Source organism: Tinamus guttatus, unplaced genomic scaffold (assembly GCF_059628265.1).
Source record: "Tinamus guttatus ecotype Peru unplaced genomic scaffold, ASM5962826v1 Tinamus_guttatus_pri_ptg000332l, whole genome shotgun sequence".
NCBI classification, from domain to species: domain Eukaryota; kingdom Metazoa; phylum Chordata; class Aves; order Tinamiformes; family Tinamidae; genus Tinamus; species Tinamus guttatus.
The window spans coordinates 1,124,020-1,238,907 of NW_028288866.1; the positions used below are offsets into that span (position 1 = coordinate 1,124,020).

The window sequence follows — 114,888 nt, forward strand, 5'->3', positions numbered from 1 at the left end:
ATCATGTGCAGAGCCTGGAGTTGGCAGTCACTCCAGAAGCTCCGAGGCGCATCCTGTTATCAGGATGTTGCTTTGCAGAAGTGTTTTATGACTGCGGAAATTTTTACCTCAACATTTTAAGCAAGAAAACCTAAGGCTTTCTTGAAAACCAGATGGGAATGTATTTTTCTGTTGTAAAAGAAATAGTGGGGTGTTGGAATCAGACGTTATAGATCTGTGATTATCAACTGAATTATTGATGTTCTTATTATGAGTCAAATGCTCTTTACTGCTGCCGAGTGTTAGGTTATAAGATTTAGCAGCCTATGCAATCCATTTGCTGTGTTATTTGTATCAATCATCCAACTTGCACCTTGTCTGCGTGTTGTGGAAGGAGTGGGAAAACAGGCTGTAATTCCCTTTCAGCACAAGGTTCAAGCTGGAGGTGGTGATGTAGACATTCAATTGCCATGATTTTTCCCTCTGTCTCCTTACATGACATTAGTCAACTGCAATACCACTGAACTGAGGTCTTCCCCCTTGCTCCATGAAGACTGAAGATGAGGCAAGAGAACCACTGAAGTCACTAGATCAAGAGCAACCCAATGCAACCACGGAAACCCTTAAATAGATCCACATATACATTGGTGGCACCTTTTTCACTACAGCAACTAAATGCCAAATCAAGACAAGCAAAGTGTTCTTGGGGATCATTTGCAAATGGAGCAAACGGCTGCATTTGTCAATTAATTATTCAGGCTAAGCAGTTTAAGCAGGGAAATGATACCGGTTTATCATGAAGCCATTTCCCAGTCACCAAACAGGCCCTGGGCAGGTTTTGCACTCTCAAAGGGATCAATATTCCTGCATTTATCTAATACAATAGTTACACCAGAGCAGAATTGGTGGGAAGGGCAGAAGTTAGACAACGCACCACGAAAAGAAAGCCACAAGCAAATGCTTCAAACTTTACAATTCACATTTATTTTGCAAAAAATGTTTTGTTAAAAATACTCCTACAAAGGCATTGGAGCAGCGGGTTTCTGTTTCCTTTATAAATACATCTGATTTATTTCTTTCTTTATTTTTTTTTCTCAGTAACATCGAAAGACGTCTGACGAAGCCAGGGGAAGCCCTGGTCTGAATGGAAGACACATCCCTGTGTAACAAGGACCTGCACACAACCCCCCCATTCACAATTAAAAAAATACAAATACTGTTGTGAAAAGTGTTATGTTGTCCACAGGGCCACGGCCGACATGGGATGGTGAAGAGAAGGAGACCAGGGTTGGGGATGTCCCTGGAGCCCAGCTGATGGATCCTTGGACAGTTTTAGGATGGTGAAAAGATGAAGCATTGACTAGACACACTTGTCTTTGCACAGTTGAAGGGCACACATGAGGGTCCCTCATCCTTTACTGCCATTTCCCTTCAAAACCCTGAGGAGATGTTCAGAGCCCAGCAAAGTCTCCTCACCCTACAGCAGAGGTGGCTTCTCCACCATGCTTCCAACCTACGGTGAGGATTTCATACCTTGCCAAGCTGGAGGAGGTGTAGGTGCAACCGACTTTAATGCAAGGAACTGACAAGCAGCTGGAGATGTTATTGCAACCGCCTTGTTTCACCTTTTGGACTGCAATGAAGTGCTTCCACCCAGGACCTTCTTGCTTTCCCTCTTGCACTGCTGAGCTGGGCCAGATCTTCCCTGCAAGGAGTCTTCTAAGGTAGACACATGGATAGCTTCACTGGCTCTCAGTTCTTTGAGAACCCATCAATAGATGACATCTGGGGTTGAGGAGAGCAGTCTGACCACCTATGCCCAGCACACCTTGAATCCCGCTCCCCAACAAGCCTTGGATCACAGCTTGTCCAGCCTTTTTTGGGATACTGCTTTGAAACTGGGGCTTTAAGCATGTTCTGGGTGGCCTGACTGGACATGGCATGGTAGGGACTGACATAAGGACCACGCAGCACATCAAAAGCAGATCTGAGAATAGAAATCATCTCCTTAGATTTTAGCAAGGAACCCACTTGGGTTCCTTTAAACTCCCTTTCACTGTCTGCAAGACACCAAACACAACAAACCTGGAACATACGAGTGACATAGGTTTCTTTGCTGAGAATTTGATTAGAAACCAGGAGAAACGCAGTCCTAAAGCTCCAGTGTGGAGACCTCCCTGCTGATCTGAAGGTTTCCTTGACCCTGGGATGAGGCAACATGTCCTTACAGCCAGTGCTCTGCTATCAGGCACATTCTGAGGGTCTTGCAGGATGACAGGTCTATGGACATGTCCTCGAAAGAGTGATAGGGAAGTTTCGAGCCCAGACTGATAGGACAGCTCATTTACCTAAGGGCAAGCAGCAAGACTGGACCTCTTGCCACCATATCCAGGGACTCAGGGGTCTGTGCTTCAATCTATGTGTTAGGACACCCACAAACTGCAATTAGCTGAGAGTCCATGCTCATGTTGAGACTCTCCAACTCCTTCATCCTCCAGGGAGTCTCCTTCCACTCCTGCTCAATCACGACCCAGATTTTGCTGTCTGATAGGACTCCTGGGCTCCTTCCATGTGTTTTACTCCCCGAGGCATTTCTCATGAATCCATGTGGATCCATGGTGAGATACCCAAGGATCAGCAGTCTGCTCATTCAGTCTGGGCTACTCTCCAAAGCACGGACAAGCCTCACTGTTAGAAACCAAACTGTGAGAGAGGAAGGAAGGGCACCTCAGCATCTCCTTACTCCAGCAGCCCTCTCTGCCCATCAGGTTCTCTGGATCACAAAAGAATAGTTTGAGGCAAGGACACTTCCACAGACAGCTTTCATATTCCCATCCAGACCATGACATTTAATGAGTTTGGAGCATTGCATTACACAGAAAACATGGCTAGAAGGGAGAGCGAAGGGTCATTTAATTCCTCCTCTGCTCTACAACAGAACCAACTTATCTCAGGGGTGCTTAGACTCTCCCTTCACTCCATGCCCTCAAGTGCTTGCTTAGATCAGCAGCTGAAGCCCTGTAGCCCTCCTGTGGGCTTTGCATGACTCTTCCTCCTAGAGGATGATGATGTAGAATGGGGCAGCTTCGACATGATGGATGGATGGAAGAATATGACAGTATAAAACAACTGCTAGGAGGAATTTGAGAAGGGTCACACTGGTTCAGGCTGAAAGTCTAAGCCCTTCACAGATGTCTAGAAAAAAGACCGCAAGCAAAGAGCAAACATGGAGTGATAAATGTCCTGTTAAATATGCCACACTTCCAGGCATCTGTTACTCAGACCAGCCGGAAGAGTAGACCACACTGAAGAGAATTCTAGAGATTTTCCTTCCAGAAAACATGTTTGGTCATCTTTTGAACCTATCTAAGCCTTGCTGTCTTCAACGTCCTGCAGTGATGACTTCCACCAACTAGTCATCATTGTGCGAAAGAGCATTTGTCCTAAGTCCTTTACTGTGAGAAGCAGTGACTACTTCTTATCCACCTTGCTCACACTTTTCATGATTCAATGGCCCGAAATTTCATGTCACTGTTGGTTGACTCTGCCACACTGGAGTCAACAGTTGCCAGTGCAGATGAAAGGAAATTTGTGGGAGGAAAGGGGATTTGGCTGTCAGCTGAAACCTCAGGCTAGAATAACATATTTCCCTCTCTTTAATCCCCTGGGACTTCTTTCCACCAGTTTTTGTTAACTGTTTTTGTTAACATAGCTGTTCCGCTACTAATGGCTCATTGAAACTCCTCCCCTCCTAGACTCAGTAGGCATCACCAGAAGACACCGTGGGATATATCTGCACAGACACTGAAGACTGACTCTAGAGGTAGAAGTAGAAACAACTGAAAAATTCTTGAAATGAAGGAACTGGCAAACACTAAACCAAATATATTTTAAAATTAATTTATTTATTTTCATGAAAGTAAAACAGCTTCTGAAGAGGATGAGGCACACAGGTCGAGTAAGGTGGCTTGTTTGCAGTGATTGCAAGAGGGGTCACTGTGAAGCAACTATAAACCCTATGAAAAGTGTTTTTTTTTTTTAATATTTCTTGCAGAATTTGAAGGGAGAGGAAATTCAGAGTCATTTAGAAGGCAGTGAAGAATGAAGTCAAACACATACTTGTGGAGAGAGAGGACTTCTCCCTCCAAATGCCACCTTTTTGCAGGGAGCGGAAGTGGAGCAGATAGGAAGAACATGGAGGAAGAGCACCAGGGCAAACCCTGGGGAGATTTCTGCACAGTGCAAGGTTTTTCGAGGAGCACTGTGGGAGATGGACCACACAATAAAGCAAGCACAGGTTGATGGTCTTCTTTGGAAAGAGCTCGACCTCTGCAAGCAGCAAAACCATCCCAGACAAGTCAAAGAGGTTGCCCTGAATTATGAGCATGGTGGAACACCATGAACACATTGAGCATATTGGAGCTGGGCTCAAGGGATGGACAGACCTTGGTAGTGTGGCCTGCAAAGAGGGACAGCACATACCACACAGGGGAAGATGACCGCAACTCTGAGGACATGTAATTAAGTTCAATTGATTTATGTAATGGATTATTGATCCTAGCTGAAAGCATGTCAAATGCTGCCCTCACCAAGAGCTTGTGGCAGGAGGGCAGCACAGCAAAGCAGATAAATTTGAAGATGTCTTTAATGGCACTGGCCCACAGAGGATAAAACGAGGTTGGCACTACATCAGTTGTTCCTAAAACTTAAAAGGAGCAAATGCTGAATCCTCTATGTGAAGGACATGTAAGCATGGAAAAGATGATGAAGATGGGAGAGAAGTACATTAAACTAGCCTCAAAGTAAACATACAAAAATAAAGATGAAATACATTAAAAAGATTGACTCAGAGAGTAATACAGTGAGGAGAAGCCTATAGCAAGCAGATCCTCAGCTGCTGCCAACCACAAATTCCCACTGAGTTTATATAGGATATTTCTGAGACTTTTACAATAGTACAAGAAGGGGGTCACAGTTGCAGTGCCCTGTGCTTTTGTCCCCAAGCTGGCGCAGGCAAGTGGCTCCTCATGGCAGTGTTGTATTTTTTAAGTTTGCTTTTCCTTTTGCCCATAGGAACTCTTTGCTGTTAAGGCCAGCAAAAGTAGAAGGGCTGGAGGCAACAGTTGAAAATGACACAAGAAATATGGTACCGTAGAGACTCGTTCACCTTTACCCTATTCGTATATGCTTCACTTTCCCCATTCTGCCCCATGATGCAGGTGGCAGTGACAGCAGCAGAGGAGAAGGTCTCGGAGGTAGCCTGGAAGGTGGAGGGGAAATGCAAAAATTGCAACAAGCTGCCTGATTTTTTTTTCTTTTTTTTTTTTCTTTTTTTTTTTAAGTATTCACACATGCACACATGCACACACACCACAGTATTTCACAGTGTCAGTATTACCAAGTGACTTTTCCCCTTGTTACTTGTTCTCCCCGCGAAGCTGAATTTTGCTGGTAGACTCCTCTTTCATAGTGGTACCTCTGATACTCACGAAATCAAAACACTCAAGTGAAACCTAGTTCCTCTTGTTCCCAGGAGAACTGGAGGGATGCAGCAAATGGAAGTGCTTTATGGATCCTGCCTCCTTCAAGTCCAGTTCTCTGTTAGTCCCTACACGGTCAAACACAGACAGATGTCACAGTGATGCCTGGTGTGAACAGATTGGAATGTGCTACTTTTAGTACTGACACCAGGGAATTTTTGGTCAGAGGAAGAAACGAGGAGGTGCTTTTTCTGTCCTGCGGACAGCTGAGCTCGGTAGGGTCCCGTCCTTCACAGTGGGTCGGGTCTGGTAGGTAGATGTGTCTAATGCTAGTGAGGAGGTTCAGTGCATCGAGACAAAATGTCTCCAAATGAAGAAGACCTGAAAAGCCCTTCCAAGCCCTGTCTGCTGGTGATGGCTCTGAAGGGATGCTGCCTGGACCTTGCTCCTGCTTGGTGCATGCGGAGAACAGTCAAGAACCATCCGGGACAGATCCTCCAAGGGCATCACAGGCTCCTTCCACACGGCTGCCCCGTGGGATTTTTGCCAGTGGTTGTGGTGAGAAAACTTGGCACCGCACGGTACTTTCCTCACCCTGGACTGTCACCCAAGACCTTTGGATATGCCTTGAGGAGAGAAAATGCCATCTAGCTCTAGAGATTTCTGATGAACGGTGATTTCTAATGACAGAAGACTGTCATTGAAGGCTCCTTCTGCTGAAGCTGTAGCAGCTCTCAATGAACATGTGTCCAACCACCCCATGCTGCCAAAAATGAGTGGAGGCCCCTGCGGATGGGATGGTAAGAGCACACAAGAGCTTGGGAATGCAAGAGGTGTGGCAGCAGGCATCTCTGAAAGGATATGAGGTGGTGCTGAGCTGGGAGAGCAAGTCCAGTTGTTTTCATTTGCGTTCCCTCTCTACTTCATTGGTAGATCCATACCAAAGACCTGTTCAGTACCTATTTACCCCACTTATTTCTAAATCCACTGACTGACTGTTCAGCTCCAATCACTGCATTTTGCCTACAGAGCCCTGGGCTACTTGGCCAGAGTTTCTGCCTTCGCTGTCCCAGACTCTCCTAGAGGTTTCCGACTGAGCCTAAGACTGCCTTGAGAGTCTCCAGTGCATCCCCTCGAGAGAAGAGACCTAAGGGCACAGAGCACATTGGCATGGAGCTTGGTTCCTGCAGCGAACCATGCACGATCCGGCCGGTAACACGGTGCGGACTCGGAGAAACCAACCACCCGCTGCAAGCTCCTCTTAGAGGACCTGCCTTTCTGCAGCACGTGCACCAATCCTGACGTAATTCCCTCCCTGCAGCCCATCCGCCCTTGCTTTTCCCTCCCCCCTGAAAAAAAAAAAACCCAACCTGCCCAAAACCCAAAACAACAACATCAAAACACCCTTCTGTGCTGCCGCTCACCCCCTGCATCAGCAGCCCTGGGTGAAGCAGGTGGGCATTTAATCTTGGCAAACAACCGGAAGCCCAACAGTCAGAAACAGCTGTCAGGCCATGGCAAATTGAAAAACAACCAAGAAGCAAACAGGAGGAAATGTGCATATAAAAAAAAAACTCTCCTGGCATATTGTCAATAAGCTGTGATAGCTCCTTCCACAAGGAAAGGATTTAAGTTCTTGAATGATATGACGGTTGGAAATGTCTCTTTTTTTTTTTCCTTTTTTTTTTCCATAAAAAAAAAAGCAAACCCGATCAACGAAAAAATTCCAACCCCCAAACTCACAAGTCGGTGTTAACAAAAAAACAAGGTCAAGGGACAAATCTCCCAACAACAACAACTGAAAAATAAAGGTACACGTTCAGCATTTGTAATCAAAAAACTACTACATACTGTACTTGGGAAGTCTTCTGAGGAAAGATCATTGGCATCTAGTGAGGACATCACTAAAAGTCTTGTGCATATGATATGTATGAGACAATGATGCCACCGGAGGGTGGATGGACGGACCCTTAGGAAACTGTCACTCACAAAACTGTCCCATGACAAGAGAAAATAAGAGATGTAAAAAGGATTGGTTTTCCCCCATCCCCACCCCCCCGAGTGTTACAGATTCCTTCTTATTTGTCGGAAACAGCCTCTTCTAGTCTCAGTTTGTTGTTTTTTTTTTCTTAAAAAAAAAAAAAAGAAATCTTCAACTTTTGAAGTCCATCAATTGAGATGCACTTGGTTCCACAGCACCAAAGAGCCTCAGCTCTCTCCCCCCTGTGAACTCTTAGCAGGGGCTCTGGGGACAGATGGCTGGAGGGGGACATCCTCAGAGCCACTATCCCACACAAGAAAGAGAAGTGCTTCCCACGGCTTTGCGTTCATCTTCTTGATAAAGAAGTCTCATTGCTCCGGAGGTGGCTGGGCCCGGCGGCAGCAGCCTTGTGCAAGAGGAAAGAGGTGAAGCTGCTCTTTTTTTCTCTTCCTTTGGAGACTCCCACTGATTTTGGAGCCCTTTTCAAGAATGCAATTGTTTTATTATTATTTAAAAATATTTCATAGCTTTTTTTTTTCCCAAAATAGCTGTCTTTTGTTCCCTTTTTCCATTGCTTAAATGCTAGAAGCTCTTGGCGGCTTCTCGTTATTGAAGACAGGACATTTCTTCCTGTTGCCATGATCCTCAGAGCAGCTGCCCGTCTCTGGTCCATGCAGAATACTCAAGAACTGGAGCTCGGACATACATGGGGAAAGGGGAGCAGGACCTTGAGGAAGGAGATGCGTAGCTATCAAACCTCCACAGACTGGATTTGGTTCATCTGTGCTCTCATCACCTGGATACTGTTCAGGATTTTCTTCTGGTGTCCTGCTAAAGTGACCCCAACTCGCAGAATGTCCCTTTGGGAGGAGAAAAAGAAAAAACAGAAACACAAAAAGTAAATAAATATCCGAAGAAATTTTGCAATGTCAGGTCTAGCCCATGTCTGGAGCCTAGTCCTTCCACTCTTGGAGACATGTGAGAAGGATATGCTACACCTTCATCTGTATGAATGCCATTCCCTGTCCTTCTTAAGCTCTTTGCCCCACAGATTCTCTGAGGTCTTTCTTAAGGAAAAAAATTGCTTGAAATGGGCTTGTTTCTCTCAGCAATATGTCGCCCATCCAAGAGGACTGCTGAGTCCAAAAGTGTCCTCCAGTTTCTGAAAAAAAGGCCTGATGCTGCCTGAAATCCCCATCACTCTGCATTGTTCCATGGAGCGGTTTGGAGACCCTAGTGAGGACTTTCCTTTTCACAGTGGGGACATGCAGTTTGCTGAACATAGCCTGAGAATGAGAGGGAGTCAGCAGGATGGAGAGATCCTGCACAAAATGAATAGACCCAAAGAAGTCCCACCAGATAGCAATTCTAACATACTGTAAGAGGAAAACTGCATCATCTAAAAACTAGTCAGTTTAATAATAGTCAATTGTTAAACTACTGAGGGTGTTTTCTACTGCTTTGGGACTAGAAGCCTAGGCACTTACTCTACAGTCATCTGAGAGACCACGTCAAAGGTGGTGAAGCCAGCACTGGCAAAGCTCTCCTTGTACTGGCTCATTTTGATGGCATCCAGCCATTCATCCACAGTGTTGAAGCTGGTATAATCTGGGATTGTGCGGTCAAGTAGAGGGAGGTTGATCCTGAAACACAAAAATGGAGGATGAGCAGCAGGAGTTGCAGCAAGCGCAAATATTTCTGGACCCTCCATCAGCTGGGAGGACCTGGAAGAGCAGGAGTTATGACCAGTTCACCCAGGAGCGTGGTGCTTTGGGTCATCAAAGCAACCATACACAGCCAGCATTCATGTGTATGAAACCATACTGCTCCTCTAACAGTGCAGAGGACACCATCCAGCTCAAGGAGCTTTCTGTGTTCTTCCAAACTTAGGTTGGTCAAGGAGAGGAACCAGAAAAACTGTTTTTTTTTTTACTGTCCCTCAAAAAAAGGAGCAAACAACACAGACCAAGCAGCCTCTGCAATAGCTAGCCCAGAGAAATGCAAGGATGACGTTCACGAGGTCATGCTGGAGAGTAGACCTACAAGCAGAAGTCAACGGACAAGAGAAAGATAGAGGTGCATACCCAGAGGAGAGAGGAGCCATGGCTTTCAGGCTATTGGGGTTTCGGATCATTTTATCTAAGGTGTTAACAATTTGCCCAAATTTGGGTCGATGGTTTCGGTCCTTCTGCCAACAGTCAAGCATTAGTTGGTGCAAGGCATTTGGACAATCCATAGGTGGTGGCAGCCGATAGTCTTGCTCAATAGCATTTATCACCTGCGAGAGAAGGAAAAGAGATGAGTGCAATGGGAATAGAGCCGTCATCCTGGTAAGGGGTAGGTGGCCAAAGAGGAACCCATTTAAACCATAATGTTCTTTTCAACTCCTGAAGATGACTGGCCTGGCCAACCATAGTCCAACAAGGCTACTCTCTCTCAGAGATGTCGCCCATCTCAGCCATCTACTCCTGTAGCAATGTCCTGCCCTCCTGTCTCTACATCCCACCCTCTGCCTTCTGTGCTGTCCTCTGAAGTGACAGCAGTCTTGATCAGCCAACAGCGAGAACTTGTGATGAGCCACGTCTATCCATCTCCTCATCTGGAGAAAGAGCATTCTTTCTGTTACCTGAGCATTCTCATGTCATGGGCTGTGCTGAGGCTTCTCCGTAACCCTGTGTATGTGCAAATCGGAGCAGGGCAGCACAGAGACTTGGTGAGCAGTTGCATACAGAAGAACTTCATGCAGGGAAGTGTTGGAGAACCTAAGCTCCACTAAAAGCTCCACCTAAGCCAAGCCAAGTTTCATAGGGCAGTCCAAGAAGGCTTGGGCTGCTACCTTGGTTTCTCCCTGCTCCACTACAAGAGTTGGGATCATATTCGGCCTTGACATGGAAAAGGGTCTTCTTCAAGACCTTCTCCAATCTCTCTGTTACCCAGCTCTGCACTTGCAGTCTATCCCACTTTCCTGGGTCATCAAGGAGGATGGAGTTGAGGGTTTCTCCCCAGGACATGTGTTCTTTCAAGAAGAGACCAGCAGGAGCCTTGGACACTAGAAACAGGCGTGTGTGTGACACCGAACGCAAGTGACTGAACTCAGGGAGGGCCGGCAGAGAGGTGACACCAGAGGTGTGGTGGGAGCAGAAAGCTGCTACTCCCAAGGGAAGGCAGGATCCCAGACAAGCCACCTGGGGTGGGGGTGAGGTGAGGTATCTGGCAGGATTTAGGAGTGATGGTGACCCCAGGGAGGTGAGAGGAGGAGGATGCCCCAGATACTGATGTGCTCGAGCAAGGTGTGGACGCAACACGAGGGCTTGCACCTCCGCTGCCAAAACAGGCCAGGTGGAAGGAGCCCTCCCAGCCACCCCTTCCTCCGCGAGGTAGCCCTGGCCGAGGGGAAGGTGTCCACACTGGGAATCATCAGTGGGCTTGGTGTGGCTCTTGGGTCCTGTTCAGGGAACATTCCTGGGACATGCAAACTGCCCCCTCTCCCAGCTCTCTGGATGGCAGATCTATCCGAGACAGAAAGGAGGGGACACGCAGCGGGAGCGGGCTTGGAGACAAGTGGGATTGGAGACCAAGCTCTCGGCTCCGGCGTTGACTCAAGCGCTCCCCGACCCGCCGCCCGCCAGCAGGCAGGTCCCACGCGGGCACACGCGCCACATCCCCCGGGCGCTCACACCCGGGGGTCAGGAGGCTAATCCGCAGCCAGCATCCACCACATGCTAATTTGCGGCAAGGACCGGTGGCAATTAAGCGGTGACAGCTTCTGGGGTGTGATGTCCTGCGGCGGGAGAAGGGGCTGGAGCCGGCAGTGGGAGCAGATGCTGCAGCGCTCGCAATACAGGCGCAGGCTGCGCCGGCCCCGCTGGCTGGAGCATGTCCCCATGCTGCTGCAGGAGAAGCCACCAAGGGACGAGGTTCAGAGGAGGCTGGAGGGACAAGGGATGAGGACAACACAGGGCTAAGCTTATAGGACGCTGAAGCAAGGAGAAGCGCGGTGACACCTGCCCAGAAGAGACGTGTGGTGGACGTTGCCCTGAAGCTGTAACATGCAGATGTGCCAGCAGAACGGTCTGCCCAGAATGTTGGTTTTATATGTGGATGGTGCATGAGGGTCAAGAAGGACAACACATCAGAGACAGATAACAGAGACAGCCTCTGCACCAAAGGGTGCTTCTGAATACACATGTGCAGACCCCAACATATTGCACGGCTGGACAGTTGCTGTGTGATCACCCAGGCTATGGAGCCAAGAAAAGTGGACAGAGAAAGGCATTTCTACGGTGAAGGTGTGGACTGCAGCCACAGGTTGCCCCTGCATGGAGGCTCAAGGATGGCCTCAGAGCAAGGAGTGCTCATGATATATCGCTATTTCACCAAAGACCTGTGGTCTCCATGAATGGAGATCCACTTGCTGCTGCAGTAGCCGGGTGCAGCTCCTGGACAGGGTAGGTGAGTTGGAAATGTTTGGCATGGGAGGCTTGGAGCAGGGCATGAGGAGAAGAAACGGTGCTGAAGAGCCCACGGTGCCTCTGCCATCCTTGCCTGATGAAGAGCAACCTGGTGAAGATGACTTTGTACTAAATTGGTGCTCTTCAATTTGTTCACAGAAGCTGCTTTAATCTGCGACCATTTTCATTACACTTTTGGGAACACTTCTTATTCTCTAGTTTCTGTCAACTACAGCAGTTTCTCAATAACAAGCTGTGTTCTCAGTAACTTACATCTTGGTTGGTCATATCCCAGTAGGGCCGCTCGCCGTAGGACATCACCTCCCACATAACTATCCCGTAGCTCCACACGTCACTGGCTGATGTGAATTTTCGATACTGAATTGCCTCTGGTGCCGTCCACCGGATGGGGATCTTCCCACCCTGCAGGAAGAAACAAAACAAAAGAGAGAGGATGATGAAAGAAAGATCGAGAAAAATTGGAAAAACGTGGTGTCCAGAATATCTGCACCCATTATATTGCCCCATATCATATCATCTGGCACCACGGTGAAGAGCTTCGTGCTGTCATCTTTGCCACTGTCCTGCTGGGCACAGCTCACTTGGTCCTTCTGTGTCACAGAGATAAAACAGAAAGGGTCTAGGAACAGCTTCATTTGTCAGTGTTGACTACCTACTGCTACACTCATCCCTGGAATGTCCAAACATTCCAGGTGTATGTGGAGCCTTTTGTGGAAAAATGACTGGCTGATGCAGGAGACCAAGTGTTCTTAACAACAGGGGACGTTCACACCATCTCTGTCCGCGGACAGGTATGGTCTTTACAGAGATCCTGACAAGCAGTGGATTTAAAAACTAACAAAAAAGCTAAGTCTTAAAATGGGAATTAGAGACGGTGGGAATTTGGAGGAGCCCCATGGGAGCTCATTTCAGCGGGACGAGTGAGATCTCCCACCTCCTGTTGTACCTACTGGCAAGTAAAATAACAGGAATATGAAGCACAGCAGTGATCACCACGTGCCCCATATGTTTAGCTTAATGCACAGGAAGTTAATAGGTATAAGGATCATGAGCTGCAAATACATTCAGGAGAAATAAATTTTGCTAATGTTTCTAAAACCCGCAAAATGACTGTATTATTGCAAAAGCCAATGGTTGGTGTGCAAAGCTACACAAGTTCAAGAGAGAAGACCAGTGCACATTTTTAAGTGCTGGGTAATCAACCATCATTGCAGTCCTCCAAAAGCCATGGCAGATCTCACCAGCAGCTTCAACAAATCTGGGAGACATAATTTCTTACAGATCATGCCACAGCTCTATCATGGTTCACTCCCCAAAATCCTCTCACAGGCATTGTTCTGGATGTTAGCAGTGATGTTGTCTATCCTTATCAAAATCCCTATCTGCACTCTTACTCTTTCTTAACTCAGCAAGCATCGAGCAGGGATTCACACTTACATCTACGATTTTGGGGGCTGAGTCCATACGAAACATGAGAAAGGATCACTGCCTCCCGATATGGCAGGACAAAACCAACCCTTGGTGCCCTGGTGACAAATCTGTTGGGCTGGCATCTTAGAGGACCCCAATGTGGACCAGGCTGGCTGGATGCAATGCATCATCCCCAGCTAAGGGCTTTATCAGGGATGTGTGTGCAAATGGAAGAATGCTCAGTCATAGGACCTTCTCTGCCAGCAGGGCAGGACCTTGCAAGAGAAAATCTTTCTTGGTTCATTTCATTGGTCTTTCCTCATCTGACACCTTTTCTCCATCCTTGGTACCTCAAAACAAGCAATCTCAACTGAGATTCTTCCACCTCTCTCACCCCCAATGCTTTGCTTCAATGCTCATTCCTCCCCCTGGAGCAGCGGGAAGACCAGTTTTACCAGTGCACTGGTGTAGGTGGGATCAGAGGTGTCATCCTCCAGAAAACGTGAGAGGCCAAAGTCAGACACTTTGCAGACCAGGTTGCTGTTGACCAGGATGTTGCGGGCAGCCAGGTCCCGGTGCACGTAGTTCATATCGGCCAGGTACTTCATGCCAGCCGCGATGCCCCGCAACATGCCCACCAGCTGGATCACAGTGAATTGCCCATCGTTTTGCTTAAGGAAAGAGAGAAGGAGCCCATGAAAGGAACATATCCACAGCAGGAGGACAGAAAAACATCTCACACCCGTTATGGACGTCGCTACTGATGGGTGCTGTCTTGAAAAGGCAACACACCTTGCACAGAAGGATCGAGAAGGCTCATCTATTCCTATTGAGCAGTTTAGCCCCCATCAACACAATGAATTATTCAAGACCTACACACATTTTAGAGTAGTTCAAGGTGAAGTTCTGCTCTGATAAAGTTAATAGCAGAAAGTCCCTTCACACGTAGGCACAGCCGAAGAGCACAGCTGAGTGTGTGCATGTGCACGCCTGCCACTGGGCTGTCCTAGTTGCATGGGACAAGTGAAGAACAGGCCATCCCCACAGTGTTCCCTCTGCTCCAAACCCTCCTCTGGCCCAGCACATCCCTATGGCAGTGCACTCTTAGGACCTCGTACCCGTAGGAAGGAGTCCAGTGAGCCATTCTCCATGAACTCGGTGATGATCATAACCGGAGAACTCTTGGTCACCACTCCCTCCAAGTGGATGACATTGGGGTGGTCGAATTGTCCCATGATGCTGGCTTCGCTCAGGAAGTCCCGTCTCTGCTTCTCTGTGTAACCGGACTTCAGGGTCTTGATGGCCACAAAGATCTCTCTCTTGCCAGGGAGCTTGAGATGCCCACTGCACACCTCACCGAATTCCCCTGTTAAGAGGGAGAAGGAGGTCTGATGTGTTGACCACCTACCTTTGCCTTCCTCGCCGAAGCCACCTGTTTTGTGCTTCTTCCTCTGTTCTCCACCCAAAACCTCCCTCTAGGTCAAGGCATCCTCTTGGTGAGGAGCACTGGACACTGCTCTTCCTCTGCCCATGGGAGAACCCCATGGCTCCAGCCCTGGACATGCTTCAAAGTCCACATCATCCTTGCTAGTTGAGGTAGCCTAGGGCTAAGAGACCTTACTGAAACTCTTTTCTGGGTGAATTCATTCCCTCACCTCCCTATTACACAAATTTCCTCACCAAGACAAAAAGGAAAGCGTAGAGCTGAGGGCCAGACACACAGCTGCAGTTTACCTACCTGCCCCGATCACCTGCTCGATTTTGACACAAGAGATATCAATTTCTTTTGCAAATTCCCTGACTGCCTCATTTGGATCTTCGTAGGTGAAGGGGTCAATATAAATCTTCATCCCGGGCGTCACTGCATAAAGGCAAGGGAGAGAGTCAGACAGACAGATGCAAACAGAGCAGCTGAGAGTTGCATCATGAAAAAAGAGTGTCTATGTGTGTGTGTGCATGGATGTGATGGGGTTGGACTGCTGGACCTCTTCCACCATCATCTCAACCAGCATCCCATCACGTTCCTGCAATGCTAAGGGCTTAGCGCTTTGCTACCCAAACGCTGTTGCCTCTCCACGGGAATCACTGGTGGGAAACCGAGCCTTGGATCAGGCTCCTGAGAGACGATATGGCTCAAAAGCCACCCCACTGCTCCAGGCCTGTTATCACTCCATCTGCAACCTGCAGCATCTAGTCCATTGCAACGGCTCTGGAGTCGTCGCTATTAATGCCATCGCAGCCTGAAGCTGTCATGTCATGCAGCAGGCCCTAGGAGAAAGTGTGAACGTATGTTTGCACATGCAGTGAGGCCTGGAACACAACTGAGAGTTGCATTTACATATTTTTTTTTCTTTAAGAGCGTCATTTTTCCTGAGGAGTTATGGCAACAGCAGCCAGCACGCTGCTGTCCTGGCTCGGAGCTGCAATTCCACTCGCCATCCCTTGGGAAATGCTTTTGGGAGAGTAACTGCAGAAGCTCCTGGTATTCTCCAGGTACAACCATATTTTGGGCTGCAAAGGAATAGGTGTAAAAAGGGCAGAAATCAGGAAGCTGCAAGTGTAACGGGGTAAGTAACAACTGAGATTCAAAAAGAGCAGAGTTAGAGTGACAGGTCCCTAGTGGGAGGGAATAGGGATTTCTCAAGGATATGCAGGCAGGGGTGGATGAGGAGGAGGCACAGGGGTGAGGCAGGGTCTGTCTTGGACTTGACGGAGTGAGTATTCAATCTTGAAGAGAGCCAGAAAGTCAAGGAGCTTGTAGGATGCTCCACCAAGCACATGGTGAGGCTGCAAACAGGAATTTTAGGTGGGAACAAGTGCCTGGCACCACACAGGGATGTTGGAGGAGGTAGGCTGCAAGGCAGGGATGGGATTCTGGAGCATGGGAATGCGCTCTAGTGAGGGCACAGTGTTGGCACCCAACAGTGCAGCAGAGAGCAGCAGGCCTGGATCTAGATCACAGTGGGGACACTGGAGCTGGGAGATGGAGGTGACACGAGTGGGTGATTGGGACCACACCTGCCAGCCTGAGCTGTGACGCGACGTGTTCCCATATGGGACATGTAGGTTGCGGGGGGAGGCCAGGAGTGAAGTGGCCAAGCAGAGGTGGGACTCAGCAGACACATGCGGACACGGTGGGGCGGCTGGACACAAGCCAAAGGCATATAAAACAGTTCAGACCCCTCCGACGGCTCCCCCAAAGAGCTCCCCCTTTTCTAGACCCCAGAATGGAAACCTTCTCAGGGCCAGAAGGCACCTGAGCCACCTCAGAGCTCTTTCTGTCTGTGCATGCACCCGAGAGCCTGGCTTCCCGCACGGCACAAGGAATGAGTGAACAAGGACACAAACCGAAGAGAGAGCGGACCCCCAGGCCCGGCGAGGGGCCGCGGTACGTACTGTGGCCACTGGTATAGTGCTGCAGCTTGTCAGTGTACTCGGAGTCAGCACGCTCAAAGCCCCGTCTTCTGGAAAGAAAGGCAGTCCTAAGCGTTGGGCACGGGCCAGGGCTGAGAAGTGGCCTGCAGGAGCATCCCTGTCCCCCCTTAACCTCCTGCATCCTCCCCTTTTGTATCCTGGCCTCGCTCCCTCTCCCATTGCTGCCTGCTGATGCCCAGCCTGGACAGCTGGAGCCACCGCTCGGGTTGACCTACCTGTTGCACACAATCCCGATGACGACCACGGCGATGAGGAACACCAGCCCTGCCGCCGAGGAGCCGATGATGAGCGGCAGCTTCTCCTGCACGCTGGTCTGGTACTCAGCTGGGGAGGAGGCAATTGGTTAGTGCAGCACAGGTTGGGTCAACGCTGGTGAACGCGTCAAGACCAGAACATGGATGGATGCAAGTCATGCCTTAATACCTGGCCTCAGGACCAGAAAACAGGCATGGACTGTTTTATTTAGGAAAAAAACCCCAAGCAAATAGAGGTACTAGCTCTGTATTTGTCACTGGCAGATGTGCAGGCAAGAAACATGGAATTTTGTTTCCTCTAAATCCAAATAAGTGGACAGGTCTCCAGGACAACAAAGCTTGGCAAAAGCCTACTCTGTGTAATTCCCTGCATGGAGCACCATGCCCATGCCCATCTCCGGGTCCTGCATCAGATAAATGTATGTGACTTGGCCACAACGAGGCTATGAGCAAGAGGAGCAGTGTTGCTGCCGGCGCACCTCCATCCTGCTCAAGTCTCTCTGCAGCCTTGTGTCCTTCATCACCATCATCATGCAGAGGCAGATGAAGACTCACCTTCAGTCATGGTCTGGAAGTACATCTTGCCGCTATACCGGCCGTAGCCAGCGACGGTTCGTGCCCGCACCTGGAAGACGTAGATGGTGCCAGCCTTGAGGTTTTGCACTGCCACAGTGTTGGTGGGGCTCTTCACTGTTGTTGAATTTAGTTCAGTCAGATCCTGTCAAGAAAATACAGATCTTTCATCAGAAGAAAGGGGCCAAGCACTTGGTCCTCCTCCAGAATCAGTTGTTCTACGTCTAGTTATATGTTATACGTATCACTGAGCTAGCATGTGGCTAGAAATGCCCTGAGGAAGGTGCTAGCTACAAATTTAAGTCATTTTTTCGAAACCTTGAATGCAATGGGAATGGGAACTGCTTCCATTTTCTGTATCTACTTTCCCATAGCAGCATCTTCTTTCCTGTCCTTCCGTGCTTGATCCAACCTCAGGCCCTTTCCATCTGCTCTTCCCCACCTCCCTTCACTTGCACTGGAAGTAGAACCCAGTTCAACTTGGATTTCTGGAACCTGGGATAGACAAGTTCTGCTACTTGTAGAGGTCTTTCTTTTCTTTTTTTTTTTCTGTTTGAGTTTGGAAATCCTAGTTAAAAACAACACATTTTTTATTTCCTGATAGGTTTGATTTTGAGTCCTTATCTGATTTCCCCTTACCCTGAGCCAAATCCAAGCTAAAACCCAAGGTTGCTCAACAACAAAAGGGTTTCTTGAAAAATGGACGGTGTTTGCAAAGACCAGCTGAATGCAAGGTGGTCTTGACCTCCATGGTCTTGGACATCTTTGCTTCAGCACAGGACTAGGGAGAATCAATTCAAAATGAAGAGTCATAACACGTCTTATGTAAGAGGCATCTGCTACTAAACTTACATTTGAACTATTTTCATGCTAAAAAAATAAAATTTTCTATCAGGAAAAAAAAATCCACTAGAAAGAATTCAAATGGCTCCAGAGATATTTTCTGAGCATTCGGAAGCACATGGGACAATTTGCAGTAAAACATTTTGGAAGAAAATTACATCTGTACAGACCGGCAATGGTGTTGAGCACACCTGGGATGTGTCACACACCCTATCCAGACTGAGATTCCAATTGCAATATTGATGAGAAACAGGGGAAGAGTGCTGTGGATACAAGGCTATGCATTTTGGGATGGTTTCCAGGGATCAAGGCAAAGGCTTTGGATTTTCAAAACTCAGCACTGCAATGGCTGGATTAATGTGAGATTCAATCCTGCCAACCAGACAGAAAAGGAAATAGTATTGCTGCATTGCTGAAAATGCAAAAATGGAGAAGCCTGCAGGGACAAGTCTGTGGAAAGCCTTGCTCGAAAGAGCAAAGCAGAAGGCAGGATGGAGAAGACAGTGGAGAAGGTGGTGGCCACCACTGTCTGAGTGACCAGGAGGTGCTGGCCAGGTCCTGTGACATTTGTTTGCTGCAGGTCTGGATACATCTAAGCTTTGGGCCAAGGATCCCCTTCCAAGAATGACATTCATCCTGGTTGCAGGAGACCAGCCACGTGGTGCTCTCCAGCACCACGGAGACATCCAGGTCACAGGACAGCAAGAGCCTCCACAATGGCACATGGTCACGGATGTTCCAGGGACAATCCTGCAGTATGTGGCAGGGCTCGTGCTCCACTCGCAACCTTGTTCCCATGTAAGACATGGCTTGCGTGTGGCTTGGGGCACTTTTCCTGCATTCGGGGACACATCATATCCTAACCTCCAACAAGCAAAGAGATGCTCACCCTGTGGCTGGCCACCAAGCCACAAAGAGCAGCCTCTCCTTCAGACAAAATCTCTTTCTTTACAGCCTCTCCCAGAAAACAGAGGAGAGGGGGAGGAAAGACAGAGGGAGGAAGACTAAGAGAAAGTACAAGGAGGAGAACGACCTCCCTGAGATCTTCTGTCTCCACTTAGCGTGTCTCCAGGGACAGGACCCCTCTTGCTTTCCAGATCTGCCTTGTTACCTTCCCATCCATCTTGCTACGTATTCTGGGATTGTTTCCAAGGGTCAAATAAATGGCTGTGATTTATGCAATATAGGTCAGGACCTATTTAACAGCTTACAAAGAAGCTCCCCCCCTCCCTGTTCTCCCTCTGGCTCTTGGTGATGAGAAAATAGGTCACAGGCAGGCAATGGGGGGGGATTAATCATTTCTTCCAGCAACTGCTGGGAAAATATTTTCAGTTCCATTTAATCATAAAGCTTTTTAATTAGTTAGTTTGCAATTTTGAATGTATAGTTTGTAAGTGGGGAGCAGGAGGATTCTCCTTCCAGGAATCTGCCCCCCTGCCCGTCTCACGGGAGCAGTTTGCAGCCACGCAGAGCTTGGCAGGCTCTGGGAGCTCACGCCAACGTCACCATGGTCTTCAGGTCTCCCAGCAGCTTCAGCCCCTTGGCTCCCTTCCATCCTGCCACAATCCCAGCTTGCCCATCCCTCTGCCCAACAAGTCCAGCAGAGGACAAGTGAAAGAAGGTCTTTTGGGAAGACCGAGAGGTATCCAAAGAAACCAAGAGGTTTTCTCTTTCCCACATACTGGCAATATCTAAGCAGCCAAGAGGGTCATTGCACCCGTTGCAGGACTCCAAAGGGTTAACAGTCACTGCCACCCATCGGGCCAACTGTAAACAGAAAGGGAATGTCCTCACAGGACGCTCTGCCCCACTCCTCCCTTTGGACCCCCTGGCTGGGCTCTGCTGAGGTCCTGCGGTACCTTCTCATAGTATTGCAGCTCATAATCCAGGATGACGCCGTTGGGTTGGTCGGGCTGAGACCACGAGAGGGTAATGCTGTCCACAGTGCGGCTGACCTGATGCATGATGGACACGGCAGAAGGAGCTGGAAGAGAGAGAGAGAGAGGTCTCAATCAGGTGCTTGCACAGGCAGGACCTGCCACAAACTGAAGAACCAAAAGTTCCGCATGAACTTAAGGAAAAATTTCCTAACAGTGAGGGTGCCAGAGCACTGGAACAGGCTGCCCAGAGAGGTTGTGGAGTCTCCTTCTCTGGAGATCTTCAAACCCGCTTGGACGCAGCCCTGTGCCACGTGCTCTAGGTGACCCTGCGTGTGCAGGGGGTTGGACTAGATGAGCTCTAGAGGTCCCTTCCAATCTTGGGCATTCTGTGATTCTATGATCCCATGGCTGGGGACAGCATTCCTGCTCTGTGGAGATGCAGAATTCTCTTCCAGCACTGGTAGGGCTGCCCAGGATTTAGGAGACCCACACTTTTGCTGTTTGAAGAAAGCAGTTAGGGAAGGACCAAACATTTCTACAGTTCCCCAAGTGTTTGTCATTAGGACCAATGTAGACCAGCACCTCTGGCAGGAAAGCTGGAAAGAGATCCTCCTGGTGGAGATCCTGGAGGATCTCACCACCCTGGTAAAAGGAGCACAGGGTTGGAGCAAATGCAGCCTTCTTGCTCTGGAGAGGTGCTACAGCTGAGGAACAAGCAATAAGGGTAAGGCACGTGCAGCAGCATGTTGAGGATGGAACCCAACGCAAGGCCAGGGCTCTCCCTGCACCTGGAGAGCGGCGGCTTCGTTCTGCCAGGAACCTCCATCCTCTCACTAACCCCCTCATTATCAGAGACCTCAGGGTGACTTTCCAAAGCCTCGTTGCTGGGAAAAGCTTCCGGACAGGGAGGCACACGAACGCTCGGGCAGATGGTATCCGGCAGCTTGTATCCCTAGAACGGAGCGCTGCGTTGGAATCACCTAACGATGAATCATGAGCTTCTGACTCGTCTCCGCTCCCAGGCTGGGAAGGACCTGATTGCAGTTCTGCTGCTTGGTCTGGCCCCTGCATGAACACACGCTATCCCTCTGCACTGACGTTTTCTACCTGGAAAACGAGGAGAGCCATCCTGTCTGGTGTTCACCCCCTGCCTGTCTTATCTAATTTAGCTGAGGACTTTCAGAGACGGAGGCTGTGCTTAGGGGCCTGGTCCCTCTGCAGTGTTTAAAGCATGTAATATAATAGTGCTAAAGGAAGGAGATGAGAACAGAAGGTAATTCAGTTAAAGTGAACACAAAGAGCATCCAAACTGGCTGAGGGACACGTGGTGCCAGGTCTGCTCCGCTGCTGGCAGGAGCACCAGGGACCTTTGTGCACCAGGCTGAATGACGACGTCCAAAGAGCTTTTCTGCTACGTGACCAACACAACAGAAAAAAAAAAAAAAACAGCGAGAGATTTACATCTTTAGACTTTGCTGAACTGTTGCTTCTAAGCAAACTAGACACAGGTTCCCTCCATTGGCTTTTTCTTTTTTTTTTAAGCATTTCAAAGCAAAGATGCAACAAACTGAGAAAAGAAGCAAAAAGGAAGAGTGTCTCTGTTCTTCGAGCTACTTTGAGCTGGGTCTTTGCAGCACTTCCCAGAGCACAGGCTGCTAAAGCCAGGTCCCCTGGCAGCATTTAACCTGGCCCTGCAGGATGGGTCACCTTGCTCCCCGAGCAGCCACTCTGCTTTGTTTCCTTGCAACAAAAGGCACCGAGTGGCCGTGCTGCTTCCCAGGTGCAGCCTTTGCCCGGCACCCACTGCAATTTATCCTCATGTTTAATGCAGTTTATCTTAATGCAACAGGATGCAAAAACTGAGGCTGAGCAGAGCTTGCCGGCTTGGAGGCATCTCTGACTGCAGAGAGGACGAATGCACCTCCATGCCTCAGGTTGGACATGCCCGGAGCATTGAACAAACCCTTCTGTTATCGCATGCTGAAGGCTTTCCTGCTTGGAAAGATGTGGATCCTACAACCCTAGTTGAGGCGTATTCAACTCTTTTTATTTTTTTTTTCTTCTGAAAACATTTCTCCTGAAGACTAATGCAAAAACTTTGGTCCCTGTGAAAAGCTCAAGTTCTTCCAAGGTTTCCTTCTGATCCCTGACAGAGACGCAGTGCCCCCAGGCACCGCAGCAGAGCCTCCCCGTCCTCCACTCCTGCATCTGGAGTCCATAACTGCGCCGGGCAGAGGGAGCCGAGAGGAGGACTTGGCTCCGCTTCCAGCCCCGGGATTACGGCTGAAGGATACGCGAACCGGAAAAAAATTTCCGTGTCGGTCCCCCGAGGATGCACGGATGGGGTAGATCCTCCCTGCTCCGGGTCTTTCCAGATAGCTGAGAAATGAAGGTGTCCTGGGAAAACAAATCCTTATTTAATGCACTAGTGGCTGTGAAGCACTTTACATAAAAAAATAAGAACGAAAACGGAGTTTTCTGCCTGCAAAAACCAGGGTAGCTTGATGAGCCAGGGCAAGAACATGTTGATTTGGCAGTAAATTGCAAAAAATATGACTGTAACGCCCAGGTGGGATCATCTGCACAAGGCTGGCCGGGGAGTCCAGGCAGTGATTTATGCAGAGCTGCCATGTTTGCGGCTGACCCAGTGCCTGTGTTACAGACAGACATCTAATTTTCTGTACGTTCTGCAAATTTGAAGAGCCCACTGTGTCTCTGGGGAGGTTTTCTTCATGGTTACTTAGTCAGCATGTATTATTTTCAGGTTGAAATGTATGGACTTCCATATGTTGGATCTTGTCTGCTTTCACGAGCTAAAGAGCGGAGGAGTGTTGTTGCTGTGGAAGAAATGAGGGATCCTAACATTTTCTTTTTCTTTTTTTCTGTTACCTAATGGCAAGTCCAAGAGAGGATAAGTGCCTGTTGTGTCTATGTTGGAGGTGCAACCCTTCCAGAAGGATGTAGGTGACAGGGAAAGCATCACCTTGTCTCTGATGTTACTACAGCTGTAGGACTTCTGGAACCCCAGCTGCCTTAAGAAAAACATATTTTGACTTAGAAACCAAACATATTGGAGCTGGAAGAAACTTAGACTGAAAAACAGAAGTCAATGGATCTGGCAGGTAGAAGGGAGATGAGTTTTGAACGGCTGCCTCCCTCTTGCACCAAAAAGGAAGCAGCAAGGGGGGCATCAGAGAACAAAGAAGTGCATGAGATGCATGAGAAATACCCAGGCCCACTTTTCTCCAGGGTTTTTAAAGATTTCAGAGCATCTTTCTCCAACTTCTCATCTATGATGCGGGTGGCCCGTTGCAGCCCACCCCCCTATTTTTGCAGTTAACCCCCTGGCTCCTTCACCTGCTGGGCTGGTGGGACTCAGCCGGCCCCTCCTGGCCTGCCGGGGGGTCAGGGCTATATCAAAGGGTCTCCGTTGCTTTCCCAGCTTAGCTGCAAGAGTCACGTTACAGGCAGCCAAAGCCCTATCTCTGATCACTTTAATACCACTAACCCATGTCGTGTCAGACAGAGTCAACATTTGCTCTGGAAAACAGTCCCGACACAGAGAAACCAGCCCGTGGCCTCTCCTCGGCAGCATTTTGAAGTTATCCAGGGGAAAAAAAAGGGGGAAAAAAAGAGGTGAACAGCTGGGAGTTTTCCAGCATCTCCTCCGAGCCTTTCTGACAGATCCCGGTCCCTGGAGTGTCAGGTTACTGGCCTGGGAACTGCTTTTATAATAAGAGGGTCAGCAGGGAATTGTGGCATTTTCAATTACCCGCCGGCAGGAGCGGCTGCGATCTGGGGTCGGGATTAAGCGCCTGACCTCCGGCTGCAGCCGGAGCGGCAGGGAAACGCACCGGGATGCTGCGAGGCACCGGCGAGGCCGGAGGCCGAGGGACAGAGCAGGGAGCGGATAGGGAAAAATCGCTGGAAAAAGAGCACACAACCTCCTGCAACTGCCGGAGGTGCATGGAAAAGGGTGAAACAGGAGGAATTTGTCCTGCTGAGACTAAGAGGTGACTCTGGTGCCATAAGGAGGGATGTTCTGTGGTTGGGCTTGCAGCAAGGGCTTCCTAGACCTTGAAATCACAGGGCTTGGTGACATCTCGGCTGGCATCCAGGCTTTGGCACTGGTGGCACATGTCACAAGCTTGCAAGGGCTCTGTGCAGGGCTAAAATCCTCCTGCCCCGCTCTCCATCTGTCCCCCAGCACCTCTGTGTCCCTGATCTGCTGCTGCTGAAAGGTCCAGCATCGCATGGACTATTAAAATCTTCATCTATCCATGCTCTCCTTCCCCGTGGTGGCACTTTTATAAGCCAGCTCCTTTGGAGATGGATCCTCGCCAGCTGAAGCTGGGGAAAGAGTTGCAAAGAGGTGACAGCCCTATGGTGATTTATCAATCACCGCCTGCCTTAGAGCATAGAAAAGCCACAGGGTTGGGAAATCCACTGCCACCGCCGCGGCCACGTGCATGGACCCGGTCTCTGGCTGGCAAGGGGACAGTGCCAGGCGTAGACTCGTGTGTCGAGCGTCTGGAAAATGTCCCATTCGACCCAGTGCTCCAACCTCTCCAGTTTGCAGCTACAAATGCCGGTTAAAGAAAAAAAAAAATCTTGAAAAACTCCAGGAGTGGAGCCCAAAGCTGGGTCCTGGCTCTGGCCCCACTTGAATCACGGAAGCCTTTGGTGTGGATTACAGCCCTGAAAGCGGCTCCTAATGCCACCAGCCCCGTCACTTGGCTCGGGCACACGAAAGCCTCTTGGCCGCCGTTGGGCTCTTTGTCTTGCTGAGTTTGCAGCCGCCGTTTGCAGGCGGCCGGGGAGGGCAGGACGTTGTTCGCGCTGCTGCGAGGAGCATCCCGGATCCGGCGAGGGGGGCACCGCGTGCCCGGGGCATCCCCGCCTCCTGGCCCGCGCTCTGCATGGAAACGCCGGCTCTTCCAAGTGGGGCTGGCAGCAAGCAGGGGAGCTGGCAGGAGCCGGCCCTGCGTCCCTTCCAACTTGCCCTGCGCATTTTCCACAAAAACGCTGTTTCCCCAGAAAAACGCTGGTTAACTGAAACCAAAACTGTTGTTAAGAAAATCCCGATTTGGAATGTTTCAGCATACAGAGCTTGGGCCAGGGAAATATTTTCCAATGAAAGCTCAGGTGATGCCTGCTGTGGGGCACCTGCTTGGACCCCTGAGCCTTGCTCATCTGCAACGTCGCAGATGTCAAGTGGCAGCAGGTTTTAGGAACTCAAGAATGTGCCCTTCCCTTCGCTTCCCTTCCCTGGAAGAAGAATTGGGTCTGCTACCATGGCAAGGAGCTGCTGGAGATATTCAACCTGCCCACGGAGCATCCTTCGCTTGTCCCAGGACGTTCAACCTATGGAGATGCTCCCAGCGGCAAGAGGCTCTGCCTCTCCCAACCGGTGGCCTCCTATTAGCAAGCACGGGCTGCAGGTTGTCACCAGCCAGGGGGACGAGACACAGCACAGCTTGATTGCTCGGGTGTCATCATTGCAGGCACCGCTCTGCATCTTGACCCTTGGCATCCTTGCAGCTCCTTCCCTCCTGGCATGCTGGCAGGACTCTCTGCTTGCCTCTCGGCTACCCTCTTGGCCCAGAGCTTTTGCTCTGGCATGGCTGAGAAGAGGCTCTTGGTGGCATCTGGGATCCATGTGACATGTTCATCACAGTCCTTTAGTCCGAATGTACCGCATGGAAAGGCCGGGAGCTCCCTCCTGGTCAAGACCCATGAGCCTTGGGTCAGCAGGAAAGATGCTGCCCTGTTCCTGTATCGTCTGCAATGTGTGGATTTAGTTTTAAACCAGGCTGTTGTAAGAAGGTTGGCACTAAAGAGGGACTCGGAGCGTATCCAGCAGATTGCGGGTAGCTCATGCCCTTGACTCCGTGCTTCTCGTTACAATTATCAGATTTGGAAGATGATGCAAAATCAGCGCTGGCAAAATGTCCATAAAAAGTCCAAAATGGCAGCGTTGGGAACCGTAACAGCTCTGCAGAGCAATGAGCACAGCCTGATGACTCTGCCCATGAAAATAGTTATCGGGTTATGTTTGGGTCTGGAAACCCAAATGTGGGTCTTGCTTGATGAATGGGAGATGGCATCAAGCAGAGCAGTGTCTGAAGGGACCAAGATGTTGTCATAGAAACCACCAGGCCAGGAGCATCCTGCACAGCTGAGTGAGGTAGCACCATCTTTGGGTGGATAAAAGGGAAACGGTGACTCGAGAAAGCAAAGTAGTTTGTTTGCTGGGAACAGCATATAATTTGAAAAAAAATGATGAAATGATGATGGAGAATATGGGTGTCTAAGAAGAGCTATAGCAAGAGCCGTGTTCCGAAAACCCACCTAATACCAAGCCAGGATGATTTAGCTAGGGGTAATTACCCTTATTTTTCTTGGAAAGAACCTATTTGCAGTCTGCATCTCCACGAGCAGAAGTGTCCCTTCTACCTACTACTGCTGTTGCTACCACAAGGCAATAGGAAAATAAGTTTGAACAATGTAAAGTGAACGTTAGTGAAATCCAGGCCGAGGGAAGCTGGAGGTTTTCAATGACAGCAGTACTTAAACCCTGCGGGAGATGCAACAGCAGGGATGGCCGTCATCTTTGGACAAAGAGGAAAGTGAACTTTAGATGACTCTCCTTGACCTACAGCTTCTCTTTTGGGACCACTTATACCACTATGCCCACTCCAATGCCGTTTCTCTAGTCGTACTCTCCTCTACGGGGATGATTTCCCAGCTCTCTCACAGCAGCATTTTCCTGGGATGCTGAAGAAATTGGGATAGCTGAATGTTAAAGATGTTGCTAGTTGTGGCCATGCCCCGACATATTATCCCTGGGTCAACCAGGGCAATTCATGCTATTCGTGGTCTGCGCACACTCCTCAGCTCCATCCTTTAGGGCTTCCCATCTCCTTCCAGCCTTACGTCATCCCTGGTGGAGATGCCCCATCTCCTTTTAGCACAACACCCTCAATTTTCCCTTGTCCTGGCTCTGTCTTTACATCTGCTGCTTCTGTTACCAGCCACTAATGATCTACATCAAGGCTGCCAGGCGGTGCTGAGTGTAAGCATAAGAATTCGGAGCCCCTAATTACGGAGGAATTAGCAAGCAGACAGTTACTGTTTAGGGCTAATGAATAGATACATTAAGAGAGACATCACACAGGCTGAGAAGTGGGAGCCCTGATAATAAAGGAGTGTCAAAGGAGGAAAAAACACACGGAGGAGGATCCAGGGCACTGGGGAAAAGAAAAAAAAAGAGAAAAGGGGAAAAAAAAAACATGTGCAACTTCAGCTTTTCCAGGCAGTTGGGTGAAGGACCCAGTTTCCTTCTCGTGCGTGGACACACTCCCGTTCCTAATCAAACCATGGGCCAATGCTAAGCTAACTCTGCCTTCAGGCGTCTCAACACCATATTAAAACCCCAGGTAGTCCCGTGACCTCTGAGTTGACTTAAGATCACCTGTCCCCACACACGCTTCCTCTGGATCCGTGTGCTTCCAGCGAGCAATTAGATTAAGCAAAGACTTTGCAGTGAGATGGCACACAATCTGCCCGGGACAACTTTCCAAATAACCTTCCTTCCCTTTCTTTCCTTCCCTTCTATCTGGCTCACAGCTCTTTTCTGTGCAGCTCTTCTGTGCTGAAGACCAGCTCTGGCTCTTGGGCAAGGAGCCACGATTTTTTTCTGCAATCAGTGCAGCTTGTGTCAAGATGCTCATGCTAATTTTGTTTGCTTCGCGGGAACCAAGAGCCATAAGAGGGCCCATCGCGGGGCTGCCAGCAATGCTGAGAGCTGCTGCTGTGTTTCCAATAGCCCCAGCAGCCAGCAGAGCTGCAGTACAGAATCATAGACTCATTATGGTTGGAAAAGACCTCCAAGATCATCAAGTCTAACTGACAGAGTCACAGAATCAATCCAACTGATGGAATCATAGTAGAAGTATTTTGGGGGGGTTGCTCTTGCTGGTGTCAACCTTGGAAACACCATCAGGCAAGAGACATTCTGCTACAACCCACCCCACCTTCTGTTCTCTGGAAACCCTACTCACCCATCACCTCTTGATGCCTCACCCAACACATCATGAGCAGGAGAACCACCCCAGCCACAACATCCCCTTCATGGAGTCTCAAAGTGGGGCGAAGTGGTGGTAGATACGTTGCTTACCAGCTTGGTTGGTGGTGATGTTGACGGAGGCGAACTGCGGGGAAAAGGGGCTCTGGTCGGTGACCCCGTTGACCGCCTGGATCTCGAAGGTGTACTGCGTGTGGGCCAGCAGGTCGCTGATGTAGACGCGCGGCTCCGTGAGGCCCAGCTGGCGCGGGGCGAACTGCACGTTGTCCCCGCAGCGCGTGCAGGCGCCGCGGCCGGAGCCGCAGCTCTTGCAGATGATGTTGTACACCAGGTCCTCGCGGCCCCCCGAGTCGCGCGGGGGGCTCCACTCCAGCATCAGGGAGGTCTCGTTCACGCTGGAGATCACGGCCTGGGGGGCAGAGGGGATGGCTGCAAAGGGAAGAGAGGAGGAGTGATGAGACCTGCCCATCATGGGTACCAGTGGGTACCAGCACCCCCAATTTGAGACGGGGAAAAAAGACTTCTCAGCATCATCTCTCAGACAGGGATGGTGCCGGATGGGACCAATTATCCATCCTTTGCTTCCCCCTTTTCCCTTTCTCCAGCATGCACGTGCTGACCCTGTTTGCACTTGTGCCGCGCTGGAAAAGGTCCCTGTAGCCCCTCCAAATCCCCTTTGGGATAAAGGGATTTTTCTCTAGGCCATCCCAGTGCAGTCCCCATCCCTGGCTGCTCCGGGCCCACGTACTGGTGCAGGGCATGTCGACGGGATCGGCGTCTGCCCGGTAATACCCGTTGCGGCACACGCAGTTGGTGGCCCCTTCCGACGTGGTGCGGCTGTTGATGGGGCAGTGGGCGCATCCCTCGTCCCCTTGGCTGGCCTTGAACGTCCCCGACGGGCAGCCTGGAAGGAGAAACCGAGGAGCTGCCGTGAGCGGAGCGGAACCGGCGAGGAAAGAGTGCGGAGCTGCCGGAAAGGCACCGCTTGGGGCTTAGCAACGTCCCAAACCCAAACCCTGACAATCTGAAGTAAACAGAGCGGAGAAAGCGCAGCTGGTTCCAAGGCCCCCACGAAGGCAGGCGCTGCTGCTTGCTCCGCTGTGGACATGGGGTTCCCACACAGGCGCCTTTCCCTCCAGCCCAGACCCTAACGCGGAGCATTTTAAAACATTTTAAAGCTTTCTTTTTCAGTTGTGCATCCATAAAAAGAGCCAAGTGGCTGTACCCCAAATCCACCATCACCAGAATCCTCCCTCCAAGAGCTGCAGCCCAGGGATGAGGCTATCCACGGGGCACACACATTGTCCACATACTTCCCCAGCCTCCAAAAACCTGCAGTGGAGGGAATTTCCAAGAAGGCACAAGGTTCTTTTCCATGCAACATCCCTTTGCTGCGAAGCTGCCAGTGTCATTTGGCGCTGCAAAAAGCAGTTGATCCTCATCCGTCTTCTCTGCAGCCCCTGGGATTGCCTAAACCTCCACTGTAGAAGCTGCCTAAGAGCATACCCTGTTCTGTCCTTTGCTCCTCTCCATCCCACTCCTTTTTCCGTACATTGCCATGAGCAAGTGCTATTAGTGGGAAAGAGTTATTTTTTTCCCCATTGAAAAAAAGGTAGTTGTTTATTAATGGGATCTGCCGAAAAACACCCCTAGCTTTTCCCTCATTTTACGCTCCTGCATCTTTCCAGCCTTGTGGTCCCTTATCCCCCAGGCTTTTGACTCATTTCCCGATCCCATTCCCACCGGGTCTTTCGGTACAAACCCATCGCTGCGAGTGTTAAGCTGTTGTGAGAGGTGACAGTCCTCTCTTACAGCGAAGCAATGGTGGCTCTGTAGCTAAAATGATAACAGGGTTGCCGCGCTAATATCAATTTTTTAAAGAGTGGGAAGACTAAAACACGTAATTGCTCCAGCCTGACATTCCCACTGAAATACAGGGTCATTTGCTCCAAAACACATTGACAGAGTGGCATTCTCTACCTTCCCAATGCTCATTTTAAAAATAACAGTGTGGCTACAAGGTTTAGAGGCATCAAGGCTTAGGTGCATCAAAAGAAGAGGCTGGACCCAAGCAAAAGCATCACCCATGTTTTGCTTGGCACAAAGGGAGCCTGGAGTCTTTCTGTTGGAAAGGGACGATATCCATGCTGGAAGCTGCTAATGTTGCCACAGTTTTCTGCATTTTGGGATTTGCAACCTGTGCAGGGGGCAGAGAGACTTTTCATGCAACAAGACCTGCCCTTTGCAGCCCACCTCAGACCTCTTCTGCAAACGTGAAGGCAGAAGCTCCCTCCTGCAACAAATCCCTTTGGAATGGCACCTTCGATCCGCTGTAACAGCCTGGATGGAGGCTCCTCCGCAGCTCCATCTCTCCTCACTGCCCTCTTCCCCTTGAGCAAGGCTTTTTTAACAGCTGATAGAAACCAGGCAGCCCCAGCTCTGTCAATTAGGACCTGACGAGAGCCTTAAATCCCTGGGCTTATCTCCCAGCTGCCTGCCTTGATTTCCAGAGTCTGCTGCAGGGGACGGGCCCGTTCCGACATCTGCCTTGTTGGCAGCCCCGGCAGGACCTCTGACCATCACCCCATGGTCTCACTCTGCTTCCTCCATCACATCCTCCCTTGCCTTGCTATGTGCTCCAAGGTGAGTTTTTTTGTAACCCTCTCCCAGTGCATTCCCACTACTCCATTTTTTGCAGCCCTTTCCCAGTGTATTCCTGTCACCCAATCCTGGGAGGGGACACATCGCAGTGAGGTGGGGGATCTCCTTCCTCTTGCAAGGCTGGGCTAAAAGCCATGGCCATCCTGATCTAATGCAACAGTGACCTGGCAGGTGGGACTAGGGACCCAGGAGGCCCCTTCCTGCGTTCTGCTAATCCTGAGGGAAGGCAGGGATAAACATACATGAAGTCTGTGACACGGTCTCTTCAGCTTGGCCATCACACAGCTCCAGAGGAAAGGATTCAGTCCTGCCTTGGAGAGCTGTGGATGGGAGGTAACACCTTGTCCCAGGACTATCCTTCCTGGGACAACCTTCTTCCACGGCAAGCACTTTTCCTGCCATTTCCTTCCCGATAAATTTAATTAGCAGCCTCCATGGCTGCCTTGTACTTGCGATCAGCAATTAATCCCCTTGCCGGATGCTGTCACGGCCAAAGATGCCGGCGGTACTTGGAGAGTGGGGGATGTAAATGCAAGAACGAAAATGGGGTTAAATGAGATTAACTGAAGAGGATTGCAGAGCTCAGGCGAGTTGTGAAATGTGGATTAAAGAGTTGTCAATAAATTGAGAAGTCGCTGTGCAAATGTACCTGTTTAGTGCAGGGATCCTCAGCAGCACTGAAGCAGAAGCTGATGGTACCAGCCTGGAAAAGCTAATGGATTTCAGGTAGTTCCCCATGCTGGTCCTTGGAACAGCACGTTGCACCTTGCCAGCACCTTGGGGATCCCAAGTCTCACCAGCTCTCCAGCCCATGGGCACAACTGCTTGAGAGGTGCGAAGAACCCCCAAACCCATGACCTCTGCTCTGCTACTCCCCAATAGGCCCTGAACAGCCCCAATGTCCTCCCAGCTTCAACCCGGGCTGTCTTCAGAGCCAGCTCCCTTGGCAGCGTCTCCCTCAAAGCTGCACCACGCAGCGTTTCAGGGGGGACACCAGCCTGAGGAGGTGCGTTGTGCTCTACCTGCCTTTCCCCTATGCCTCTCGGTGGGAGAAAGGGCTGGGCAATGCACTGGGCTGGTCTCAGACTTGTTCATGGCTGGTCGCCACATCCACAGTGCCACCAAGCTCCTTCCTAAAAGCAAAATGCCCAAAAGAAGAAAACCTGGAAGTGGGGATGGTGCAAGAACTGAGCCTTTTGGGGACAGGGACCAAGCGCGCAGCACACCCCGTCCACGTGCTTCGCGGCAAAGCCACATCAACCCTTGTCCCACGCAGGACGAGCTCACCATGGGAACCTGCAGCCTCGCAGCATCCCCAACCTCGGCCTTGAGGGCTGCAGCGAAGCCCTGGGGCAGCCCTAGCGCTTGACCTCGGCCGGGTACACGGGGTCACCACCTCCTCGCCAGCGGGTGCAGAAGCTCGAGCACGCGGCCAGCACCTGTGGGCACGAGCACCTGCGAGCCCCCGCGCCGGGCGGCCAATCCGTCGGCGCCGACGGGATCCGCCTGTCAGCGGGAAACATGCCTGGAATGTCTTACCTGCTCCAGGAGCCCGGGTAAGCCTCCCTGACCCCTGGGAGAAACTTTGAAGGAGAAATTAGAAGCTTTCTGTCTTTTCTGTGCTCCGAGCATCCTTGGTTTGTCCGAGTTTGACCAAATCATTGATGGAGAGGTTCAGGTAATGCCCATGGAGAAACTCCTGCCCTATGCAACAGCGACACTGAGTCCCAACCTTTTTAGGAGACGCTTTGTGAGGTTATTGCAGCCCGAGGGTGACACCATCCCTAGGGACACAGCGGACTGCTCGCCACCAAGGACCAACTTTCCTAGGGAAAGCCAAAATCAGAGAGTTTGGGGAGTTTGTGGGTTAGGAGCACAACAGTGGCAGCGGTCAATACTCTGGGCTGCTGCCCTCCTGCAGTGCTTTAAGACCCACGTGCAAGACGTGGGTCAGCACCCAGCGCTGGCATCAATCCACCACGCAGGAGACCTTCCCTCTCCAAACACACTGGGAAATGCAAAATACTGCCGGCACCTGCACGGTTTTCCCCCCCAACCCTTGTCTCAGCAGCTTGGAATGCACATAAAAACGTGGAGTTTCAGGTGCTGGGGAATGGCACTGCCCCACGGAGCCCTCGGGCAACGTGCACGGAGCGCAGCCCGTCTGCACCAGATGAGCTGCCGGACCATGAAGTTATTTCTGCGCCGTTCCGTGCTAGCAGATACATCGAATGTCACGTTCTCCTTACTCAGCCCCTCATTTTCTCCCTGCACAGGGACGGGCTGATGTGTTTCCCAGCTTCTGATTGCAGAACCGTGGGCGTTTCTTATTTTCTTTTACTTTTGCTTCCTAACAATACAACAATTTGTTTTATTTTGATATAAAAACTGTTTTCAGGGGGGAAAAAGGCATGCCCTTTGTTTAAACATTATAAACTTCGCAGTGTTGAGCTCTTCCAGGGTGCTTGTTTAGACGGCAAACTGTCTGTCTTTGACTGGTCTCCAGAAGAATTTAGGACTTTCACGTTTTGGTACTTTGTTTGCTCTTGTTTAAATGTTTTCCAAAGCTTCTGCCTGGGAGAGCTCTGTCTCCTGAGGGTGGGATGTTAACCATTCCAGGAAAAAGCTCCCAACCTTTTAACGGCGGGAAGAGGCAAACGGAGCGAGCAAGTGGTGACATCAAAGTTGCGCTGATGGAAACCCCCTAATCCTATAAACCCTTCTTGCTTTAATTGGTGTTAAAACAAAGATAATCTTATCTCAGCCCTATAAAAAAAGGGACAGGCTGGACTCTCTAAAAGCCTCTCTAAAAGCCCTCATAAACTTGACAAACATTCCATGTTTAGAGCCCAAGGAGAATGGCTTTAATCCTAAAGGAAACATAAATGCAGAAAGGGAGCGTTGCTGGAGGAGAACCCTTCCGACCGACTGCTCTTCTCAGTCCTTCCCAGTCCTTGGGAAGACCCACAGAAAAGCAGCAGGAGGGCAGGAGAGAGAAGGTCTGTGGAGACTTGAGGGACACAAAGAACCCAAAGGTCCTGCTTGGCCAAGAGGAAGACTTGAACTTGTCTTCAACCCATCTCAATTATGGTGTGTCAGGCTTGGGGGCAAAGCCTGAAACTTGCTTAAAAATAAGGGTTTCTGAAGTTATCTTTTACCTTCTATCTGCACAGTATGAGGATAGGACTCTCCCATCCCAATGGGCAACATTCCATCTCCAAGAGACCCCTCCTCAGGCCCCAAGCCACCTTTCCAGGGTGCATTAAGCTCCTCCAGGTGGGCAGGAGAAGCTGAAGTGGGCACGTTTAATCATCACACGTTAACGCCGCTTAGCACCCAGTTCAGACAAGCTTCGGCGGTGCCAGCTGGTGAAGCGCCAGCAGCCGCTTTCCAGATGACAACGTCGCTCTTGAGCCGGCACAAGGTGCCGAGTGGGGCTGGCATGAGGGCTGATTGAGGATGGGGAGTTATCATCACTTGGGGGGTAGTTACACACTAACCTCCCTCCTCTCCTTTCTCCTGCAGCGAGCATGGAAGCTGTAGGCAGCCTCGGAGCAGAGGTCGCCCATAACCAACAGTGGTCACGCACCGTCCATCTCCGCTTCCCATGTCCTGAAGTCTTAATTCTGCAGGACAAAACCCGATGAGAACCAGCTTTCCTCCCAAGCAGGCTCTGAGGAAGCTGCCCCAGGACCACCACAGTCTCACTATGCAATGCAGAAAAGTCCAGCCTGGTTCACCAATAAGTCAAGCATGGAACAGGGGTGAAGGAAGTGGGGAAAATCTCCCTTCTTGGAGAAATCCAGTGCTCAACCAGGCAAAGCCCAGGGTAATTGGGCTCTAGGTCAACCTTGCTTTGAGCAAGGGGCTGGGGAAGAGGCATTTGGAGGAGCTCTCAACCTACCCGAGTCGGTGGTTGGAAACATTGACCTGCTGCAGCCAGGCAAGGCTCAGGATGTCGCTTCCATGCATGCGTCCCAAGGGAGCAGCAGATGTTTTCTTGTGATTCCAGCTGCCCATCAGGCGCCTTCCACTTCCTAAGCTCTTAAATATATGCAACCCATTCCTGGCTTGATGGATCATCACTGCCCAAGCGTACAGACACGTGCATGGAAAATGATGTTATGCAAACATCTCTGGCCCAAATTCAAGAAGAACTACTTATATCTGCACTGCCAAGGTCAAGCAGTTGTTTGTAGGAACAGCTTGGGAACAGCAAACTTGCCTTTTTCCTTGGCTCAAATTTGCTGCCTTCACTCAATCAATTGCACTTGGACACGACAGCCCGTTCCTGCCGAGCGGAGTCCCGTGGTGTTGTCCCTGCGGATGCCTCATGACCACTGTGCCAAACGGCAACTTTAATCGCATTTCTTAAGTCCATCTGTCCCTGCCACCTTTGATTCACTCGCTTCCCCATCCGGCACATTTCTGGGTCCTCAAGGGTCTTGAGAACTTCCCAAAAGGGCTTGAACTCAAGTAGCTTAGGCTGGCAATGGGCCACCATGCAAATGCGCAATGTGGGGTTGAGAGGCTCCTTATCTCCCCTCTGGAGCTTGAAAAGGGAGGAAAAGGAGAATGTGCGGGCAGAAATGCCCAACATCAAACAAGGGTCGGAAGAAGAAGCAATGGGAAAGTGAGGTGGCCCCATGAGTGATGGCCCCTCTTCCTGGCGAAGGCATAACTGGAATTCCGGGCTCTGTCATTCCATATATCCTCGTTTATACGCTCAGTCTGTCTGTCCACGGCATTATTTAAGAGCAGTCAGTCCCATATCTGCATGCTGCGGGTGAAATAAAGCATGCAAAGTATTCCAGTCGGCAAGACTCATGGCAGGGAAAGGAGATTTTGGGGTTTTTCTTTCCAAGCTTGCCAATTCGAGTGCTAAAAAGTTCAAAAATGGCAGAATTGAAGCTCTTTGAGCAGCCCCTCCAGCTTTCGCCCGTGTGCTTCATTGCCCAGACTCGAGTCTGTGGCTGCATATCATTTTCTCCATGCACGCATAGGACATGCAAATGCACCAGATTTCGCAGCAAAATGGGCAATTGTCCATGGGCTATCACTGAGTGACCCGTTGATGGGCAAAGCAAGGATAAGGGAGGACTGCCAGGCACAAAAAACCTCTATGGGAGCTATTTCTGCCCCACATTCGCTGGATTTTCTGCAAAACGAGGACAGCTTCGTGCTCTGTCTCTCCCCTGCTTAGCATTCGGGTCTCCCACATGCCTGGAAAGTGCCGAGACCTGATTTTGTTATGCAGAAAACGTAACCACGGCTGAGGTCAGTCTCTCTTGGGGCGTCATTAAACTGAGAATTTCAGGGGACACTGAAAGTTCAACCTGACTCTGCTCCGAGCACTCCCAAAGCTTTTCTTTTTTATTTTTTTTCTCTATCTTTCAGTCTCATTTTCTCTGCTAAAATGAAGACGACAGAGCTGTCTTGAGCATCAGTTGTTGGGATGTTGGGATCTGACGGATGTTTAGGACAAAGCATGGTGAAAAGCAATTAGGCATCTGGTGAGATTGCACAAGCTTATGGAGACGTGGGCCGAGCGTGGTCTCCATCTCTGGGGCTCCAAACGCCTCCTCTCCAACATCAGGAAGGAATATAGAGCTCCTAACATGTGAGAGCTGCTTGGATGCTGCATTGAGAATATCAAATCCAAGGACGGAAGGAATTAAAGGCTCTGCAATCAATGTATTTTTCCTCCTTTTTTGGGACGCAGAAAACGAGAAATGACACATAGAACCACACAGGGAACACTGAGAGTAGAGAGAACTATCAAAAACCTCATTTTTTTAATCTTCCAGCAGCAGTTCTGACCATGCCACACACTCTAAGAAGGACGATACTGAGGAAAAGCAGCGCACGGCCGTGCAAAGAGCACATCCAAGCAAGCTCTCATTGCAAAACAGGAAAACCAGGAGACTGCTCCAAGGAAGCTGGGGAGAATGCTGGCTGCTTCTCATTGTATGAAATCAGGCACTATGAGCAATAGAGGACGTGGCCTGGGGATGCATGTGCTAAAGGGTGATGGGTGGCAATCACTTCCCTCCTTCCAAAAATGCCATGCCACAGGCCTCCCAATGGCTGAGTTGCCTCCCAAAAGCAGTTGCTGACCCCAAGAATAAGCAATTCCCAGGGACAGCCGTGACCTTAGACGAACGCGTGGGGAATACAAGTGGTTGATAAGGAAAGCTAAATTGGGCGGTGGAAACTCCAGGGCCTGTGAGATTAACAGCAGCAGGGCGGAAACCAGGGCTGCAGGAAAGACAGAGCCCCAGAGAAGAGATGAACCAGCCCCCAAGATAGGGAGAAATGGTCTAGAGCAACCCAGAAAGAGCAGGGTACAATAAACATCAGCATATGCGGAGGATGAAGCAGGAGCATTTCCCTTCCTTAAAACTTTTAGTTCCCATCAGGAGGAGGAAAAACACCCGAGATAGCTCCCAGCACCAGGCAGGATGAGATACCGCGGTCCCACCACAGCGTTTGAGTTTGAAGGGTGAGAGATGCTTGGCTCAACATGGACGTTGGCCAAAAAGATAGCACAGCGGTGGGACAGTCAGTGGAGGAGGTGAGATCATTTTCTATTTTTCATGTTAAAGTCACTTGTTTTTTATTGAGGGTCTTGCCAAACGTGCTCCCCAGTAGCATGTGCCATCCTGCTGAAAAGCCACCAAGGTTGCTGCAGAGAACAGGCTGGATGTGACGATGTCCCCGAAGGAAGCTGCAGCTTGAAGGCTCAACGAGATGCTCAGATGAAGGAGACAGAAAGTGCCCAACGCTTCGGGTGAGACTGGGATGTGATGGGAGAACTGCCGCATGGTGCCACCACCGACTTCCATTCCCTCAGCAGCTGTATAAAAATATGGGTGGATTTGGGCTTCTTCACCTGCCTCTGGTCGCAATGGGTCCTTCCTAGTGACCTGCACTTCATTTTCCCAAACGTTATCGGTTCTCCAAGCCCAGGATTTATGGCTATGGCCGAGACGAGGATTTTCTCCGGCTGCAGCCGCGCTCGCCTAGGTGGGAAGCAGCTGGGCGATCCGGAGCAGGGGCCGTGCGCCGAGAAGGGCTTTCTTCAAAGCACGAAGTGTCTGGAGCGGTTCCAGACAGGCCTGCAAGCAGGACAGATGGCAGAGCCCTGCTAATCCACACGGGCAAATCAAGCCCAGGAGTGCGGAGCTCTTTGGGACGCTGCCAAAACACGAGCTCCCACTTTAAAGGCCTTCCTCGCTCTTGCAGATTAACGCGGCCCTGGAGAACGTCCCGCGGGGAGACGCCAGTGTTTGGGAAGATTCATGCCTTTTTTGACGAGAGATGCCGTCCGGGAGCAGAGACGGGGAAGCTGCAGTGGGCTGGGACGCGGGGGTGCATTTCCCAGCCTGGCTGCAGTGGGAGCATCGCTAACGGAGTGCAAAACCCCAGACTTCCCTCCCTGACGCATCTGCATCCTTCATCCTAGCAGGGTTAGTGTCACAGCTTAGCAATGTTGACCAGGAGCTGCGACATGCAGCTTGGATCCTCACTGGGATGAAACAGAAGCTCCTCAGAGCATCCTTAGGCTGCTAAGACACTCTCTTTCCACGCCTGGTGACCTTGGGGGACATCTCCCCACGGCTCTTGTTCCTTTGAGATGATCTGTTCTCACTGGAGACCATCACAAGTGTCTCCACCTTGTCTCCCTAAAGGCCTGTCTTCCCACCCAAGGAGCTGAGCATCCTTCTGTCCCACCAGAGTGGGATGTGGAGCTCCTGGTCTCCAGCTTGCTCCTGTTGCCCAGTTCTTGGGTCTTTGATTGGCCTAAGACCGGGGGAAGGAGATGTCTTCTCTGGACAGGAGGTCCAAAAAGGGAACCCAGAGGTGCCCAGCAAGCACAGGGTGCCTTGGAGGGGGGGACAACTGGGGACGAGTGACAACAGTGGCTCATCACCACCAAGGCACAGGCAGACCATGCCCAGCCACCTTGTTCTTCTTGTCCATCCCAGTCTGTCCCAGGGCAGATAGTGCCCTGCACAGCTCGCAGGGCTGCTGCCTCTGGTCTAGAGTCGAAAATTAAATTAAACCCGCGACAGGGACAGTTAATTAAAGCAGATTAGTGCGAGACTAATTAGGGACGCTGACACTACCACCACCAAGCCCTGTGATGTTAATTAGCTGTTCATTAATGTCAGTTCCCCGTTCAGCACAGAAATATGACCTGCCTATCTCCTGGGCTTCGCTCAACAGCACCACTGCCGTCACCTCCCCCCAGGAGCACAGCCGGCGTCCCCGTCCCCTCCCAGCAGGCACATGCTGTCACCACCGACAGCAAGACACCACCGCCACCAACACTGTGTCACCCACACGGTGCTGCAGAAGGGCGGTCGCCACAGAGAGCAACCCACCATCACCACCAGCAGCTGCGAGAAGCGGACGTGAACAGAGAGGTGGCCCAGAGCACCGTGTCTGGCGGTAGGTGACACTTCTTCCCTGACTGCAACCAGAGTCCGATGCCACCGGCTAGGAGCCCAGCATGGCCCAGCATTCTGCAAGGATACAGGGTACTCCCTAAAACCACCATCCATGGTCTCTCTGCCTGGATCTTCAACACACAAGACCCACCACAGACCATAGGCCCTTCCTGGCCACCATGCTGCAGTGTTGGCCCAACTGCAAGTCCTGGAGACCCACCAGTCCACTTTGGTGCCTCAGCTCCTGCATTATTCACCCACCACGGTGGGTTTGGCTGAAGGCAGCTCCATGTACCAACCTCCTTCATCCCTAAGCTCTTTAGTGTGATCCCAGGTGGCCTCTTCTACCCAGGAAGGACAACCCCATGTTGAATTCCTCAAATTCCCAGGATGAGACAGCTCTTGGAAGCAGTTTATGTAGCCTGGGCTCCTCTGACACAGCTACGCTTTCCACCACGCAAGCTCTTGCTGATCCTTTCCAGCATCAAATGGTGTTTCCCATCAGCAAGTCCCCACTCAGGACAACCAGTGAGGATGCTCACACCTTCTCTGCTACCCTGTATCTTTGGCATGACGTATCTTTGGGCAGCCCTGGAGAAGGAAAAAGAGTCTCCATGTGTGGTACAAACTGCCGACGGGGCAGGAGCTAAGTGAAGGCGTCCTAATGGGAACAGATCAGGCTCCTCCGCCTCTCCTCCCCCGGAGCATATTTAGAGCTTTCAGAAGGAAACAAAACTTGTTTATCTTCACGCTAATCAATTTATAGCAATCAAAATCAAACCCATTAGGAGGCATCCTCCGCTTGAGTTTCAAAGAGACTTGTGACCCCAGGAGGCTCTGGGCTGATTGATTAGAAATTTCTGACACTAATGTGTTGCCTTCGGAGGGTCTGGGGTGGCTTTAATTCCTCCCTCCCGGGACTCCGGTCGTGTGCGAACATCTGTCAGCCCCTTCCTGCACTTAGGGGAGGGGAAATCCATGCGTGCACCAAGTTGCACAGCACAGCTGGGGAGGAGGCGGAATTTGCTGCCTTAAACAGTCTCCCCGCATCCCTTGGGACAAACCATTTGCATGATGCTTTTCTCCTTGGGCAAAAAAAAAGGCACCGAGAAACGAAAGGCAGAAGGAGGAAGGCAGCAGCTGGGCAGAGCTCTGGGCTTGGATTTCAGTTTCCAAACCCCAATGTGGCTCCTTTGCCCTTGGGCAAAGGTGATTTTTGTCCTATTGGCACCAGCTGCTGTTGTCAGAGGTCCCTGGCAACGGCCAGTGGGTGCTTGGACGAAGGGAGATTTTTTTATGTTTTTTTTTTTTTTTTCTGCTGCAAGGAAATCCTTCCTCCAAGCACTGCATCTTGGAAAAGCTCCATCCCAGCAGTTGTTGCTTCCCCGAGGAAGAGGAGGAGGAAGATCTTCCTTGCTGCAGACACGGGTGGAGGCAGAACCGCTTGCTGCTGCAGTCAAATATCGCACTGATTTCAATTCAGCTTCCAGGGTTTTGCACAGATTTGGGCGCTTTGGCTCCTCCAGAACCCTTTGCTTGGCTCCTGAACTGCCTCCTCACTCCCTGGGCTTGTCTTGGATGAAAGTGGAGTGCTCAGAAATGCCTCGTCTTGTTTTACATCCTCCAAAATGTGAAGAAGTCCCTCTTACCTCGTTAGCTTGCTCTAGCGCTTAATCACTTAGAAACACATACCTAATTTTTATTTTTAATTTGCCCAGCATCGGTCTAACCCAACTGCTTCTTGCAATGCCCATTCTCTGCTAGATTAAAAAGCCCTTTAGAGGGGGGCGGTTTCCTCGTGGTAATCATCTCACCTCTTAATCATCTTTTTGATAAGCCATAATCACCATGCAGCCAGACAACCCTGGCAAGGTGTGATGAGCATCTTAGTGATACCCAGAGTCCAGTCACCCATGGGCTGGGGACAACAAATGATGTGACAAAGTCTCCAGCATCCCCAGATTGAGTCAGGTTTTCCCAAGCTGTGACTGGGCCGCAGGCTGGAGAAGGAAATGTGACGGTGACAAAAGGAAACCAATGTGCTTGGGTTAAAAAAAAAAAAAAGAAAAAAAAAAAAAGAAAAAAACCCTAATTATACAAACACAATGACGGGCACTAAATTAGCTATTAACATGCAGGGAGGAGATCTCAGCGGTGCTGGAGGTAGCGCTCTGAAAGCATCAGTTCAAAGCTCATCCATCATCAAAAAAAATGAGAAATTGTTAGGAATCGCTAGGAAAGGGAGCGAGGACCAGGCAGGAATGTTATTAAACTGCCGCGTGAAGCCACGTTTTGAGCAGCGCTGGCAGCGGCGTCACCCTCAGACAAGGTCATGGGGAGGGTGGTAAAAATGATCAGAGATACAGAGTGCATCAGCTAAGGACCTTCCACGTAAAAGGAGACAACCCAAGGAAGTCTAAAAACCCAACAGGAATACAGGAGAAACGAATGGGAAAAGCTGGCCCACGGTTCCTGCATTTCGGTGCATTTTGAGGTCTGCCCCAGCCAAGCTGCTCAGCACCCAAAGAACCTCCAAGCTACCGAGATCTGCTGCAACCCGTTTTCCAGGGGACACAACGTGCAGGCTTCCCATTCCAGGAGGTCTAACAGCTTCTACAAGACCCTCGAGCGTGGTTTTCTGCTGAGTTATCCCCAAATTACTCATATTCTGGAGAACCAAGCTGCAACAGTGCCAGTGGTGGGAAGGATCTTTAGGAGGGACCGGCCCCTAGGCTTCCCATCTATGGGATATATGTTCCCATTCCTAGGGCTCACGCAAGCTGCTAAATGAATTTGAGAAGACAGAGCAGTGTCAGGCTGCAAATAGCTCCAAAAAAAGAAAAAGGATCTCGGCTGAGCCCCAACACGGAGCATTTACCACTCAGGCCCCTTGCAATGGATTTAACTACCAAAGGCTTCAAAGGCTGCCTGCTAGGAGCTCCGGCTTCCATCCCTCCCGAAGGAAACCATTAGCACCTGGAAAAGGAGAAGCCACGCTCATACTTTGGGAAACGGGATCCCGGAGGGATGCAATGGATGCTGCTTGTCCTCGTGCCAGCCCAGGCTGTTTTGGAAACTTTGGTTAGCTTTCATTCGTCTGCTTCCAAATTATCCGAGCTGGGAAAAGGGGCTAGTTGGTTAGGGGAGGTCTTTGTTATTTTTCCCCCAATGCAGATGCGTGGAAAAAGCAGCTCCCCGGTTCAGCTCCCTCAATGCAGCTGCGTGCAAAAAGCCTCCTTATCCTGGCTTTCTGGTGGGCACCTCCAAACCCCTTCGGCACCGGGAACCCGTCCTTCTCCCCAGCCACTTTGCCAGGCGCAAGGCGGGTGATGAAGGATGCTCGGAGCATCTCCGGGGACGTGGGACTCGCCAAGGGGCCTCCCGCAGCTGCGTGTTTGCAAACAACCCGTCGGAGCCGCGATGAGGGTCTGAAAGCAGTAATTGTCTTTAATTAAAGGAGGTTGGAGGCAACGCGAGCAGCGACAAAAGGCGCTCGGAGCTCGCTCTGTGCGCTTGTCGCCGCTGCATCCGCAAGCAGAGCTGCCCTCCGGTGGGACCCTGTCCTTGTGTCCTTGCAAGGCACCTAAACTCGGTGTGTGTTTACATGGGGGGACTCTGCGTTCAACAGCTTGCACGGAAGTGCTTGGACCTGCTTGGTGGCTCTGCTCCGGGTATCCACACTGCTCTTGGATGCTCAGGGGCCTCCGCTTTGCTGCGCGTCCCCCCAGGAGGACACGTTGCCCACGAGACGCTGCGTCCTCCCTCCTCCTCCTCTGCTTTGCCTTTGGCCTCGCGTGCAGGGAATCAGGGCTCCAGTTTCCATGGAAACCCCATCCCGGTGGCCCCCGCTCCAAACGCACGCAACGCGGGTCCTGCACACTCGTCCCTGGCTCGCCAGCCAAGGGCATCGCGGCCGCTTTCGCGCCGGGTTTCTCTAAGCCCTGATATTGGGTCCTCATTCGGGCACAGCGACGTGCTGGCATCCTCCATGCAGCAAAAGCATTTGCTTTCCACCTGAAGAATTCATCCTGGTGCCTACACCAAGCCTGGGACAAGCCCCATTGCTCGTGCTCAGAGCTATGTGCCTCCCCAAATCCTAAAAATGCAGGAAAATGCATGTGGGCTGTGCCTACCGTGCCCTCACCAAAGCACCACACAGGTCCCGTGGGTCCCCAGCATGGTGAAGTTCCTCCTTCAGCCTCCTAATTCTCTTTAGAAACCAAGAAAAAGCAATAAATGGGGGCAGATCGGTGCATCCTTCCACTTCCAAACCGTTTGCAGGTCCTCAGGCTCAAATGTGCTCAGGCTCAAAAGCCCAATGACTTTTGGCAAATCTGGAGACTTTCCTCTTCCTGCAGCTCCCACATTTATTCTCCAGTCCACGCTACCAAGTCCACCCCCCCGGGTGCAAATTGAGAGTAAAACACTAACATTAGGGCTTCGATCAATGCTTGAGCTGAGGCAGGTGAAGGTAATTGCCTAAGCACTGTACTTGTGAAGGTGACCAAAAATTACGGCGAGGGCATCCAATGCGTGGGGCTGCATCCGTCTCCTCCAAGCGATGGGAAGGGTGGGGAGGCACAAGGCACTGCACCACCCTACTGCAAACTGCAGCTCCCTAACGGCACTGCAATCCATAATCGGGATGCGCAACAGGGAAAGGCGGAGGAGAGGCTTATCTGGGCGCCTGTCATTTACTGAATGTTTCTCCTAGTGTTCTTCCCCCTTGGTTCTGCTATTTCTCTTTCGCAAACCTTCTAGCTAATAGGCTGGGAGGGTCAGAATTGCATTTACTTGGCCTGATGAGGATTTCTAAATCCCACACCATTAAATCCTTCCAAATGCATGGGGTACAAAACATCCTATTCTACCTTCCCTTGTAAAGAGGTGACCTGGAGCCTCCCATACCTGGATTCAGTTGCATGACTGCCTTTTTCCATCTTAATTACACGATGCCTGCAGAAGAAGTGTTTCCCCTAAGATAAATTTTTCTAAGCTTCCTAGCTTCAGTTATGTGCATCCTCTGGGCAAGGAGAATGTGCCACTGCATGCAAACCCAATACTGAGCTGAGAAGGTGTAAGGCACCCTCATGACACAGACCTGCACCCACCAAGACCATCAAACCCCCTGGTGAAGAGCTTAATGCTGCTCGATGTCTTGCATCCATTCTGTCCCTAGGTATTTAACCCGCTTGGAGACTCTGGATTGTCCAACCTGAATCCTTATAGTTTGCACACCCCATGAAGATAGAGATAACGGGCTCAGCGACACAAGAATCGGAAGGGAGGTGGAATAGCACAGTGGAAATCACCAGCAGATGTCTGAAACCCAAGCAAACATCCTCGCGACGCTGCCCAGGCAGTTCCCATATCTCTGCAGATTGCCTCCTGGAGAGCCAATGCCATAAAAAGGTAGATACCAGGCATTTAATGGAGTGTGTTTCTTGCTGCTTGACAAACACTATCTCTTACTACAACTTTTCCAGAAGTTACTGTAACCTCTTCAAAAGCCATCCGGACTGGGAGAAGAGCCATTTGGAGTAAAACACCCACATTAATCTACTTTATCAGCTCCGCTTCCAACCGCACTTTCATTCTTAATCATTTTGAGGGTTTGGACATTTTGATAGCCCTCCAGATCATGTGTCTACTCGACCACTCATCATTCCCTCCATCCCTGTCCTCTGTGATAGCTGCAGGTGATAACGCTTGAGGAGGAAATTGCTAACTTTGGGTTCAGAGTTAAAAAACTGTCTTCTGGACATAGAATCTCACAGGGCTCCAGGTGTGACAACAGTCTCAACCTGCAGAGAGGCTCCTCACGTGTGTCCTTGAAAACTCATCAAGGAAACTCCCATTCTCAGGAGGTTTTTCTATCTCCTTAACAGGATGCTTCCAAGACCTGGCAACTTCATGCCTACACTGGATGCTGCTTCTCTTTCCCCTGCCTACAAGCCCAGCTGCTCTGCAAGCTCCGCAGATGCCATCAAATCTGCCCATTTCTAGACATTTCTCAAGGCCCCAGACAACCAGCCTGGCTGTTAGCAGGATACCTGAAGAAACATTGCAAGGAAAAGCAGATTACTGAGCATTTAACCTGTGATTTCCAAAGCTTAATGCAAGACAGTTTGCCACGATGGCCTAAATACAAACCCATCTCTCCTTATTTTTTTTTAACACTCTTCAACCTTTTTACCACTTATTTTTGGTTTGTTTCTCTATTTCTCCAAATTGGTTACCCAAATACCTAGGAAAAGAAACAGCAGAGAAGATGAGGGGATGCTCTCATGACATTTCTGCTGGCTTTGACCATGATGCCTATGCCTCTCCTTCCTAGAGGGATTTATACCTAACTCCTGCTCATGCAAGGACTGAATGGTGCCGATTGGCGTCGCGGCTTCCTTGGAAAAAGCGCAGCGCCGGAAAACGCTGCGTATTTTCCTCAGCGTGACCTAATTTCACATTGTTTGAAGTTTGGTGTGTGTAAGCTCAGCCGGCGCATTAGCTGGGACACGATTGGATTTCCTAGCCTTTATGGGGTTTTTTATTCATATTTTCCAGCACTATACTGTGTTTCTAAGGCAGAGTTTCCCTGGAGCTAATTAAGCAAATCACGGCTTCTGGTTACATTTTCAGGACGACTTTTACCTTGCATTGCCAGAAAATAAAGCCCTGAACACTTGCAGGGTGATCATCTGGCAATGATTTCTGATGGAGAAGCAACACATAGATCTGCAAGGATCTCCTCTCACCTACCCCTTCCTATCACCCTGCGGCTGGAAGAAGGGCTTGTGTGGAGAGAAGAACTAGCTTGTTGGGGTGAACCCTGGTGATGACCATCCTGGTGACCATTTCCATGAGGGCACCGATGCTCCTAGAAAGTTTTGCTGGACCTCTGTGGAACTCAGCCCATGCTGTGCCTCAAAAGCAAAGCAGTTCCCTCTAATCCCCTTTGCCTGCTTGCAGCCATCCAAGTCCGGTCCCTAAGGATGGGGAATTCCTAGTATGGGACGAGTTTTCCACCTCCCTTCCTCAGCAGCAGAAAACTTGCCCCATTCCTGGACCATCCAACCCCCTCTTTGCTAGGTCATCATCTCCGAGGGCTTTGGATTTCCAGGAAGAACACGGCTCAAAATCCACCTGCCGGATACTCCTTTGCTCCCCCTGGCTTCCCTGGTCCAATCCTGATCCACAGAAACCTCAAACCACCCAGAAATGAATCCAGGCTGACATCTCCTCCAGCTCCATGAGGCAGCTCTGGCGGCCTTGGAGCGGTTCATCCAGAGCAGCTGTGATCCCCACCACAGCCCTAATTGGATTTCCAACGTAGAAGGGTCAGCAGCGAGTGGGAGGGAGAGGAATCAAAGTGATGGAAAGAAAGACAGAGAGGGAGAAGCCTCCACGACGACACTGCGCCGTCGCTGGCTGGGAGCACTCAAACCCTCAACAGCCCTGCAGAAAAAGGCAGACAAATTCCCGTTTTGTACTTGGGAAGGAGCCAGGTGATGTCATCATCTTCTAGGAGGATGGCGGAATACTTTCCATTCCAGCAGTAACTCAAGATGTCGAATAGCAGCTCCTAAAGCTAAACACCGTTAAATCAGCGTGTCAGGGCAGCGTCTACCTAAGGATTTTTAGAAAGCCGGCTGACAAACCGGGGGGGCCGTTAACGTTCACTTTCCACATGCCGTCGAACAGGGGGATGTTCCAAAGATGTAGGAAAAAGCTATTTGTTAAACGAGGCACTCTTGCCTATTTTAGGATTCCCACTCCAGCCTCTGCACCAGGCAAATAAAGACATGCCAGCTACAGGACTGGGTCAGTAAGGAATTAAAGGGAGGTAGCCGCAGCCGTGAAAACCTATGTACATTTATGGAAAACAGATTAAGGCAAATTAGCCTCGTATGGGGTTTTGCTGTTTTTGATGCAATTACAAGTTTGGTTGGGAGAGGTAACAGCATTAATGCAATGCATCCAGACTTCTGTAGAGCATTTCCCCAAGTAACACATGATATTTTATTCCGAAATTAGAGGGTCTGCAGACACCGGGGGACATATTCAATGCATTAAAACTTGGCGAGCCTGCATGGCTTTGCTCTGCGAGCTAAGCAGAGAGTTTGCAGTGAGCAGGTCTGTTTCTACTAGAGCGAACAGATTTGGGTCGTGACTCTGGGCTATTAAACATTTTTATCAATGACCTGGAGAAAGCCCAAAGCACCGTGAATAAAGTTAGCTGATGACATGGAAGTTGCAGCGTGGTAAATGCCGGAGAAGGCAGGTCGCTAAATGCTGAAGATGGGTTGCTCATACCCAAGCACCTGGATGCTGGGCACAAGTAATACATATTTCAGTACAAATATGTGTCAAATTACACCCCCGGGGAACAGCGTAGAGGCCACATGGGTGGCCTCCATGCCAAAAGGATGTAGGTCATGGCAGATGAGCAACTGAGCAAAAGCAACCCATGAAAAGCCATGGCCCAAACAGCTAAACCAAATGTGGGATGTAGAAGCAAGGACAACTCAAGGAGGGAAGCAACAACCACTCTGACTGCTGCAATAACCATGGTTGCATCTATGGGACCGGGCTCCACCACTAGAAAGACCAAACAGCTGCCAAGGGTGGGGAAGAGCAAATGAGGTTGGCCCAACAGCTCACCAAAGAGAGAGCCAGAAACTCATAGATTCCTCTTAAATAGCTGCACGGAAAGCAGGAATGTGATGAGGAAGGGCTTACTAGACAAAGTCTGCTAAGGTCCAAATGTCCGGCGCAGTGCATGGGAAGCCTTATGCTTTTCGCAGAGGATGAGAAACCACTGGAAGAATTTAGCAGATAATTCTCCATCTCTGGAAACATTTACATCAGAATTGGCTCTATCTGCTCTAGTTCAACCAGGAATGTTTTCTATAAGAGTTTAATTACCCCTAGGGCCTTATAATTTATTGGCTGGGTCCAGCACTATCAGTGGAGGCCCAGAACCAAAACGGGCATGGAGCCATAAATAGCCTCTTATCTTCAAAACATCACGTACATAGGGAACACGATTACAAGGCAGCGAGGACACAGCCTTCCCCAGCGCCCCAGAAAGATGCACGCGTTCCCCCGCGCGCAGCCGCTCCGTATCCCGTCTCCCTAACGCAAGCACAACACACCTAGAACCGATTCCTATTTTTTTTTCACTCGCCTTGGATATAGAGGAAAAGCTCCGAGTCCAGGATTTGCATTTGTCTACACATCGCTACCGCCGTGCGTCCTCTCCATGCCCACAGCACATCCCTACCCAAAGCAAAGCTGGGTTTGTGCAACCACATCCCCTGCCAGGGCTTCCCCATGTACTAGTGAGCTATGGCCATGACCCCAAAGGACACGCTCCTCACTGAAGAGCTGGACTTGGGCTGAGTCAGTGTTAGCGTTGAGTTGGGCTGGGTATTTTGTTAGGTCAGTGGTGGAGCTGGGCCGGGTGAGTGTTGGCGTTGGGGCAGTTTTGGAGCTGGGCAGGGTTGCTGGCTGAGCTGGATGGGGCCAGTATGGGGCTGGATGGGTGCTGATGTTGGAGCTGATGTTGGAGCTGGCTCGGCACCTCCATGCTCTCCCTCATGGCTCTCTCCCCAGGAGAAGTAAAGAACATGAATGAAGTGACAAAGGCTCCCTTCCTTCCTCCCCACTCCTCCAGCGACTCCCTGTCGAGCTCCCAGGTCCCCTACAATGGCCTTGAACTGCAGAAGATGATGAGTGGCCAACAAGACCTTCTAGAGACTACCTTGGCCTCCTCCTCTTCCCGGCACCCCACAATGTCCCCTGTGCAGCTCCGCTGCTCCTCCAAAGGAAGCCGTGGTCAGAAGGGACTGTCATCCCATCCCTCATCATCACAGCACGGCCAGGACTCCCCGTGCTCCGTCCTGCGCAGACGCAACAGAGAAAATGATGCACGTCCTGGATGCGGGTGCTGCGACTATGGCCACGCTGGGCGGCCACACGTCCCCAGAAGCTGGAGGGATGGTGGGAATGGGACCAGGGCTGGACACGCAGTGTCACCGCTCTCTCCAAGCAGGCAGGGACCATCGGGGTTTGGAGCGCGACGGCTCTGCCTGCTCCGCCGTGGAGCAGAGCCAACGGCTACGAGCGGCGGGGAGAGGAACATGCGCGGAGCCGGCATGGGAGGGCCGGGGGAGAGGGAGGAGGCAGCCCAGACAAAGAGCATGGAGACGCAGGGAAAAAAAGAGAGAGCAGGAGAAGGTGAAGTTGGAAGATCGGGAAGGGAAGCGGCACAGGGAGGAGGGACCCTCGGGAAGAAGCGAGCAGAAGGAAGCGAGCCCGAAGCGAGCCCTAGTGCAGCATCAACCTCTTAGCCACGCTGGGTCGCCAAGGGCTCTCCAAGCCTTCCGTGCTGGGGCTGCAAGCTTAGGAGAGCTTAAGCTGTTAGACGCATGAATTTCCTCCATAAAACATCCCTCTCATGCGCCTGCCTCGAGCCTGCTTGCAATGTTATTAGCCACAGGAGAGGCTTGGCAGAGAAAATGAACAGCAATTCCCAGCGCTTTGCATCACTGGGGATGCCCGTCACTAGGGATGCCCTTTTTCCACCCAAAGGTGGGAGCGGGGCAGCACGTGTCCCCCCATGCCACGTCCCCCGCAGGCCCCTGAGACTCGGGAGAGCATTTTGCGCCGACAGCCAGCCCGGATTTGCTTTTGTTTGGCTTCTGGAAAGGGGCCCAGATTTCCTCCTGCCCTTGGCAACGCCACAAAACCTGCGAGCCACATGCAGCAGCTCGCACGCCGCGTCTGCCGGCAACGGCCCGGGGCGCAGACCCGGCGGCGGCAGCACGAGGATGGAGGGACCCTCTGGGATGCGCAGGAAGGATGGAGGCTCTGAGACCCTCCCAGCCCGTTCTCTCCTTTCCGTCTGCTGGAGGAAAGTGGAGGATGCTCCGTGGTCTGGCCCGGTCCCCTGCAGGCCACCACGTGATGAACGATGGTGGGGAGCACCAAGCCCCTATGCGTGTGTGAGTAGCTCCTACAGCTGCCGAGCACCAGACCTCCCCAAATCCCGCTTGCCTGCTCCGTCTCCCTCCCCTTTCCCTGCTCCCGTTGCTTTCCCTGCTGGCCCCAGTGACACAGGGGCTCTGTGAGGAGGTCCTGGGTGGCACAGAGCATGCAAGGTCCCACTGGGACTGTCCCTTGGCTGGACTGGCGGGAGGACCAGCATTAAATAAATCATTTTTGGTTTCCTTATATCACGGCAAATGCTTTGCTTGGGCACTGGAAAGTGTCCAGCTTTAACACTGGGGTCATCTTGGTCTCCTCTTCGCTTTGGGTTGCAGCAGAACTTTTGCCCCAGATTGTCTAACCAGGAGGAAGGACACTAGGGCAGAGAGACCTGGTGGGTCTCCCTCTGCATCCTTGGCTTTCCCATTTGGAAGGGAACTAACCTTACACCCCCTGACTTCTGAAAAGTCCATGTTCCCACCGCCTAGAGCAGCGCTCCTGATGCTGTTCGCTACGCTTATGAGCAGGGTCAAAGAAAGGATAGGAAATGATGACCCTGCACATCAGGAATTGCCAGTCACCAGCAAGACACTTTCAGTGGTCTCCAGTCAGAGGACCCCAAGGTAGGAAAGAGCCTCTGCGATGAGAGAACAGGCCTGGCCATCACCTCCCGAGGCCAGAAAGGGATGCAGAGGAAGGTCGTGGAGGAAGGGAGAGGAAGGGAGCATCCGTGCACGCACCGGAGCTGCTCATCCCACCCTCTCCCAGCGCTCTGTCCGGAACTGCTCTCCCTCCTGCTCCATCCCTGCCTCGGCAGGTCACTCCTAGCTCCATCATGCGGGTTACAGCAGCAAACACTAATCAGCCACAAGGAGCGGCACCCACGTTGCCCAGGCCCTGCTCCAACTCGCCTCCCGTGTCAGGAAGCAGGGCCACAGCCTCTTCCTCCCAACGCCGGCCCAACTCTGGTGACAGGCCATCCTGTCACTCCAGGTACAGGACACAGCACCATCCACACACCCAGACCTCCTTGGCACGCTCTCCATCTGCCATAGCAAGGAGATGAGCCCACCACGCAGAGGAAGAAAGACAAGGAGTTACCTCTGCAGACGGTCCCGTTCTCCACCGACTCGTAGCCTGCCCTGCACATGCAGCGTCCAATGGGCACCAGCCACTCGCCATCCCCGTTGCAGTAGAGTTTGATGGGCACGTCCACCTCCTCAGCGTTGGCGATGCACGTGCCCCGGGCTGCCACCAGCGAGGTGCTCTCCGCTCCTGAGAGGGTCTCTTGGAAAACAGCCCCATTCTGGATGACGCGGGGACACTTGCGGTAGAAGACACGCACTGCAATCAAGGACATGCAGCCTCCATAGTCCTGGAAGGCCAGGTAGAAACCGTTCTTGGAAACGGGCCCAAAGCTGCGCACCTCGGTGTTAATCTTCATCACCCGTCCGCCTAGGTCCACCTGCGAGAAGCTCTCATCGGCAGCAATAGTGTCTACCTTCATCCAAGGGTTCTCCATCCAGTTGGGAAAAGTCTTGGTGGCCGAGTCAAAGTCTGACTCATAGTAGTAGAGATTAAAGGTCTCCTTACACGAGCCCGGCACGTTAGGGATACTGCTGCAGTCCCGAACAGAAAATTTCATCTCCACGTGGATGCGGTGGGCACCTCGCCTCCGGATGTACTTGGTCCGGAGCCAGTTGTTTTGGCTGGATTCAAAGACGTTGCACACCTGGTAGGTGCGAATCGTGTTCATGTTCTCGTCGTATCCACTCACTTCTTCCCACTGCGGAGGGGAAACACAAAGGCATCGGGCAGCATTGCATCGACATTCCCAGGATGACGCATCCCCATCTGCTCCGCTGCCTCCCAACCCTGTTGCACGTCAAGCGGACAAGTTGCACCAGCACAAATTGTGCCATACTAGGTCCACCCTGGCACGTAGCATGGGTTCAGCACCACTGGTACCCAACACCTTGCCCAGCAGTGACATCGAGCACCCCTCCAAATGTCCATACACGCATGGATCCATCCTGATCCTGCAAGGTTTGACCCAAAGTGCATGCCAGCCCAGTATGACCAGTGCCACCCGGGTCCTGAGTAGATCTCAGGGTGGTCTGTCTGTCAACATTTTTCTACCTAGCCCCATCCTCGCTGCCCAAAAGGGTGGTAAAACTCGTGACACCGGTGGAACGGGGCATTCATTTCATCTGCAGGCACTAATGTCTTTAGCAGGGGCTCTCTGCTCCGCTGCCGAGGCCTCTTAACCGCAGAGCCTCGGAGCAACACGATGCCTTTAGCAGATGTATTCCCGCCGGTGCCACTACGGTTACGAGCGTGGCAGACACAAGCTGCTTTCTCAGGAACTCCTAAAGTGCCTCCAAAACCTCCTTCCAGGATGCAGCTCCCACCTCCGTGCAAGGTGCTGGCAAAGCCCCTCTCCAGGGCAGCTCCTTGCAGCAAGGGAGCCAGCAGGAGCCGGGTGCTGCAAAGGGGAGCGCTTCTCCTGGCCCTTCCTTTTCCCAAATTCACCACCCGCACTAGCCCAGCGAGTCTCTTACCTTTGCCCGGGAGCTATTTCATCCCTGCGGTGACCCTGACCACCGCATCCCAGTATTTCAGGTCTTTAAAGGCAGCGTTGCTGGCACAAGCACATGCAGACCCCCATGACTAGTCAAGAGTGGCCCTTCCTCAACGTCAGGATTTTGGGAGTCTGCTCATTCCCGCTGAACATCCAGATGAGCTTTCTGGAGGTGCCCCAGAACCAGCAGTGGCTGGACAAGCAGGGCAGAGGCTTGACGCCCTTGTGACACCGATGGGCAACACATCCTGCTCTGCACAGACGGAAGGGATTTGGGGCTGCTTAGCACGAGACACCATCCCAGTCAGCTGGAACTGCTTTTCTTTTCCTTCTTTTTCTCTTTTTTTTTGTCATTTTTATGAACTTGTTCACAATCCTTCTCAAGCAGAAGCCAAGCAAGAGCCACTGCTCCTGGTGTTGGGGGCCAGTGTCGATTCCAGGACTTTTAGGAAAAATCTGATAGAAGTGGAGCCTTGGCCTCCGCCCCGGCTCGCAGGGAGCCCCGGGAGGGCCGGGATGAAGGCACAGATTGCTCTTTGCACATCAAGGCAGCCAGAGAAGATCCCCAAACAGCTCCTGATGCCGAGGGAGGACCAGAGCATCCTTTGAAAATGCAGCAGGAGCTAAACAGGGGGTAGCTTTATTCTACACAGGGAAATCTGTCACGCTGGGGGGAAATTACAGAAGCATCTCCGCGGGTTTTTTTGGGGGGATGGAATAATTGAGGACAAAACATGGGCAAACAGCTGGTCTCTCTGTCCCGCCACCAGCGTGGCTTTTTCTTGCCATCTTCATCCATCTCCTGGTGGATGGCAGTCAGTGCCCAGCACCCGCCCCAGCCCCTATCCTGATGGGAAGGACTCAAGACATGAGTCTGCCGTGCTCAGCACCGGCCGGGCAGGAGGGACATGAGGTGCACAGATGGGTCCCTAGCACGATGCAGGGCACGAGCACAGGGGACGTGACATCCCCCATCCCGCACAGTGGGAAGATGCTCCCCCAGGGATGCTCTTGCTGGCCAAGCTCCTTCCCACTCACTTGGGATGCCCGATCCCAGAGAGGGACGAGCAGCCAGGGACCTCCTGCAGCAGCATCCGGGGGTTTTGCCGGGCGGCTTCCGAGCCGCTGGCACCGCCGGCTGAGCTAATCCCTTGAATGCCCCACTCCAAAGCTCCCTTTTCTCTGCTGGGAGAGAAAGTCACCGCCGTGCCGCAGCCCCTGCGCGTCCTTGGTGCTTAATTAGGAGCCTCTCCCTTTCTCCTCGCTCTCTAATTAACATGCCGGGGCCTCAAAAGAAGGCAGCAGCACAATAATACGGAGAGACGGCTTCCAGCAGGCCCCGGCCTCATTACGGCGGGGCTGGGGGAGCCCGGAGCAAGGCCGGCTTTACATATGGAAAAACCCGCAAACAAGCGAGGCTGGGCGAGGAGAGAAGAAAGACTTGACCTCTGCTCCTGCCTATTGTGCGCCCGTCATTCCCCTTGGGCAGGACGGTCCCCACGCCCATGCGCAGAAGCGAGCGTGGAGCCTTTCTCATGATGATGATGATGGTGGTGGTGGCAGGGGGACGGCCACTCGCTCGGATCACCTCTCCGGTGGGGTCTGCTCCCTGGGATGGAGCTGGTTTTCTGCCGAGCTGCTGCGCTCCGAAGGGCTCTGGAGCATGGAGATGTCCCAGTCAAGTGGCCGCTGCCTTTGCAGCCTTGAAGGCCACCGCTCTGAGTCTTCTCCACAACAGGGGACGGGCCATGGGCTAAGTGACAGGATGGGGGCAGACAGAGAAACATGTTCCCCTGACACTGTTAGGTGAGAATTTTGGATGCATCACCTAGAAAAACTACTGGAAACCTCCACCATATATTTTTGTGTGTTCTTCCTACCAACCCTTTCAACATGGACAAAGCTCCTTGGATGAATTCTGTTGGGCAACGAACACGCTCGCTTGCTCAGAGACCCCCTGGCCACCGACTCAGCCCCCATAAAGTTAACTCACCCCGGAGACAGGATAATTCACATAAGGATAACTCACCCCGGAGGGAGGATGCACCGTCCAGCCCAGCTCCGCTGTCGCCGTCGTGGAGTCCATCAAGGTCTCTGCAAGAAGGAAGTGAAACAAGGAGTCAAGGTGGCAACAGCTACTATGTTCAGGTGTCCCCCAACTAATGCCACCTGGTCTTGTTGAAGACACATGTGACAGCCACTTCCATGGACGGCCAAGACATGGGGGCCCAGACAGGGCAGGGAGATGCCTTTGCCTCTACATATAAATAACCTGACACCGCCGAGTCAAGATCTTCCCAAAACATCACCCTCAAAACGCAGAAGATGGAGCTGTCAGAGTAATTCTGTTTTCCACCATAAAACCAAGCTCCAGGTCTGGATGGGAGTCCTGTGCACTGATGCAGCACTGTGATTTTCTGCACCTTGCCCACGATTGCTGCTTTGATAAAACCGGACAAAACCAAACTGCGTATTCCAAAGGTTTAGAAAATGGGGGTTAGAAAGTCTAGAGCAAAAGCTCCACATCGCGCTGGATTCAGTAGCCATGAGCGAGATGATGCTTGCAGCAGATACGATAACCCCGTGCTCAATGGGAACCAGCACTGGATTTGGAGGGCCTACATTTCGGAGGCCGACCGCATCTGCAGAGATGATGGAAAGAATCCAACGCATCCGCTGCTGTGCTCAGAGCCTGGGGCAGCAAGATCACCACGTCATGGGAGGTGGCACACAAGAGGGAAAGCCAGTGCTCAGTAGCTTGGCCAAAGCCCTAAATGCCACCCTGACCTTTGCTGCTTCTGCTCGAGTTGTGCTGATAAAAATCCCTGTTTCTGCAGGACGTAGCAGGGCTTCTTTCATCCCTGGCAGACACAAAATGCACTAGCAGCATCTCATCTCACCTCTGATCTTTGCAGAGAGGGAAGAGAGCAGGGATGCACAGGGAAGGCAGGGAATTATAAGTAGGTGCAGCTACCAGAGGGATTCTGCCCTTGGGCCACCATCCCTCCTACAACTACATGGCTCCACCTGGGTAACGGCTCTTGCAGGAAGACAAAGTCATCATCAGGACCAGGGCAGCTGGACGCAGAAAGGCTGATGGGTCCTAGTGATATCACCCATGATTAGGTCCCTCACTGCAAGCTCAACCAGGAGAACTTCTAAGGAGTCCAGATCTTCAGCCACTGCACCATGGACCCACCAAGCAGGTCAAAGCAGGGATGGAGGGGAAATGGCCATGGCTGGAAGGATGCCACGTCCTACTGCTGCTCCTCACCACACCAACCACCAAGCATCCTGCCACGAATCCCAGCAAGCATCTCAACCTCCTCCACTTTCACCATCAAAGCCAAGCAGGAACGGAGCTACGTGAGCAAATCCCTCACTGTGGGAGCCAAGGCCGCCCGTCCGGACAGAGAAACGGTTGTTGTTCAACCTGTGGAGGAGCACGCGAGGCACGTGAGCTCCATTTTCCCATCCGCGAGCCAAAAAATGCCTCTCCATAGATATGCTCCACGCACCTACTCCTGGCAGTAAATCATTTTCAGGCCGGCGGTTGCTCATTGCTCCCGGTTAGAGCCAGAGGTTTCCAGTTCACAGGAAACCAGCGTTTCAAAATTTGGGTTTCTTCCAGAAATAAAAAGCAAAAATAGTTCTTTTCAATTTTTCCCCACTAAGGAGAGTTCTGGAAAACAGCTAGTCCAGAAGTATTTCAGATTTATGAAATTTCTTAATAAACTGGATATTTGCTTCCCCAGCTCAATAATAGTGTTTATTGTCTCAGCTTCTGCCTTTTTCACTAAAACCCCGGAGACACTTTGATCTAAAAGGAAAATAAGATTTTTCACACATTTCAGGCTGGAAGCTGCATTTAATTGCTTTTAAAATTCCTTGAAATTGTTACTTTATCTTAACTTCCAGTGACAGTGGGGTGTAGGGAGTATATTAATAGCAATGACTGTAACGTCAAAGAAGAAATACTCTCGAATGATGCAAATACTTCTTCCAATAAAAATGATATCTGAAACTTTCTGAATGTTCAGCCTTCACTGACTGCAGAAGGTTTGGGTTGGGTTTTCGTGATGATGGTGGCTTTGCTCCACCATCAGATGACACTAGGACGCCTCACCCTCTAATACATCTTGCTCACATGCTTGGCCAAGAGCATCTCACCCCCTTTGCCTGTGCTCAGAGACACGCAGGAAAGCTCCCCAAGTAGCAAATTTATATGAAAAATAAGCATATCAATTCATACATTTCTTCAGAAAGCAAAATCGGGAGTGATGCCCCCTGAATCAACATGTTCCATGGCTGCAGGTGCTCCTGTATGCATCTTCCATAGCTTCAGATCTGCTCTGCTTTGCTCGCACGTTAATCCCACCATTGGAAAACAAGACGCCGCTTTTAAATAAGGAAAATAATCACCCACATCTCTTGGGTAGAGCTCCTAGCAGGATGGCTGGGAGATAGATGAGATATGAGTTCCTTGCTACTGAGCCACAAGTGAAATGAGTTTGTGGGAGGTCTCAGCTGTAGCCACTTGTCCTTGGTGGCAAGTTTGGGACCCCAGCAGGTACCTGCAGAGATCCAGGACCTGAATGTGGGATACCCAGGATGAGGCATGGAGAGGGACAGAGGGGACAAATATGAAGGGATCGGAGGAGCAGAAGGTCTGGGCGCTGTGCTGGCACTTCCCAGTACTTGGGATCCAGCAGGGTATTTGGGATGCTGCGCTCAGGGACACACTTCAGCTCCAAGGTGGAGAGAGATTGACGGGGAGTGAGGAGGCAGTGACACACTGAGGATGGGAACCACTTCCATCCTGCTGTCCCCACCAAAAAGCCACCTCACCCACATGGTCCCAGGGCTCTGTGGTAGACAGGGACTCAACCTTGGTCTTTCAACACTTTTCCTTGCCAAATTAGGTCCAGGCGGCCTGAGAGCAGAGGGAACAGGTGATGTTCAGCATTGGCATCATCTAGGAGCCGGCCCCAAAGCAGCCATAGGATCCCCGTGATGGGAGCATTGGGCAAGAGGGCATCAAGCGCCTTGCTTGGGTGCTAGACCTTCACGCTGGAGATGTTTGGATACGGGGTCCAGGCATCGCCCCCGGAGGAGGAAAGCCTTGGAGAGGAGGCAGCTCTGCGGGTTCAGCCCCGCTGGCGCTGGGATCAGCGGCAGAAATTCCAGTCCTAATGGAGCAATCGGAGCTGCAAGCTCAGGAATCCGACGCTGCGGTCGCCTCCTTCCCGGCCGCACGTCACTGCCCGCCCCGCGGAGCGCTCCTGCAGGCCCCGCTCTCCCGGCACCGTCGTTCCCGAGCGCAGTGGCACGGGATGGAAGCAACGTGCTCCCAGCAGGCTCCGGTCGGCATCCCGATGGAGCTAGCCTTAACGGGATCCCATTTTAATTTGTTTTTATTGGAAAATGCAGATGGTGATCTCCCCCGCCCCCCCCAGAACATACATGGGGTAATAAAGTTTACAGAGGAACGAGATGATCTGCAAATGCAGCCTGAGCGGCAGAAAAGCCCCACAGTTCTTGCACCAGCACAAGGGCGAGCAGAGCTGGACCGTGGCACTCGAAGAGCCTTGAGGACCAAGCTGAGCCCATCCCCAAGGTATCTGGGCGCTCACAGTGCAGGGTTAACCCAGCTGCCTTCTTTCGTGGCGGTGCAAAGCACTACGATCTTGCCAAGCGCCACGACCACGCACAGCCCCACGACACTGCAAACCCAGCGCCCACGGACGCTCCCGTTCCCTGGGCACCACCGTCCCGCCTGCAAAAATGGGACACGTTTCCGCCGGAGAAGCCAAACGCGGGCAGCCGCAGCCGGGTCGATAGATCCACCCCCCCACAAATCCCCCAGCGTCTGCGTTTGGCTCTGCCTGCCTACCTGACAGCCAAGTCTTCCTGCTTTTCCCTGTTTTTACTGACGGGCTGTAAATTTGCTTCTGGTTGGCAGCTCCGAGTGGGAACGAGTTCAGAGGAGCTGCCAAGCCAGCTGCAGGCTCGTCCTTTGCAGGAAGCTTTTGGCATGTGGAGAGGGACCCGGAGCCCTGCGGCTGCCCGGACCCGTCCTGGCCTCCGGACTTGCCTTGGAGCTCACGGGAAGGAGCGAAAGCAACGGTGGAGACGACAGCTGTCGGGGAAGGGTATTTTTAGCGAGCTGCAAATGTTTCCTCCCTTGGGAAATCTCCACCTCCGAGGTTTCGCTGCGGAGGGGGCTTCCTCTTTCATGCACGGGGAATTCACTGCACGCTGATGCAGCAGGTTGAACCCAGGCGCTTGCTCGCATCGCTGGCCTGGCAGAGCTGCAGGGAGCAGCGGGAAACATGGGATATGGATCCCTGCCGCTCTGTGGCGACCAGCCCAGGTCTCGGGTACGCGAGGGGGTTAACCAGGGCTGCAGGTGCTCATCAGGCACGAGCTCAGCGCCACCAAGACCCAAGGCCATGCAGTGACCCCATGTCAAGCACGCCGATGGGATGTACCGGCACAAGGAGGCACCTCGAGCTGTTTGGCTTCTCCAGCTGGACCGGCACAGGTCCGGTCCAAGGCAGTGAAGGAGGAAGCTGGAGCACATTCCTCCAGGGAAAGCAGAGGCATCCAGCTCCGCAGCACCGTGTTCACCATGGCCTGGGTGCAAATCCCCCATGTCAGGAAATCCTGGTGGATCCGGGTGGACAACATCAACCCAATACAAGCAGCGACCATCAGCATGAAGACAGAAGAGACACACTGGACTCTCAAGCCACCCCAGAAACTATTCCTAGTGATCCTAGTGCTTGTGGAGACTAATTTCCAACATAAAAATGCAACAACTCGTGGGGTAAGCACAGAGTAGAGCACATTTTGACAGCTGAAGATGAAGAGATCAACGAACCAAAGACGAGCAGATGCCTAGGTACAAACAAACACACTCTGGTGACACATATGGGGAAACCAGATTTTAGCCCCCATGAATACGAACTACACGTGGGGGTGCAAAAGGGGGCAATTTCCCAAAGTGGAGAGGGATTATTAGCCAAAATTGATTGGGGGGAAACATAAACAAAAACAATAAGAAGTAATTAGAGCAGGCATAAGAAGGCGTTGCCAAAAATCTTGCAAATCTGCAATCATAAAAGGAGGCATCTTCAGTTAAAAATTGCCTTGGCTTTGCATAAAAGAGAAAAAAAATCGCAGGGAAAATAAACATATTGTATAAATTAAAAAAGAGGGGGGGAGTTGGCAGTGGTAAATTAGCAGCTATGAAACCCAGACAGTCGCTAGAGGAAGTTATTGCATCAATGAAAAACCCACTGCCAGCAAACGTAAAGGAGGGTGAAATTAAAAAAAGGCGGGGGGGATTTTTTTAAACTCCATCAAAAGCCAACAAAATCAAAGGGCTGGTTCACGGGAAGGCTCACGTGTTAAAAAAGCTGGGCAAGAAAGGCAGAGGTTTCATGATGCTTCCCCTTCTCCAAGCAATGGTCGACTCCAAGGTCTCGCCAGCTTCTTGCTTGCTTGCAATGGGTGGATTCCCACCCCCAAATTTCCTACCTGGCACCAAGGAGGCTTGATAAAATGACGTGTGCCAGAGGAAAAACACATGAGGAACCAAGTCCCTCTTGCTGTAACACCCACGGGGCTGCTCACTGGGAACATCTGGAGCCCCGACGCTGCCCCGCGAGCTGCTTTCGGCAAGCGAGCAAGTAAGAGCGCAGGGTGAGACTCCTCCATGCCCATCTTGGACCCTTGAGGCCTGGCAGAATCAGCACATGAATGCTTTTCCCCTCCAAATGCTGCACATTTGCCCAATTCGAGGATCCCTCAGGCCAAAAAAACACCCCAGTTTGGTTACCACCAAAATGTCCCCGCACTGCATAAACTGCCCAGCTCCACCAGCTCAGCAAAGTTCCCAGTTTTGCCCAAAAACGGGGAAATTTTGCATTGCAGAGGCACCCTGCAGCATCTGGAAAACCGCCGGCTCGGAGCATCCAAGCAAACCTCCCACCCGGCACGTGGCTGCGAGCGACGACGCATTCACTGGAGGGAAGAGCCCTGGGGCTTGACACCGGTTTACGAGAAATCAGTCACCTTTGATCTGCAGATCGCGAGCACCAGCGCATCGACCGCGGCCCCGCGTGAGCTGTTGCACAGTTAATTAGGCACGTTATTAAAAACATGCTCCTTTTTACCGGGCTGATTGAGCCCTGCTTCCCCGCTCTGCTAAACGAAGGAGGCTTCCACCATCAAAAACCTTCCCTCCATACCAGCACTGGAGAAAATCCTAATTTTCAGGCTAGACTGCACAACAGGCAGTTTTTCCAATAACTTGAGTTGCGACTGTGGCTTTTTCTTTCTTTTTCATCTTTCATTTGCACTTCCTTCCCGATGCACATGCCAGGAATGGACACAGCATCCCAGGCTGATATTTTCTTGCTCATTATACAGGGTTTTCGGTGAGCAAAATTAAGGCAGGGAAGTGCGTTTGCAGCACCCCGACCCACTCTTTTTGGAGCTGGAGATTTCCAGGATAGCATCTCCTATAACACATCCATGGAAACACAGTTTCCGAGTGGGATTCAGCTCCCTGCAGACCCATTCTTGGTGCAGGAAAGCAGAGCATCCCATTGCCCCAGGTGCAACCAACCCATTCTCCACCACTTTCTATCATCCCTCCCAAATTTGTACTTGCGGCACACAGAGCCCTCATGAGAAATATTGCCCCAAATAAAGCAGGAATGACCCATTTAAGCACTTCTACAGCACTGGCCAATTTGCAACCCTTGCAGATACGCGCTGCAGCGAGATCTCTACACCCACTTCCCACTGGGAACCCCTCCCCAGAGCTCCCATGTTGCTGGATCATCCCTAAACACCCCAGAAAACCCTATTCACCTCTGGAAAAAGAACTCTTGGAGCGACTCATCCATCCCTGAGTACCAAAGCACTGAGCACGGCATCCAGCCCTCCTTTGCCAATGCAGATCCTGCTTCCAAGCGGCAGGTTTCCACTTGGCCAGCCACGCTCCCAAAGGCTTTTTATGAAAAATTCACAATCCCGAGACATTTTTCCGAGTGCAATCCATTAGCGCAGCATTTAGCACGTATCATTTCTACTTCGCAGCCAGCAATTGCTCTGATTTCATGAAGAAACAGCTATTAAGCAGCGCCGGAATCAACGGGAACGTAGCAGGACGTTTCCCCCACCACAAGGAGCACGCTGCTCTCCTAGAGCTCTCCCATTCTGCAAAAATATCTCCTTTCTCCCAAATGATTCCAGTGAGAGAAGGTAACAGCACTGGTTGCAAAGATTTCAGAGATTTTCTTTTTGAAGCTATGGGTGCAAATTATGAGTGCAATGAAAGAGAAGGCCTGAAATGCCCTGGTATTTCCTTTAGCGTTGCTCCTGCAAGGTGTGTTGGATGTTTGCAGACCTCCATGGGTTCTGCCCAGCAGGAATGTGCCGTGCCTTGAAGAGGAGTCAATGTGTGGCTTAGCTTCTCTCCCATCTCCTCCTAGGGGCTTCATTCCCTAGACCTCTGGGGTAGGGTCCAGCCAAGAACCGTGGCCAAATGGGATCCCTGCCCTCAGAGCAATGTTTTTGCTAGACCATCAACATTTTTGGCATGGGAAGAAGATAACAACTACCACCACAACAAACAAAAAGGCATGGTTTCAACCCTGAATCCGACAGCTCCAAGCAAAAAATAACTTCCTGAAAGAGAAAGCTAATGGGAACGAAGGGAAATATCGCTTTCAGCAATGCCCAGCTAAGCAAGATGCATCTAATCCCACGGGTGAGAAGGGTGAGCAGATGCAAGGACCTTTTCAAAATATAAATTGTGACTTGGGAGGTTAGAGCTGGAATTCCTAATAGGATGCCACCAGAAAGGTTAAGGGATCTTCTGCATAGGAAGTTTCCAAGAGTTGGCTGGAAGAAATCACGGCCACAATGAATATTGTCATGACTGGGCCAGAATGGGCACTTGGGACACTCTGATCCGAGACAGAAATGCCCTGTTATTTCTCTTTTAATGGTGGAAATGAAAAATCTTTGTCTCCTAGCCGGTGACCCCAAATCCCTTCCCCAGCACAAAGTTAGTCTTTTACAATGCTGCAAGATGTCATGTCCAAACCGCAGTTTGTCCCCTCAACGCCTTCCCCTCATGAGGAGGACAAGGTCTCCCTGGCTTAACCACGGGCTCAGAGACGGGAGCAAGACTCTGCACATTGGCATCCCTCCTGAAAATCCCCTCACCTCTTCAGTGGATACTGAAACAACTATTCGCAACCAGGAGTAACACAATCAAGGCATCTGAGCTCTTGTAATCCCAAATCAGTGGGTGATAGACCAGCAAATGACAGGCAGGAGGCCTCTTCTCAGGTGAAAGGTGGCTTGGGCCACAACAGGTCCTTATCCACTAGCAAAGCAAGGTGGTCACAAAGTCTGTCCTCTTTGCGCCTTCAAAAATATCCCATTCCCCTCATCCAATGCTGCGCTCATCCCACGGCAGAGACAGTCTCCAGCTCCCCACCTGCCCAGGAGGGACAGGAGGTGAAGGAGGCCTCTGAGATCTGAGGCACGGTGACCTCGCCAAGCTCATCAAAGACTAAGGCTGGCCTAGATGAGACATGAAAATCCCACTCCAAAACAAGAGCTGCCAACCAATCTCCGCGCCGGAGCTCCCAGCTCTCAGTTATTCAGGACGCTTGCACATTTAGAGGACGCAAAGCTGAGCACGCACAATGCCAAGGGAGAACAAGGGGGGGTAGCCCTGGCCTTGAGAGTCTTCAGCATTTCCTCCGCTGGGAGAAAGTGCCAAATCAAAGACTGCCTTTAAACAGCGTGGCCAGGGCTGCCGAGGAGGACGATGGTGAGAATCAAGTGCAAAGCAAACATCATGCCCAAGCAGAGCTTGCTCTTGCCTCCTCCAACCACGACCCTTCCAAATCCTGGCTTTTCTACAAAAGAGGGGGACCAAATATGCCCTCATTGATATGTTAATCAGCCACAGTTAGAGCTGCGACTTTGTCTATGCTGCAAATTCATCACATGTCATCGAGCCAATAGAAACCGATGGAGAGGACAGGGCTCGGCCCAGCTACCACCGCACCTGCATGAAACACAAACTGTCGGGATTTGAAATGGTGCAACTACACAAGCGATGGAAAGACCTACAGATGCAGAGCCAACAACCCAAGCCCCCGATCTGTGCCTCTGGTGTTGCCTGGAAGCATTGTTGCCTTTGGTACCTGTCAATATCCGTCATCATTACATGATTCCAGGGCCTGCGATCGGCGGGGACAAGCTCGTTACATAATTTTAATGCACAAAGTGCATTAAAGACCACGAGATCTGCAGTTTCAGACCTCGTAATGACGCAGAAAGAGGGCTGAATCAGTGGACTGGAAGCAAATAATTGTCCCGGCACTGGTGATCACGGCCTGCTTTGGCCAAAAGGAGGACAAACCTAGTCTAAAACATCTTTGCCTGATGCTCAGAAAAGTAACAGATGGAGTTAACCAAGGAGAAGAGGCAAAAAGCATAAATGATGATTTGAGAGATTTTCAAATAAGACTTTATAATATGTTTTTAAGCTACAATTCCACAAAACCAATCTCTCTGTGTAAGACAATGCTGGTGAAAACAGCAAATGAAAAGATAATATATGAGAAATGGAGGAAAATTGAGCAGGCAACCTATATTTTATTCTGAGTGGTCAAAAGTTAAGGAAGTTGACAGGGAAACCAATGAAGAAACCATGTCTGCAAGGCTGAAGACAAGAAGAGGTTGTGTTAGTGGTGGTGGCTTAAAGTTCATAGACCAGGGCCAAAGAAAAATATCAAAATTCACAGAAAAAAAAAAAAAAAAAGGCTTTCATTGCATCCTCCTGCCTGCTCCCAGCTGGACTATTTGCAGAATTGATTCAGGCAGCTCAGGGCATTGTCCAGGTCCAGTTGAGTGTCAAAGATCTCTATGGATGGGGGATCTCCCTATCTTTCTTGGTCCTGTTCCAGTCCTGCACCAGCTTCAGGGTGTTTTTTTCACCCCCTGACACGTAGTTAGATCTTTGTTTATCCTGTAGATCTTTGTTTATGAAAGATGGCCATGGTCAATCAGCATTTTTTTTTTAATTAGGAAAATAGGATGTTATTTCCATAGCCCCTCAGGAGGACAGAGCTGTTTCCTCCCAGAGATTAACCCAAAATTCCTCAGCTCACACATAATTAATGACCTGGGGACCATCTAACTGCAGTTCTCTTAAAAAACACACGTGCCGTTTGCAAGCATCTACAAAATAGCTAAGATTTTGGCCACAGCCTGCACAGATGTGTCAAGACCAAGCAGCGGCCAGTGGGCCCTGTGGACCTGCGAGATTCCACAACCATCATTTATCTTCATTTCTGGGCATTTCAGACATGACAGTTTCATAAACAAGCCCAAAGAACTACATCCACAACAAAGCCCTGCAAGACAACACACTGTTAGAAAAATCAAGTTCTGGGACCCAGATGTGAACATCAGATTGGAAGAAAACCTCAAGAAAGTTTCAGTGTGACTCCAGTACTGGTCAATGTTTGTATTAATAACAGGGCAGTGGAACAAATTATACAGCTCTTTGATGTCCAGTGTTTCTAGAGACTAATTCCATGTCAATCGCTGAGAACGGGAAAGATGAGGCCAGAACTTTGGAAGGCAGAAGCAGATACCAAAAACAACTACAGTGGGAGAAAAGACATTGCAGATACACGAGCCCTACCAACCACTGGAGAATATGAAGGTGGGTGATACCTTCTGATTAAGAAGCTGATGCTCCTTCAGAAAAAGAGAAGGGGGTGACAGAAAGTCCAAACTGAACATACTTCTCAACAAATTGCTTAACACAACTTCAAGAAATAGCAGGTAAGAGCCCATGAGGGGAAGTCTGGGAGAAGAAGAGTTAAGGAAAGCTGGTGAGTCCCTAAGGACACTGATATAGAAGCCTCTCAGAGCAAACGAACGCTGAAGTTTAGTAGATGCTCTGTGATTATAACACAGGGAAATCGCAGGCATTCAAGGTCTCGCTCTGCCTGAAATCACTTCTGGGAAAATAATGAAAATGCTGATGTAATTCAAATCATAAAGAATTAAAGAGCAGGAGTATAATTAACACCAGTCAACATACTTCTACAGGAAACAGGTCTTGTCAAACAAATCTGATTTCATTCTTCACTGAGATTACAAGTGTGATTGGTGAGAGCAACCATGTACATGCGAGAGACTTTCTGCCTACTGAAATCAGCAGGCGTGACGGCAGCGCGGGCAGGCAAAGCCAACCACGCCGGCGCTGGTGCATTCCCTGCCTGATCTTCCAATGCTTCCTATCACAGGCAGCACGTTAAAGGGATTAGGAGCTGATGAGCTGGCAGGTTTTAAGTCATAGTTCTCAGGGCTGCTGGCCCCCGTGGATCTCTTGGATCTGCAGGAAGCAGCCCAGGTTGGTTTTCATTGTGCTTTTAGCATGCTTGAGCACGCTGAAGGACATCAACGCTCATCCGAATGCCTAATACTCTGCCAGAACCACAGAGGATCCTCAGGTGAAGGATGTGGGACTCAATTCCCCTGTCAATAACTGTATGACAAGAAAAATAAGGTATTTACTTTAATACAGTCCTTAATTTTTGAGGGAGAGCAAGGATGGAAAAGAGCCTCAGAAGACAAGCTGGATCATCCCAGAATGGCCATCCTAGGCAGATGAATTGAATTGCCCTCTTCAGGATTCCATTTAAGGAGGACAGCCCTTAAAACAATCCAAGCTGCACTGAGCAACGCACTGGAAAACTCCAGTAAATACCTCTTGAGGGAATGCTGGAGATGTAGGCACCAGCCTGGAGAATAATCCAAATGATCCAAGCAATCCTGTGAGAGCGAAGCAGGCAAGGGCTACTGCTTCCAGGCTGACCTCGGCACACCAGGACGAAGCTCTTCCCATCTGACAGATGTTCACTGTGCATAAAACGACAGGATGACTTCAATCCTGTTCCAGGTGGACAGGTGTCCCCATCATCTGTCACTACTGGTGTCCCTGTTGGGAGTGTGATGGATTAGGGCTAAGTTGGGGTGTGCAAATGAGCTCCATCTTCTTTAACACATAGGGTTTTGTCTCCGGAGCTGCTTTGTACAGCTCCTCCATGCTGGAGCATGACCCTCATGTACCGACTCATCCATCCTGGCGTGCTGTGGGTAAAGCATGTCTGGAAAAGTTGACCCAAGGCAGACCAGGGCTGCCTACCCTGACTGTTTCTTAGCCGTAAGAATAATATATGACACAGGAGAGACCCATAAATCTGTTCTGCCTTCCTCTCCATTGCTCAGACAGCAAGAGTGTGACCACAATTTGAAAAAGGGCTTCTCCCTTCCAGGTGACAGATGACCACTGTCACATGGAGGTGTACCTAGGCACTCCCTGTCCCACAGGTGAGCTGTCCCAGCATACAGCTGACTTGTCTACAGACCTGGCCATGCCACATCAAGGTTGACATAGGCTACAAAAGAGACAAGACCTGTCTGAGGTGTGTTGGAAGATGGGAAGGTGAGATTGAGGTGGCCCGTGTCACCCCAATGCTAGGCAGCGCCCTCCAGCATCCCATCAAGCAGCAAATCCATGCTGAAAAATCACTCTGCAATGGGGAGGAGAGCAGCTGCTGTTGTCAATGCATCCTGGGGTTGTCACTGCTGCCTCGGACCCCCTGCCTGCCCCTCCAGATCTACAGACATTCAACACCACCTCTGCCAAGCCAGCGCTCAGCTGGGTTCCCCTCGCTAATGCCAGCAGAAAAGCCATCTTTGGGGGGTTTAAAGCATCACCCCCCAAGACTTAAGCGATACAAATGCATTAAGGCAGAGGACCTCACAGCCAACAGAGGAATTCTTGGGCTTGATGGACTGTTTATGGAGTCTTTTATAGGAAGGATGGGTAACCTAATCCCAACTACAACATTTTTTATGCTGCTCTATGACGGTTCAGCTGTGATTAAACTGCTGGCACCGTCCCATGGCACATAAAACCGTGGAGACCAGCAAGGCTCATCCCCACCAGAGCCCTGCGAATGCAAGCAGCGAAACTATTCCAGGCATTAAGGACCACCAGGCCCTGCCGCAGGATCAGTGACACGGCTGCTCCTGTGAGCCCTGCTGTGGGCTCTGCCTGTCATCACCCATCACATCTCCAATTTGTGTTTTGTGGGTTTTTTTTCTCAGAAGACCGATGCAATTGCTGTGCTGTTTTCTACCGAACAGTCACCCAGAGCAGCAGAGCAAATGACCTTCCCTCAAGGATGGATTTCAAGTCCAGAAGCAGGACTTGCCAGAACCAAGGAAGCAGGAGACACAACTGTGCTCCCAAAAAGTGTCCTCAGAAGTGCCCTTCACCCTTCAATGTCCCCCTCTGCCAGGAGGAACACAAGACCTTCCATCACTCTCCTACAGCACTGTATAAATCTCATACCAAAAACATTTGAGAGGTTAAAATGCTTCATTTTGGGCCGGTAGAAGAAGCACTTATGGACAGAGCACTCCAGCAATGCAGGGCTCCAGCTTCACCAGACAAGATCTCCTGAAGTCACAGGAAAACACCTGCCAGACATTTCTAAGGTCCATTGAAGCAAGGAGAGCTTGCAGGAGCCAGGCCTCAGAGCCCTCCTTGGAGGACCAGGCCTTTGAAGTCAAGTGAAGCCACCACATGCAGACCTTTGAGCTCAGTTGCAAAGAGGAAGAGACCCAAAAGCTGAAGCAGGCCATGCATATGCCTCAGCGCAACCCCTCTGACCTAAAATATCAAAAAGAAAAAGGTCAAAAAAAGGCCTCAAGCCTTCATATTTGTTGAGGACAAGTTTTGCAGAGGAGCACTGCAACTGATCTAATGACCGCATGACGCCATAGCACTCGGGTCTACCTTGGGGAAGCTCGTGGGTGGGAATTTTGGAAAGAACGTGCAGGATCCAGAAGGCACCCAGCCAACGCCTTGAGGCAGTTTGAACATTATGTTTGCTTCATTTTATTGTTATAACGTTGTTACAGAACTGAAATAGAACACTGATAGATAGATATTTAATTAATCTGTCAGCTTGGTTGCAACCATGACATCCATCTAAAGATCACTCACATGATACGCCTTCTCCTCCAGGACCACCAAACACCTGTACCAGGTAGACCAGCTCTGCTCCCTAAATTTGCATTAACCCAACACCATGCAAGGTGGCCTTCAGTGTCAGAGCTCTGCAACATGCATAGCCCATGAGCAGGATCAGATCTACCACCACGCTGACTTCAAACCCTTCTGCATCACCACAACCAAATAAAAGACATCATCATCTCGGGAGCCCTGCCTAGATGATCCCCAGCCCTAGCAGTCAGAGAAGGGATGTGTCCCTCAGCGCACAGCCGGATTCTCTATTTAATGTGGGATGGGACTTTGCCAGCAGCTTTATTTTAGCCTACGAGCCTACAGCACATTCCTCCAGTCAAAGGGAGGAGGCTCTGGAGTGTTTTCGGACACTATCACCTGATCCCATTAACATCTGTGTGGTTTCTCCCTCCAGCCATGCACACGAGGAGGAATGCACCAAGTCAGCTAGGAGCTGCCAAGGCACCGGCAGCCGCCCAGACCCCAACATTTACTGTGAAGACTCAAGTTTTGACAGAAACCCAACCGGTGCACTCAACGCCGCGGAGGAAGATGAGAGGTGACAAGGGACTACCCATGGGCTGCAGAGCGCTGTGCCGCCGAGGACACGGCCTGCACGGGATCCTGCAGCCTGGTGCTGTCAAAGACACCCCAGGCACGGAAGCGGGGATGCCTGGTGACAGCGGGAGCGATGGGAAGAGAAGAACGGCAGCGGGGAAGGGAGCACGCAGACATCTGGAGCTGTCTGTTCTCCCTGACCCTACACACCCAAATGCAGATGTGGCCAAGAAGGGCAAGGCACATCTGGATACCCTGGAACGCCCAAGGGAGGGGAGCAGTGGGTCAAGTTGACCATGTCCTCAGGAGTCTCAGGAGTCCCTGCACACCACCATTGCTTGGGGAGGGTTGGGCACACCATGGTGACCTGATGGTTCCCACTGGTCCCACAGGTAGGGTTTGGGGTTGCCCAGGAGACCCACGGCACGGACCCAGCCCCTCCGAGCACCTCCAGCATGAAGCCCATGGACAACATGCCCAGAGCTGACCACAGCAGGAGACACAAGCCACGGAGCAAGCCCTGGTTTCTCCCTTCTCCCCGGAGGAGCCCACACACTGCAGACCTCCCAAAGACACGTTAAAATGCCAGATCAGCTTTCCAATGGCTCGGCGCCCACAAGCCGAAGCTCAGGTCTTATTTAGGCCACCCAAATTACAGGGCGAGATCTCGAGGGCGACCTGCTTCGCTCCCTCCGCCACGAGGCCACGTGGGCAGCCCCGCCAGCCCGTCCGGCGTGCCACAATGATGCCGATGCTCCATGTCCCCTTCCCTGGTGCTGGAGGACCAGCATGGGGGTCCTGCACCCACCTACCACCCTTAGCCCAACAGGAACAGGTTCTGCAACACCCAAGGACGAAAGAAGATGCTGAGGATCTTCCCGCTATGTGTCCACTTGTCACTACCATGCACTGGTCACACCAGGATGGGGACAAGCTCAGCGCCCAGTCAGGACGACCCCAATTTGGATCCACAGCCTTGAGGGGACCTTCCACCTCCCCCGCGGCTTCAAAGCGGAGCGGTGGAGCCCAAAGGACGACAAATGGAAGCAGCTGCTGGGATATCCGGCACTTCCAGAGGACCCGACTTGATCCCAAGCCGTCGCCCTGCAGCCAGAACAGGTGTCGGGACCAGCCTGAAAAGCCAGAGCTTGACAGACAGACGCACGCAAAAGGCAGCCCCTGTCCCCAACCAGCACCAACATCATCCCCGTGAGCACCTTTCCCCTGCTCCACATCCCACGGGGGACATGATCCCAGATCCCAGACAGGCTTAAACACCAATCGTAAAGTCGCATCCTGTGGGAAAAGGAGCCTTGGGGCAAAAGCGGCCTCCGAACCGGGAGGCATCGGCCCTCCGGCTCGCTCGGCGTGCCAAGAGCCAAGCGGAGGGGAACCCACCGGCTTCGTGGTGGCACGTGAAGCGGAGGGGCACGGCAGCCTGGCCATGAGCATCCCCCCTTGCTCCCCCTCCTCTCCCATCCCACGGGCTCCGGCGGGAGCCCGGCGCGGAGCCCATTGTTCCCTTTGTGTGGCCTTGGGAGCAGGAGCCCACGCGGCTCCCGGCAGCGTCCCCTCCGCCCGGGGGACGTTCACACGCTCAGCCCCGCTCCGCTCCCTGCCCTCCCCGGGAGCATGGGGATGTGCTGACGGCGCTCCTCCTTCCCGAGGGAAAACCAGGATCCTGGCCGGGATGTGAGCGCAGGCAGGTCCTGCTAGATCCCACCCCAAGTCCCTTGGTGTGATGACCTGGACCCCGTCCCAAACTTGGTGTCCCGAAAGCCACAGAGAGATGAAGGAGGCAGCCCCAAGCACTCAGGAGAAAACCCTGGTCCATCCCAATATCCCACCCACTGCAGGAGGCCAAACCAAAGATGATCCAGGCTTCGGTCCCAACTCCAGCAGTGGAACGGGAGGATGCTCGGGGACAAGGACACCGTTCCCAGAGGGCTCCCATGGTGGGGACGAGCACAGCGCCTTCCACCATCACCCCGTGAAGGCTTCAAAACACAGACATCAGCCCTGGCACCTGCTCAGGGGGCTTCGTCCTGCTCCCTTCCTTCACCCCCTCCTCATCGCGCCCGCGTGACCCTCCTCATCCTCCTTTCCCAGCCTCTTCCAGTCCTGCGTGGAGGCTTTCAAAGCGCTGCCCACAATGACTTTACGGTCTCTTTCTTAAAATGCTAATAAGTAATTTAAAGACTGCCACTGTGCATGCATGGATTTAGGGTAATTTTTTTTTTCCTTCCCATGCGAATCCCTTTCCATTCATCACCGACTGCATTTCATCTGCCACTTTGCAGCCCGGTTATCCAGTGTCACGAGATCCCTTTTGCCATATTTTAAAGACAACTGTTGTTTTTTTCTCCCCCCGCCCTTCTTCCCCCCACATCGCCCTGCATAATTTAGTAGAATTTGCAAACTTTCTTGCCTCGAAATTCCCACCCTCGGCTCGCACGCCGCTAAACGCGCCGACCTCCAGCCGGGGGGAAAACCGGCTCTTTGTTCCCCCCTTCTTTAAGCAGATTTTAATCCAGAGGAGAGCCCTTCCTCTAAAATTACAGAGCTGGGCTTCCCTAGATCACCCAGGGAGCCGTGCTTACAAAAATTGCGTGTCCCATTTGCCGCTTCTCTTTTGCTTCCCGTGTGCATTTTTACTGATTTGCTCTCAATTCGCTTCTCCCGACTCCAATGTGGGGCAGTGATTTGGGGGACACGTGACTTTTTTTTTTCCATCTCCCCAAACACTCGTGGCTCAGCCTGTTTCAGCCTCACTGGTTTCTCTGCTCCCCATCTGGGGCATTTAGGAGGGTTGGAGGGGGCATTTTATTGCTTTTCCCTAGTTATTTTCCCAAACCCGCTCATCCAGCCATATATGGCTTTACATTCACCATGCTGGAGTATATGATTTTTTTTCCCCCCTTCCTGCTTTCTTCTTCTGGAAACCCCTCCACTTTCCCAATATCTTCCCTCGGAGGCCACGGAGAAAAAGGGTGGTAACATGAGATAAAACAAGGTTTGTCCAGACTGGGGTTTATCGGCAACCCTTAAAACACTCTCCAGCTTGGGGAAGGGCTCAGCAACCGTGTCACCTCCAGGGTCGCGTGTGTGCAAGAGCGGACAGCCTGGTTCTGCATTAAAATATATTAAAATGTGCGTAATATATAATACACTATTGGCACACGCATGCAATATAGTATACAGGGTATATATTGTATATATGTCATATGGGAGATGTCCGTGCAAGTCCCGTGCGAGCCGGTGGCGGGTCCCCACACCCAGCCCTTGCTCTGCTTCCCGCATCCCATCGGCGCAACCCCATCCAGGTCAAGGACGAGTGGCCGGAGCGACCCGCGCTGGGCACGAGCCCGCAGGACCTTTGCACGGAGGAGCCCTCGGACCCGGCGCTGCCGCGCGGGGCCCGGCTGCCACCTCCAGGGATGCGCGGGGCCACCGCGCTTCTCCCTTGGATGCTCCCCGCGCATTTTTTGGCACGGCGTTGGCTCTCCTCCAGCCCTCGGGAAGGCTGCCAGCGCCGCAAGCTTGGCGGAAAGTTAACTCCAAAGCGCCTTGCTTTGCTCCTTCCCGCCGTGCGTGCGCAGGGAGCCGGGATGAAACCCCGCGATTCCCGCTCTCGGCCCCCCTCCCCACTCAAGCATCCCCCGTCTCCGTGCTACGGATCCGCCACGCAGAACCCAGATACGAAGGGGAGCTGTCAGTGGCATTCCCAGATCATGGGGGATCCAGATCCTTCCAGGACTCCTTTGTTCCCAACTTTCTTTATTATTGCTATTAAAAAACAAACAAACAAAAAAACAGAAAAACAAAAAACAGAAAAACAACAAAGAAAAACCCCAGAAAAACAAAAAACACCAACTTTCCCTTTCATTTCCGAACTTTCTCAGCGGCAGCGGTGACGAGGTTACCTTGCAAGCGCCTGCACCACAGCGTGCAACGCTCAGCCTCTGCTTTATGTACGTTGTCATCCACCTCCCTGTTTTCCCTATTGATTTATGACTTAACGTTCCTTTTTTTTTTCCCCTTCTTTCTTTTCCCCCCAGCATTTCCTTTTACCAGAGCTGGGTTTAACCGAGTGGCCTCCGCTTTCGGGCCCAGCACGCGTGTCTGACTGCACCAAACCAAAAGCTCCATTTTTTGCCCGCTTGCTTCCCTTATCGGCTTTGTTCCCAATCGTGGTTTGCGAAGGCGAGTGGACATACAGCGCATGGAGAAGTATGGAGCGCATAGATAAATAAGCACCGAGCGTGCGCCCGCACGCCCTGGTTTGGAATGGCTTCTCACGGCGCTTTCCGACGCGGATCCCACGGGTCGCGGCCACAAAGATGCTATTTTACACCTTGCAATTAGGGGAAACTGAGGCACGGCAAAGCTCCATAGCAAACCGGAGCAAGTTCCCAGGGCAAATAACTAGACTGTGCGGTTGTTTTCTCCATGAACGAATCCAAAGTTTTCCTTTTTCCCTACTTGGTCCCAAATGGAAGCCAGGGTTTTGTCTGAGCAGAGGAGGCCTGTCTCCAGAGGGAACGCAGAGCACGGCCACCCTGGAGCTGCCCTGGCCACTGAGATGGTCCAAGGACCATCTGCTCACTAGCAGGTCACTCCTGGCTCACTCCTTCTGCACTGGCTTGGGAAGACAGAACCGGAGGGTGTTCCAGGGTGTTCTGGAGCGGGGAGCATCGCTTCGCCTTGCCGACTCCATCAGGACCCACTGGGACACCCAAGGGTGCCGGGGTGCTGCCTGTCACACTCAATCAGCAGGATGGGGACACGGTGGCACCGAGTGCCCCGCTTGGGCCCAACCGGCTGAGCGCTTGGGCCCGACGCCCCGGCAAGCGCCTGTGCTGCCCCAGGTCCGGCCAGGCCAGCTCGCCCCAAAACCACTCCATAATTAAAACCACCCGTCAGCCCATCGGCGCGGCGTTGCCGGCCCGTGCTCGCTCTGCCGCGACGCAAACAGCCCCATTTGTGCCGAAGCTCCCATATTGCAAATATCGCGACGCGCGGCTGGCCAAGCCATGAGTCACCTCCCAAAACTCCGGCTCAATAAACGGAGCCGCTTCCACGGCCCCGGGGGGCGAGGGCGGCTCTGGTCCCGCGGCGAGCGATGAGGGGCCGCGTCCGGGCACGTCGCGGTGCTCCCGATAGTCGCGATGCGGCTCTCGGGCCGGGTCCGCGGGGGCGGCCGCGTGGGCCCCCCCTCGGGACCCCCCACCTGCCGCCCGGCTCTGCTTTGTCTGGGAGGCCGGGCCGGGCCGGGCCGGGTCGGGGGGCCCGGCCGAGGCTCCAGGCCTACGGCGACCCCCCCGCATCGGGATGCGGGAGCTCCGGCCGCCCGGGCATCCCCCGAGGGGCGGCGGAGCCGGCGGCGCGGGGCGGGTGGGGGACGCGGGGCGCTGCGAAGCGAAGGGGACCGCGGGGATTTGGGCAGGGGGGGAGCAATAACGGGGGGCAGGGGGGGCTACGGCACCTCCACCTGGGGCAGCGCTTCCCTCCCCCAGGAAACTTCGCGCGGCGGGGGAAGGCACGTACCAGCAAAAACATATAAATATGTGCGAAAAACGAATAACGCGGTTAAATTAAGTAAAACGAGCAGCCCCCCGCGCCGCAGCTTACCTTCCACGGCGGCCAGCAGCGGCAGCAGGGCGAGCGGCAGGCAGCAGAGCCACAGCGGCCCCATGGTGCGCGCCGGGCCGGGCATCAGAGAGGGCGCGGCGGGCGCTCCATGGAGGGGAGGGCGGCGGGAGCCGAGCCGAGCCCCCCCCCGGGCGCTGCCGCTGCCGCTGGGGCCGCCGCCGGCGCGGGCACGGCCGCGGGCACGGAGCGCAGCGCCCGCCCGCCGCCCGCCGCGGCCCGGGACGAGCCACCGGCGGCGGCGGCGCGGGGGGGGCGGCGGCGGCGGCGCGGGGAGCGCCCGGGACCGCCCGCCCCGTCCGCGGGGGCCGCCGCTTTGGGCGCGCGGGGGCGGCGCGGGGGGACGCGGGGGGCGGCGGGGAAGCGGCGGGGCCCGGGGCGGCGGGGCCGGCGGGGCGGGCGGCGGCTCCCCCCGCGCCCGCGATGGTTTCTCCCGGCGCTGTCGATCATCCGGAGAAAGCCGTGATTTCAGCCCAAATCTCCCTCTCTCGCTCTTTTTTTTTTTCTTTTTTTTTTTTTTTTTTTACTGCTGCGAAAAAGCGTGATGGGGAGAAGAGGGAAGGGGGGACACGGAATCTGCCGGGGGGCAGCAGTGATGCCTCCCCCTTCCCCCCCCCCCGCTGTTCCCCCTGCCCTCCCGACCCGCTCCCTGGGGCTGAACATCCTCCTCCTCCTCTTCCTCCTCCTCCTCCTCCTCCTCCCCACCAGCTCCCGTTCCCCTTCGCCCCCTCTGTGCACAGAAGTGGCCCTTCCCAGGCACCTGGAGCATCCTACGGGAGCCCATTGTGGCTCCAGGCCAGGCCTGGCCCATGGATATGATGTGTCCGGTGGGACAGACCGTGAGGGCTTCCTGCTGGCAATCCTGGCCCTCAGCACCCATCTAAGTCAAGGTGGGAATGGGAATTCCCTCTTTGGCAGTTTGGAGCGGGTGCCATCCCATTGCAAGCGCAGTTCTCACCAGGACTGTCCCAGGAGATACTGCTGAGACCTATTTCCAGTTTTCCACCCCGTAGCGCTCTGTCCCCCCACCCTGATAAAGCTCCCAAGATACCTGGGAACCATCCCACCCATCAGGTGCCTGGGTGCCTGCCTTTGAACCAAAGCCTACTCAAGCCACATGCAGATATTTGCCCAAGAAGCCCCCAGGGCCACCAACCTGATGTCTCTTCCTTGCCCTTTCTACTCTACTTCCATCCGCTTCCTACCTAGCACTGCTCATTCCCTGCCCTTTGGCCCAGAGAAGAGAGACATGTCCTGCAGAAGGCACCTGGGTATCTCCTCAGGGATGGCCACACCTTGCGCACGGAGCTCCACACGAGCTGGGACCAAGCCAGCAGCTCCATGTTGGACCAGCAAGGACATGAGTGATACCAGACCTCCTCCAGCAACCTCCTTTGCACCTTCCCTTCATCCTGCACCAAACACATGCTAGGAGCGTGCATGAAGATAGACTGTGATGCAGGAAAGCACCACGTGTCCTCCCTGTCCTCAACTGGCCACAGGGACAACTGGTACTCCCCTTGCTGCCATCTGGTGACAAATGGTGGCAGCACTAGGTGACACCAAGTGTGGGTTGGTTCCACCTGGGAGATGATGTGTGGTGCCCGCCTTAGAAGCCACTGTGCCCATCTAGCCCTTGGACAGCCCCATCAGAGCAGGTCTAACCCTCTTGAGATGGGAAAAGCAACATCTCTTTAGAGTTACAATGGGGCAGTTGCCACTTCAAACACACTCGGATGAGCTTCATTTTTTAATCAAAAATAAAATTCCCAGCAAGGCAAAGCCTTGAATGGTGACATCCAGGGGACAGTAAAATAGGTTTGGTGGGGGGACGTTCAAGGCAGCATTTCTGGTGTCTGGATCAGCTCTCAGGTGATGTTCCCTTGGCTCATACCTGGGCGAAGGCAGCTTCCCATCACTCTTTGCCAGGATAAAGCCCAACCCCAAGGGAGGAGAGTTCCTTTGGGATGGGAAGGACCTGCTGCACGTCCCTTGGTGTCATCTAAAGCCATCAACCTGCCCCTAAGGTCTGGCGGGGAGCCGGCACCCTCGCTCGTGTCCCTGCATGCCAAGATGAAGATTTCCAGCTCTCGGCTCAATCCCTCGGGCTCCGCGGAGCCTCGAGCTTCCCGGCTGCAGGGGCAGCTTGGGAGGAGGAAAACACTGGCGTATTTTTACAGAAACCGGAGTCTCCCTGCAGCAGCAAATCCCGTAAAAGCCAAAGCTGAGTGAAAAGCAGCTTCAGCTGTTCTGGCTCTGGCTGTGACGGCTTTGGCCCTGGGCCAGGGAGTTAATTCTGCCTATTAACTAATAGCGTAGTGTTGTCGCAAAGATTCATTGCAAAACTTATGTTTTTAAGATATCACTTATCGTTTAAACACTTAACTCTTGATCCTCGAACGTGCACAGGCACCATGTAGCCCCGCAGCCACGCAGCAGATAACCAAAGTCACTGCTTGGGAAGACCGGGCAGGGTTGAGCCCTTTTCCCCTCAAATACCTGGTCTGGAGGATGAATTGACCAAAATAGCACTTTTTTTTTTTTTTTTTCCCCTGAAGTTGCTGCTCGGCCACTTCTTGGCACCTACTTAATCTCCTAAGGGATGGAGGGATCTGCCTCCACCTTCTGGAATGGAGCAGCATTTTCCCTGAATTTTGGTGGTCTGGGGGCAACCATGCAGGACCAGCAGTGGTGGGGCCACATGCTGCTGATCATGGCCACCCCTGCCCCACTCTACCTTCTCTGGACAGAGTTAAATCAAGATAAGGGCTTTACATCCCCTTTTGCCTGGCGAGGGGACCCGGCTCGTGCTGAAACGTGATCCCAGGAGCCCTTCTTGCTCAACCCGTTTGGCTTGTTACAGGGAGCTGCGGCTTCCTCTCCCTTTCAGCCCTTTTCTTCTGGCATTTCTTAGCTCATCTGTTGCTAAAGGAAAGATTCCTTCATGCTCTGAACTCTCCAGTACCAGAAGGGAGGTGGGGATGGAGAAGGAGAAAGGTAGGAGGTAAGTGGATGGTGTGGGTCCATCAAACCTTCTCTGGTGCTGGGACCTCCAGGAGGGCAGCAGAGCCCTGGAAAAGTTTCTGGTGGAAATACATCTCTTAGGGAGAACAGCAGAGATGTGTGAGGGGTAGAAGGCAGCTGGGAAGACGTGAGCTCAACAGCATTGGGTTAAATTAGGAAGCCAAAGTCAACTGTTGCGTTGTATTAAAAGATCTGCAGAACATTGGTGTTCCTAAAAATGAGTGTAACTTTTGAAGTTTCCAAGTATCCATGGGAACAAATTAAAGAGAAGAGGCACTTCTGAAGTGCTTAAAATAGATGTAGGGGAATTGGGCATGAAATTTGGGACATTTGGTTCAACAGCTCATTTGAGGTCAGCTTGTAATGACAGAGCTGAGCATGGCCAGGTAAACCCTAGGTTAGACATTGAGGGAATTATCCCATCATGGTTACAGGGGAACCAGCTGTAGGGTTAAAAGCAACTTGGGGAAATAAAAATCTGCAAATATATCTTGTCTAGGATGGCAAACATGTCAGGTCTTCCAGAAAAAAGCTGATATCGGAAATGAGCAGGTTTTATGGTAACAGAAAGAAAAGAAAATGTGTCTGGAGAGCTTGCTAGATTAAATAAAAGCATAGAAATAACAAGGAAACTCCAAATCCCCAGGATGTAGAGACATGCCATAGTCAAAATGATAAATCATTTCCCTGCATTTAAAAAAATACATATATAAAAAAAGAGGATTAAAAGCCACAGCAAGGAATAGGTGGAAGCATCACCAGCAGATAATGTTATGCATGTAAATATAATGAGGAAGATTTGATAACCATAAGACACGACTATCTGAAGATTTTTTTTTAAACTGTTATTATTATGGGAAATATTTTCATTTTAGTCTTTGATTATGTTATAGTTAGCCAGAAATAGCAATGTTAGAGAATAAAACTGCCCAGTGGGCAGCCTCTTAGGAACAACGGCCAGACGTTACACACCGACCGAGATAATGGCATAAAAGGGCACACAATTTAATTGCCTTAAGTTTAAAGATTTGTAAAAGGAAAGGATATAACCCCTGTTATTTTGTGGCATAGTCCAAAAATCCTGCAGAAAATGGTTTTTGGGTTGCACAAAGGGGAAAAAAAGCTGAAAAAATCAAAGTCAGGTCTCTGTTTAATACTAGAAAATTACAGAGTGGCATCCGCAAAATTGAGAATACTCTGATGGCATATAATAGGAGACAGGGGAGAAAACTACCTGTTTTTTTTTTTTCTTCTTCTTCTTTTTTTTTTTTTTTTGTCATGACTGGTGTCATTGGAGTTTTGTAAATTCTTATGAAAGCCACAGAAAAAAATGTGTCTTTATGGTTTAGGTTGGAGGGTCTCCTAAGCGTTGGCGCCCTGAGACAGAGGAGGTTTAAGAAAAGGCAAATATGGGATCCTATACAAGAGTTTGCTCTGAAATTGCTCCTTTTTTTGACAGAGATAATTACTGTAAAAGAGTCAACCCACAGGAGGCAAAAGCATCTTCTTCTGCAAAAGGAGGACAAAAGAGAGGCATTTTCTCCAGGCCACTCCAGAAAGGAGCAAGAAGGCAAGGGAGATAACAGTGGAGTGGAGTGAGGAGCGATGTGCAAACCAAAATGCCCCAAGATCTGCGGATCTAGAAGGTGGGAAGACACCAGGAATTGCGCTGTGTGTTGCATTAGAGGCATTTCACATTTTTTTCTTGGGTGTGGGAGCGTCCGCTCCATTAAGATTTTGGCTAAAATGTGACGGGCTGGAGCAAGTCCCGTGTTAGCAACTGAAGTGAGAGCGCAGCTGGAAGCCCTTGCTTTCTGGCAAATGCACGCACACGCTCTCCCCATTAATGTTTAGTCACTTATATATGTATTTTTTTGCTGAAGACTCATCCAAGCAATAAACTTGGACACTGAATTAACCATCCCTGCCCTTGCAGGGTCAGCTCTTCGTGCTTTTAACTCCTTAAGAGATGGTAGCAGAGGCCAGGAAGACCTGGTAGGTTCTGCAAGCAGGGGGAGACCTCTTGCAAGGTTTGCACTGGGATGGCAGCGGGTAACTAATTTGCTCCCCTTTCCCCTGCATAAAGAAAGGCCATCACAAGAAATATGGGTGAGGTTTAGGTTCAGGTTAAAAAGAAAAGGAAGAAAAGAGGAGGTTAAAAACTGAAGGAGATTATTCTTTACATGGACAGGAGGTGAACTGTGGAACTCCTTGGCAAAGGATGCTGTATACAAAAGAAATTACAGGAATTCGAGTGGAGACTGGACAAGATTTTGGAAGAGAGACACAGAAAAACATAAACTACAGCAGGGCTCGGGAAATCCCTGGATCTGCATTTGATTGGGGAAGTTATCTGTGCAGATCAGTCGGGACTCTGCAACCATCGGCCTATCTCCTTTCTGCAATTAAAGCCCTTTTTTGGGCCCACAGGAGCTACTGTGGAAGCTGGAAGCTTGACCTGTGGATTGCACCAACACCGGGACAGACCCACTGGACATCCCCATGCACCGACCTGGCACTGGAGCCTGGATGAGGACCTCCAACGTGCTCATACTGACCAGCTGCCAGCCCCATTCGCTCAGCTCCAGAGCTGAAGCCTGCTGCCTCCCATTACTCATCTCCAGGCTGCTATCAGATAGGTCTTTAATTTGCTTTTAATTAAAACAATTCCTTCTTTTTCCTTTCTTGCAATGGTTTGCATGCTGTCTGGAGGCAGGGGATTGCCAAGAACCAGAGTGGCTACGTCAGTGTTGGGCTGAGGACCGAGAGCAAACGCAGGGCACTGAGCAGGGGAGCAGAATCGAGTGGAGAATCGAGCAAGGTGACCATTCCATCATGCACTTTGGTCAAAAGGGGATTTTCCCTCTTTCAGCCAAGCAAAACTGTGTTTCTGTAAGTGGATGTTCCAGCTCACAAGGTGCTAAGCATATGGATCATCAGCAGAACTTCATCAGGGAGCCTTGAGGGCACATCCAACTCCTAATAAAACCAGCGAGCCACACCAAGATTGTCCCAAACTTCCAGGAACTGCTTCAGAACAAACTGTCCTCAAGGACAAGAAAAAAAGAGAGAAATAAAAACTTCAAAAAAAAAATTGTGCTACAGCTTCATTGTATGGCTACACATGTTCCTTTTCCTCAGGCCAAAGAGGAAATTTGATGACAAGGGGCATGCATGTTTGGAGCAAACACAAACACTGGCTTCTGGCACACAAGAGGTTTCTGACTCTGGGACCAGTCCCCAGAGGTCTGAAATACCAGATTTGACTAAAGGAATGGCCACAAAAGGGCCTCTAGCACATTAAGTCGGGCAGGTTTAATATAGGAATCTGCTCCCTGGGGGAACAAGCGAAGCATTTAGGGTCCTGACACATGAAACTCGAGTTAAATTGGTTTATCACCACCCATGAATCCTCAGCTGTGTTGGCAGTGCTGTAGAGGAACAGTTTCAGAACTGGCCTTGAAATCAAATTTATCATCTGCCACATCTGCCTTTGGAGTAGCCCAAAAGCCCAGGTGTATCCTATGAGCATGATAGGGATGTCTTTGCCTTCAGGAATGAATGGCAAAGGGCTGAAGACGACCAAGTGGGATAGAGATGTCCCAGTGCTGCAGCGATGGACACAAGGACCCTAGTTCAACACTGGGGAAACACAGGAGATGTCCCCCAAATACCAACCTTGGGCACGTTTCCTGCTGGCTGGACATCCCCGGATTCTGCTGCAAGCTCTGCAGTCCTCATAGGTGACAAGGACACCGTCAGCTCTGAGATGGCCATAGGGACTGCAGCAATGTAAGGGGTGGCATCGGGAGACGAGTGGCTGTGCCTAGCTGAGCCTTAGGAATGCTGCATGTGGGATGATGGACCAGAGACCCCATAGGGGATCCCACCAACATTTCTGGGTTCTGTGCATATCTCCTGGGGACAGATCTCTCTGAGCCACAAATGCCAGGTGTGCAGCAGGGATCAGATCCGCTTGCAGCACCCGAAGTTACTCCTATCCCACCGCAGCAGCTGGATGCAGATGTTGCCCCAGGCAGGGCAGCTGGGTATGAGGGGAGAAGAAGGGAGAAGGACCCTCAGTGCCACCACCGCATCCAACATTGGCCATTGCCCAAGAGATGTCACCTGAGGATGAACTCTTGGAAATAACACAAATACTGGTGCAAGGCCAGCATATTTTGGAGCAGTGGGATTTATCCTGAAAAAACAACAACCAAGACTACAGGGCTACATTGCCCGGAGCCAGGAACCTGCCTCCTTCAGTGCTCAATGGGCAGAACTGGGCATCTGCGGGGAGGAGAGCGGTGTTATCGGTCAGAGGGGGATTACGCTGCGAAACCTGCTCGTCGAGGATTGTATATTAACAGGATACGCTCGGCTGGTTGACAGGAAGCAATAAAGTAATTTGGAGGCGGCCGGGTGAGAGCGTGTGAGTTCCTGCGTCTGTGTTAAATCATGGCGTTAGATAAGCAAACGGGGCAGCCCTGGGTGCACGGAGGGCCAGCGCTGCCAAAAGGGACTTGGCCAGTGTGGGGAGTGGGGGCAAAAAACCCTCCAGGAGCTGCTGAGAGCCCCCCAAGCCGTTGCAGAGGGGCCGGTGGCCCGGTTTTGTCTCGGCCCCGGCGCAGAACGGACGCTCTGGTGCAAAGCAAGCACCGCTCGGTGCCCGAGAGACCCTCCCGGCGCGCGCTTGCACCAGACCAGCCCCCGGCATTTTCGGGGGCTTCAGGAAGAAGCTGCTCCTCCCAGCAAAGCCGGGCCTGGAAGCCTGGAGGAGGAAGGGGAGGAGAGAACCGAGAGGAGGAATACGTGCAAGGAGCGCGGCTGCGGGAGCCGCGGAGCGGAGCGCCCGGCTGTTGCTGCCTGCAGCGAGCAGGGGAGCTGCCAGAAACCATCAGGCGATTCAGGAGGAATCACATGCAATAAATGCTCATCTGCATTTTTTTTTTTTAATTTTGTCCACTTTCATGGAAGATCTGCTGGCCTCTATGAGGGGAAGTTTGCAGGGCTGACGATGCTATTTGTGCCCCTCTTCTTTCACACCATGTGTTATTGCCCCTGCTGCAGAAGCTCTGCAGGAACTGCAGTGTTGGTGCTTGATTGACACTGAAGACATCTAAATGCTCTTCTAAATGCAATACTGCTTTCCACCATAGGCAGAAGAAAGTCCAACACTGATATCTGATGCATATTGGACCTCTTCTTCCGTGTGTCAAGGACTCTTAGCTCCGCAGACCGCCAGGAAACCTCCCTTGGCAATGGATTATGCCAAAACTTAATGTCATTCTGAAGTGTCTAATGCTGCCATGTGCAGAAGAGGGCTCCTGGTGGACAGAGCACTGGTCCAATACGTTAGGCACGGCTGCACCTAACCAAGATGATGGTTTATGCAATGTTCTCCTATTTAGAGCTCAATCCTTGTTAACTGGTAATTGCAACTTCCACTCACACGAGCTTCTAGAGCTCCAGCAAAGCAAAAGACGTGCAAAGGATTCAGAGGGCTGCAGAGCAGGGTGGGCTTTTCACTCCCTTCTCACTCCCCAGGACTGCTGCTTCAAAGGACATTTATCTGCTAAGTCTCTCCCATCTTCATAGACAGCTGGAAAAGGGAAAACATTTCCTTGCTCTATCGGTATTTCTTGGTGACCTTGTTATGGCTGAATGCATCGGTCGTAGCACATCCCTGTCTGCGCGCCTCTCCTTGGGAAATAGCCAAGCGGAGCATGTGCAGGGGAAGAGGAGGGGAGCAGGGAATGTAACTGCGGCAGCTCATCGGGAATACAGCTCTGCGGCTCAGGGAAGCACTCTGCCACTGCCCGGAGAGAGGTTTCCCTGTTGGATAGGAACAAAATGCAAGGGAAGTAAAGGACAGCTGAACTGAAGGGAAATATCATGTGTATTTCTCAAATTTGTGGAGTTTTGGGGCTACTGGTAGGGAGGAAGGAGGTCTGGGACAAGGGATGAGAACATGCAGCCTTGTGGGCTTATTTTGAGCCTTACAAAGTGCAAGTTTAGTTGTGTTAAGAGGAATCACCTAAAGCTAAGCCAGGTGCTTTCTCCAAGAGCAATTACAACGGGGCAAGCTGTGGCTGTGGGCACCCATGGTGGGGTCTGGCCTCTGCCTTTGGATGTGATGGGTTATCATGCACTCAGGTGACACGGGCTCACACTTACCCTTCTCCTGGTTACTGGACAGAGGACCTCTCAAGGCTGATGAACCACAAAAGCGGCGGTGGACCTGTTCCACGGGTGCTGCTTGGTGCATGGCAGTGAGGGACTGTGCAGAAGCCAAGGGTTTTGCACTCTGGCCTCACACACTTCACTTCCCTGGGTCCATTTGCACTGACATTGTATAGCCCAGTCCAAGAGACCCTGATGGAGTTCTTCCATCCAGTCTTCCTTCCATGTGCCCATTCCCTGAGAGAGGAAGGCTACCTCGCACAGAGGAGGTTGCTGGCTAGTCCTGAGATGGCCATCTACCAAGGTGGTATCTCCTGGAGCTTGATGGGCATCGCTTCTGGCAGGGAGGGAAGACTCCCAGACCTTTCCTTCCACCATTCAACGGGACTGGGCTGTGCTAGTGAACCAACCAGCCATCTGGGTGCGAGGACAGTGCTACCAACCCAGGTCATGCACGGGGCAGCCTGTCAAAACGGTGTCACTCAGCAGACTGATGTGGTGTCCCATGGTGCCTTCCAGGCAGGCTTCAGCAGAGATTCCCTTCAGTCCGTTGCTGTTTGTGTCTAGCACCGTCTCACCCTGGGGAGCCACTCATCGTCACAGCGACCTTCATCACCCCCTCAGCACAAGGAATTCCCTGACCTGTTCAAGTGTCGTTTCCCTGCTCAGCAAAGAGAACAGGATTCCACAGATATTGGAAGTACTGCTGAGGTCTGAGCTGTTACAATCCACCTCTGACCACAGGATTCTGGAGCTCCCCAGAGGGGAAGGAGCTGCCACCATCTCACGCCTGCTCTCCACATCCATGTGCTCCAAAGCTTCAGGCATCCCTCTGAGCAGGACTGCTCCTCTGCTTGGGGTCCTGCAGAGACCCACCAAAGAGACCTCAGGTATCCCAAATCTCTGCTTCTCCATCACTTTTCCCACTCTCCCACAAAATCCCACCCAGCTGCAGGAAAGTGATGTTCTCCCTGTGCATGACCCAACCTCACCACAACAGAGCTGGAAGGACTCCTGGAGCACAGGCTGAGGCCACCAGCAAGGAGGGACCACTCCCTGGACTCAATTTGCACCAGGCTAGAAAGATATACAAGCTGTCTGAGCTAAAGCAAGTAAATAAATCTTCAGCCTGTATGAGAGGGAACATCACGCGTTCCCATACTGCTGCAGTATGTGCAAGCCAGGGACATCACCAGACAAGCTCATCGGTCCTGAAGACTTAGATTTGGGGTAGGTTGCTTGGATTCAGTTTCCTCTTGTGTCCAAGCAGTCCTGCAGCATCCCAGTTCTAGGTTCAGGTCCTTACACTGTGGTCCCACAGGTCCCCTCTGGTCCTGACAACTGGTGACTTCAGAGAAGCATCCAGCAAGTCTTCCCTGAGCCCCAGAGAGCTTCTTAGCAGGAGTTGTGCATTTCTCATAGGGCAATAACATCCTGGTGCACCCTGGTTCACATGGCTCAGGGCACCTTTAGCTTGGTGTGACCTGCATGCGCATGGTGGCTCTGCATGGGACCACCTCGCCTTAAGCCCCCTCTGGAGTCCCACCACGCATCTCCTCGGTGCAGGTCCCCCACCAGGACCCCTGAAGCCTCTCTGCGTCAGGGTGGAAAACGTTGCTCTCCAACGCGAGGAGCCCGCGTTGACCGCTCGACTCCCCTTGCAAGACGTTCCCATTGCTTCTCCCGGAGCCCCTTTCCCCTCCCCCTGCGCGGTGGGATTCCCAAGGCCCCCTCCCCGCCGGCAGTGCCGTATTGACCGCCGGGATGCGCGCCGGCGCGCCACGGCCTTTTCTTCCCTTTCATCCCATTCTGAGGCCCTGAATGCGCCGCGCTCGCTTTGGCGGAGCGGCGAGCGGAGGGAGCCCCCGCGTCCCCCCGCGCCCGGGGCATCTCTTCCCAGCAGATGGGATAAAAACACGCATGGAGCCAAGGCCCTAAGAGGATTTGCAAGCGCCCCTTTCATCGCCGGCCCTTTGTGTGCCTCCCGGCTGCCGTGGGACGCCTCCGCATCGCCGCCCGCTCCCGGAGAAAAGAATGTGCCCAGAAAGGCCTCATTTGTCCCCCTTGTTGGAGGGGACTGTCCTACTGTAGGTGCCCAGGGCCCCCGCGTGACGGCATCTCACCCCCCTTGAGAAAGGGTGACGTGCGACTCCCTCCCAGGAGGGCCGTGCGGGCTGCTTAACCCAAGGCTGCAAATAATAATAATAATAATAATAATAATAATAATAATAATAATAATAATAATAATAATAATAAGGTTTCCATTGCATTTGAATGTTACTGAATCTTGAAAGCCCAGCGCCTCTTTTTTTTTTTTCCCCTACCCCAGACAAAGCCACTGAAGCTGGGAAGCCTCCATGGTCCTGCACGGGGAGGAGGACCCAAGCAAGGGCTGCCCCTGCTGCCGAAACCCTACGGGGTGATCCCGACCAGGCCGGCAACATCGCTTTTCCAATGACATCTAGTGGTAAAGCTCGGGAAGAAAAGAAAATGTCGGCTGGGTTTCGCTGGCCAGAGCGCAGCCATCCCCCGCGGTGACGTTTTTGCCCTTTGCAGCACAATAGCTCCCAGGAGCTCCTAAGTGCCAAGCAATTCACCCCGAAATGCGTGCTGCCCCCAAGGCCACCCCAAAGAACACGTCAGGGTTGGAAATGGAAGTAGGTGCAAACCTATCCGCAGTCCTTGCTCCGCAATATGCTCCAGCATGTCCTGGCTTGCCAGCTGGTCTCAATAGGAGTTAAGTGACACAGAGGTCAGGAGAACTTCTGATCAGGTGGAGCACATGTCACACAGCTCCCAAAGCAGCAGTGTTTGCAGCAGCGAGAGGCATCTGTGGTGGCAGGGGGACTCTAAAGGTGCTGGCAAAGGTCCCTCACCCATGATGAGGTCCTCTCTAAGCGTGTCCATCCTGGCCGGGCTCACCTTGGGCATCCTCCCATCACCTGTGCAGACTCCCTGGTGTCTGATAATATTCAATCCTGGGTGTTCCCACAGCCTCTCTCATCTTTTTAGTATCTCCCATCCAGCAACCTTGTTGGAAGCTAGTGACACCGTGTGTCCATCTAACCTGGCTCATATTGGCTTGTAGACTCACATGCTCTCAGGTGACAGAGAGAATTAAAAGCTTTAAAACCTCTTTTTATTTTTATTTTTTTGGTGATGCTAAGCTCATCTCCCATGTCACAAGCAGACGCAATTGCGTAAGCCACAGTCTTTTAGGAAACCAGACCAAAAAGCCCTCAGTATTTGGGGGATCTGATTCATCATCGTTGAATACTTGAAGCCAGCATCCTTCATCCTCTGGCTGTAGGACAAAATTTTCTTTGTGGTGAAATCCCCATTTGTTCAGACCAAAGTTTAGTTTTAAAGAGCTCCTCTTAGGAAATGCAGTTTCTGAAAGATGTTTTTCTTCAGATGCTTTGAATGATGGGCTGCCCTGCTTCCACCCACCCAAGCAAAATGTTCTCTGGACCTTGCAAATGGTCGGCTCTTGAGAACATCATTTCTTCTTTTCATTTTGAGACACCCCTGCCAGGAGCAATGTGAGAAAAGGCCATTCAGGACAGAAAAGATACAAAGTTTTGGGGAAAAAACTTCAGCATCGTGTGCTGATCTGCCAGCTCCAATGGTCAAGGCCATAAGCAACTATTAACTCTAAACCTCCTCTTTACGCCCTACCTGCTGGTGGAGAAGGTCACCTGGACAGAGAAGAAGCACTCCAGGGAGGACACATCTGCAGATGCTTTCTGCTTGGCTGTGGGGATGCAGACATGGGAAAGATGGACACGAGGTTGAAGAAGAGGATGATGATCAGCTGCAACTTCCACCAAAACTCCCAGCTGTGTCAAAAGACGGTGCTAAGTAGCTGCCCCACAAGATGTGCAGCTGAACCTCCTTAACGTGATTGAAGGTGGATTCTGCAGGGCTGCAAATTGCTGAAGAAAACCTGGGCAAGGGGTCACCTGTGACATTGAACCAGCCCACCGAGCACTCCTGCACACGAGTGATATTAGAGGAAGGCTTGGGTCAAGGAAAGACCATGGGAATTTAAGGCAAAACGTGACTTCGGAAAGCGGTGGCTACTCGAAACCACCTGCGTTTTAATTCTGCCAGGGGAAAAAATATATATATTTATATACATACATATGTATAAACAAATCCCCAAACAACACCAGCTGTCTTTAAAAATTAAATACATTGAATCTCCGATCACAAACACTAAAAGGCGTTAATAATAAATGGGTCGTGCTTCTGCCCACCAGAGCTCAGGTTGCTTGGATTCTCTGCTGCGGGTCCTTGGGGTCACGGATGCACAGCATTCAGACCATGTTCCTGGCATCCCTGCGGTGTGTTTTGCAAGGGGAAAAAAGGAAAAGCCAAGAAAAAGGGAAATGGGGGATGAGCAGAACCCCATGAGCACGCCACGGAGTTGTAGGGTGATGAGAATCTCCATCACCTGGAGGACAGGTCACGTGTGGCCCTGCTCCAGATACAAGAGGAGGACATGGGGCTTCTTTGAGTGCTGTTGATGCTCAAAACCAAGGAGTTTGTCCCTTTGGTCACCACCATCCGCAGGGACATGGGAAAGGGCCTCATGGAGGAGGACGAGCTCCAGGATGGCTCCCAGCTGCAGCCTCCTAAATCTTGCACCCAGCCAGGTCTCGCACCTACAGGTCCTGCTCCTGCGCTCTGTAATTGCAGGCCAGATGCCCCAGGTCAGGCGTGGACCCGGGAGCTTCTTTAGCAGGGGTGACATTTCCTGGGTGACGCCGGGATTTCAACGTGGCCGCCCGCCCCGGGGCCGCCCCGGCGCGCGCCTGGGTGACCTGCTGCTGCCGCCGTCGCCTTGGTGACTGCACATGCCAACATCTGCAGACAAAAGCGCTCCTGGCACGTCCTGGGGACAGGAGGGAGCGCCGGGCAGCAGCGTTGAGCCTGGAGCTGCTTTCCCAGCCCGCGCGCCTGCCGGGGAGCTGCTTTGCAGGCTCCAGGAGTCCAGCCCGGGCTTTTTTGCGAGTCGGCCAGTGTTGCAGACTTGCAGATAATTCCCCTTTAAAAAGCCAGATGGGTATTTCAGGTATGTGTCCATGCACGTTTCCCCCCGGAGACCCTCCCGCGGCCTTGCAGCCCGTGCGAGGCCGCGCAGGGCGGCGTCTCGCTGTGCTGCGCGTTCCTAGCTTGCTTTGGCACAACCAGGGCTCCTTTGCAGGTAAATGCAAGGTGGAAGGGCAACGGGAGGGTGCTGCAAGCAATGCTGGGCTCCTGCTGCCCGCGTGCTCCTCTCGCCCGGTGCGCAGGAGCGCACGTGGTTTGCGTTCGGTGCCTGTGGCTGCTGCGTGCTCTGTGTGCTGATTTGCACGAGCGCTTGCCCCTGGATTTGTGCTGTGGATGCATATGTGATGGGGACAGGGCTTGTGGTGCCATCTCGGTGGCCCCCCATGCAGCATCTCGTCCCCGTGTGTGTATCCACAGGGGCAAATCGGATCTGGGGGCATCCCCCAAGGGGTTAAGGATGCAAGCAGGACCGTGCTTTGCTCTTCCTCAGATCTTCCCGCATCCCGTTCCCGTTTCCTGCTCCTCCTGCTGCCAGGAGACGCCGCTCCTTTGCGGAGAGAGAAACGGAGCGGAAAGAGCCGGGCCCGACGTGGAGGAAAGCTGTGCCCATAGCCGAGCACAGGCCGCGCTCCCGTATCCCGGCTCGTCCCCATGGAAACCCGCTCCTGGTCGTATTGTAGGTCACTGGTGGCTGTTGCAGAGCGAGGGGACAAGCGGCTCTCTGCAAGCTGCCAACGCCTCAGCGGGGCTGCTGGGCCTGCATCTTCTCCCCTTTTCCCGGTACCCGTCTCCGGAGAGCCAGGTACACCCTTGCATCCAGTGCCGGCATCGCACGGGATGCTCCCGCAGCCCAGCTCGGCTGCTCCTTCCCCTCCTGCATTCCCTTCCCAGCACGAGTGCCCTGAATGCTCCGTTTGAAGCTAATTCCGGCTGAAATCTGGTTTGCTTTCTGAACGTTGCTGCTTTAAATTGGAGAGATTGACCTTGGAGCGGGAGGTGACGTGCAGATGCACATCAGCAGCCCGGCGGGGCGGGCGGCGGGGGCCGGCGTGGGGGGGTTGGGTTGCTGAGCCGCCTCGGGGACAGGCCAACTATTTTATGAGTAATTTAATATCTGGAACACAGACTTTTCATTCCCGGAGATCTGCTGGGGAAAGAAAGAGCCTTTCTGCAGCCCTGGCGAAGGCTGTTCCTCATAAGGAGGCAGAGCAGCAAGAAGGGCTGGGATTTAACCCCTGGGTGGCCAGGGCTGAGCGGAGCATCTGCAACTCCGAGCCCGGGCACAAAGTAGGTGGGAAAAGTGGGAATTCCGGTGGAGCTTGAGGCGGAAGAGAGGCTGATCCAGGTGGCTCCAGGCCAATGCTGAGTGAAGCTCCCTGCTCAGGACATGCACCCCAAAATGAGCCACCCCATGGCACATGGGGATGGGGCCTGTGTGTGTGTTGGGGTGACCATTGTCAGTCAGGGATGTTGATGGTGAAGAGATGCTCGGGGGCAGCTCAGGAAGGTGCTGCTGGGGACAAACATCCGCCTGTCTATGGCCTGGGAGAAGAGCTAGGGAAGCAGAGGAGCGTTTGCGGGAGAGGGGGGACCACGTAGCCACCAGAAGTTCCTTCCAGCACTAACTACCCGCTCTGCGATGTGCTTTGATCTCTCTGCTTAAGCCTCACTTTGCATGAATATTGATAGGCGCTAGCACGCTGCGTCGCACCAGGTCCTGCCTGAGGCCTGGGCTGGAGCTTCTGCACAGAGAAAAAAACCCCAAATCCCAACAAGATGTTGCAGGAAAACAACAACAGCCTGCAGTATTCTTGCTGATTTCTGCTGCTATGTGCCTTGAAATAAGAAGGTTTTATTTCAAATCCTATCTGCTGTCTGTGAATATTGAAAGTCTTTGCTTCTAGTGAGCTTTGGGCCAAACTATTTCCTTGTTCTGGGGAGGATCCCAAGAAAACAAGCGTCCTGCTCGCTGTCTTTAGTGTCACTGAAGACTGTGCCCTGGTGTCTGTGGGTCAGGGTACCTGGCTGGGCATCTCTGCTCATTGAGGGCCTTCAGCCTCCAACCCAGAGCCTAGAAATCCTCAGACTGAGGCTGCTGCTAGCTCAGACATTAATTTTAGTAGGAAAAAATAAGTTCCTTTGCTGAGGTGCCCTGACAAAGACCTTTGCAAAAGTCCAGATAGATTATATCAAGAGGACCCACAGAAAGCTTCATGTTCAGCTTGCTCAACCCTGGTCTTTGCCTGCAGAGCTGCTTTCTGCCTCCAACCTCTCCTGCTATGTAGCGTTGTCCTACAAAGGCGACGGGCTTTACATTCATCTTTCTTAAATGTCAGTAGGTTCCTGGCACCTTGTTTCTCCGGGCTGGGATGCTACAAGCTCGTGTTCTCCTGGGCTGCGGACAGGGATGCTCCACACGGAGCATCAGTCTCCAGTGCCACCTGCCGGTGCAGCATCCCGGGCTCGAGCCGGAGCCGCCAGTGTCACGGTGCTGGCCACACCGATGCGAGGTGTCCCAGCACCCCTGGAGACCCCGGGGACTGCCAGCTCTGCTGGTGACAAAGCCACCTCTGGGGAGGAGTTTGGCTGAGCTGGGAGGTTGTTGTCACCCCCCCGCAAGGGCTAGGACAGAGGAGGTGTCCCCCAACCCTAGCAGGCTCTGTAGCCCCTCACCCTCTCCAGTGACTCCCCATAGGCCTCGAGTAACCCGTGTCCCCAGTTTTCCCGCTGTGTCCCCACTGCTAGAGACCAGGTTTCCTTTCTTTTGGGGACTTTCTCTGCGTGGCTCTATAAGGAGATGCGTTTAATCAGGGTGGTCTGTATCAGGAAGAGCGTTTATTGAGCCTGGTCTGCACCCTGGTGTAGAAAGAGAAGCAGTGTCCCGGGAGGTGATGATTAGCCTGGAGTTCTGCATGTTCCTCGGGTAGTGAGGGTATCAAAGTGTCCAGTTGTAGCAGAGGACCTGCTGCTTGCCAGGCTTGGCTCTGTCCTGGCCTGGCAAAAGGTCTATGATCCCTTCACACTTGCTCCTTGCTGCCCTTGGTCCGACCATTCCTGCTTCAGTCTTTGGGCCAGCAGGCTTGGGTACACAGTGTGATCTCTCCCATCCCTCCTCCATAAAAATACCCAAGAGCTGGGAAAGCTCCAGGACCAGGCTCTGAGATGGCGAAACAGAGGCAAACCGTGGGCAGGAAGCAACCAGCAGCATAAGGAGCTGTCATTTCCTGACCCTGGCCAAGAAACTCAGGGCATCGTGTCCGGAGCAGAGTTATTTCCAAGGAAGACCTTGGCAGAGGCCGGCTGCAGGGAAGAGGCAGCGGAGGGGGTGCAGGTGGTGTCCGCAGCAGACTAAGCATCGGGGAAGATCAGGAAGCCGGAGAAGATGCTGTCAGCCCCTTCGACACCCACGACGGAGTTCTTCTCTGTGGGCTCCAGCCAGACGGACTCTTCCGCTGCCAACTTGAGCACCACGCCGCCCGTGGTGACTTGGTAGCTGCTTTGCACGAAGTCACAGAAAGTCACCACCTTGTCACCCCTGCTGCCACCCCGGCCCTTCTTTATGTTGATGCACAGGTTGCCTTTGGATGTGACGTGGTAGGTGAAGTAGTAGATGCCTGGGATGCGGCAGGTGAAGCGACCGTAGCGGTTCTCGTAGTTGTTGTTCACGTTGGTAATGATGCGGTCGAAGCGGATGGGCTGCTCCCGCCGCGGCAGGATGCTGACCGTCCTGGCAGCTGAGAAGGCAGATTTCAGGGTGCTCTTGTGGTCACCGAAGTCTCCCTGAGGCCCGGGGGGACCCCTGAGACCCGGAGCCCCCTTTGAACCCATGGGGCCCTTGGGGCCGACCTTCCCAGGGTACCCTGGAGCTCCTGGCTCTCCCTTCTCCCCAATCTCTCCTTCATCCTCCACATGGCCAGGGGGACCTGGAAAACAGGAGGAACAGTGTTTACATGCAGCGTGGTGGAGCTCTGTGACCCTGCAGTCTCCGCGCATTCCCCTCCTTACCTCGCTCCCCTTTTTGGCCATTCTCTCCATCCAGGCCGTTGCTGCCAGGCTTCCCTGGTGACCCAGGGATGCCCGGGATGGTGCCGTAGGTCTTGCAGATTGTGGCGCTTGTGAGCTGCCCGCCAGCCAGGCAGAGGAGCACCACGGCCACGCTCCGCATCTCGCCTTCCCTCCTGGAGCAGAGAAAGGCACTATAGGGCCGCAGGTCCTTCAGCCATGGGAGGGATGAAGCAACCACTCTGCACGGCTCTGGGGAACAACACCCAGGAACAACCTCCTGGCAGGCAGGAAAAACACCCTACTGTGGACCAAATCCACCCTGCTCCTGGCTATGGGGGGACCAGACCCTTTGGGCATTGGAAAGCCTTTGCCCTGGGGAGGAACAAGTCCCTTCAAACTCTTATATTATAGTGTGCAAGTACCCAAAGCCTCTGCTGCACGAGTATTAAGTGCTGCCTTGTCAGCAGCAGCAGGGAAGCAGTGGGGTGTACTTGCTGCGCTGGGCTGCAGGAGGAAGGGGCTGCAGGACCCCTCGCTGAGTCCTAAGGGCTCCCTGTGGGCTCAGGAATTCTCCAGCCCACCCTAGGACCATCACATGTAGGACCAAAACCTTCCCTGAGAGCCACTGGGCCTTGTTCCCTTCCCTTTCCCTCTTCCCTTCTTCCCAATGGAGCTGGTGTCCCAGATAGGGATCTCCATCATCTCCAGCTCCAGCAGCCCCTTCTTTTCTGCCCCAGGCCACAGCAACGTGTTTGTTGCTCCTCCAGCAGCCCCGTGCATAGGGTGGCTGCGTTCCTGGTGCCGCTGGGCTCCTGCTGGCTCTCAGCCTTATAGGTAGGTCACTCTTACCTTGAGCTGCTTGCAGCACGAAGTGCGAGATGGACCAGGGCACACCAGAGTCCTGCTTGGAAATGGCTCTGGAGGGAAGCAGAAGTTTGACGCAAAGAAAGTGTTGTGAAAGGAACTGGCCACATCCTTTTTTTTTTTTTTTTTTTTTAATTTTCTTTAGCTCCCATGCTTTCTTCACTGGCACTTTCATATCCCCTACAAGTGCTACCTGCTAGCTCAGCAGAACATGAAGTCCTCAGACAACACCCTGGGGCCTTTCAGGCATGCAGGACTTCTGGGGCCTGTTTGATATCACGCTTGCTATGGGGAACACTTGCTGTGAGGTCAAGGTAAGTTGTGGGTAGTCCTTCAAGAGGTCCTTTACTTCATCTGTGTGGAACCTGCATAAATCCAGGCCATTTCTCTTGAGTATCATGCATTTGTGGTGGTGAAATTGTGCAGAATCAGGCCATCACCATGGTGGAAAACATACTCCTGCTTTGCTACCTCACTTACTCCTCCTTTGCTACCTCACTTACTCCTCCTTTGCTACCTCAGTTTCGCAGTTCAGCCCCTTTCACTTGTCTCTGTCGCAGATCAAGTCTCAATGACAGCAGTTCTCAGGGGAGTTCTGGAGATTTATAAAGGGATTTTGTGAGCATCCTTCAGGCTTCTCCACATCTATCTGGCTCTGTTTGGGAGGTGCCAGCAGCTTCAGAAGATGCAACATGTTGCCAGCACCCACCACCTTTAATCAGGCCCCCTGGCTCTCCTAAATGTTCCCAGCTGGAATATTTAGCTGTTCATGGCACAGCTGAGCCAGGTCTTTGCATGTGGCTCATCTCATCTCTAGGCAGCTCACTGCAGCACTGGGTGCTCACTGGAGGTGGCAACTCGAGACACCAAAGAAGAGCCATGTCCCAAGGCCATATCCACTAGCCCCCAGCAGCCAAGAGCTGAGCACCCTCTGCTTGGATGTCGTGGACATCCTGCTCAACCTAGCATAGGTCTCTCAGGTTTGTCCTGTCTCCACATTTGCACTCCCAGTGCTGAGTTCCTGCTAACCCCAGCACCATACAGCTCAGGCACATTTCACTGCTTGTTCTGAGTTGGCAGCAAAAAGTTTGTCCCCAGATAAGACTCTCGTGCCTTACACTGCATCATCTGGGGTGGCAGAGGCCTTCACGTGTGCTCTGAAAACAGTGGGGTGGACAGTGGTGAGACTGGGGATGTCCCATTTGCCCGTGCTTGGCTGTGGGCTTTGCTGTGTGGTTTGTGGCCTGTAAGAAAATTGCACGCACTTGGGCAGGAAGGGGAAATCCAGCAGCCCTGTCACCAAGAACCTTGGGCATCCCAAAAGCTGAGACTATGGTCACAGGAATCGTGTCCCACATCAGCAGAGCAAAATTGAGGTTACATACAGTGTCTTTCCCTCCCTGAGGACAGTCTGGACACCCAGATCTCTCTCATGCACTCACATATACATGCACACATTGCACTCCACAGCCTTCCAGTCGTGCATGGGCTTTGCCTGCAGAAAGCCAAGATGTGAAGTTAAAAAAAAAACAAATGCTGGGCCAGACACACTGGGAGGAAGTTTATTGATTCTTTCCATAGCCAGGTCATGGCAAAGCACCTGCTGCCAGTCTGCTCCAGGTCACTTGGCAGGGGCAGCAGGTCCTCAGGGGTTTCGCAGTGTCCCCATGGGCACAAAGGCAGCCAAATATTCTCAGTATTCAGCCCTCTCCCTCCCTAGCCTGGTTATTGGGCACCCTTGTTGGATCTTCCAGCCTAGCAGGCAAACTTTGCAGTGGTGAGGAGTTAGCAGAGACCAGGCGGTGAGTGACAGCATTTGCATGGCAAGGAGAAGAGCTCAGCACACTATGGTGGGATATAGCTGTCCTCTAGTCTGGGAAGAGCAAGAAGCCCGAGAAGATGCTGTCAAAGCCACTGATGCCCAGCATGCCGTTGTAATCATTCACCTCCAGCCAGGCCTGGTCCCCAGCTACCAGATGGAGGAGGATCCCACCCGAGCTGACCTGCACGGCGTTGGTCTTGTGGTCACAGAAGCTGGCCACCTTCTTTGTGTTCTTGTACAGCAAGACACAGAGGTTGGCTGTCAGTGAGGTGTGGAAGACGAAGTAGTAGAGACCGGACAGCTTGCAGGTGAACTTGCCCGTGGTGGTGTTGTAGTCGTTGTTCGTGTTGGTGATGGCGTGGTTGAACACCACGGGGACGTTCTTCAGGGGGTACACGTCAGTCTGTCTGGACACTGAAAATGCCGACTGGTGCTTCTGCTTGTAGCTGCCGGGCATTCCCGGCTGGCCAGGAGGGCCCATCCCGCCCCTGTCTCCACGAGGACCAGGTGGACCGATGGGGCCGGTCTTGCCTGGCAAGCCGGGACTGCCTGGTTCCCCTTTCATACCCTTGGGTCCTTCAGCACGAGAAATGGCTGGGATGCCTATGGGGTGGAGAGGAGTCAGACAGCATGTGGGGAGAGGGCCCTGCACCTCCTTCTCTGAGATAGGGAATGTTCCTCTCCCCCACCTGCTCTCCAGCCCCAGGAAAGCATCTATGCTCAGGAACCAGCAGAGCAGCTTGGAGTTCCTGGCTGCCCTGTTCAAACCGCCCTGAGCAGAGGCTGCCCACAGCACAGATCCAGCTGCCAGGATGCTGCTCTCCATGGCCCACGCTGGGGCCCGCAACCCCAGCAGATGAACAGCCCCCCACATTAACACGATTCCCCTCCTCGCTCACTCACCTGGCTCGCCTTTGGCTCCCTTCAGCCCATCCCGGCCATCCTTGCCCGGCATGCCCGGCATGCCTGGGAGACCTGGAGCCCCATAGCAGTTGTGATGATCTTCTCTGGTCGCTGCAGCCCCCACAGGCAGCAGAAGGAGGGTGAGGGCCAGACCAATGTGCTCCTGAAAGCTCTGCCCCATTTGGGTGCTCTGGAACACGGAAAGGGAAAGAGAGAATGAGGGGTGGCTTGGAGACCACAGTGTTAGTGAAGCACCATGCAACAGGGTGCCCGGGGCAGCCAGGTAACAAGGTTCAGAGAACCAGGGGCACCTGGAGATCTCCACGCTCCGAACCTCCCCTGGTCCAGTGGCTTCCTGATGAGATGCACCCTGCTGCAGAGAGGTGCTTGGGGAGCATTTGCTTCCCGAACCCAAATGGTCTCACCCTTCTGACATTGCTCATGGTCCTTCTTGCAAGTCCCTGTCCGCTAGGGATCTCCCAGCACCGGGTCTGTCCCTGCAGAACAGGTCATCCTGCCGGCAGACGTGCAGCCAGGGTGCCCAGCAGTGCCTCCTCCTCCTCCTCTCCCACCTCGCAGCTCTGCATCGTGCTGTTTGTCCCCCTCTCCCTATGCTGCTCACCCCAGGCTGATGCACCCCTCTATATCTCTTACCTTGGACGGGAGGAGGACACGGGGCACAAGGTCCTGCAAGGCTAAGAGCTCCGGTGCTGCGAGCGCTGCCTCCGAGCCCCGCTGCCTTTGCAACACCCTTTTGCAGGAAGGTTCCGAGCTGGGAGATGGCCCTTGGGCAGCTGGATCCCACCCAAGTTTCACATCCTTCTGCCCGAGCGCTTCCTCTGAGCAAGCACTTTCTGGTCTGTCTGCATTCCTCAACCCCTTCCATACCTCTTTTTCCAAGGGAAGAGCAGGGAGCAAGGTGAGAACAGACCTTGGCACCAGCTCTGGATGCAAGGAGAAGGGCTGATGCGAGACCTAGACAAGGTCAGCCTGGATGGGGGATTTTGGATTGATGGGGGATGAGGAGGTGACCAAACGGTTTTTCTCCTCCAGGGTTTTTAGCCTTCTCCCTTCCTGGGGTATCCACTAATCTCACTCTGAGCTGGAAGGAGAAGAGCCCTTATAGATCACCAGCCACCCGGATCCCCTTGCACCCCATTGGCAACACACTGGAGGACTATAACTGTATTTCCCATGACTGGGTGGCCAAGAAAGGACCATGTGGGTGAAGTCTATGTTCTGCTACCTGCGTTCACTCCTGCACAGGGCAGCTATCTTGGTTTCACTGGGGAAAACCACATCTAGGCTAGTCTTGGAGATCTCCCCTTCTCCTCCCCATAGGTGCTGGCTCTACTGGTGTTCTCAGCTCACTGCTGCCACTCTTGGGAAGTGGCCAGGATGTCTGGGGAAGGTGTGTGAACAGGAAAGAAAAACCAAGCATCTGTGAGGAAAGAAGGGGTTTATTTGTGCTGGCGGGAAATATGTGAAAGGCAGTGGTGGCCTCGTGCCAGAAAGGCCTTTGCAATGGTTAGCACAGCAAAAGCGGTGGTATGTGGTGTCTTCCCATTCAGGAGCAAAGAGTCGCAGCTGGGGAAGGGCCCTGGTGACAACTGATCCCCTCTGGCATGGGATCCCGAGCTGCAGGAGCCAAAAGGGCTGCCGGAGCCAAGAGTCCTCCTGACCAGCTCCAGCAGAAAGGCAGCCTCAGCACAGCCTGGAGGCCAAGGTCTCACTGAGTCGGTGGTCACCTGCAGCCTGGTTACCTCGTGATGCTGATGGAAGCAAAGTCTTGGGGCAGCAGCAGAGTTCCTGGCTGTCCCCTGTGCTGGGACAGCCCCAGGAGGCACAATGTAAAGCCACTGCATGCACCTGTGGAGCATGAGAACATGCACCCACATGCACAAAGATACTCCAGTGCTAAGCAGAACAGGTCCAACCAGGGCAGCGGGGAGCTGATGGTCCATCAGCCCATTTGTGGGAAGAGCATGAAGCCACTGAAGACACTGTCGGCCTCGGAGCCGCTGTAAACCGTGTTGCCCTTCAGCGGGTCGGTGGTCACCGAGACCCGGTCGCCCGCAGCCAGGCTGAGCACACTGCTGCCCGAGTTCACTTGCAGGATGCCGCGGGCGTTGTTGTCGCAGAAGCTGACCACGCTCTCCCTGTTCTTGGTGATGCTCAGGCAGAGGTCTCCGCTGGAGATGACCTGGTAGGTGAAGTAGTAGAGGCCGGGGACTCTGCAAGTGAACTCCCCGGTCTGGGCACTGTAGGAGTTTTCCTCATTGGTGATGATGTTGTCGAACACTACAGTGTTGCCCCGGCGTCGGGGGGAATTCCTCGAGGCCGAGAAAGCCGGACGCGGTTGCTCCTTGATGTTGCCAGCCTTGCCCTTGGCCCCCTTCGGCCCTGGCTCACCTGGGAGCCCAGGGGGTCCACTTGGACCAAGGTAGCCTTGATTTCCTGGACTCCCAGGAATCCCTGGCTCACCTTCATCCCCTTTGAGCCCACGGATGCCAGTTCTTCGTGATGGTTTCCCTGGGGAGAGGCAATGAAGAAGCTCAGTTGGTAACATGGCTGGCACATCTGGCATCCCAAGAGATCTGCTCCAAAAGCCCATGATGCTCCTGCCAGGAGGCCAGCGGTTCCCAGCACGCCCTTACCTGGCTCTCCCATGTCACCTTTCTGCCCTGGCCTCCCGTTAAGGCCAGGCACCCCGGGGAGGCCGTCCTTGCCATCCGGTGCCCGACACACACTCTCCTGCAGCCAGGCCGTGCCCAGCGCTGCCAACAGCACCCCAGCCACCAGCCAGAACTTGAGCCGCATCCTGCCTCTCCCTGCAAACACAAGAACAGGGAGGATTGGGGATGGAGGCACAAAATGCACACGCATGCACCAACACACACGCACACACCTCTGACCAAATCCCTGCATTGCAGAGACAAGCGTTAGACCTAAGGGTATCTCTTCTCAAAGTCTGTCAGGCTTGGGTGAGAAAAAGAGCAACCAAAGACTTTGCCCTTGCACCAACTCTTGCCATATCCTTCTCTGTGCCCAATGATTTAAAGAGCTGCAGTGGAAATTTGCTTCCCCAGGGTTGTTTCTCTAGCCCTTGGCATCCAGGCAGCACCAAGAGCTGCTTTCAGAGAAAGCTCAAGCCCTGGGACATCAAAGAAAATGTGCAGGAGCAACCCAGACAGGAGGGGAGCCCCCAGGACCATCCCACCACCCTGGGAGAGCCAGGGCCCTGCAGAGCCAGCACGAGGCAGAGACAGGCAGGGGGAATTCAGACCTGGGAGAGATGAGGGACCTGCCGAGAGCCCAGAGCTGCCCCAAAGCCCACAGCGCTCAGCCCTGCAGAGCCCAGAGGTGCCCACAGCCATGCCATGAAGAGGGGATGGATTTTACTCCCACATCGTCTTCTCTCCTTCTTCCTGGGGGAGAAAGAAGGGGCCAGGACTGGAGTGGGACTTGCCGTGGCCCTTTAAGGTGACTTACCTTCTTGTCAGCCTGAGGACAGAGCAGTCTGAGCAGGCAGCTCTATTTTCTTTCAGCACTTTGCCGGAATTGGGGAGGAAGAGGAGCAGGGTGGGGGGATGCCCTTGCGTGCACGGCAGTTTGCCTGACCGGGGAAGAGAAGTGCCGAGTTTCACTTCTTTGCACAGTTCCCCTTTTGGTGCTGGACCCACGCTCAAGTCCTGGCGCTGCCGGACATCGCTGGGGAATGGCTTGTTCAGCAGAAATGCTCAGCCTCATGCAGGTCCCTAGGGAAGAGGGTCCCATGCAGCCCGCTGTCCTCCAGGGTAGACACGACCAGGCTCTGGGTGCAGAGGGCTGCAGGCAAGACGGAGCAGACCTTGGTGTGTGCAACCCCAAGGGGCTCCCAGCCAGCCCCACTTTCCGTTTGACCACTCACCCCTTTGGATCCACTACAAGGAACATTTTCATCCTTGTTTGGAGGGAAAAAAAAGCCAAGCAAAGGGACCCTCTTTGGGAGTCTCTTCTTCCATTGCATCTCCAACCCAGCCTGGGAGACTGTGTCACCCGTCTCTGCTCTTCTCCTCTCCCCCCTGGCTGGACCAGGGACATGTAATGGACACAGAGAAGCACAAACATGCTGAAGATGCTGGGATGCAGATGGCTCTGCCATGGCTGGAGGTGACAGGTGATGTGGGCACTAGGTGGCAGTACCATCCAAGGGATGCTCCACTTGGGTGGATTGGGCTCCCCCGGAGCCTCCCTTGACAGCTTGCTGGCAGGATGATGAGCGGAGCGGGGCTATCTGCAATATCCAGCCTCTCCTCTGTCACCTCTGCTTGTCACTTCTGCTGCTGTCAGCGTTCTTCTGCGAGCTCCCCCTCCCTCTCCTGGCTTCATCCCTCGCCATGGTGGCATCAGAGACCTACATGTGATTAAGCATCTTCTTTGGCATCTTTCACCATGCTCTTTGTGAAGAGCATCATGAAAGGTCCAGCAGATACCTGGGTGCCTCAGTGGTTCATCAGGACCTCGTGGGATATGGTGGTGGTCTCCTCGTCCACAGGTTTGCCCACAAGGTCCCCCTGAAGGGAGTGCGACTGTGTCCTCAAACCAGCATTAGCTATGTGTGACCTGACTCAGAGCTGCAAAACCCCCCAAAAATCATGCCTTGCACCAACAAGCCAAGGGACTCTCATTGAACCTAAAGCTCTCCCAGAAAAGGAGACCACAATGACACCATTACAGGTCAAAGTGGCCCTGTCACAGCAGAAAGGAGTGGGTTTTTGTCGTCAGACAAAACTTAGCTCATCAGTCTATCTCCAGTAATACTTAGCTTTGGAGATCTGTCAGTGAGATGGTCTTTAATTCATTGAATACATGCCCTCCTAATGCAATATAATACCCATTTTTAATCAAAATGTCACCCAGTAATAAATCAGATGCCCAGAAGAAATGCAATTTTATTCTGTCAACACAGTTCCTTTATCAACTAGACCAGTAATCGTGTCAAGAAAAGATGACAGGTTAGTTTGAAAAGACCTACCTTCCACAAAAGAACGGTTTTGGACAGTAATTGTATTTCTGCCCTATTGCCCTTTGCTAATGTACAGCCCAAATGAGCCTGCTCCGTCATTTCATCCGGGGTTGATGGATGTTTGTATGCCAGCATCTCCATGCCCCATGTGTCCCCTTCATGCCATTTAAATGCTGAATTTCAGGGAGCTGGCCATAGATTTCCAGCTTCTCATGGAAGTTGTGTTGTGCCTGATAATGCTGCTTCCAGGTCCTTGAGACTCTTGACTGATGCTTCGTCTGATTTACTTGACTTTGGAGGATGCTGTTTTCAAGCCAGGCTTTTCTCTCCCCACTCCTGAGCCCTTCTCCTCCTCCTCTTGCAGCTTGGACATCTGAAACTCCAGGATATCCTTTCCTCTTCCTACATGTCTCTGTCCAGTCCCTCTCCAAGCTAGAACTTCTATAGGGTCCTTATCTACACTAAAAAGCAAGAAATAAAATGTTTTCAAAAATCCCCACAGAGCATCTCTAGGAGCAGGGAGGTGACCAAAAGACACAGTGACCCTGTGGATGCGTGGCACAAGCAAAGGGCTCGCATGCCACGAGGTGGCAGTGCTGTCTCAGCCACGCTTGGTGTCACCTGCCCATCAAAGCTCCTCTCCCTTCTCCGTGGGTGGAGGGACCTTCCGGGGGTCCCAGTGGCCACCGATGCCACATCGAAGTATGGTGCAGGTTACAGAAACAGCTCAAGTTTAGAGCATCCAGCCCCTAAAGGTTACCCCAATTGCCAAGCCTGTTTTGTTGGAAAAAATTCCAAAAAAAATCCAAATTGTTGGAAAAGTCTTTTCTTTATTGGAGATATACTGATGCTCCTCAGAGCAGGTACGACGGGGAAGGATAGGTTTTAAAGCCAGGATTTCACGTTCTAGCACATCCGTGCTGGCTCATGGGATGAGAGCGGAGAGACGAGTGCTGAGCAGCCCTGGGCAATGCTGGGAAAGCCTGTCCCATCCCTCCTCCTCCTCTTCTCCGCTATGGATGTCAGAGCTTGTCATTACTTGACATCTATTGGTTAATTTAGCTGATTGTTCCCCGTCCTTTAATGTATCCCTTATTTATTTATTCGCTAGTGCAACAAGCAGTTCCAGATTGATCACTTTGGCATGTAAATGAGCTGCTCTAATGCTTGTCACTGAAATTTGTGGATTGGGAGAGTTTGCAATCTGACACAGTCGGAATCTAAATTGCAGCATTTCAGGCGATGATGGCTGGAATAAGCCAGGGTGTAGATGCCGTAAATAAAATGGGATTAGAGCAGGGTGCCTGGAGCTATGCTGACAACACGCCAGGAGCCCTGGGCCATGCAACAGGAGTACCTGCCTGCAAACCCCATTCCTCCCGGGGTTGAGGAGGAAACAAGAAATGCAAAAGCAGGTGCTTTGGGATCAATGGGACTTGGCCCATGGCGAAAGTCTGTTTCCGTGGGTAATTGGAGGGGGTTGATGAGATGAGCATGGCAAAAAGCTCCGTGAGAATCCTGCCCATGGTCCCACCATGCCCTACTGTGGTAGGTGGTGATGGTTTCCTTGTCACCATGGATGAGGGCCAAAACTCTGCCAAAAGTCATGGGAGAAAAATGGGCACGTCCAGAAGAGAATTCTCCCTATATCAAGATAAGTAAGAGCCCGTTGAAGCTTGGGCTGTCACAACCAGCAAGCCTCCTGCCACCACCTGTGGTGGATAGATGAAGACCTGTCTGCTCCCCATCTGCCTCTCCTAGGGCCCAGTGCACAGAGCTCTGCCTCTGAAGGAGGTAAAGAAGAAGGTAAAACCTTGGTGAAGCCTGAAAGCAGCTTCAGTGCCATGGTCTGGTTTCCCTAACACAGAAAACGAAGTGGAAGTTTCCTGCAGCCAAGTGTTAGCATTAAGTGGGTCAGTGGCAGCTGGAGCTCCACGCCAGCTGGAGACTATTACAACTTATTTCTATTATGACTCACAACAGTGGCTGCTCCAGGAACTTGACTTCCCTCTAACTGACCTTGGCTGCTGGATCGATCTGAAGTTGAAAATTCACTTCTCACGTCTGCTCAATTTGGAAGGCATCTGATTGCTGCTTCAGAGCCTTTGATTGCCTTTGCTTCTTGCTAGCCAGGACCCCGGCTGCTGCCTTGAAGGCACCATTAGTGAAGCTCCAGCTTTGCAGATTTGCCTAGGAATACCCAAGTCAGGCTACAGCGATGCCAGGCAAGGCAACACTGGGTGTTTCAGGGCTGCTTCCACCTGTGCAAGGCTGGAAGTCACCATATTTTGGTGTGACTGTCCCTAGCATCAGTGTGACCCATAGTTGTGTGGCATCCTGGCAAGTAGGCTCCTGCATTACCTTGACAGCCTCTTCAAGGGGCCCAATCCAGTGGTGGGATTGCTAGGGAGGTCTAATCTGTCTGGTAATCCCAGTGTTTTTTTCAAATTCATATATTTGAGGATGCCAAATGGAGCCTCACATTTGTTGCAAGTGCACAAGGAGATTAGCAGGCTGTGTCCCCCCTTCTGTGTTCTTTGGACTGGGTAGAGCTCCCTAATCCGTTAAAAGCCCATCTTGGTGGGACCATGCATCTGTGTTTCTTCTCAAGTGTCTCCTGTACTGCTCCACTATGTTGTCCCTGGGGTAAGGCCATATCCTTGCACCTGCAGTCACTCAGATGTGCTTCACTGGAGCTTAGGAGAGGATTTTACTGAGCCCTTTAAATTGTTTCCCTCACTAATTAATGACGGGGTTTCAGTTTCGGAACATGCACTTAGATAAACTGCGTAAGCGCATTTCATTAATCTTAATTAATGATTTAAATACTCAGAAGCCTCCGCTAAGACCCTGTGATTGATGGCAGTTGCCTGGCTGTATCACTGTGCTTCAGTCCCTCGGCATCCCTGCCTGTGCAGTGGGGACATGGCACTGACCCTCCCTGCCTACCCCTTGCCTGGTGCGCTCATATCCAGGCTGGGCACCTTTCTGGAAAGTTTTAGCTGGATGCTTGATCAAAAAAATGAGTGACAACTCACACCTTGTGCTAGACGGAGTGTCTTGCCTGGCTTTGAACTCTGGGTCTCTCCGTGCCTGCAGTCACAGAAATATGGAAAAGAGGTTTTGCAAGCAATCGAAGGGGAGGACTGCATAAATTGGGCAAGGATCATCCCTTCAGACACTGCAAAACTCCCTGCAGGAGTGAGCAAGTATGCCAGGAAGGGGGAAGCATGTTGCAAGCTATGCTGCTAGATGGGGCACTTGGAGCATTTCTCAGTACTTTGAGACCGTGGAAAGATCTTCCATTAGACACAAGCGTGCAGCTGTGCAATTGCTCATGGAAACAAGAATTGCTCCTGGAGTCACTGGTGCCCATGCTGGACTTTTAACTTGTGTAAATGAAAGGTCCAGCTCTCAAGAAGCTCGTAGATGTGGGTCCAAGAGAGCCCAGCTTTGTGGTCCTGTGCAGGCTCTGTGCAAGCTGTTGTCCTGCACACGCGTGCATGGATTTGCTGCTGAATGCTCCTAGTGATGCACGAGACAACCCTTGGGAATGCAATCTCTCCACCATCAGGCTAAAACCAGGCTCTGGAACGAAGCTTCGTTGCAGGTTGTTTTAAGGGGAGGATTTGTTTGGATCAGACTGAGGACAAGTAAATAATCTGCATGCAAAGCGCTTCCCTTGTACGCATTTGGCTCACATGACAGAAACAGGAATCAGGGAGCTGGGAAAGGTTTATTATACCTGGGATTAGGGAAGTGTCTGACAACTGCTTACTCTAAGCCGGGCAGAGGTAAAGGATGCTCTGCATTTTGATGAGATCCCTGTGCGAGCGAGCAGCCAGGAAAAGGTCTGCTGCAACCTGCTTTCCTTGCAGACCCTGCAAGCATCAACAGGTCAACCCGCTGCCTTGTTGAGTGACAGAGGAGGGCGCAGGGTGAAGGGAACATGGGCCTTGTCACACTCCTGCCAGCCTTTCCCGTGCAGGGAAACTGTATGGGCTATGCTGGGGATGCACAGGCTGTGCGTGGGCATAGCTATGTCCCGTTTCTGCTCCTAGGCATCCACCTGCATTCCTTTTCTGGCTCTTCCAGGGCTTCTCATTGATCTCCTGCTTGCATCCCTCCCTTTCCTCCCCTTTTTTTTTATGAGTTGTTACCCTCCCATGACAGATGCGGATGCATCCTCTGGGATGGGAGCAGCCATCCCTTTCCAGGGAAGAGAGCCAGTTCACTCACCCCATTCCAGCTGGGTGGGGTTGCTGGAAACAGCCCTTTCCTAACCATTTTTTTAGGAATACATTTAGGGCCATGTTTTTCCAGCAAAACCTCTGCACATTATTCCTCTCTCTTAGGGGAAGGCTGTTGTTATTGCAAAATGAAGCAGAACGTATGAGGCTCCTTGGTCGCACAGAGCCAGTCGTGCAGCAGGAGGGATGCAGGTGAGCATGGTGAGCTGATGTTCGCTCACCTTCTCATTTGTTGTCATTGCACCCCGAATCATGCCAAATTCAGCTGGTGTTTGATACCACCAAGTGGGTTTCTAAGGGCAATGGGCACAAATGGGCTTTGCAAGGCCAAAAAAGCAAGTGCAGCAAAGCGAGTCCCAGCAGTGTTGGTGATTTTGTTTGCCATCAGCAGCCTTTGTGTCCCACTTGCATCCCCACTCCCACACGCCTGCATGGTGTATAATACGATAATGAGTACCACAACATGCAGGGGGTATTGCACACAGGGCACAGCAGGAAGCATTGCACATGCATGTGCATAATGTATGGATGCACTTGGATGCACACACAGCCCATAAATACAGGTAGAGCAAGAGCATTGAACCTACTCTTCAGTGGCCACACAATGTTTCTGGGTCTATTTCCCTAAGGTTTTTATATTCCCAAAGAAAGCTTGTTGCTAAAGCAAGTAAACCAGGAGAAATCCCAGCAGCGAGAGCATGGCCTGTGACAGGGGTATTTCTGATTGTTCTCCTGCCAGATTTCTGGCTCCTCTGCCAACAGGACAGGCTGAAAAGAGCAAAACCTTGATATCTGCTGGCAATTCTTGGAGTGAGAATGTAATGACAGGTAGGGCTTTCCGGCTCTGGAAGCATCTCTCACCTGCTGTTAGAGGAGGATTATGGAAAATCTCTGTGGGGTGTTGGCATGTCCCCTCCCAAGGCCAGCTGTGGAGTACCTGCCCCGTGCTGCAGTTGCACATGCTGCTCTTGCTGCCTGGGCTATTGCTCTTGGCAGCACCGGGGATGACCTGGACGTCCCTCTCATTCCCAGCAGCAAAATCATCATTGCAAATGAGAAGGGAGCAGTTTCTGGAAAGAGCTCGCATGCCCTGATGGGACCCAACAAGCCCAACGTGTCTGTCTTAGGCCAGGGTGATGGATGCTGCAGATGAAAACAATCCTAGATATTGCCCAATATTACCCAGGTGTCCAGCAATGCGGAAGGGCATTGCTCCATGCCCAGGTTCATGGAAGACCAAGGATTGCATGGCAAGTTGATTCTGGAATCGCTAAAATAATGATGATTAATGACAGACCCTCCAGCTTCCCCTTCCTCCTTTTATTGATTGGGGGAAACGAAACATAACCAAAACAAACAAACAAAAATGGAGCAGAGCTGGAGAGTAATTAATTCTCTCAAGTGGAAGAGAGGGAATCAGAGTGAAATCAGATTGAATTTGGGACTCACTGGCCAGCAGGAGGTTTGGTTGAGCCACATGGGAATGAGAGATGCCCTCAGCCGTGGTTGGAGACAGAGACGTGGATTCCCAGCTGGTTCCCTAAGGACGGATGGATGGGAGGAGGACTATACTTTTTCTTGGTGTTTTTCAAATTTGCTTCACCTGTGAACCCTGGAGGTAGCTAACGAGGACTATGGGGATTAATTTGACATGTATCTAATCACAGATATTAAAACCTTATATGCTCCAAGAACATTTATTTTACCTTGAGAAACAAATTTCACCTCCTGCCCTGTTTATCTGCAGTTTACTAGCAGGACAGGACCAAGTCTCACAGCTCGTTCAAGCTCAGGCCTCCAGCAATCCAAGTATTTAATACTCCCAAGTATTTAAGCATGACTAATTGGCTTGTACATGCTGTACCAGGGATTTTAAATCTGCATCCTACTCAAATCCTGCTCAGGTCCTGGATTGCTTAATTTCTAAGAGCGTGCACAGCCGTGAGCAAGGGGAGTGTATCAGGGCACCTTCTCCTTATCAATGCAGTGCCGCGTTCACTTGCATCACGAACGAACCCTAAATCTATGATCTTGTGAAGTGATCAGTGATGCCATGGGCCAGGAGCATATCATGGCAATCTTCTGACATATTCTTTCAAGAAGGGTTCCTAATGAAACTGGACTATCTTGCATAAATGTGAATAAAAAGTCATGTTTTGTCATGAAAGAAGCTCCCACATGGATCCAACGTGCTGGGCAGGACATGGGGGAGGCAGGCGATCTTCCACAGCAGTGCTGCTTTGCGATAAAAGTGAAATAAATTGAAGGCACAGTTTCCATTCCATTGGTAATTAACTTCTGCTGCTGTGTTCCCTCCTAATTGTCTCTATTACTCCAGATAAAGCCCAAGATCAATAGCAAGCAAAGTCTGGAGGCTGGGAAAGTCACAATTAATTAATTATCTCTCTCTGCGTGCATCCTCTGTCTGCTGGAAATCAAGCAGGACAGGCTGGTCGCCCCACGCACCCCATGCTCATGGGGATTCAGCAGAGCACAGAGGGATGAGCATTCCCCTTGGACTTGTTTCCCAAATGGGTGCCTCCTGTTTTGCCTCTGCAGATGGTCCAAGCTGGACTCCAGACTCTCCCAGCCTGGTGGCCCCGTCTCTGTCCTTCGGGCTCTACCTTTTGCATGAGCAGATATAATGCTGGGGTCACTTCTGCCTTGATCTTTCCTAATGACACTAATCTCCAAGGCTCCTTGTCCCCTTCTCCCTGCTTGGGAACCCCCTCCTTTCTGCGTGTTTGCAAACCTCCTATTTTCCATGCCACTGTGGCCACAAGCAGTTTATGCAGATTTTATATGATAACAGAATTATCCCAGCTAATTCCTCCCTCTTCATATTTATCACACAGAGCCCGCTTAAAAGACGCTCATCTCCTTTCTCGACCCTGATTACGCCAGACCATGCTCGCTTTGCAAAATAATACCTCCCCTTCCCAAATCCTCCCAGCAGTCATCCTCTGCACTTGTGACAACTCCCATTCTTTCCTTGACTCAGCTTAGCCGAGCTGCAGACAAAAATATAAGTAAGATCTTAACACCGCCTTGTATGTCCCTGTCTCTGCTGCAAATACTTCATCTGATGCATTGTAAGCCCGCATTAGCCACAGACTATTGGGAATCAAATTAGATTACAGGAAAGAAGAGATATCAACTACCCTTGATCTCTGAGTTTTGAGGCCAATTGTTTGTGACTAAGATCGTCACTAAGCCTGATTTGAGAGGCACGTATAATTTGCCTGGAGTGAGACAAATTAATGGAAAAGCCTCTCAAATGAGGCAAATCCATTTTGGGCCCTTTGTCACACTTGTTAGTCCATAACTGTCTCTGCTATCTTCCAGCAGGATAAACTATACTTTTAGGACAGTACCAGATTACTTTGCAAAACATCTAAAATACACATAGTGTTTAAACCCTCTTGAAGCCTCTGCATTGCTATCAGATGCAGACTAAAGCAAAGAAATGCTCTCTTGAACAGGGTACAACAGAAATGCTGTTCTTTAAAGCCTAGCATGGTTAAATGCAGAGTGAGCCAATCTATTAGAAGCAAAGCAAACAAGCAAACAAACAATATAGTCTGGATAAGAAAAGCAGATAAGATCTTGGCAAAGGAAACACCAAACCATAATGAATCAAAATAAGATATCTTTAAGAGCAACTTGATAGCAGCTTAAAAACTAAACCCTCAATTTTCCCATAGCATAGAAGCTTGTCTGGGAGACGGTTATTTATGAATGCAGCACCAAGCAATTGGCAGAAACTCCAGTGAAAAGTAGATTTAGACACCTAGATAAACATGATTTATTAAGGAAATGCCATGAGAGTTTCTGTAGAGGGGAAGCAGGACTCACAGACCTCAGGAAGATCTTTGAAGAAGTCAGTTAAGACATGGAGGAGGATGATCCTGTTCAGCATAATGTGCTTGGATTTCTCAAAGTCGATACCAAGGTCCCTCAGCAAAGGCTGTCGTAGACACTAACCTGTCATGGCATTGAAGTCGTGGTCCTCTTGTGTGCTGATTAAAAAGAGAGAAAACAGGAGTTAGCAACAGAATGGTTTTCATGATGGAATAGATCATCATGAGAGGCCCAGGGATTTACACAGAGGCCTGAACATCTCTGTGTGCTTGTAACATCCAGAAGAGACGGCAAGAGAGGATGCAGCAATGCAAAATTAGTTAAAAATGCTCAGACATGCACATGACCGCAAGGAAGTGCAGAAGAATGGCAAGATAGCTCAGATGGTAAAAGAAACTTCAGCTGTACAGTGTCCATGGGCTCCAAATTAGCAGCGACCACACAGGATGGATCTTGCACGAAAATCCCATGAAGCAACTGCCAGCAGCAGAGAGACAAATTTATTAAGGAAAGGGTCGAGAGCAAAGCAGAGAGAGCAGCACAGCTCCCCCAAGTTGAACTGCATGTGGAGCATTCCAAAAATGCCATCTTAGAGCTAGAAAAAGAGGACAAAGGAGAAAAAGGATGACGAGGAGACAGAGCAGCACCATAAAGAGAGACTAAGTGGATTAGGAGTGTCAGCTTGGAGAGATAAGAGGCAGAAGGGTGTGATAGGGATCTATATGGTCACCCTGTCTAGGAAGAGCAAGAGCCTTGTGCAGCGAGCAGAGGGAGGGAGGCTGCTGCAGAGTGTCCCGTGCTCTCATGGAGCTTTGCTTGCTCTGCACCTCTCTCTCCGGGTACTTCTGGAGGTTTGTAGGTCCCTTGGCATGCTGGATGTCCTTTCTGGGTCATTAGCAGTGAGTCTGAAGGCTCCACATGCTGCTCCCTGCCACGTCCCTGGAGGTTGAGCTCAACCTGTCTCCATCAGGATCTCCATCAGGACCATCCTGCACATCCTGCTCTGAGATGTCACGGGGCAGCTTCTCAGAGGCTGTAAACCCTGGAGCACATTGAGCACGTTCCCTGAGGTCAAGCCTGGGGAGGTGCAAGCCCAGGAGGGCTTCAGACCATGGAGTTCTTCTCCAGCAGGAGAGGCTCAATTTGACCCTCCTCTTCCCAGGCCAAATTCCCCATGCCTCCAGCAGGGCAGAGCCACATCAACCTGCTTGAAGCCAAAGGACACAGTGGTGAGACACGCGTTGTGGACAGCCCTTCCCACCACAATGCCAACACCGTGAGGACATCTCCCATCAACCTGCCCGGAGAAGCTCCTGTTGCATCTGGAACCACTCGCAGAGCCCACTGCGTATCAGCAGGTGAGACAAAACCTATTCAGCAAAACCAGGGCTGTTTGCTCACAAATACCCTAATAGCTTCACATTTTGCAAAGGAACAGAGTGGCGGGGGGAAAGCACTTGAAAAGGAAATGAACTTATGTTTTCTGCTTTTTTAAGACGTCTAACAGAGCACAAAAGTTCATCTTTAATAGGAGGGCGACACAGAGCGCTTCGAGCTGCGGCTTGACACAGATACAGAGCTCTGGAGCCTTTGAAGTATCTTCTGATTCCTCATTCTGCCTGAAGTAACTTCAGATTTATGCAGCAGATGGGAAATGGTCCCTCGTTACGTGGCTCTCCGCTCCGGCGCCGGCTCCGATGCTATTGCATCCACACACTTTAGAAGGACTCTTAGACGGTGCTTTAGTCTTCAGGGGCCTGAGTCGGTAGTTTGCATAATTTATTTTTTTTACTGTGTTTTTTTCTTCCTTAAAATGACTCTTGATAAGTCCAACATGTTGCAAGCGTCTTCAAAGAGCAGAGAGAAGGAAGGGGGAGAAAACTTTGTCTGAGGACTAAAGGTGATTCGTTTTCATTCGTTTGAAAACAACTTGGGGTGTTTGGGAGGGAAAGCTGGTGCCTGAGCAGCCTTAGCGTGACCCCCGTTGCATTTGAAGGGGCTGTTGGAGTGTCTTGGAGGTGCAAACCACTCCTTGAGCACAGCCCCGGTGCCACGGTGAGGGCCTGAGCCCTGGAGGATGCTCCCGCAGGGGCCTTCAGGGACAGGCATGCTGGGACCTCGGAAGGCTGCTGCCATCCAAGGGGACCAAGGGGACATCAACAGTAGCTTTCAGGCTGGATTAGCCACGTGGTGGCTCGCGCCCACGTGCAGGGACTCCTGAGGTCTCCTAGATGGGATGTGCCCGCTCAGCATCACCTGCACAAACCCTCCTTACCTCCTCGGGCAGAGACGGAGACGATGATAATCTTGCAGGCTGAGATTCCCGCACAGATCCTGACTTCTCTTTTCCCTTGGTGCTTCTGAACCGCCCAGCCCTGTGTCTTGCAAAGCTCCTTGCTCAGCACCACGCATTGCATGGGCTCGGGCCATTTGTGTGGACGCGGGGACATTGATGCACATGGGCCACCCTCTGGACTCTTTTCCCTGCAGACACCTGCACAAATGGGTCCTGTTCTCGGAAGTGTGTGCAACACCGTGTCCAGCTGTACGTCCTGGCCCACAACGTGCTCACATTGTCCATGAATTCCTGCCTGGGACTTGGGCAGACTCCTCCTCCTTTCAAACTGGGTAGCCTGTAAGGGTTCCTAAAATTGATTTGTGAGGGCAGAGAGGATGATGGGGCTCAAGCTGAAGGTTCTTCTCTCAGCCCATCTTGGGCTATGTTTATGACTCACACTTTGCCTCCGATGGTTGGAGAAAGCTGGTAAGCAGCACATTAATAAGTTGTTTGCATGATTATTGCTGCTAAAGATAAATGATTGATGAAGTCCTACCTCATCCTTGGAAATGGTGCAAGCAGAGAGAGGAGCTGGATGGTGGTCTGCTAATGAGGGACCACCATGGGGAAGCAAAAGTGCAGGGGCTGGAGAGGAGGGGATTAATCCAGCTGCCAGCGCTGGGGGCTGTCCCTGTTCCAGCATGTGACATGTGGTGTTAGGAGAGGACAAGAGGTGGTAACAGACCCCAGCTCCGCCAGCATCCCTGCAAAAAGGCAAAGCAACTCTTGGTCCCAGGTTGTCCCCCGTCTGGGACACAGGGGACACATGCTGCGTTGGGATGCACGCCGGCTTGGAAGCAGCTTCTTTGCAGAGCCTCCAGCACCCCCATTTCCAGAACTGGAGCTGCAGGAGCACCCGGCACCCATTGGAGCTGCTCCTTGGCATGTCCAGGGGCCACCAGGACTCAGCCCGAGGAGAAGGGACGGTGCGTCATGCCTGGCGTCCGCGCCGAACCCCAGGAGTCTTGGGACAAATGAAGAAAATGACAGGCTAGAAGGGAATTAATAGAGCAGAAAATTTGAAATGATGTGGAAATAATTCCTCCCAGCTTAAGGAAAGCTCCTCGTATGCTTAATTTCAGAACGCAACTGTTTTCCTGGTGCTAAATTACAGTATCAAAGCGAGGGGCCCTGACTGGAGTTTACAGGACACTGGGATATTTCTGCGCATGTGGTGGGATTTTCCCCCTTCCCTGGAGCGAGGTGAAGACCGGGGGACACCTCAGGTCCCCTTGGGGCCATGAGGTTGATGGCGGCTTTCCCAGGAGGGAGCTCCGAAGAGGAGGCCAGGTCAGTGATTATAATGCACAAAAAAAAAAGCTGGAAAAGTGAAACAGCATAAAGATGGCAAAGCAGATGCCTGCCTCGGGTGCAACAGAAACAGGCTGAAGATGGACCAGCATGGAAGCAGAAATGGTGCACAAAGGCAGGGAGCTGACTAGGGCCTTCATGAAGCATCAGTGGACAGCCCAAGGGGAAGGAAGATACTTTGAGGTGCCTACTGCATCCCAGGATTGTCCTAGGCCTTGTTCTGCACCACCATCCTCACAGGGATTTCCTCCAGGAGCTGCAGAGCTGGGTGAGCGGAGGAGGCTCTTGGGGAATGAGCAATGGGAAGGGATGAGAGACATGCTCCTGCTATGCAGGAATCTCCCGAATCTGGCCTCTGTGCTGGGTCTGGGGCCAGCCGTGGGGATGCAGCTGATGCCCTGGGCTCAGCAAGGGCTGAACTGGCCCTGCAGACATGTTCCATGGCTGGTACCTGTCCAAAAGCCATGGGTGCAGCTCATCTGAAGAGCAAGTGAGCACCCGAGGGTCCGCTGTGCCCCTATGCCGAGACCTGCAGCACTAGGACTTGCTTGGGATGAAGCTCTGTCCACAGGTGACAGGTTGGAGATGGGGCCAAGGTCTCCTTCTAGGGAGCTGGGGCCTCATGGGTCAAGAGCACAGAGCTTTGGAGAGCAGAGACTGCCACAACCCTGTCAGAAAATGCATCTCCATGAACACAGAGCCAGGGGTGTCCCCTGTACCACACGCCAGGACTGTGCTGGCCCATGGGCACGCTCTGCAACAGGGTGTCAGGGGCCAAGGGAAGGAGGAGGCTGAGGGAGGCGTTGGGAAATGCTCTCTTTGATGGCAGA

The 114,888-nt window shown here is 52.0% G+C and overlaps 4 protein-coding genes across 9 annotated transcripts; all 4 read right to left on the minus strand.

Moving 5' to 3' along the window:
- Positions 1-8,003: 8,003 nt before the first annotated feature.
- EPHB2 (EPH receptor B2) lies at positions 8,004-75,507 on the minus strand. 4 transcript variants are annotated; one of them, XM_088529551.1, is made up of 16 exons: positions 75,417-75,507; positions 55,104-55,168; positions 51,595-52,279; positions 29,142-29,297; positions 28,487-28,822; positions 20,287-20,411; positions 17,567-17,729; positions 16,973-17,081; positions 16,719-16,783; positions 15,061-15,183; positions 14,441-14,688; positions 13,778-13,993; positions 12,165-12,314; positions 9,525-9,718; positions 8,928-9,083; positions 8,004-8,300 (listed from the first exon to the last, which is right to left on the minus strand). In XM_088529551.1, the coding sequence occupies exons 1-16, from the start codon at positions 75,499-75,501 to the stop codon at positions 8,192-8,194; spliced, it is 2,985 nt and encodes a 994-aa protein (XP_088385677.1). In that variant the 5' UTR covers positions 75,502-75,507; the 3' UTR covers positions 8,004-8,191. The 4 variants fall into 4 exon arrangements, with proteins under 4 accessions (XP_088385677.1, XP_088385675.1, XP_088385676.1 ...); XM_088529549.1 differs by having other exon boundaries at positions 16,671-16,783; XM_088529550.1 differs by having other exon boundaries at positions 16,719-16,786.
- A 17,511-nt stretch (positions 75,508-93,018) lies between these two features.
- Positions 93,019-94,689, minus strand: C1QB (complement C1q B chain). Of its 3 annotated transcripts, none has more exons than XM_088529577.1 (3): positions 94,551-94,689; positions 93,702-93,874; positions 93,020-93,619 (listed from the first exon to the last, which is right to left on the minus strand). In XM_088529577.1, exons 1-3 carry the CDS (start codon positions 94,673-94,675, stop codon positions 93,045-93,047), a joined length of 873 nt encoding a protein of 290 aa, XP_088385703.1. In that variant the 5' UTR covers positions 94,676-94,689; the 3' UTR covers positions 93,020-93,044. The 3 variants fall into 3 exon arrangements, with proteins under 3 accessions (XP_010224505.2, XP_088385703.1, XP_088385705.1); XM_088529579.1 differs by having other exon boundaries at positions 93,702-93,892; positions 94,551-94,679; XM_010226203.2 differs by lacking the exon at positions 94,551-94,689 and having other exon boundaries at positions 93,019-93,619.
- Positions 94,690-96,304: 1,615 nt separating this feature from the next.
- C1QC (complement C1q C chain) lies at positions 96,305-97,503 on the minus strand. Its single transcript, XM_010226205.2, has 2 exons — positions 97,291-97,503; positions 96,305-96,990 (listed from the first exon to the last, which is right to left on the minus strand). The coding sequence occupies exons 1-2, from the start codon at positions 97,469-97,471 to the stop codon at positions 96,434-96,436; spliced, it is 738 nt and encodes a 245-aa protein (XP_010224507.2). The 5' UTR covers positions 97,472-97,503; the 3' UTR covers positions 96,305-96,433.
- A 1,229-nt stretch (positions 97,504-98,732) lies between these two features.
- C1QA (complement C1q A chain) lies at positions 98,733-100,975 on the minus strand. Its single transcript, XM_088529581.1, has 3 exons — positions 100,783-100,975; positions 99,948-100,121; positions 98,733-99,822 (listed from the first exon to the last, which is right to left on the minus strand). Exons 2-3 carry the CDS (start codon positions 100,108-100,110, stop codon positions 99,254-99,256), a joined length of 732 nt encoding a protein of 243 aa, XP_088385707.1. The 5' UTR covers positions 100,111-100,121; positions 100,783-100,975; the 3' UTR covers positions 98,733-99,253.
- Positions 100,976-114,888: the final 13,913 nt, after the last annotated feature.

Bases quoted from the DNA above. Each gene is read 5' to 3' on its own strand.
- EPHB2 (XM_088529548.1), bottom strand. From the start codon at position 75,501: ATGCCCGGCCCGGCGCGCACCATGGGGCCGCTGTGGCTCTGCTGCCTG. The intron at 52,280-55,103 runs GTGAGTTATCCT...TCCCCTCCGCAG, and splicing joins CGGTGCATCCTCCCTCCGGG to TGGGAAGAAGTGAGTGGATA. The intron at 9,719-12,164 runs GTAAGTTACTGA...CTTCTCTCGCAG, and splicing joins GGGATATGACCAACCAAGAT to GTGATAAATGCTATTGAGCA.
- C1QC (XM_010226205.2), bottom strand. From the start codon at position 97,471: ATGGGGCAGAGCTTTCAGGAGCACATTGGTCTGGCCCTCACCCTCCTT. The intron at 96,991-97,290 runs GTGAGTGAGCGA...TCCACCCCATAG, and splicing joins GGGAGCCAAAGGCGAGCCAG to GCATCCCAGCCATTTCTCGT.
- C1QB (XM_088529579.1), bottom strand. From the start codon at position 94,675: ATGTGGCCAGTTCCTTTCACAACACTTTCTTTGCGTCAAACTTCTGCT. The intron at 93,893-94,550 runs GTAAGAGTGACC...GCGGCCCTATAG, and splicing joins CGTGCTGCAAGCAGCTCAAG to TGCCTTTCTCTGCTCCAGGA. The intron at 93,620-93,701 runs GTAAGGAGGGGA...CCTGTTTTCCAG, and splicing joins TGGCCAAAAAGGGGAGCGAG to GTCCCCCTGGCCATGTGGAG.
- C1QA (XM_088529581.1), bottom strand. From the start codon at position 100,110: ATGCGGCTCAAGTTCTGGCTGGTGGCTGGGGTGCTGTTGGCAGCGCTG. The intron at 99,823-99,947 runs GTAAGGGCGTGC...GCCTCTCCCCAG, and splicing joins AGGTGACATGGGAGAGCCAG to GGAAACCATCACGAAGAACT.